The sequence below is a fragment of the Haemorhous mexicanus genome, chromosome 5, assembly GCF_027477595.1.
Source record: "Haemorhous mexicanus isolate bHaeMex1 chromosome 5, bHaeMex1.pri, whole genome shotgun sequence".
Classification (NCBI taxonomy): domain Eukaryota; kingdom Metazoa; phylum Chordata; class Aves; order Passeriformes; family Fringillidae; genus Haemorhous; species Haemorhous mexicanus.
In genome coordinates this window covers 38760637-38904815 of record NC_082345.1, presented here as the reverse complement: position 1 = coordinate 38904815, position 144179 = coordinate 38760637, and the positions used below count along the sequence as shown (strand labels likewise).

The 144179-nt window shown below is 41.2% G+C and overlaps 2 protein-coding genes across 13 annotated transcripts; both read right to left on the bottom strand.

Moving 5' to 3' along the window:
• Positions 1–53888: 53888 nt before the first annotated feature.
• On the bottom strand, positions 53889–55954 carry BBS10 (Bardet-Biedl syndrome 10). The gene is made up of 2 exons (XM_059846891.1): positions 55746–55954; positions 53889–55677 (listed from the first exon to the last, which is right to left on the bottom strand). The coding sequence occupies exons 1-2, from the start codon at positions 55931–55933 to the stop codon at positions 53916–53918; spliced, it is 1950 nt and encodes a 649-aa protein (XP_059702874.1). The 5' UTR covers positions 55934–55954; the 3' UTR covers positions 53889–53915.
• Positions 55955–56100: 146 nt separating this feature from the next.
• On the bottom strand, positions 56101–139961 carry OSBPL8 (oxysterol binding protein like 8). 12 transcript variants are annotated; one of them, XM_059846879.1, is made up of 24 exons: positions 139826–139961; positions 110935–111038; positions 105533–105569; positions 101675–101809; positions 84961–85028; positions 81586–81666; positions 80696–80797; positions 79807–80010; positions 76055–76139; positions 74784–74955; positions 70897–71131; positions 69447–69631; positions 68668–68749; positions 67849–67947; positions 67312–67408; positions 66865–66963; positions 66030–66127; positions 65264–65353; positions 64570–64706; positions 64000–64185; positions 61630–61717; positions 61125–61227; positions 60479–60584; positions 56101–60248 (listed from the first exon to the last, which is right to left on the bottom strand). In XM_059846879.1, exons 2-24 carry the CDS (start codon positions 110974–110976, stop codon positions 60113–60115), a joined length of 2667 nt encoding a protein of 888 aa, XP_059702862.1. In that variant the 5' UTR covers positions 110977–111038; positions 139826–139961; the 3' UTR covers positions 56101–60112. The 12 variants fall into 12 exon arrangements, with proteins under 12 accessions (XP_059702862.1, XP_059702865.1, XP_059702863.1 ...); XM_059846882.1 differs by having other exon boundaries at positions 101675–101806; XM_059846880.1 differs by lacking the exon at positions 139826–139961 and adding an exon at positions 111880–112019.
• Positions 139962–144179: the final 4218 nt, after the last annotated feature.

Sequence of the window (144179 nt, the reverse complement as noted above, 5' to 3'; positions counted from 1 at the left end):
TGAGCATCTAGCAAGGATTTCCTGGATTACAGCTCAAGCTGATTTTACATCAAAGATGGCAGATGAATTTAGAGATTAAGATTTCCCTCTGTTTCTGGTGGATCTTACTAGAGGCCATGCAAGCATTGTAAAGGGCCTAACCAGGTAGGATTGCTCATCCTGAAGGGTGATGACAGACAGATGTACAGGGAATGTGCAGTCACCACCCTTCTTTGATGACCTGCATATTTGACAGATAAAGTAATACACAGAACAAAGATAATCTCAGGTCCCTAAATTAATGGACTACATGGAACTCCAAAAGACAAGCAGAGATTGCAGGATTTTAATGGCCAGGAATCTACTTGCAGTCATAATCTCATCAAAGAGAATTCCATTGATAAAGGAAGGTCAGGCCTTATAAGGAGACAAACTCCATTCTTTGCTCAGCACGTGGTGTGAAAGGATCAAAAAGAGGCAAAAATACTATGAGTAAGAAATGAGTGAGAAATTTCTGACTCTGCTGACATCATCAATGCGCTCATTAACGCCTTTTCAATTATTAATTGCTCTGGCTGCTGCCCTTATTACTGATCCATATTAATCCTCCAAGGAAGACAAGATGACAACACTGAGTCACAATGACCTTGTATTTCCATATGCTGCTGCTGGTCAGGAATTTTCCAATGAAACAGATGTTCACTGGAAAGTGTGAATTTTCAAAAAATATTTGGTTTTGTTGGAAATAAACATATTTTATTGATTTCTGTTGGGAAGGTGGTTTCTGGTCTGACACAGCCTTTCTATAGCTGATATTTATAAAGAGGGTTTTTCCTGAGGACGTTCAATAAATAGGCTGTCTTTGTTCCTGGCTATTCATAAAGTGAATGAGAGGAGGCTGAAGAACACCTAACACAGACTGCATTCTAGGCTGACCCACCTTCAAGAACAATTTTGCCTACACAGGCCTCACACAATGTAGCAGATAAAAAAATAATACCAAACCTTAAAAAAGCAATAGGGAAGTGACATAAACCTTTGTCATTTTTCTCATGAGTGCTTCAGATATTTTGTAAGAGTCACAGCTGTGTGAGAAGGAAACATCAGAGATTAACCTTCAGACACCATCAGTTCAAACAAATATTGAATGAAATTCATTATATTCTGAAAGAAATAGATTCTTCTTTTTTAATATACCTTAAAATTATTCAGATTATTTTAATGTATTTTAAAGTACAGCTGTGTCATTTGGCTCAATATCTTCTTCCCAAAGTCCAACCAAGCTCCAGTAAACCTAGGAACAATACATAGTTCTGTGTGCAATGAAGTGCTATATAGTGTTTTAGTATAATTATAGGATTTTTGCCTTTTCTTTTTCCATGCTCCTGCATGGTTCAGTGCTCTTTCTGCATATTCAGCTGGGTAGTGGTTCTGAGCAACAAAGAATTCTAAGTATGTGATTAATGGTTATATTGAAGTGAACACATTTATCCAGTTGGGAAAGTCTGCTGAAGCCAACAGATTCAAGAAGATATTAACTCAGGCTTTGTTATTATCAAAGTTTTTATTCCTCTTTGCATGTGAGATGAGTAGTGGTCTTTAGAAGGCTCCAGAGGAACCAAAGAGTTGTTCTTTTTAGTGTGAGAAACAAAGATCAGGAACAGCAAGTAAATGGCCAGTGTGCCAGTTACAGGGCCAGAGCTGAGTGAGGCAAAAAATTGCTAGAAAGGGGAACAAATGGGATAGTAGATTCATGAAAGAGGAAGAAGACAGAAGGAAAACCAGAATAGAAAATGAGTGAAGATTAAAAGAGAAGACTGAAATCTGATTTTATACACTGAAAGATGTAAGACATCATAATTTTTTATTAATTATTATTACTTTTATTATTATTACAATTAGTATAATTGCTATTGTTTCCTTTTCTTTAGCAATAATAGTACTAACAGAAATGTGAGGAGTTAGGACAAAAATCCCATAAAAATTGCAAAAGGCTCTTAAAGAGGGACAGAAGTCCGCATAAGTGTTAATCAGTTTGGTTGTTGGGTAAAATTTCTCCCACTTTCTCTTCAAAAATTAGTGGAAAGTCACTGTTTGTGCAGTGACCTGGATGCAGGTGTTGTCTGGAATGAAATAGAACTAGGGCTGATCAAATGAATGTGAGAATTCCTCAAAAAAGAGTTACCTGCTCAGAGAAGGAAGCCACTGAAGGTGTTAATTTTCCTGGATGCTGGAAATATTTAATTTCCTTTCCCAGGTCAGTAGCAGAGATGCTCAGGAGAGGATGCTCACATGCCAAAACTCTCCCTTTGCTCTCCAGAGCAGCATGGTCCATAGGGAAAGGTGTTCATGGCCTGAAAGATCTCCCAACCCAAAGCCACAGAGATGTTTGCAGGCTGGTCTGGAGTGGAGCACCTACCAGGCACATCAGGAGACAGTGAAAGGACTGAGCTCAAGGCAAAAACTTGCATTTTGTGTTTTTTGGAGGAGGACAAGATGAGTTGTCCTCATTTTGAATTTAGATTTTTTTTTAGAATGTCATTTTATTTAATTTTATTTAAGCAGCTCCTAAATCTCTTAAAAAAATCAAATTTGAATTAAATAGACAATGACAGGAACAAGGGTGGTAGGAAGGAAACAGGCTACCTACTTCTTTTCAGAAGAGCATCCTTTTTCATAGGAAGGAAAAAGGAGTCAGAATCCCTCTAAGAATGCTGTTGAGCTCATAGCAGCTTAGAAGATCTAAAAAAAAAAAATTGCAGTAGAACTGTGCAAGAAAAAATATGGAGCAGCTGAAATAAGACGTGTACCTAGTCCTTAAAATCCGAATATCATCAGAATGAGCATCTCCTTCATTTCAACTCTCACAGGAGACTGCTTTTGCTATTCACTTATGTTTTTTCAAACCTCTTTTACTCCAAATCAATGCAATTTAACAAAGCTGCATTGCCTGATAGGCAACCACTGTGTTTCCTGAACATTAGGTACAATAATATTGTGCTAATGTACAACATTATTGTACTTAATGTACAAACCTAATGTGCAAACTTAATATAAAAACTTCCAGGTTTTGTTTATGTTCCTTTTTCTACAGCTTTATATCCACATGGGTAAGCACTTCAGTGCTGGAATTCACATTGCAGGTGTCCTGTACAAATGATCCCTCCTTATAAGAGAAACCTTAGCAAAGTGAGTCCATTCAGTAATAATTTTGCTTCTCTGGAGAAGCACCAAATATCCTAAGCAGTAAAGAATTTTGCCTTTAGCGCTTTTCACCCTCATGTTTCTTATAGGAAGAAGAAAAGAAGGAAAAGTGTGTTTTCCCTTTATTTGTGTGAGTTTCAGTTCATGCTAAATGAGCAGAGATGGTGTGCAGGTAGAGTGGATTTTTAGCAGTCAAACAATTTGTCTGGGTAAGGTTTTTCCTCCTTAGTGCCATTTAGCACCATTATTTTTGGATGAGACATGTTCAAGAGAGAAGAAATGGGCTGTGTGAAAATATGCAATGCCATGCCTAGATGCAATTTCCATGTGAATTATTTTAAATCTTCACTTCCAGGTTGTCAAGCATTAGGGAACAAATGCAGACAATCCCAGTTTCTTCTCTGAAGGAGATTGAAAGTACAGGCTCACACTTTCTGGAAGGTCAGATGATGCATTAAAATCCCATAATTCCAACTTTGAGTAGGCAGTCCTTGCAGCAGCTGTAGAGATCATTCTGTGCTTGTTCCCTTTTATGTTGTTGTTTCTGTATCCAGTCTTGGAAAGGAAAACGATGTTCACAATACCTTGATCTATTTATTTATAAATTGCCAGATCTTTGGCTGGAAGCATCCCAAGCACAAGGAAAAAAAACACAACAAACTTAATATGGAATGCTATAGTTTAATTAAATGGGTTTATGTTATCCTAGAATTTCTTTGCCAGTTTGTTTTCTTTCCTGATTAAAAAAACCCATTCCATTAGCAGCAACATGCTTGTCACTCACAGTTGAAATTAATCTTCAAAAGAAGGGAAGTTCTTACTAAAATTTGTTTAGTTTTATAATTTTGATGCAAAAAAATGACACGGCTTTTGCATTTAGCTCTCATCCTCACCGTCTCCATTTACATTTTCAGGAGAATTTGGAGCTCAGAAAGGTGCCAGACTGTCAGTGCTGGAAGCCAAGGCCATTTCTGTTTTCATACTGCCATGCTGGTGAGGAGACTGAGGATCACTGGGAGGTTGGGAGGAGACACCCCCAGGACAGGTAACCCCAGCTGACCAAAGGGCTACTCTAGACCACCCGACATCACATTCAGTTACATGAAATGGGAGGAAGGAGGAAGGGAGGGACATTTGGAGTCCTGGCTTTTGTCTTCCCAAGTCACTCTTATACCTGATGGGACTCTCCTGGAGATGGCTGAACACCTGCCTGGCCATGGGAAGCAGTGAATTCATTCCTTCTTGTGCTTTGCTTCTGTGTGGGGATTTTGCTTTCTCTATTAAACTTTCTTCATCTCAACCCACAAGTTCTCCAGTTTTTATCCTTCTGATTCTCTCCCCAGTCCCGCTGGTGAGGGAGTGAACGAGTGGCTGTGTGGGGCTTGGCTGTTGGCTGGGCTAAACCACAACAGCTGACAACACCAGCAAGTTACTGGGCTTGAAAGTGTTCCTGCAGGTGTGAGGAGGAGGGCTGTCTTCCATCAGGGAGTTCTATGTTATCTGACATTGCTGTAGTGCATCTCAAATTAAAGGTCCTCTTGCAAAATCTCTGACTGGCAGTCCCAAAGGGGCATACTGGGCACGAGGGACAGAAACTAGTAAACCATCCTGAAACTCCACCCAGAGACTGAATGAGGCTACCTGAGATGTGACAAGGGGCTTCCAAAGTCAGAGGACATTCAGAGCCATTCATTTTTGCCATGTCTTGGCATTGTATTTGGAGGATTCTTCTCAGCAGAGCAAATGAATCCATGCCAAGTTCCCTGTTGCAGTGGTGAAATTGCATCCTGCACCCTTTGGTCAGCAGGAGTTCACTGCACCCCTCTGCTCTTCCCTGGGCCTGCAGGGGGGACACCTGATGAGCAACTCTGAAAATGGTGGAATTTTGCTTTCTCCCCAGCAGCTGGGTTTTCAGAAGGACAAAATTGTCAAAACCAATGGTGTTTCTTGTTCTGCATGTGTACAAGAATTGAGTCTGGGGCACTGGTAGGTGAGAATGAAAAAAATGAAATGCTCAATCTGCAGTTTGAGGAGAGGAGCACGCTGAGGGGCACAGGGACATCAGCATGTGCATATCTCACTGGATTATCTGGCACTGTTTGTATTGGTTTAACATGGCAGGGGCGTGGTGTGAACTGACTAAAACCCCTATTCCCCATCTCCCTGCACTGCTGAAGGGGAGAAGGAATCAGGAGTGAAGTTAAGCCTGGAAAGAAGTGGGGAAAGGTGATTTATGATTTGGTTTTAATTCTCATTGTCCTACTCTGATCTGACTGGCAATAAATTCAATCAGCTTCCCCAAGACAAGTCTGTTTTGCCTGTGACAGTAACAGGTGAGTGGTCTCTCCCTGTCCTTATCTCTAGCCAGGAGTCTTTGATTGTATTCTGTCCAGCTGGGGAGAGGAGGGGTACAGCAGTCTTGGAGGGCACATGGCAGCCAGCCAAGGTCAATCTACCACACTGTAACAACAAGAAGCAACAAGAAACAACAACAAGAAAAAGCCACTTCACTTCTTAGAAATAGTCCATTTTTATTGTTTCTTTTTAAGGTAGTGTACTATATATGGAATCTATGTTGTAATTTGCTGTAATCCTTGCTGCATTAAAAGTTGTGTCTTGCTCAGCTGCACATCTGCAGTTTATGATGTGAAACACAATGACCCAGCTGACAGGATGTCACCAGTGTAACCCGTGTAATCTGCCTCAGACACTTGTTCCATTAACACTTGTTAAATTTCTGATATAAATCTATGGCAGTGAGTGCAGACAAATTTAAGACAGATAAGATGACAAACACTGTGGTTCAGCAGCTCATCAAATTATTTTCAGGTATTCTGTGAAGGCTTTTTTTAGTGAAATTTTGTCCAATCTTCTAAACTATTTCACTGAAGAATCAGATTGCAGGGTTTGGGCAGGCTGTATCTGGTTTTTGCTGGGACAGCTTTGCTGTTAGCTAAAATGAGGTGATAGAAATTACCTCCTTGTTTGTTTTACCTAGCTGTTAAATCCAACTTTTAAAAGCTGGAGGGAACTCAAAAGCTGTCTGGTCAGGACACTAGAACATAAATTGTTTGGGACAGCCCTGTAGAAGATGATCTAAAAGATCACTACTAATGAGTTTCCATGAAAATGAAATGTAACTTGGCATGAAGTAAGGGTGAGAATACTGTCACAATACTGTGTTTAACTACTGCTATCCCCTTTTACTATCTTGGGGCTGTCTTTACTATCTTTGAATGCTACATACAAAAATACAATATAGAAAATGAAAATAAAATTAGGGATAAAAGATTTGGCATTCACTTCAGCAGAGTGTTTAAATGTCTGCTTTTCAGAAATTATATCTATCCCATAGGAGAAAAAAATGCATCTTGACATTTCAGGAACAGGTGAGAATATTGCCATTTTGTGCAGCAGCACAGTGGGCACAGGAAGTCTTAGAGGCAAGGTCTTTTTAGCAAGCCCCATAACCTGGCAAGTAAGCAAATACAAAAGGCAAAGAGATGATCTGGGCTACTCAGAAATGAGTACAATTTAGGATCTAAAAGCCTTTTTATGAAATATATGTGGAACCAGTTTCCCGTGGACCTGAATTCTGAAAATCTCCTTTTCCCTGCTATTATCACTTTCTGGCAGGTGAACTCTCACCTTTCCACACTGCTGACTGCTCTCTTCATGACCACAGCCCTCAGCTTGGCACCAGGGGAAGTTACTGAGCCCATGCACACCAGTGAATCTGCAGATAACTCCAGTGTTGCCCACTGAATTACCTTTTATTTCCCCCAGGGAAAAAAAAAAAAAAAAGAAAAATAAGATAATTTTCCTGAATAAATAGGTGTTTTGTTTTTGACTCAGCCACATGTCACAGCACTCTTTCAGGTCTCTTGTCTTTTTTTTTTCCAAGAGCTGGACTTCGCCTGCAAAATTTGGATTCAAATCCATATATCCATATGTCCTCACTTGTTTGTTACCCTCCAGACCACCGGCAACATGCAGCTGTGTCCAGACCCCCTTTTTTCTGGGCTATTTTGAAGTACCCAGTTCTAATGCAGTGTCATCCTACAAAGCACCCCAAGTTGATTATTAATTTATTTGAATCAAGATAATGTTAAGGTACAGACCTTCAATAGCAGGCAAACTAAGTTTTTGTCCTTTCTTCACAGAATTTTCTTCCCTCTCTATTTCTGTACCCAGCAGAGTACAAAAACATGAGACACACATTTGCCTGAATACCTCTCAGAGGGCACTGCAGCAGCTCGGGTGGTAAACACAGCCTCTGTCTTCATATTGACAAAATAAAATAGGCCAACACTCTCTCAGAAGCTGCATAATCTGCAAAAGCTGCTGACTGTGGGTAGCAGATGCTTGTGATTATCCTGGATACAAAGGAAATAGGACCGAGGAGGTCAAGCCAGAAGTAAAGAGGGGCCATAGGACCCAGGTATGCAAATGTAAGATTAAAGATGACAAAACTGTGCTAATGGAGATACATGACTGACCAGTGGAAGGATCTGGTGAGGAAATTTGTAACACCAATTTCATTTTTACCAACAGGAAAAAATCTCAGAAAGCTACAGTGACACGCACAGAGCGACCCAGTAAGGTATTGTATAGTACAAAAGAAAGCACTTGGTCTCTGTATTCCTTTCTTCTGCTCTCTCTGGGTACTTTTGTGGCACTCTGTGGGTCAGAGTCACAGAGTCCTAGCAGCATAAACTGCAGGACAAGGAGCTCTGCTTTTTCCAGGGTCTGTGAGCTCTGCTGAGAACAGGGTGAGAGATTCTCCTGGCTGTATATTGTGCCTTGTTTTCACAAAAGCATCCTGAAAAAAAAAAAAGAGTGCTTTGACTGCTAAAGTGTTTTTCCTTTGAACCTGACCCAGATCTTTCTAAACCGTCTCAGCTACAGAGCTAAGTGGAATGTGGCAAAATCCCACTGCTTGCCCTGGCACGCAGCACACCTCCCTCAGCACGGCTCAGGGGAGCGGAGGTGGGCTCTGTGCTGCACAGTCTGCACAAGCACTGCCAGGCACAGTGGGCATCTGTCTTGTCCCACTGCTGGCAGTGTGTTCCTGTGTTTTTACAGTGGCAGACTGTGACACACATCTTCAAAGAAATGTTGCATTCTTTAATATTTAAACTTGCATTACTCTGAGGTGGGATTCTGTGTATGGCATCTTCATGAAAATCCAGTGATACACTTTGGCTCAAGGTTTCACTGCAGTGTACTGGTTCAGGACCAAAGGTTATCTTTGCACTCCAGTGCATTGTCAGTACAGGATTTCAGAAAGACAAGAAACAATAAAATAGGTGGGTTGGAAGCTGCCAGTGACCTTTCCCAAGGACTGACCTCCCCGGAAGTGTGTGGCAAGGATCCAGTACTGAAAGATGTTGTTTCAAAGAGACAGCCAGCTGAAATCCTAGCCTGGAATAAGTACATGGGAGTTCTGATCAGCAGATTTCCACCTGGTTTGTGTAATAGGAAGGCTGAGGTGGAGCTAACATTTCAGTTTTAAACATTGGGTTTCAAACATGGTAGCCAAACAGTGAGCAAAGTCTAATAATAAAATATCAGGACCTTGAGGATAGCAGAGTCAAGGTCTGTGCCTACTCTTACTCCCAGCTGGTTGGACAACCTTGGCAAAAACTTGGCATCAAGACATTCCAAGGCTGCACCAGAGAAAAGTAAATGGAAAGATGGAGGTTGCAGGAGACAGCTGTTCAAGCATGGAGACAGGGCCATGGCATTAGTGTAAGACCAGGCAACAGGTCTTACAGGGGGAGAGATGGCTTTTGGGGAAAGAGAGCCAAGCACACTACTGTTCAAAGAGCTTAGCTAGAAAATGACAGGTACTGACAGGTGGGAGGAGGGGAGGCATAATTCTGTCCCCCAGTATAGCAAAATCAGTGCTCATTAATGGCTGCAAAGCACTGCTGAATATACAGAGCCCCACCAAGGCTGCTAAGAAAAATGTGAGCATATGGATAAGATTATCCTATTATTATTATTTTGCAACATTCCCAGGAGTAAGATCAAAGGAAGGATCCCTGCTCCACTGTAGATAAAAGGTCATTTTCTTTCTTAAATAAGAAGAGTGACTTTTTTCTTTTTTGCTCAAAGAATAGTTCCGTATAAATAATTCCCATATAAGCGTCTCAAGGGCAAGGCTGGAAGTGCTCAAGTGAAATCCTAAATTTTCAGAAAACCACAGCAAAATCATATTCTTCATCTGGTCACAAGAGGGTGAAATGAAAGGAATAGCAAAGGTCTGTCCCAGCCAAGCATCAGAGAATCAAGAGATGCTTGTTGAAAGAGCTTTTTCCTAGTGGTTATTATGCTCTCAGAATGGGGCGGGGGGTGGAAAGCCAAAGAAAAAATATTAGAAGAGGCTGAATAAAAATGTAGCTATTTCCATTTCCCTAACCCTTATGAATTTTGAAAAGATGTTTCATCTTTTGAGCTAGGCTAAATTACAGACAGGATGACAGATGGAGTTTGGGCTGAGTACAAGGCTCTGCTGACATCAGACTGCAGGGATGCTACCTGCAGTATTCAGTTTAGGGATTTAGAAATGCTACTGTTCAAACACCATTTATTGATTAGTTTGCATAAAATCATAGGTTGATGAGATGCTTTTGTCCCCCATTTATGAACTATGTGTGATTTTCTGATCAATGCTGAGAAGTATCTAAACAAGTGAAATTAACCAAACCTTGCAACAGTGATGCAGCTGCTCTGCTTCTCTTTCTGTGGTCACCCCAGATGTGCTTATTGCCTAGCCCCAGCCCAGTCTCCTGGTTCCCTGCCATGGCAGTGTTCTCTTTCCCACCAGGAAGGAATCACTGTGCTGGGCCAGGCAGTGAACACTTGGGCTTCTCTTACCACATCAGACCTAATGTGTAGCACGTTAAGTTCATGAGTGGCCAGAGCACAGGGAAGAAGCCCTGTTGCTGAGTGGCACTGAGGAGCCTGGCCATCTGCAGCTGATCACAGATCACATGGGCAGGCAGACTGGCACATGAGGTTGTGGGCTGGGAGGTGAAACTCAAGGACAGCACATTCTTCTGCTTGCAAGGGTCTGCAAGTCAAGAAACAACTGTAGGTGGCCAAGACTGGAGAGCTGAGTCTTCCCCACCCCAGCCTTAGTCCTGTATTTGGAAAGGTGATGTGCTAAGAAGGTCATGGTGTCATGCTGTCCTATTGCTCCCAGCAGCAGCAGCATACTCCTGCCCCTTTTCCTGACAGCTTTTTCTCTCTCATAACAAGGCCTGGAAATTACCTTTTCTTGTGATTCATTCTAATGCTCCCACTGCTGTAGTACCTGATTTTCACGAAGACCTGTCAAGGTATTAATCCTGGGAAGTCAGAAGCATCACATTGCCAGTGGAGCAAGGCAGGAGAAGAGGCACATCTGTGACATGGAGCACAGTGTGGTCCAGAAGGTGCTGAGCTCCTGTTGACCCTGTTCCAGAACTGGGACCTTCTCAGCTGTGCCTGGCACGGTGCTGAGCAGGCTGCAGGCAGCTGGCTGGCACAGCCACCTCCCTGGGAGGCTCCCAGGCATGAGACTGCATGTGGTGACAAGGTGCCACATCTGCGCCTTGCTCCACTGCTCGGACGTGCCCGGTAACATCCCAAAGTCCTGTTTTAGGATTTCAATGCAGCCCCATTTTCAGGCTTATAGATACTACAAATGGAAAAGACCTGTTAGCTCTTTTGACCATCCTTCTTGCCTAGAAAGTATTATGGGAGCCACTGATACCTGAATTTGCACCAGTCTTTCCAGGTGTTCTCTTTGGAGAAGTGTAAGTACATTGGCTGCGGATTGTACCTTACTTGCAGCTTCTGAATCAGACACACCACTAAGAGCAGTGCTTAGGGGGAAGCAGGGAGCATCTGGGTGCAGCTTGCTGAAGAACAGGGCAAATCTGTGGGCAGTAGTATTCTTTCTTTTCTAATCTGCCTCATGATATTCACAGAAGAGAATAAGAAAAGAGGATGACCTAATGTGTGACAAATCATGCTTCTCCTGCACCCTCCTGGTGCCTGCAAGTCAGATTTCCCAATGTTGGGAGCGGATATGTTAGGCTTAATTCCTGATTTTGTCAGTCGAGGCAAATATCTGGAACTATTAATTCCATCTCTGGAACATGATGAGGAAGCAACTATCTTGCCTTTACATGCTTAAATATCTTTGCCTCCTGGGGATTGGCAGAGCCTGTTTGATGGTTCTTAAATTGGGTTCTTAATTGCTTTAGGAAGTACCTAGGTACTGCTCACATTGCCGAACCAAGCACTTGCTTTGTTATGCAAAGACTCAAATTAGAGGAGGGAGAAACAAGAACCTACTTGAGAGCTCCTTTATACCCCTTTGCATCAGGAGTGTCTCATCTGAGCCTGCAAGGGTTAACCCGCACAGAGCTGCTGGGAAGGAGAAGATAAACAGGCCCCAGTACCATTTTTTTTCTTGCTAGCAGCTAATTTCTCTTTTGGATTCTTCTGCTTCCCTGCTGTAAGAAGTTCCCGGCTCCTGACAGAAGTCACAGGGAAACTCATTAAAAGTACAGCCTCCTGCCACCTCCAGAAAAGAGCCAAAATTCACATAATGCTGGTGGGCTGGGAAGGTTTATAAAATATCTGAATGTGATTCTGCTGTTTGTTAAACACTGAGGGTGGAATACATAAACTAGGAGAGCCTGGCGCTCCTTGCTGGACCTATAGGATGATGGATGAGTGTTTGTTCTCAGCGCACTCAGCACTTCCCACCTCCCATGCTAATTCAGCATTTCTGTGGGGCTGCCTTTGCTGCTAGGAGCCACTGACGGTGAGCACTGGCAGTGCTTGGCTCTGCAGGGTAGGTGTGGCATTGCAGGGGACACCCCGGACAGAAATCTGACAGTACCACACTGATCCTGACAACTAATATGCTTGGACAAAGCAGCAATTGCAGCAAAACCAGAGAAATCGATGCTGTTATTCTGCCCAGCAGGAGCTCTGAAAGGACTAGGGGAGTACCAGAAGCTGACCAAAACCTTGAATTTTTTCAAAGAATAAAATCCCTTTTTTTAAAATGCAATATTCCTTTAAATTGGTGTTTGATTTTTTTCAGACAACTGAACAAACACAATAGCAGATGGAGTTCCTGTTTCTTCTCCTGGCATGTTCACAGCTGGAATGTGCAAAGCCTTAATCTCCATTTATAAGAATATTAGGAAATATATTTACATTCAGTGTTGCTATGGAGGCTGAATGGTAAATAATTATGATCTCAATATACTGAGATGGTTGGCAAGATGTTAGTAATCAGTACTACAATACTTTTGTGTCATACTGCAATACTGAAAGATTTCTATAGGAAAATACCTATTTGATGCATTAATACATCCAACAAATACAGAATTTTACTGGTATAATGCTACATAACACTGAAGTAATTTATATAGAATTTGTTTTTAAAAAGAAAAATTCATAAAACCATTCTTTTAGTATGACAAGGCATAATTTGCCAGGGACTGTCTAAGGACTAGAATACTTTTAAGCTACAGTTTGGGAAAAAGAATCCAACAGCTTCTTTAAAACACGTGTTCTGGGGTCAGCCCTTCAGTTATCACCTCAGTATGTGAGGGTGCCAAGTAAATTTGGTGTTGACACAAACTTATGAGGTTTTATCCATCCAGAGACAGATGGGTGGTAATCTGATGACCCAGAGGGCTGAAGTAGCAGGAATCAAATTGTGTCTAGCAGAGCAAGGTGCAGGACCAGGTATCAGGGGACTAATAAATAAAATGGTAAACTCAGAGCACATCAGCTGGAAACTGCAGAGGAGGAGAAACACTTGGGTACAGCAGCCAAACTCAGGCAGACTACTTGCTGACCTCAAATGGTCCCTGGGGATGTATTTCCAGAGGCAGGGAAATATGAGACAGTGGCTAACTTAAGGCACTATAATAGTTTGATACTATGAATTATTAATATCATAAATGTTAGAGATTATCAATACACGGAGACCAAACATAGAGCAGCACAGCAAACTCTCCCCTGCCTTTGGAGTTTGTCCTGTTTCTGGTACAGCTCCATGCCACTGCAGTGGATTGGATATGAAGAGCCATCTTGCTCCTGGCTGGAATCTGCCCCACCTGCCTTGAGGACAACCCCTACATCATCCAGACTCCTTTGTCAGAGCCTGCCACCCAGGCTTGCTCCGAAGTTGAAAAGAAGCAGGTATTTGAGCTTCAACGTGTCTGATCTATTTTAGACAGCTGCTCTGGGATAAGGCATATCATGCCCTGGAAATGCCTGTTTCACTCTGTCGCTAGACGTCTGCCTCTGCTCCGAGGGCTCCACCCTGCCTGCCATCAGCAGGCTCAGCCCAGCCCAGCTGACTGTGGGAAAGTTCTGCTAAACAGACAGATTCCTCTCTGTATATTACTGTTTTATTTACTTTTCAGGAGGGTGTTATTTACTTAGTTTTATTTTTGTTCAGAATCTCTAAATAGTTTGAGGGGTGAACTCTGCGTTTGAATTTTGAACTGCAAGTATGAATTTAAATACTTTTTTGCTTAAGAATAAGTATTTTTGCCAGAAGCTTCTTTCAAGGAGTTCCTTGAAAAAAAAACCCAAGGATTTTAATTACTGTGGAGTTTGTGCACTTGCTTTTAAAAAACTGGAATTTTTTTTCAGAAAATATATGACAATTAGGGATTTCTAGCCCTGATCTAATTTAAGTAAGCTGGCTCTGAGTGTTTGTGAGAATCCCAGCTGCAGATTCTGGACCTCATTTTGACTGACACATTCTTAATTTCAGTATGGCAACAACAGAGAAGAAGCATCTCATTTAACATCTGTTTTACACCAGCAGCAGAAAATTCAGTTGCTGTTTCAGTCATACCCCATAAGTGACTGAAGGCCTGTTTTGCAAAGCAGTACGATGCCTGTGTACATTCCTGGGCTGATGTTACCTGTTTGTTCATAGACTCATAGAATCCTGGAATCATCATATGGTTTGCGTTGGAAAGGCTCTTAAAAACCATCTAGTTTTTAGGGCAGGGGCACCTTTCACTAGACCAGGTTACTCAAAGCCCCATCCAACCTGATCTTGAACACTTCCAGAGCTGGGAAATTCACTTTGCCACATTTCCCAGAGCAAGTACATTTGGGAACATGAAGCCTTTGCATTGAGGGCCTGAAGATGTACCAGTGCATCCAAGAGAAAAGCCACAGGCAGTTTTTCTTGGAAAATAGAAGAAAAGAATGTATATTACAGGTTTCACATTTCTGACTGTAATTGTGCCCCTTCCTTCACGATCACCAGCTCTGTCCCCTAGCAGACAGCCATTACTCATTACATCTAAGCCTTGCCATTTTTTTGAGGCTTCAACATTAATTTGGTTAGGCTCTGTTATGTTGTTTGAGGTGCTTCAAGGCAATTCAGGCATCCACAATGATCTCCAGGCAGTGCAGACCTATCCTGTATTCCCGCAGGTGATTCCCACTCACTGAAGAAATCCTGCTCAAGTAAACATCAGCAACAGCACAAGTACAGAACTGTATAACCAGACTGAACACCCTGGAAATTTTTGCCATCAGAAGAAAAACAGCTCTCTAGAGCTCTCCTTTTCATATTCATGAAAGACGGCAGAACTGCAGAGGAGTGAAAGTAAACACCATGCATAATTTAACAAGTATTGGCTGCAAAAATATTTTTAAGATTACCTGCAGAAGACCCAGAAAAATGTGACTAATTCATGTTGTGGGGTGTGAAAAACAAGAGAGCCCTCATGCAGTTTACCATGCTGCCTGCCTGATGATACTGCTGAGTGATGGTACAGCTGGTGGTGCTGCTCTGGTGCAGCTGCACCTGGCTCTGGTAGAGGTATTCCTACAGAGTGGTGGTGGTGGTGGTGTTCTCAGTGCCATGCTCGGGCTCATGAGTGCACCTGCAGCCCCATTTCCACTGGCAGGCAGTACATCTGCTTCCTGCCTGTCCAGAGAGCTCAGCCATGTGGTTAGGAGAGCTGGATTTTGGCTGGGTTTCCCTGGCATCTGCCTAACTGTTATTTCCATCTAGCTGTTCCTTGCTGTGGCTGAGTAAATGTTGCTAAAGGCAACTTTTTGAGAGTTTGGGATTTGGGATGGAGAATGGATGGGAAAGAGTAGAAGTCCTGTTGGGATTCCATGTCTACCTGCATACAGATGCTTTGAAATAAGAAGGAAAAATAAGGACGACACAGTATAAAGCACCAGTTATTAGCAAGAAGCAGAAGACTGGCATTCCCTCCTGAGCTGTATCCTCTCTCTAAAAGCAGCCTAGAACCAGCTGCCTTCAAGAAAGAACATGAAACCTGGACACTACTATTATAGGGTAGTTTCCTCTGAGTAAAATGTCTTTTGAACCTGTATTAAATGAAGGGGGTGTTATAGTCTGAGAAATAAGTATTTACATTTATGCAAAAACTCTAGTCTTTTCATCCTTAGCAAATAATCACTTCCAGCAACATGAATAGAAATAGAAAGAGGCAAGGATTCCTGCATTCCAGTCTGGTCATATGGTTTGATTTTCTTCCAGTTTCAATTTAGTGAGAATAAAGACTCATAGTAAAATAAAGGTCAGAAAATGCAAGCAAAAATAGGCCAAAACAAAGCCAAAAATGTTTAGGAATTTAATTTCAGAAACCAAAGATGGGAGGCACTGTTAGGTGTTGCAGAGTGCAGGAGAGAGGCCATTGTCATTCCAAGCTGGGTTTATGCAAAGCCTCAGAGCCCTGAGAAGGTGGTTTGTTTCCTCCCTTCTTTCTCTACCGTGTAGATATGGCCTTTGGGTAACCTGGGCATACAGCAGAAGAAATGTCAAGAAATCAAACTGAGTTTCTTTTTTTGGGGAATACCCATCAAGCTGCAAGAAAGAAAAGGTCACTATCTATTTAACAGGGTTTAAAAACATTCCCCAGATGCTATGGCTGGTACAGAAGCAAAGATTGTGTAATTCTGGGGGAGCAGCAGTGGTCTTAATGGTGTTTCTTTCCCTGTTCTCTGGAGAGAGAAGCTAATTAGAAAAATCAGCTACATTTTTAAATTCTTCTAACTGCATGAAATGTAGGCTTTTCTATTTGCTCTATTCTGTTGCAGGCACTTCAGTTGTTGGATGAATGATAATCACTGTGGAATTTGTGGAAGATTTAACCTTAGAAGAGACCTCTTTCAGGACTGGTTGCAGGTAAGCTCTCCAGAGCACCATTTAATCAAATGGTTGTAACCATAAATTATTTTTTCACTGAAAACCAGATAAATTTAGAAGAGTGAGATGCTGAATCTTGAACACTCCAAAAACAGTGAACAAAAACTCCCTAGCTTCTTGAAAATTGCTTTGAGTTACTCAAATGTAATTAAACTTTCATTTTAATTAAAAAAAAAAGGAAATTGTTACACTTTTACAAAAAGCTATTTTTAAATTTTGAACCACCTGTTTCTCCTTACCATTTTTGTCTGTGTTGAATGAAGTATTACAGACCCAAGTACAGCATTGCTCCCCTCCCTGTTTCAGGGCTCTGTTGGCACTTGATGCAGAACAAAAACACTTCTGCAGGGTCTTCCAGGCAGGCACTTGTGTCACATTCCTATTTTCTGAAAAATCCCTTCGCCCAGGATTTTTCTCCTGGGAAGCTGAGAAGCCTCAGAGAAAAAGGAAAACAATAATTACCTCATTTGCTTCTCCTTGTTTTGCTCCTTTGGAATGTGTTTGGAGCCTGTTTACCAACAGGTTTCTTTGTTTTTCTGTGAATTATTTTGACTTATTGGCCAATCAGGGTAAAACTGTGTTGAGGCTCAGGAAAGAGTCACAAGTTCCATTATTATCTCCTTAGCCTTCTGTAAGTATCCTTGCTGTATTCCTTAGTATAGTTTAGTATAGTATTCTTTAATATAATATAGTATCATAAAATAATAAATGAGCCTTCTGAGAAAGTGGAGTCAGATTCATTCCTTCCTGCCATGGGTCACCCCGCAAATACAATACACTTGGGAGCCCTTTGCAAAGATCATTAGGTGTTGATAGCCATGTTGGTTTGTAGATGGCACAGAGAGCCCAAGGGATTAAGGATTACATCTCCTGCCTCCTCCTTGTGCACTGGAGGGATGCAGTGCCCAGGCAATGCATCCCTGTGTGTTTGCACAGCTATCAACTGCATCAGTTGTCCCCAGCTTCTTCTCCAGCCTGGGCCATGCTACTTCCAAAGAGATAGTGGGCAAAGCCAAATGTCTGAGCACTGGGAGCTGAGAATAGCTCCATGGTGGGTGTGTGTGTGTGCATGGGGGAAGGTGGAGGCACCTCCAGCACCTTACTGGGATGAGGGCAGGGCAGGGGCCAGAGCTGCCATGAGAGGAATTGCCCAACAGCTGAGTCCAAGTCCAGATGCAAAGAGCCACTGCAGTCATGTGATTCACAGCCCTGCTTGACTCCATAAGAAACACAGCTGATCCAGAAAAAATTCCACCCACATTTCATACAGAATAGAAAACAGGCCTGTTTTTCAAAATATGTTTGGTTTCTGCAGGTTTTGTCAATAAGCCCAACACAGACTTGTGCTTTGGGTTACCAGACACCCGCAGGTTTCCTCTGTGCCCATGACTCAGGGCCCTCCCTCCTGCTGCTCCCTCTCCATGCAATGAACGTCACCAGTTTCCTTATGTCACAGGTGCGTGGTCAGGCTAAGAGCACAGAAAGCCAGGCTGGCAGTAAAAATCCAGGCACGTATCCACTCTCAAATCCAAAAGGAAAAGAAGAACACTTTCTCCAGAAAACCTGTGGCTGCAAAGGAAACAGTCCTGCTGCAAGCCCCTGCATGGGAGGTGCAAGTGAGTTTCTGCATGCAGAGTTCCCCTGGGAAAAGACTTTTACTGTAATTCCCACCTCAGCCATGTTTTTCTTTCAGCCTCTGTTCACTTTTAATTATTTTTTCAGACTCTACCAATTTCTCCTCTCTTTTTTCCCCAGGCAATTGCTTCAAGGTACTTCAGCATTAATGGGCCATGTATTTATTTTTAGCTCGGCATCTCTTTAGTGTAGGAGAACCTGGTGGATGGCAAAATAAGTACCTTTAGCCATCATGAACAGATTCTGCCTCCAGTGCCCTTCCAGATACTATTTTGTCATTTTTTTCAATGAAGTGACAGTAAATACATGGTGGTGGCCTGCTGCACAAGATGAACATGTGCATCTCTGTGACAGGCACCTCCAGGCAGGGACTACCTGGAAGGGCAGAAATACTTCCAGCAAATTGTGGGACAGCAGCTTCACCTCTCTGCTAGTGCACAGAAACAGCAGAGAATGGAGAACACTCCAAAAGGACACCATTCCCCAGTACAAACTGCAGACTACTCCTTTCACCCCAGCTGGAAGGGCTTCATAAAAGGCATGTCAGTGCTGAAGCACCCCAGAAAACATGAAACTGTACTGAAGGTCTAACTGGTGGTGAGGAGGGTTGGGACAAAATGCTCACACAGGCACAGGGACAGCTCAGAATAAGCCCCTGGGCTTCTGAGTAGAATTTGCCAAACAAGTTCCTGGCACAGGCTCGTGGTGTCTGAAGCAGTGGTGTGCCAGCACTGCAGGTGGTGCAGAGCCCTCAGCACTATGGCAAGACTTAGAAACAGAGCTCAAAGATGACAGCCCTAAATGATATGCACACACACTCTCCAAGCCATGAGAATTCCCAAAACAGGGAGGACCAACCTGAAATTAAAAGGTATCTTCTGTAACTTCAGGTACCACAGAGGGAGGCCAAGTGCCAGAATTATTGTCATTGGGGCAGAAAGAAAATCCATGAGCAGTGGAAGTGGGTAAAACTCACTTTGTGTTGAAGTGACTACACAGAAGGGTATAGGATGTCAGGGTGCAAGTCATCAGAGGGGCTGCAGCTGTTTCTAAGCCATGATTAATCTCACCCCAAAGGAGATGTCAGCATTCAGTCAGAGGAACTGTACCATTTCTCCATCACAAGACTGCAAAGGTGCCTCCCTTTGTCATCTTAAGGGAACGCTACCAGAGTGGTTCAGTCACCAGTGATTGTTGGGAAAAAAAAAAAAAAAAAACAAAAAAACCAATGTCCTTAACCACTGCCTATGGATAGAGACAGATCTGTTGGGCTACAATACCAGAAATATAATTCTGTATGATGGGACACAACCTTGCAAAATAATTGTCAGAATGTTTAGCACTTTAAGGCCAAAGAGGATCCTCCCAGACCCAGTTATGACTATTGGGGAAAACCCTCTTTGCTATATAGGAATTTTTTCAAAGACATCAGTGTTCATTCAAAGGAAAAGCTGTTTGAAAGGTCAAATCTGAATTTTTTATTTACTTTAATTTAATTCCATTTGTTTCCTTAAGGAATTGAGAAGTCTAAGGAAAGAACCAGATATATTTTGTAGAGGTCTTACATGAACAAAATTACTGGCACATTTCTAAGACTTACTGTGTGCACAAGAGCCCAGGAGGTAGAAGAGGCCTTTCTGGGCAGCATCTGGCCAAACCACACATGTTCTGGCAACAGGATACAGGGTCCAACTGCAGGACCTTTTACTTCTCCTCTGAGCAAGGGCTGCTCACAGGCTACAGTTTGGCCTTGGGACTGTTAACACATTTTGATTCTTTTTGTGGGTCATTTGAGAAGGTAAGCACATGCAGGGTGCACCTGGAGTGGCAGGTCTGACTCAGCAGTGGCTTGATCACTGAAGCACCAAAGAGGGAGAGGCACCTTCACCACTGCACCTTTGCCTGGTGTCACAAGGGAACAGAGTTCCTTGTTCCCCCATCCGCCCTCGCTGCTCCAGCACCTTGAGGACTGCACTGCTGCCTTGCAAAACATCCACAGCCTCAAGAGGGGCTGTGAAATGGGCTTAGGAGACTGCTCGTCCACCAGAAACTCAAAAAGCTACATAAAGTAAATATACATCAACACTAGTTTTATCTCCTTGAAAACACACGTGTGGGAAGGGCTCACCAGCTGCACAGTTTCCCTTACAACTGTTTAACACATGATTTTTTTACCGGAACTGTGGCATCTTTTAGTGGCCATGTCTGCCATAGTCCATGCTTGAATATTCCATCTTGGAAGAAGCATGCAATCCTGGAGCATAGTAGTGTGATATCACATTTTCCAAGGAGTTGTACCCACTAACATCAGAAAAATGGAGGACCTGTGTCATAATTAACTGGAATAGGGCTTATTCCTGCAGTGTTTTGGTTGATCTGTTCAATGTCAGGCATGACTTTTCACCAGTGGGACACTCTTCATGGGCTGGCATTTATATTCTGCATGATGTGTGTGGTGCTTTTAAAGCTCAAGGCTTTTCCTGACTATTTCCTGGACTAGTTTTTCATATTGACACCTGGGATCTGCAATGCAGAAGTGTTTCCCAAAGAACTTCCAAAACATTTCACTCACCACATGTGGTCCCCTGCCAACCCAGCAGCTGGGAGCAGCACTGTGGCTTTGCTGAGTAGTAAAGCAGCCCAATTACATGGAATACACTGCTCCCACGACTGATTTCCCACCCCTGGCACCTTGCTGATTGCACAAACAAAAACCTGTAGATGAAGGCTGTGTGTCACACGACCTCTTTGCAGAATGCTGATGCAGCAGTGTCCTGTGCAAGCAGCAGGAAAAGCAGGAGCCAGGGCAGGTCACCCCAGGACTGGGCCATGTTTGCAAGGAGAAATGCCTTCTGACAAGTTCCTCTTTTCAACAGGCAGTTCTCCATGCTTATCTCTGGGGCTGAAGGCTTTCTTCAAAGCAGACATCAGGGAAAAACACCACCTGTACTTTGAGTGCTCCTGGCCTCCTTCTGACCTTAGCTCAAACCCCCTTCTGGGAGTGAAATCTGAATGAAGGGGAGGATTACCTCTCTCCTTTCATATCACTAATTAAGTGCAAAAGGATAAGGAGAAAAACTCTGGGATTTCATCCAAGAGAGGCCAGGACAGGGGACTGGGAACTTTGTGTGGGTAAAAGTGTGGAGGTCAGGAGGTCACCCATACTGGTGTAGTGCTGGACAAGGATGGGTGAGCAAGCCCCATTCATCTTTGTTCCTCCAGTTGCAGGATTTTAATAATGCACGATGCAGGAAAGTGCTGCATAAAGCAATTACTCATAAAGTCCATCCAACTCATGCATGAATGAATTCCAAAATGTTAAGTTTGCCCTTAGCCCTTAATAAAGAACATGTTGAATCCCATTTGGATCATTGATTTTAAGTGAGAGTTCAATATCAAAATGCTTTTGACATATTTGCCACCTCTGTAGATTGTAGAAGTTATTTGCTGTTGCTGCATTTTTTATTTGTCTCCTGACTCTGGGAGCAGAGTTGGCAGGTGTGATCTCAGAGAGGGGGGTCTCTCTGGTCAGCTGATGGCTGGTGGCTGGCCTGCAGGATGACAAGGTAATGAGATGTGCTTGCAGGAGGTGTCAGGAGCCCCTGTGCCACAGCCAGCCTCTCTGGGGAAAGCACACGGACTAGGCAGGAGACGACATGTATTCATCCACTCCTGTCAGCTCCACCCCACTTCACATTAGAGAGGTCAGCACACATACTAGGAGGACGTGTGTGCAAGTTCATTATTGGACTTGAAATTGAATGTAAAGCTTTTTTCAGTCCAGGGGGAAAATATCTCACTGAACTGGATGGCTTTTGACCCCATTTTGGGTCCACACCATGCCGCTAAGGGGAAACCAGTAAACTCTGTGAAAACTGTTCTGCAAAATTTTATAGTGCATTTTATGTCGTTTTTCATCTTTTTAACAGGAGAACTCCACACCAGATGTTCTTTCATTTTCCTGCTTTCCTTCCCTGCTGTTGACAGAGATTCAATTCCACTGAGGGCAGAAAAGCCACACAAGTACTTAGACGATGAAACATAAAGCTTAATACTTAGATAAAAACTTGCACAAAGATTAGGCACTTTCTTGTAATTCATACCAATCTATAAGTTTTATTGATGAATATTTCAGCCAAGAAATACACTTTCTATGTCTATAAAGTATTTTATAGGGTTATTTTCCCAAGTTTCTTCATAGTCATATAATTATCAAAGCTTGATGTGTTTTTACCTCCATAACATAATTGCCAGCTGGGATCAGGAAGAAATGTATCCATACAGATATGTTCTACTTTCCCCAGTGCATTCCAGTGTGGATTTGTTCTTCTAGAGGCAGTTTTTGTGTGTTCTGTGGCTTCATAAATAGGTCGCTGCCAAAGAAACAATAGACGAGACCAGGCAAATCCTGGTGTCACAGTTTATGCACCCCTGTGCAATACGGGGATGTGGAGACATTCTCATTACAGGGGGGTTAGACTAGGCTTCCTTTAGAGGTCTCTTCCAACTCTAACTCTTCTATGATTCTATCCTGGCCTCTGGGTCAGTGACATCTTGGTCTTTATTCCCAAATCTGGTCTATTTTGCTGAGGATTAGGATAACATGCTGGAAGTTTTTGCAGGGGCGCATGCTTGTGCCATGAAGTTGCTTCTCAGAGTCAAAAAGAAAGCCCCTGCTGGTGCAGGATTTGACTGCTGGTGATGAAGTATGATGCCACCTCAGAAACAAGGGAATTGAAGGAAGACATTCATTCACACATGAGGTGTTGGTCCATCTGTCAGTTAGGCCACAGCTTTCCTGGAGAGGGGCAAGAAGGTGTTTATCTCCTTGAAGCCATGTGAAGACAGGGAGAAGGAGAGGGCATACAGTCCCCAGTACCCTGTGTCAGATGGGGACCAAGATGAGGATTGGAAAAGGACCACCTACTTGTTGGAGTTACGAGTCAATAAATCAGACATCAGGCAGGGAGATGCATTGCCTGCAAGCCCCTGTGTGTGAGTTTGTGCAAAGGAAGGAACGACAGCTGTGATGGAGGATGCAATAGAGGCTCTGCCAGTCATGCTGGATGTCCTTGGCATAGGGTCACTACCCCGGGACACAGACATGAGGCTGCTAATCCATGTGTCAATGCTGGAGCCAAGTCTGGATGCCCAAGCTGACACATAGTCCTGGCCATGTGGGCAGCAGGCTGTTCTGCAGGCACGTGGTGCAGGCAGGGGCCAGTGGGGGATGCACCTCTGGGACATAGGTGAAATGATGCTCTGAGGGATCCCTGCAGGGAAACAGAAGGGCATGGAGAAGGGCCTTTTCCCACCCAAGTGGAGAACTGCACTTGGTGTGCAGTGTTGCACCCACCTAAAATTTCTTGTTGCCTTTCAGATGGAAAGGAGCATTACTGAAATGCTTTGAAGATGCTGTGTCATAATTCCCCCAACCCAAAAAGACAGATGCTAAAGAGCACTTTGTGATGAATAAATGATGTGACAAAAAGGAACAAGAGTGAGTATGCAAGTGCTTTCCCCCTCACATGTATGGCTGAGCTCTTCTCTGCTGCTTCCTCACAACCTCTTTACCCTTTCTATTTTGTACTCGTACAAATATGCACCCTGTACTCTAATATACCCTACAGCTTTTCTTTATAATCCTCTGTTATCACTTCATCTTCCAGCACTTGACCACAGCACACTGCACAGCCTGACCCACCTTTGAAATAACTCATTTGTGCTCTCTCTTTGAGGGGCTGACTGGCAGCACCCCACAGCTGCTGTGTGCCTTTGTGTCCCTCTGCATGCAGTGAAAGCAGGGCATGGCACCCACTGGGCTCCCTCCCACGGGTGGGCTCCTTTCCACAGCCCCCAAATTCACAACTACTTCTGCTGCTGTGTAAATGAAAACTGCAGGATCAGAGCCCTAAGGAGTAGAAAATATTGTAGTGTTAACATTTATTCAGTCTCCTTGGGCAACTCAGCTGGCAGGTCGTTAAGTAACAGCTGAGAAGGAGGCAGCAGGCAGGAATGCTTGAGAAGAGAGTGAGAGGCTGGCAGTGGGAAGGAGGGAACGGATGGGGCTCACAGCAGGAGCTCCTAACTCTAAACCCTGAGCAATATGTGCTGCATGTCAGCGGCAAGTAACAGGAGAGGAGACAGTAGTGGTTTTCATTTAATAGGGAAACAATTTCTGCAAAATGCTGCCTGCAATATTTTGCCTCTCTGCAGCACAAGTGGTATTTGTGGGAGAGCTCAAGTCATTGCACAGGAATAAAACATCTCTCATGTTTCTCCAAGTGCCTGACTGCCCGGGGAGCAGCCACTGGACTCATTGAGCCAAAGTCAATGGGAATTTGACACTGTGGATCTGCTTCCCCAGTGATACCAGCACCCATTTTCCAGGCAGTGTTCTCCATTCCTGCATGGCACCCAGAGCAGTATGGTAGCACAGGGCAGTGCCAGGACATCCAGCTTGTAAGGCCCCACCCAGAGCCAGGTTCCAGGGTCTCTGCTCACCTTGCTAACATCAGAGACAGGGCACAGGCAGAGCAAGTAAAAGGAGATTTGGACATCTCCCAATTACCCATCTGATTTTCCCACTTGGATTGCAAGCTCTTTGAGTAGGGTAGTGTTCACTAGAACACAAGCCAGAAATGTTTGGGTTTGTAGATAGTCCAGTAATAACAGGAGATATTAGTTCAGAAAATTTGTTGCTGGATGCTCATCTCCTTGGATGATTCATTATTGATGGTCTCCACGTGACTTTTTTCAGCAGTCTCTTTAAAGTTCAGTTACATGCTTCTTCATTTGTAGAGAAAGAGGAACTGAATGAACATGTCACCAGCTTGTCACTTTTTCATTCCTCTTTCTGCCATGGCCCTTCCTTTAATAGTCTGAACCAATTTTAGAAAAGCCTCTGATGTCATTGATGATCCATGGCCTCTGAGAACTGGAGAGCCAGCTACCAGTCAACGTGGGCTCACTGTCACTACCGAGGAAAGAACAGAACTAACACAGGCAGTGTTGGAGCAAAGCTGATGATGTGCTGTACGATCTCCAGCTGCTCCAAAAAATTCCATTTTTAGTCCTTTTATTGATTAAACTGACAGATCCTACCCCTGTTCGAGAGACATTTTAGGCTGAACTGAATGCAACTATCAGATATAGAGATACCAGATATGCTACAAGAGAAAAACAATGAATATTTAAAGCCCTGGTGCCCCTCAAAGACACAACTTGTGACTTACCTCAGTGCCCTTAACTCATGCAGAACAGCACTGTGCTCAGCCCAAACCTTCAGTCCAGGCATTGGCATACCTCATCCTGATTGCAAGGAAGAATAAATGAGGTTTAGGCTCCCTCACAGCTGAGCTGACCCACAATGAGTGGGTCCTAATTCTGGCTAAACATGTCATTGCCTGAATAAAGAGGCAAATCTAGTTCAGCTCTGTCTCAATCTCACTGCTGCATCAGTGGCCATGGCCCCTGCAGACAGAGCCTGGGAGAGGCAGCTCCTGTCTGGGCAGCAGGAGCTCCAGATGGCAGCTCGGCTCTGTGCCTCTTCTGCCACAGTTGGAGCCAGAACTAATGAAAAAAGCCACCCAAGGCCTTTCCGATTTTCCTTGAAGTCATTCCTGAACTTCCCTGGTTGGGCAAGAGCAGTAGGAGTGGGGAAAGATAAAAAAAATAATAAAATCTCTCTCCTCTATTAGTGAGAGGGAGGAAAAAAAGATGAAGGTGGAATCACAAGGGTGAAATTAGCACTCTGCCAAAAGCCAGTCAGGAGTCCTCCATGGATTTCAGAATGTGACAGAGAGAGGAAAACCCAACACATTATATCTAGCCACGCTTGAAAACTATAGCACCAAATCATTCCTACTCAGATGCCAAACCCAAACTGTGGTGAGAGAGAGACTTTGCTTGGCTGGAGGCTGGGCTACCAACACACCGGTACCAGCTGCTGTGCAAAGTGTTTTAGTGACTTCTGTTCAAGACACATATTGAGTGATGTTGCTCAAAGCATATAACTGCAATTTCTTATTAATTCTGGGCATAAAAATCACCCAATGAAGGTGTTTCAATAATATTGCTTATTGCATCAGTTAGGAACAGCATGAAGTAAAATCCCATCTTACTACAAAGAGCCTGTTATAGCCTGGCATGCAGGAAAGGCCATTGGCAAAGTTGTAGCTCACAAACCCAGCAAAGTCACCTGGTGACTGCATGTGTCCCTAGGACAGCCTTCATCCTGCAGGATCAATAGAAACCTGGTGTAAATGGCTCTGTACTGCCAGCCCTGGAAGTACTGGAGAAGAAACTTTGATGTATGGAGGCTTTGGGCTTCAGGGCCTTCTGCATGTAGGAGCAAGACAGGTAAAGCCATACTGGCCACTCTCGCTGGCTGTGGCTGATAGAGCAGCGGAGCATCTCAACACCACAGGGATGGCTCAGAGCAAATGTCCCTGTAAGGCTGGTGCCTCAATGGCTGAGCAGCTCAGAGACATGAGGTCCTCAAACCCCTAAACTGAATGCTCCTTGGTTGATGGGGGTAGTTCAGCACACACACTGGCAACTTGTCAGAGCCAGACTGGGTCCAGCCTTTGCAGGCTGTGCTGTGCCAGTGATGAGGATCTTCCACAGCAGAGGCAGCTTTGACAAGGCAGTGTTTTATGTCACCACGATCACTAGCCAAGTAGATGTTGCTCCATGCCTGGTGAGCAACAGGGGCCAAATCACACACTAGGCAAATTCTCCAGAAACAGAGTCCTATGGTTATGCTAAATGGAATCTTCCCACATCCAGTTGGGGCTTTTTGTTTAAAGTATCCATATGCTTTGATTTGCAGGCAGCAGAAAGCTCTGCTTGAGATACATCCATCATAAATTAGAGCCCTTTATTTTATGCTCTACTCTTCTGATTTTATGACCATGAATGGTAACTTATGTCTGAAGAGATTTACTGCTTTGCTGTCACTCTCCTGTCACTGTGCCACCCAGCACCCAATGCTGGCACTCAGAGGTGTGCTGAGGCGTGCAACAGCACTGGGCAAAAACAGGCTGGGCTGGTTTTATTTCTGTGCTCATTATCATTTCAGATTTATAGGTGGCTCTCGTGTGCTAAAGTCAGAGCCGGGTTCAAGCAACATAAATTCAAATCCAAGTCATGCCTATGTTTCCTATGTTCTCTGCAGGAAGTTACATAAACTCCTAAGCTATAGAATGGAGATAAACTCTCCTAAAACTTTGCTGCCTCTAATGCATTGTCTGGATGATCTGCTTAGACTAGTCCCTCTGGGCTGTTAGCTGCTTCTGCAGAGGTGTTTGCACATCTGGCCCTGAATTTGGCTGAAAACTTGCTCTCCACATGTGACAAGTCAGTGAACAGTGTTTACTCCTTCTGGCCTTCAGTAAGGTGAGAGGCTCCCCAAAAAGCCTCTGCAGGGCTCGGGATGCAACAGCCCCTCTGCCAAACAGGATAGAGCAGCCAGGCACCACAGGCAACAGGTCAGTACAAGCCAATGAGTTCATTACCAATAGAGTTATGCTTCGGTGTAGCTGCAGAGAAAATGGATTGATGCTGTGCCTAGACTGCTGTGAAGTGATCCTGCTGGGAATTTGCCATTCCTTAGATCCATGTTCCTGCCCTCATACATCCCCAATGCTGCTCAAAAACATTGCTGAAAGGGGAAATCTGCAGATTGTACCCATCAAATGTCAGCAAATCATTGGCAGTGCCTGTGCTGAGGAGGTCGGGGTAGCTTGTGCCAGCTAAAACTTTGTCCTCCTGGCAAAAGCCATGTCAGGCAGCCAGGACATCCTACCCCAAGAATAGAGGAAGTGGCAAGGTGTGCTCTCATAACAGAGAGCAGATGACAGCTCAGGGATATTTTATTTGTTTTAATTTGTGGTATGCAAATTCAGATGCTGCAGCAGATGTTCTGTAGTCTTTAGTTGGAATATGTTTTCTGACTGTCACTTTAGTGATCTTTCCTGCTTTTTTTTGTCAGGTTGGTGATCCCCTGCATTACATCTCTTTTTATTTAGCCGCAGAACACCTTGCAAAACAAGCATTTATTCTTCTAGAGGTTAGTGTGATCTGAATTTCATCTGGCCTATTTTTTGTATTTTGTGGAAATATCCACAGCCTTCTGCAAAGCTGATGTGGTGAGACTTCTGACAGTCATCAAGGTATGCAAAAAAAAAAAAAAAAATCCTAAATTATTCCGTTTGGGGAATTTCTACCGGAAAGATGACACGGAGTGATGCACTTCACTCAAGTGTCCTTGAAAATACATTTTATCTCATCACTTTCATGTCAAGAAAGTGCTGCAAGCACTGATGGAAAAAATTCAGTATTCAATGTGCTTTCTGAGAGCTTTCCAGCAAACATACAGGAGTGCAGAAAAAGCCTCTATTTTTATTTTAATATTTGCATACAACTCTTCATCAGAAATCCAGATGTGCTGGGACGAGCAAGCTCCAGAAGGGCTGTGGTCAGCTAGCAAAGGGGAGAACATTCCCCAGTGCAAAAAAAACCCCACTGCTTTCAATCTTGCAAAAAACATAGTAGCCCCTTTAGCTGGTCAAAAAGCCAGAAAAAGGGCTGGATGCTGTCCTCAGTATTTCTCCTGGGAAATCCATGAATCAAGGGCTAGGGCATCATGTGCAACATCTCCATGGGTTGTGAGCTTGTGGTTACGTGGGGAAAATTTCCATCCGAAGGTGAGTGGGATCTTCCTCTGTAGCACTGTGGGGACGCTGCAAACCTCCTCTGTGAATGTCAGTTTGAGGGTTTGGTTGCTTCAGCCTCTGCTCATCGTGACCCATGTCAGGGCTGCTTTTTCCAACGGGCTGTTTTCTTTCCTTATGTGATTCAGGTTCCATTTTGTGTCATTTCTGAGTCTCACCTGAGCAACAGAAATATAAAAATCTCCTTTGTCAAGAAAATTATTTTAATTAGCAGTAATTTACTAAAGAGTTCTCATGTGAACAATGAGAAAGATTAACATTACACATTGAAAATACATCCAAGTGACAAATGTGTTTCTTTTACAAGACAACGTTTGACTCACTTCAATTTCAGTGGGTACTGGGAGATTAGTTTTTAGTAAATATGGTCCTGATCCAAAGCTATCTTGCTGAAGGGGGCAACTGTCTGTTCATCCAAGTGAAATGCTGATTCCTCTGACAAATGCTAAGCTCACCTGAAATCTCAATCATCTGAACTGATTTCTACAGCAAAGTTAGAGTGACGAAATCCAGACCAAGGGACTAGATGTCCCCTCTAGTTGCCATACTAGATGTCTCTGAAGCCAAGCCACCACACACTGGCTCTGCAGAAAGCTAAAATGTGGGCATTTTCATCCTATTTTCTGTGCCAGTGATCAGAAAAACTTGGAGAAATTTCTGAGAATACTGCTTATAGTGAGGGGAGCATAGGGTCAAAAGCAGAGGTTGATGATTTTGATGAGCTATTTACATGAGTTTTTGTTTGCTGTAGATCAAAGCATGTACTCAGGTGGTGTGCAGAACAATATGCATATGTTAACGTGTGCTCTTGTATATACAACCTGTGGAGGAGTTTGGTTGCCTGTGTGAACAATTAGTTGAGGTCAGGCTTCAGGAGGGGTTGGGTGGGATAGCAGCAGACTGCAGAGCGGCTTCAAACAACAGTTTGTACGTGATACAAGGAGCTGCTGTGTCCCTTGAAGGCAAAGAGGTCCTGCAGAGAGACCTTCACAAATCAGAGGGCTGGGCAATCACCAGACACATGCAGTTCAACAAGGGAATGTGCCGAATTCTGCACCTGGGACAGGACAACCCTGGATGTAAGGACAGAGTGGGGAATGAGATGCTGGAGAACAGTGCCATGGAAAGGGGTCCTAGTCAATGGAAAGTTGAACATGACTCAGCAGTGCCCTGGCATCCAGGAGGCCAACCTTGTCCTGGGAGACATCAAGCACAGCATCACCAGCTGGGCAAGGGATGGGATTGTCCAGCTCTGCTCTGAACTGGGGCAGCCTCACCTTAAATATTGTGTGAAGTTTTGGTCACTGCCATATAAGAAAGATGTTAAAGTATTAAAGAGTGCCCAAAGGAGGACAACAAGGATGGTGAAGGGCATTGAGGTGAAGTTGTGTGAGGAGTGGTTGAGCATGCGACCTTGTTCAGCCTGGAGGAGACCAAGGGGAGACCATATTGAAGTCTACAACTTCCTCATGAGGAGAAGAGGAGGGGCTCCTCTCCTCTCTTCTCTGTGGTGACCAGTGACAGGACCCAAGGGAATGGCCTGAAGATGTGTCAGGGGAGGTTTACGTTAGGTATTAGGGAAAGTTTCTGCACCCAGAGTGTGGCTGGGCACTGGAACAGGCTCACTGGGGAAGTGATCACAGCACTGAGCCTGTCTGAATTCAAGAAGTTTTGGACAACACTCTTGGGCACATGGTGTGATTCTTGATGATGGTCCTGTCCAGGGCCAGGAGTTGGACTCAATAATCCTTGTGGGTCCCTTCCAATTCAGCATATTCTGTGATTCTGTGAATATCTGCTTGTCAGTGATAGAAGTCAAGGAGAACAAAATGCCACAGTCTTGAGCAAGGACAGCCCAGCTGTTCAGGCTTAACGCTGCTTAGCTCAGGGCAGGACTGGAATCATCATTATGGACAAAAAGAAACCTCAGTTGTTGTTGGAAGCTTTCAAAACAAAAGCAGGCTCGGAGCACAGCCGGTACCCTTCTTCTTGGCTGTGTGTCCCCCAAGATACAGTTGGAAAGGCACAAAAAAGTGGGACTTTATTTTTTTACTTAGTTACAATGGTGCTTCCCCTCCATCTCACTTGTCCTCAAGAGCACCTTGTTGGTGCCCACCATTTTTGTTCATTACTATATTTCTATGAAGAAGGACACAATGCTAAGAAAGTTGTTGCCACTGCCATGGTTTAAGGTCAGAGGAGAGGCAAGATTTGCAAGGACGAGTCATGTCTTTTAGACCAAACAATACACTCAGAAAAAAATGGAGACACCCAAATGTCCCAAAACTTGCTTGCTCTTTCCTTCTGCCTGTGTCCAATGGCCTAATAAAAGCTATGAGGTCCCCTGACAGAGCCTGTCTCCTGATGCCAAGGGATGTTCACTTTGCTCTAACACTTTTGGTGAGCATAGAGACTGCAGGGTGCTTTGTCCCTGCATTCAGGAGTCCCATGAGAGCCTTCCCACGTTCTTTGGTGGGTGCATATCAACAACTCCCAAACAGGAAAGACCTCCCTGTTGTACAAAGCAGTCCTTTGCATAGTCAAACATCCTGAGAGCACCGAGCCACCTGGTCAGATAATTGTCTCCAAATGCCTTCCAGCATGTATAGACAAACTCCAGAGAAAGGAAGCACTGTATGTATTTAGTCATGTGCTGTGAGAAACACACAACCAGCCAGCTGCCTTTGTCCCCACCAGCCAGCCACGCCAGCTAATATCTCTAAGCTGAGCCTGTTTCATCCTTGATGGTATTTAATGAGTGATCTCTCTCCCTGTCCTTATCTCAACTCATGAACCCGTCATTAAACTTTCTCTTCTCTGTCCAGCTGCAGAGGGGAGGGAGTGAGAAGCTTTCATGTGTGCCTGGCATCTGGCCAGCATCAAACCACAAGAGTCTAGTCCCAGGCATGAGACTTGCATTGTTGGGCTGGAAGAGCCCTCACTACACAGGCTGGTTTAAGTGCAGAGGACCAGGTCTACAGGGAGCTGTGGTTTTTTTCTACCCCAGAGCTATCCTGATTTCGGCTGTGCAGGTCAAACTGGACCCTGGTGAACACGGGCTGGTGTTTCCTTGGCCAGGTGCTCCTCACCCTGAGGTCCCTGAGAACCAGGTGGCTGCTTGCTGCCCTGGGGAGAGGGGCTACCAGCAGGAGCAGCCGAATGCAGGGGATCTGAGGGATGAGACAGTATCCTGCTTTGCACTTTTGGGGTTCCTGGGAGTCTGGGCCCTGCAGCTGGGTTCTGAGTACTGAGGAAAGAGTAATTTCTCCTTCTGCCCTAAAAAGAGGGCAGAATGGTTTCAGGTCCCTGCTGGCGCTGCTGACACACCTTGGAGCAGCCACGGCTGCAAATGCTTGTTTCCTCGAGCAAGAATTAAATAACTCACCAAATAAGATTGTTGTGGTTTCTGACTTATTTCAGTTTTGCAAAAATTTTAAAAGAGGGTAAAACCAGGGAAAGAGTTCACTTCCTCTTATATTCAGATTGCTCTTTGGAAGCAGTGGCAGCAATGACCACTCATCCCTGAGCTACCTTCCCTCTCTCTGTGTCCTGGCTGAACAGGGTGGGACATGGGCAGCAAGGCAGCTCCTTTTGTGTGCTCAGTTTTCACATGCACACATAAGCAGTTTCCTTTCACCTGTGGTCACATCATTCCATCTGGTATTTTATCAAAATTATGCAAATTGATGCCCCTCCTCTCCTAAGCAGTCTGAACTCTGGAAACTCATTTGATTACTTCTTTTAATGCATGATGTCTGCTTCCATTCTGAATCCAAATAACGATGAGAAAACTGCAGAGGTCTGCTAGGCAGAAAGAGTTGAATTTATCTTTTTTCCAATGTGACAGAGAAAGGCCAGTATAAGCAATCTTGGAGGAGACATACTCCAAGGACAAGGACAAGAGCTGGCAGGGACACTGGGTGGCCTTGGCAAACAACCCTGCAGTGAAACCCAAGAGAAACCACAGCTCTGCTTTCACCTCAGGACTGTTCACCCTTCAACCTTGCCTGAGGGAGGAGCCCAGAAACACTACACATACCCCACACGCCCCTCCTTGTGGTCTGTTTTTTTTGTTTCCATGTGCCAAAGAGAAACAGGCAGCCAGCAACTCCCAGGGCCTTTCCTCTTACAGCCAGGGGATATTTTTGGAGGTGGATTAGGTGGACTTGTTTGGTTGGCTTTTGTTTGTCTCACACTGGATTAGATACCCAGGAGCAGAGAGCCTGGCAGCGAGTGTGCCGGTAGACATGGCTTAGCTGGCTTTCCTCTCCTTGGGCAAATTGCCTCTCTGCATAATGATGGCCATATCCTCGGGGCTGGCATGTGCCAGGTAATCATACTGCAGGATGAGTCTGCTCCAGAGGGCCTGAGAGCAGCACTAAAGCCATCAGAACTTGGGCAGTCAGTCAGGAGATGCGGCAGCCTCAGTAACCTCCAATCCCAGCCAGGATATGTCCTGAAGGAACCTGACCTCCAGATACCTTTAATTTTAGTCTGTACTGAGCTTCAGAAGGGTAAAATGAGAATCACTGTGGGTGACTCACCACTCCAAGAACATGACAGACAGTACCTGTGGCCACTGCCCTTTGCTGTGGATGGTGCTGCGTGGTGTCTGGGGGGGGACCTGAAGCCCCCTGGCCCTGGGCAAGCAGCTGTGAGCCATGCCAGCCACAACACCACGAGCTCCTGGAGCAGCCACTCTGGGTCAAGGGGCTGCATGCTGCAGGAGGTGATTACTCTCCCTGATGGCAAGGACCCACAGCAGCCAAGGGCACACAGACAGACAGCAGCAGCAGAGCTGAGACTGGGGAAGACTATCCCATAGGGTCTGATGCTGCATCAACACCATCAGAGCACATCACAGGCTGTGATGCCAAAGAATAAGCCACTTGAATCAGAAGATCCATATCCTTCCTGAAAGCCCAAAAGGCATAACAAGACTGGTGTGACATTCCCATTTTCAAGTTCTGGGGACACACACATCTTGACAGTGGAGGCCTTGTGTGGCACTAACAGCATAGGTGCTGTTTTTGCCTGATATGGTTGGGGCTAAAGGCAAATGTCCAGTGGGCTCTTCTTCCCAGCAAATGAGGGTATTCAAGATGATTTTTAAGCATTTGGGCAGCAGCAGTAGCACAAGAGTAATTCTTTAGAGATAAGGGAGAGAAAGAAACAAAGAAAAATTGGCAACACCATTGGGAGGGCATCTTGTCAAAACAAAGCAAGAGTCAGCTGGGTCTCAGGACAGATGGGCTGCTTTGGCTCAGCTGTGATTTTGTTGTTTATGCAGCCTCTGAAGCCAGGCTAGGTCACTGATCTCAGCTGTCCAGGACCATGAGCCCTTGCTCAGAAGAGTTCAGCGGAGGCTGCTCTCAGGCCAGCACAGACACACTTCTACAACACGAGGCAGACAGAGATTTGGTGTTAGGTGTTATTTCTTCTAGATCAGCCTCCCAAGCAAGGGCTCAGCTGCCAAATACCCCCATTTAGGCATTCCATCTGAGTCCCTCATGCAGTTTCTCAGTGACCAGGTTGATAGCTCTTGAGGTTAGAGTCAAAGCTGCTCCAGAAGTCCTGCTTACCAAGCTGGAGTCAGACACACTGAGGCTTTGCTGGAGCTTCACAACAGCCATGGTGCAGTGATATCACTTACTAAGCAGAAAGTGAACGTAGTCTGTGTGAGCCAAACCTCCTTTGGTCACCTGTGTGTCCTCATCTACAGAAGATGCAAAATCAAAACTTCCCCCACAGCACACCTGACCTCCCAAATCACTTTCCCACTGCCAGTTTCTAGTCTCCAACTGACTAGCAATGGGAAATGAGAGATTAACAATATTCAAATGGCTGTGTAGGACTCCTCACAACACCATGGCACTCCTGCTGCTTGTTTACAGTCCAAAACAAATCACTAGCCTGGCATAGGTCTCCAGGTGGCTATGTGGCCCTTGCTGAACATTTTCCTGTGCTGACCGTCCATCTCTGCATCCCTACCTCAGCCCACCTGGTACCAGTCCTCTCCCCAAACCTGCCTCTGTGCAGCAGGGGAGCTGCTCATTGGGACTGAAGGCACTGACCTGCACAGCCAGTTTAGCTGTACATACACATACCTGTATCTGTGGGCATGTGCACATACATACACACAGGGGCACACATGCACCCCTCCTGTGTGCGGTCCAGAGTGAGCAGAGAACCTTGTGCCCAGAGCATACACACTGCTTGCACAAGGCCCGTTAGACCCTGATGGGTGCCAAGCCTTTCTTGCGTCAACATGGTGCTCCAGAGGTGCAGAAACAGGGAGAGCTGCAGCACCAAGCCATGAGACAACTGCTCCCCACAAGGTCCCCCTCCATTGCCTTGGGCAAACATGTCTGAGTCTGGGTGCAGCATCCCTGGGGACAGCAGGTGGCGTGTCTTTTGTGCCCCATGGCCAAAGCATAGGAGTTCTCTGGCTAATTTAGCAGTGCCCAATGAAATCAGGCCTGCTCCCCCCCTTAGGCTGCTGGGCCCGCTGAAGTATCCCGGGGCGACCCAGCTGCCCATGAGCCAGGCCGGGCTGGCAGGGCTGGGCCGGGCTGGCAGGAGCTGGGCCGGGCTGGCAGGAACTGGGCTGGGCTGGGCTGGCAGGGCCGGGCTGGGCTGGCAGGAGCTGGGCCGGGCTGGCAAGAGCTGGGCTGGGCCGGCAGGGCCGGGGTGGCGGCCTGTCTGAGCACAGCATGTCCTGCCCCCCGCCAGGCCGCAGCTCCCTCCGGCAGCCAATTCTCCAGCGAAGCTGCAGTGACACAGCAGAAAGAGCAGCATTCACTCACAGAATCATTGCACGGCCCGAGCTGGAAGGAACCTTAAAGATCACCTCACCCCATGCCATTGCTGTGATCAGGAGCAGCTTGCACTACACCAGGCTGTGCTAGACTCCAGCCTGGCCTTGAGCACTTTGAGATGAATCTCCTTCCCTTTCTGGGAGGCAGAGGGAAGGAGGTTCCAAGCTGGATGTTCAGCTGTGTGACCAGACACCCCAGAGCCATGCACAGGCACCATGCAGGCAGGACTGGCAGGCAGAGGTCTCCTGGAGCCTGCCTGAAACACTCCAGCCTTCAGGTCAGTTCTAGGGGAGCTGGACCAGCCAGGAGCTCATTCAGATCAGGCACCCACGAGCTGTGCAGCAATTTCTGCCTGAGCACTAATGCCTGTGCCACCACTGTGGCCTGAATTTGCAGGGAAAAGGAACTCTGCATTGAAGCAATCCCACAAATACACATTTCAGTGAATTCACATGTGTTCTTCAGAAACTGTCTCAGGGAACAGATGCTTTTATTATGTGCAGATGGGTACAGGTGTTAAAACTGACACAAGTACAGGGTAGGACAGGTCTGTACCCATGCACAAAGAACAGGAAAATTTGCTGCAAAAGACTGCTGTGGGAGACCTCCCTTGCAGTTGTCCTTCCCAGGTGTGACAAGATTTACTCAAACCCAGATGAATCAGGTTTCTCGGTACTTGCAGCAGCCTTCCTGTGGAGACCTGGTGCAAGAGGTGCAGGTGGGCTGGGGGAGGCCACCCATCTGCACCTGCATTCCTCCTTTGAGACCAAAGCTGTTGCTTTGGGCCATGCAAAGTGTGGAAACACCTCAGGAGGAGACACCAGTGAGCAGGCAGCCTGTTCCAAGAACTGGGCAGCTGGCCCTGGCCAGCCTGTGGTACTCTGGGCACAGAACCCTTTGCATATGTGGAGGCAAGCACTGTTTGGGTAATGCACGTTGCCCTGGGTTTGTTACAACCAAAACATGCCAGCAGGCAAGCTGTAACTGGATAGATTTACCCCATCTGAGGTAGAGAAGTTGCTCACCTGGTACCACTCCTGCATGGACTTTGCACATGCACTCCTCTGGGGTCAGCTCCCCAAAGTTTTATTCCAGATTCAGTTTCATGGGAGGGAAAAATTGTTGCAACAGAAGAGCTGACAATGCATAATATCTGCTTGTCATCTCAGGGATGCGTGGAGGAAGGAGAGAGGAAGAGTTGCAGAAGGCAAGGGAAAGAGAGGGCAGGAAAAAGGGAAAGAGACAAAACCAAAAGCAGCCAAGATGAAAACAAAAAAAAAGCCAAAATTTCCCTATCCCCAATTAAGCCAGTCAATCTGTCTCTCTTTTAAGCCAGTCAATTCCTCTCTTTCACAGCTGATTTCTCACTTGCTTGATGCCAATTGCTCAGGCAGGAATTACCTAATTATAGGTTGAGTTTTCCTGGAGTTTGCCTTAGTACTCAACTGTGCATGATTCCCTGGCAGCTGTGCCAGCAGCTACTGTTGGCAGTCTTTGTATCTGGTAAGTGTGCTGCCTCTCCACAGGAGAGGCATGAGAAGGTTGCTCCCACTTTTCAGGAAGATTTTTGGTTGCAGGCCACACAGGGCTGATAGCTCATGATTCCTGCTGTTGTCTGACAGGAGAAAATGGATAGTCAGATTGACTTCTTTCACTTTGTTTTCTTAATTTTTTTCTATTTACTTAACATGGGCAACACTGTTCATTCTGTAACATTTATTAAAGGCAAGGGAGAAAAAGCATGACAATGATTCATTCATGCAGAGCAAATTTTACAGGAAGGTTTCAGTTATTTGTTGAGAAGAGAATTAAATTAAAACCAGAAGGAAAAAAGCCAAACTTAAGAAAAAAACCCCCAAAAAACAACAACAGAGGTAGGCTGGGAAGGGGTAGTTAGAAGACAGTGGGAAGGCGAGGCACGGCAAGGTATCTGTTGTCAGCCATCAAAGATAAATTGGATTGCATCACTGGGTTACATTGATTACATCATTCACACATACCTGAGGAGACTGCTGCTGCTTCATCCATGGCTTTACCAGAAGAAAGATTGGAGGTTTCAGCAGCAACCCCATCCTTGTGCTTTTCTAGTGCCAAGGGTTGCTGTGACACAGCAACAAACCCAATGCCCACCACACCAGCTGCTTTCTCATCAGCCCAGAGGGTGAAGCACAGGGGAAAGCAGGGTCAATGTTTGGCAGGAGACTGCAGTGCCAGCAGGGGTTGGTGGCCAGATTGCCAGCCTAATTCCTCCTTCAGGCCCAGATCCTGATGGCAGCTGAGCCCAGGTGAGGTTTTCATCCTGCACCACTTCGCTCAGTGGATTTACAGACACGGGATTATCAGCAGATTAGTGCACAAGTATTGTAAAGATTTTTTCCTAGCAAGTTAAAAATAGAAATGTGAAAACGTGGCCTTAGCTTTCCAAAGTTAAAGCTGCTGTCCTGGGTACACCAAGGACAAGCCCACACTTTTTGGGTGGGAAAAGGTGCCTTTTTCATTTGTATTAGCATAACAGGAGCTGGCAGATTAAGATACAATAAACAAGCAAATATATTTTCATATGTTTGTGGTTTGGATCTCTAACAGACATCAGAAAAGTACCTCTTTTTGCAGTGAAGAAAAGGCCAGAGAGAGACATATTTACAGCAACAACTTGCTTTATATGCTTGGACTGGGTAAAGAAAGGCCTAGTCTGTACCCTGCTGTTCAGTAACAGCTCATTTCTAGGTCTCTGACTCACTTGGAGCACAGCAGCCATGTACATTGTTTACTGAACTGCAGCAAAACTGTGCAGTGCTTACAGATAATGCCTGATGCTTTGTAGTGTGGCAGGCAGCAAATGCCTGCTGTGGGTGATTTATATCTGAAACAAAGCAGAGGTACAAAATGAAACTCAAAATTGCAAGGACTTGGGCTACTTCTGTAAGGGGAGAGAAGCAGCAAACACATGAACTCCTCCTATCCACAGCCATGGGAGTACAGCTGGACCAACTTCTTCTTTTCCAGAAGGATGACTGGGCAGGCATAAATAGCAGGTTGTGCTCAAAAAAGTCAGCTGGGGAGAACAAACCAAAGTGGCATCAGGGAAAGGGCCAGTTCTGAGGATACAACACACAATACTTTAAGATGGTGAGTAGGAGCGCATTGGTTGGGTAATTCATGTTACCTCTGTTGGGAAGGTCAGCAATTCCTGCTCAAGCTACCATGTTACTTTATGACAATGCAGCAAAAACATGCCTTCAGTGTGATTCTCAAAACCTGGAGGTATGCCAGTCATTTAAAGGCTATTTGATCCCATAGCTTACCCAATAATTTTTGGACGTTTGAGGCTGGCTGCAACTTTGCTGGCACTGTGGGAGTGCTATACAGACAGCAAGATGTGAAGGCAGTTGCAGCACTTGAGTGCCACATGCCATGGTGACATTTGCCTGGTGTCCCTGTTCACAGGGGTTTGGAGTGTGCTCTGCCATCCTTGCTCAGAGCCACTGCCATCGCTCACCTCAATGGCCTGGAGTCCCTGCAGCAGCTGCCACACAAGTGCACCTTCCTCTGCCAGTAACACGGGACACAGCCTGCCTGGGAGCACTGCTGTGCTCTGCTTTCCATACCTGCCCAGAGCATCAAGCCTAAAATGCTCCATTTCCAAATGAGGAACTGCGGCCCCTGCAACCCAGTCCTGAGATCTATTTTAAAAGAAAACCATGCAAAAATGATCAGCTGCTAAGAAACACCATAGTCTTGATGGGTTGCTCGTAGTCACAGCGTACCACCTCTCAGAACAGGCTGGCAGGGATTTAAAACACTGACAATTAAACAAAATCCATGGATTTTGGTAGGACTTTTCAAAAAGTATTTTTTGAGCAAAGCCTTGTGACAGAACACAGCTTCATTTTAAACAACTCCTAGCACTTTTGGAATTTAATTAATTATTTTTCAGTCTTTTAAAATCTGGGTTTCAACTTATTTCTTAGCTATTATTCAGTGTTTTCATTACTGTTAACTAAATCCGGGGAGCTTTTGGAGTTTTAGTCTGAATTAAGCCTTTATTCCTCATTGTTTTAAATGCATGGAAGTCAACCGAGTTGTTTTGTTTGATATTCTCCATGCCACAGTGAATTGTGTGCTGGTAGGACTGTAAATGGGCCATGTTGTTCATGAATTACTAATCCCTGTCACTCCCATTTTCTGGGGAACACACGCTATATTTAGTCTACGTATTTGGAAAAATAAAGCTGGAGAACTCTGAGGCTTTTTTTTCCTCATTAGGAGTCTTTAGAATATTCTCTAAAAATGATAATTCAAGTCAGATAATTCAGTCACCAAGTATAAGTGTTCTTCATTAACCATGGTGGAAATTAGACCCTTGAATTGAGAGGCTAATTAAGATAATTATATATAAAGCCTGAAAGGAAACTATACAGACATTTCTTAAAATCTCATTTGTCCTTATGTAAATCTGGACCAACTCCACTGTCATTTTCTGGATTTACACCCAAGTAATTGAAAGCACTATTGAGCTCTTCTAAGCTCTCAATATCATCAAAAGGCATTGAAGTAAAACAATTAACAGTCAGGCTGTGCTTTTCCCTGTAACTTTTAGATGAACTTAATATCACAGTGCTCTTCTTTCCAAAGGTATTTTGCCATTCTGATGGATTACTTATTTAAGAAAAAAACAAACCAAAACCCGTGATGTCTTTAGAGGGCTGTCACCAACTTAAATAGCTGCCAACTTTGACAACATTAGCAAATGAAGAAAGTTGAAAAGTTCCAGTGTTAACTACTGCCTCCTCCTGTGGTGGTGTTATTTCTAATATGTTTTTCCTGTGGAAGGAACTTTCTCCTCTGCTCTTTCTTGTGACTGCCAACTGCACAGAGACCACCACTTAGTAAAATCCACTAAGTGAATGCTGTATATGAACCAAGTAGGAAAGTGGATAAAGTGAGTGAAGAACAGCATTTAATCATACACAGTTATGAATTTTAGCAGTGTGCATTCATGTGCAGTCACCTACCATGCAGTCATCAGGAAGGCAAGCCTTTTTTGACTTATATTTAGTAGGAGGGCTAGGCAGATTTCTGATCACATGATGTGCTTCTCTGTCCCCCAGCCCATCCCATCAGTGATATCAGCTTTAGACAGAGCTGTGCCAGTCTGTCCTACACGGAGCAAATGTGAACTGAAAGGCAGCCTGCCTAGACAGCTATGAAACACCAAGCCCTGCCATCTGCTTATCTCTTATATACAAAACCTGTCATGAAAAAGGGGGAGAGCTCACAGTTCTCTCTGATCCAGCTCACCTAAGACAATTCCAGGAGGCACATACCCTCACATCTAAACGGTGCAGACAGGCAGGCATTAAAAACGCTGAAGATCCAAACCCTGTCCATCACCAAAAATAGCATGTTATTCCATGCTTTGGATCTGGTTTTCTTCTCAACCTCAAAGGACTAGAGGAACCAAGAACAAGAAGCAGCCTGCAGGAGAGTGGATGCTTCTGTTGCATACAGTTTACAAAAATACATTAACAGGAAAGAATGAAAGAAGGGGATGGAAGGAAGGGCACCGTAAGATAACAGCAGGACTACCAGATCAGCCCAAGGGGCTCTCCAGTCTTTTAACCTGCTGGCTGACATCTACCAAGCAAATGCTAGCAAAGCTTCTTGGGATTCCTGGTTCTTCCATCATCTTTTGAAGCAGACCAACAATGGAGGGAGTGTGCACTACCTTTACCTCTTTTCACAGGCAGTGTCAGGGATAGGAGGAAGCCCTTCTGGGACAGAGAAAAGAAAGAGGCTTCCTTTCATCTGGGTCAAAAAAGAGATAGAGGGGAGCCAGGTTCATTTAGTAGAAAAGTACCTAAACTCCTTTTGCATACAGCTCTGAAGAGTATCCAGGATAGCTGAAGCAGATGTGGCATCTGAGGCCGACAGTTGTTCTCATTACTGATACAAAGTGTTATTTCTTTTTAAAAAATTCTCTTCTTTGGAAGGTTTTCTAGTGCCACACACAGCAGTCAGAGAGAGACTGCCAACCTCGGCAAGGGAGGCTGCTGCATCTCAGGGAATGTTAGCTCGCCTTTGGAAGACAGCCAGTTCTGTCTCCTGCAGTTCTGGCATCTCAGCAGGAACTGAGAGTCATTGCCTTGCAGACAGCAGATATCCTCGGCTCGATAAACATGCAGGATGCTCTCAGTGAAACTGGAGACGAATGCAAATAGGCCCCCTCCGTCCAATCCCTAACTCCCATTCTCTTTTCACAGCACTTGCAGTCTGAATTCAAATTTAGGGAGTCCATGCAAACATTCCATCTCTGGAGTTCAGCATCAGCCTTTCCCAAATGTCCCTTGCCTTATAAACCTAAAACCTTCAAGTTGCCATCCTGTGAGAACCCAGGTTCTGTAGAGTATCTTGAATTTAGGAAACAGAAGAGGTCTCCATTTCACCAAATGCAAAGGGGAGTTCAAGCTCCAGGACTGTACGCTCAGTTTTTTGGATTTTTTTTTCCATTTGAACTTGGGAATTTGATTTTTATATATTAGGGCAAATCACTGCAAGTGATTTCTTTAGGCAGCAGTAAGGCAAGACAGCTTTCCACATCCCAGGGCATTAAACAAGTATGCCCCTCCATGGCACAGCAAAGCCAAAAAAACCTTCCCCTCCATTCCCAGTTCTATCAGTACTCTGACATTTATTGTCACCCATGCACTGGTGGGATTGGGCTTCTCCAGTCAATCTCCTTTGCAGCAGCAGTCAGATTTTAATGAAAATCTGTTGCTTGTTTTATGAGCAACAATAGACATCAACCTTCTATTTTTTTAACATAAAATTGGGGTTTCAGTTGCTAATGGCTTATGAATCAGTTCTCTCTGACTTTCCCATATAACCTTGAGGATAATTAATCAGCATCTCAACACAATCATGCCTCTCTGTCCTTGTCTTCGCTGTTAGGATGTTCTGTCAAGGCACCTGTGGAAGTTCAAGTTCAAAGTCAGAGCACCATAACAACCTGGCTACAATTAACATATGTAATTCTATGAATAAATATCTAATACTCTATCCATTCAGAGTACACTAATTGCTATAGAAATGGCATTCTGTGAATTATTATACAGTGGACTCCCGAACAACAAAAACCATCTCTCATAACACTCAAAAAATGTTGCTTTTGGTCCATTAGAACAAATCTCAGCAAAATTACTTCTTTCTCTTTTGTAGATTAGGTCTGAAGGATTGAAATGGGGATTAGGATCCCAGATAAGTACCTGATTTTGACCTAGAGGTTTGTGTTGAGCTGTTATCAGTGTAAAGTTATAAATTATAAGTTATAACTTAGTTATGAGTTTCTAATATTATTTTTTTAAACATCATCTCCAGTATCTATGGAGAAAGAAGCTAAAGGTAAATGATAAATATGTAGGCATTGGACTCACTATTTTAATGGCAGTAGTAAGTCTTCCAAAGTGTAGATTATTTCATAAAGACTGTTGAAGTTTAGTAGTGAAAAGAGAATGAATGGCAAGACATTTTTATTGTGCTAGTGATTAACAGAAGCAAATATTGGAATGATGTGATGAGTATAACCCAGTGAATAGCCTCCATCTCCATATTTCATCCTAATGTAATCACCCAGTGTTACACAGGTAGTCTGCTGCATGCTTAACTCAGGCTCCTAGCAAACCAAGTGGCACACTACGTAACAATTTATTGTTCCCTAAAAAGTTAGACCTAGACTTGGATTAAAGAACAAATAAATTAAAGATCTGGCTGCAAGGCGAGAAGAGAGAGTTTCCCAGGCAGTGATTTTCCATACACCTTTCCTCCGCTGCTTTTAGGAGACAGAGCTCCTGCCAGGCAGTATGGCAATACCCCTGGTTGGCTGACCATGGAGAAGGTCATATCATTGACCTGGACATCATTATACCACACACAGGCCATGCCAGCTCCAGAAGGGAGGCACCTTGCCCTTGAAGGCTGGCTCAGCTTGGGATACCAGGGCTTCTTTTGCACCTTTTGGAAGTCACTGCAACCTGTCCTGACTCGGCTACACAGCACATTTCCTGATTTTCACAGAATCACAGAACCACATTTTCACTTGTTCCAAGATGCTTGGAGTTCAAATCACAAGCAATGGCCCAGAGAAATACAGAAAAAAAAAATGGAGCTGCAGTATGAGAAAGGGAAGGGCTCATTAAAACCATTGTATTTTAAACATTTCTCTGTACTACATGCAGAAATCCTTTACATGTGAGGGAGCTGGTTTTTTATTGGAAGGGAAAGGAAAGTAGGAAATGGTGCCTGCTTCCTCATTAGCAACTCAGTTTTCCTACAGCAGTTGTGGGTAAAGGAATACAATATGCAATATCTGCAATCCTGGTAGAAACAGTTTTCCTCACTGTATAAAAAGATAATTGAGAAAATGAGAGGGTATCTAATATATTACTGTTTTCTTTCTTTCTTTCTTTTTTGTTTTTTTTTTCAAACAGACAATGATTGCCCTTGCATCTCTCCTTGAATTCCCCACCATTTAAAGCACAGTCTTAAACCTTTATGAATGTGAAGCCCCCTAGTATCTCATGATGAAAAATTAATCACATGGGCATTAACTGACTGACTCCGGGCTATGCAGTAAATCAGTGCCAGCAATGATAAAACCCTGGGGTCTTAAACTCTGCCTCCTCCTCTAGCTGATTATTGTCACTCCATGGTATTTAATAGCTATTTCAGCAGAAGATCAACTTTTGGTTTGTTATTTTTACAATAAATGCCTGTTATTGTGAAAAGTTTGAAAAGTCCTTAGCATTTGCTTTCTTTAAATTGAATATTCATATCTTCTGTTCTCTATTGAATCATTCAATGACTCTTAAACATCATTTTTGAATAGGGCGATTAAAAAATGTGAACAGATAAATAGTAAGTAGAGAGAAATTCTGACATCCAAGATTTTAACAAAACATGACAACGCTCAACCTTGAGGAAAGAATATGGATAAGGAATGGTCAGTGTCTCATGGCACATAAAAACAGTGCCAGGGAGGAAAATTACAGAGAGAAAACACATGTCACATTATGGAAACTAAAGAAAGGTACATGCACACATTTCTTCCTACAGACGTGGGTGTTTTTACGAGTGGAGCAAATTTATTCCAAGTTCAAAACTGGAGCATTTGGAAAGCTCACGATGACAAGTGCAACACCATTAGGAGCTGTAGATGCAGCATTTCAAGGCACTAGCACTTATTCTACCTTCTGACGTGAACACCCACTCATTCTGACAACAGGAATCCAGAGGGAATAATGATTAGAAATTTATTTCTCTGGATTCCGATTCAGACTTCGTTATAAACTTAAGCAATGTCAAAATGTAAAGGTACATATGTTAAAAAGCTGCACAGTTCATGAGATCCTAAATGCCATTTGCAGATGCTGTTGGTTCAGGATCCAATCCTAACCTCAGGCACAAATTGTTATAAAAGTCCAGAAGGAAAAGTCCACTAGTTTCCCCCAATGGTTCATGGGGTCAGATTTCCAAGATATTCAGAGATGTTTCCTACATTTTTATTATAATTTGATCTTCACTGTTAAAATGCTACAGCCAAGTCAGTCAGTTACTGAATCAATAAAAAGCTTTTGAAATCATATATTAATCATATTTACAAAGCCCTAGAGACACCACAGAATAAATGGTTAAAACTCAAATATGTTAAATACAATAGCAAGAAAATGATTGATGATCTTGTTCATGCATTTTAATTCAACCGTTTTTTTTTTCAGCAGGAAAAGCAATGTGAACTATTATTAAAAAAAATCTGGTATCAATCATCTTCTGCTCTAAAGTGCTGGGCAATTAATTTTACTGGTCTGGTACTCTGTCAATTCAGTATCTTCTGTTTATAATCACTTGAATACATTTGGATTAGAGGTTTGGGGTCTGAATATGCACAGGCTGAAACTTGCTGTTTTCAGCAGGACAGACGTTTTTCATAAGTGCTAGCTATTAAACAAACAAGATGCTACCAATACTGGATTGTTATTGGAGATGCTGGAAACCTATTACTTTTACAAGAATCATTTATCTTAAAATGTTTCAGTCTTATGAGAAGACAGAACTATACAAGAAAATTAATTTTCCCCCACAATTCAATGAGGAGGCTAAAAGCACTGAACTCCTGCTTTTCATATTTCACTATGAAAAGTAAGCTTGGAGGTCCTAGACAGTCTTTCTATGCTTTAACACAAATAAATTTAGATCCATTATCTAAGGCCTAGCAGATGGCAAATTTATCAGCTGATGATTTATGGCTTAAATAAGAGTTCATACAATTATTTTTAAAGCAGTAAACCCAGCAACTTCCCACTACAGCCTTGTTATTCACCAGGTGCCCTGAAACACAAACCTGTGCAGGTTCCCCAGGCACAAGACACCACTAAAGCTCAAGCCCTGAGCCCCTCATGGCTGAGGCTGGGGAGCCAAACTCTGCACTGCTGATACCAGCCTGTACCTTCGAAAGACCTAAGGATCAAAGCACATTCCAGAGGCTCAGGACAGTGAGGACAAGATGTGCTATCTAAATAAATGTAATCCACACCCACTCATTTCTTACCCACTTCTTACCCACTCCTAGACACTGAGCTTCAGGAACAGAAATGTGAATCTTTATCTCAGGCTGTTGCAAGTTTACAGCCCAGGACACCTTGAGATATGTAGACAGACTGTCTCCACAGCTCCTAACGCTTTCCAAGGTAGCTACTCCCCTACACCAGGACAGGAGAAAATCCGTTTTATGCATTTTATCTTTTTCCACTTGGCAACTACAATCTACCAGTCTTCCAAGGGGATAGAAGAACTTAATGTCTTCCCTTTGCTACTGCTTCTCCAGGGAGAAAGGTGTCAAAGCTGGGGCCGGTTCTCCCCAGTCACTAATCTGAGAGTGTATATTCTTCCTTCTACACAACAGTCCTGTCGGGAGGCCGCAGGGTTTGCGACCCCGACTTGTGTTAAAAGTCTCTGTTTCAGCCTGCGCGTTCAAAGGATCAGTCAAAGCTCTTCAGTTTTTTGGTCTCAAGGTTGTTTATTGTATCTTATCTATAACATTTTCTTCCTGCCCAGCCGAGGTCTGTTCAGCAGGACAGCCAGAGGCACTCTGCCTGCCCCCAGGGTGGTGTTATCTTTATATACTACAAACTACGTATAACATATTTACAATTATTTTCCAATACCTATCACCTATGTTAGACACTGAGCTTCTACTCTAAACCAATCTAAAAGTGCCAACATCACCAGTGAAGATGGAGGTAGAAAAGAAGAAGAAGAAAGGCTAGACACGCCCAAAACCCTCCATCTTGTCCCCAAAAACCCCTATACTAAAAATCCTAAAACCTACATTTGCGCCCTGTGATTACTTTATTCTTGCACTATTTAAACTGCTGTGGCTTTTATCTCTTCATGTAAAGGTGGCAATTTGCTCCACGGTTCATAATCGAACCCACCGGTGTTCTGGGCTGTGTGCCAGGGTCTCCGAGCCCCCTGGCAAGGGTCCCGGCAACTCCAGACTCCCAAAGGGATGTCCTGAGTTCCGACACAGTCCTTTTCTATGTTCTGTTCATCAATCAGCCTTCATCTTTCCTCCCTCTTCTTTTTGAACTGGGCCTTCTTATCTCCTGTCTTCTTCTCTCCACCCACATACCCATGGAGTTATTACCATATTTCACTGCCTCATGAGCTCTTACAGTTAAGCAGAAAGAAAAAGCAATGACACAGGAGGGGAAAAATTCCTGCTTTCTGCATGATTACACATTGGCTCCTCTTATAACTTCCGCAGCACTTAGGATTATAGCCCAGGTGGCAAACTTTTTAACAGAGGGGAGTCCTAGAACAAAATGATCCTGATACTACTTGCTAATTACTGCCAAGTCTTAAAAAGTGTCTCACTGAAAAATTCTGCAAGGTGACAAAAATGTCTCAGATTACAGGGAATGTAATTTCCGATACTTGCTGCATTATAAGCACTGGTTGTTTGGAAATGCCAAAAAAACCCCTCTGCTTACCTACACCACAGCCTACAAGATTTACTGAGCTGCTGAAATTCAATCCTAAACACCCTGGTAAGGTGAACTGTACCACATCTAATCTTGGCACCATAGGACCTGTCTTTGTGTGACTGCTGGAGTGCAAGGGCAGAGCTACCTCCAGTGCCAACAGGAATGGCAGCAGCAGCCCTGCTGTGGGGCACAGCTCCTCAGGGTTATACTTCTAACACTAGGACATTAAAAAACCCTCATGCCAATAACACCTCCAGTACAGTCAACACCGGTAACAGATTTAAATTGTTTCAGCACTTTGTGACTAGTTTGTACTTTTTCAGAACTGCATCAGTAATTATAAGTCTCAGAGTATTTCTGATTTTAGGTAAAAGTTCCCAAGCAGTTTATTTCCCCCATGAATATAATCCAGCAGTTTCTACAATCACTTTCAGTGCTCCAAAAGCAGTGGCATATAAATCTAATCCTTATACATGATACCAGACATGTACCAAATCTGAAGTCAATATCTCAGTGGATGTTACTCTAATCTGGAGCTGCCTGTACCCCCATATACACAAAGAAAGCCCTGCTATGTATTTCCTCTCTGCATCCCCATTTTAAGGTAATATTTAATCAGATGCCTAGCCTGCAAAATGAAGACATCCACTGAAAGTAGGTCATGATTCTTATCAAAAGCAAGATCACCATGCTGGATTGTTTTACCAGGAATCTCAAAATAAGAACAGATTAAAAAATCTGTTCAGCAAAACAGTACCTTTGTTTAAATACCTTTAATGGAAATTTTATCTTTTGTAGTGATTTCTGCTGTTGATGGCTTAGGACGCAGCCATGCACAACAGAGCATTACTGATGTGCCCTTAATCCCACACTGGACCAAAGCCTCAGTGTAACAGCTCTTTTATCTGCTGGTGACTTTGTGAGAAACAAGCTGAACCAGCACAAATGGCGTCCCTATGGAAAATTGTTTTGTTTTCTTTATGTCAGGACTGTTTTTAAAAAAGTACACTGCTCGATCTATTACAGGCATGAGCATCGCTTACAAAGTCTGGTCCTTTATTGAACTATATCACAAAGAAGGAGCTACTATGTATTACATCTATTACATTTTTGCTATTGTTTTAAGTTTTGGAATGCAAAAATTAGAATTCTTACTCCTGGAAGTAATTATTAGCTTAATACTGTATTCTATTAAGGGAGAAGTCATTTGCATAATCCTAGATCTAAACATCTATTTCTAGTCTCGTTAACAGAATACAAACAACACTCTACACAAAATGATACTGCAAAACTATAATCGTGTTAATTACAGCCAATGCATTTCCAAAGTGGCTGATGTTAAATTCATTACTCTCTTGTGTTGTTCAGTTTTAATAGCAATAATGGGATAAGTACTATAGTAAATAGAACAACTATTTAATATTTGAGTTTACAAGTGACAAAACCACATAGTTTCTTAGGTTTCAAGATGAAAATTAAAGTAAACAGAATTTTGCAACTGAACATTGAAAGTTTCTCTCCCTTAACATGAGATTTAAAAGAACCTGACTAAAAAACAATATGCAAGAGGATTAACCTAAACAAGTATAGAAATAATTCAGCATTGAAATCAGAAGTTTCTACCACTAATAGCAGATATGTCATGTAACAAAAAGGAAATTTGGAACAGATGAATACAATTCTAGTGAAGTCCAGGAAACATATGCAAGTGAAGAATTTAATCTTCCTTAATCTTCTCACATGGTGTGATTAATCCCCTACCTCTGGGCTCTGGAAGATGACTTATCTCTATTCTAGAGGTAGCAACAGAAACAACATAATTTTTCTGCATATGAAATATACGGAAAAATATAAAATGTGCCACTATACAGTAATGTTTCTAACAAAATGTTGCATTCTCCTATCCCCTCTTACAAATGTGATTCAGCAGCATGAGATTTGTGGCACAACAGAACAATATTCTTTGTTGTGCCTGGCTCCTATTTAACTCTGCTCTCTGTATAGCTGCCAAAAATGCTGAAGGTCAGCTAAGCATGGATGAAAATGTAAGGCCACACTCAGGTTGCATAACTTCCACTACAGAAGTTAAGCCATACCTGTCTGGTAACCAGGGAGAGCAGCGAGCACAGCCAGGGAAGGTGCTGAGCAGTGAGGAGCTGGCGGGGTCAGCAATGGGGACAGCTGGGGAACAGAGGCTGCCTCAGTGTGGTCCCAGCACCTGCAAAGCTCTATTCAGACTTGACCCCCACACAAATCAACAAATAAACACCAGTGTGTTCCTGTCATGTAAATAGATTATTCCTATTCTCAAGAACTGCATGCAGGAGGCAGTTTCAACCTAGTCTCACTGCACATTACTAGACACATATATTAAAACCGGGGTTTTTAAAATGTAAGAAAAAAGAGAAACTACCTGCCTGTATATGTGAATCTGCTACCTAACAAATAGGATTACCTTGCTTAAAATATACCTAGGAGTCCTTGTGGGTGGGCTGAATGCCTTAAAAATATTCTGATAAATTTCATGTGAGGCAGAATCTAAGATTGCTAAGGGCTGCAGAAAGGAGAGTTAAACATCAAGATGTTTCAAAAGCCATTCTTTTAATCTTAGGCTATTGATGCCTAGAGAGGCTACCTGGAACAGAGGCTAGACAGAGTTATAGGAATAAAGTAGGTATTTATTAAAAGGCCTTCAGAGGATGAACCTTGAAGAGGTGGTACAAAAGCTGTGTCTCTACCCAAGATGGATGCAAGATGGACACAAGATGGGTGTCCAGTCATGAGTTTTCACACTTTTATAAGTTTTGGTCCATTAGTATATTGGGGTTAAATGTCCAGTTACACCTTCAGGTTATGAAGTCCCATTCTCCCAGACTGCTACTCTCCTCAATTCACTGTTGTTTATACTTTTTGGGCCTGAAGCTGCAATGGTGCCCTTGGGTCTCAGGCTGAAAAAGGATTGTTTTGTCTAACTAAACTGTGAAGACAACTTGCTAACACTTTATATGAAGTTCACAGTTACACAATAAGGCAGTACAGAATCTGAAAAATATGAAAAAAACTTAGAGCATCACTATTAGCATCACTATCCCTGAACTTTTACGGCGTATTTCAAGACTGCATCAGAGTTGAAACATGTCCATGGGTACCTAACTTCCACTTTGCATGGAGGCCAACCCATATTTAGAAATATAAAAATAATAGAATAATGGGGGAAAATAGAAATAATCTCTGTGAAACAGTGCATGAAGAAAAAGCCATAGGCTATTACAACCCCAGTGAATGCCCCAACACACTGGTCCCTGTGGTTTTGAGTGAGTAAACATGTTGTCCCAAGCTGTCCCAGGTAACCTCTTTGGTCCTTGTCAAGAGATCACTTGTGCCCCTGCCAAAGGGCAAGCTATAGCTAGGGACAGCTTTAAAAATTGGGATAGCTGCCAGATGCCATGACCTATTGCATACCTAAGGCTTAGGCACCAAGGAACATTAACAGCCAGAGCAGCCTCTGCAATGCAGGGCCGCTGCTGAAGCAGGTCAAAAACATCAGCAGAGCAGAAATGGCAGTGGCAGCACCCAAGGCAGAGCCCAGAAGACAGACTGAGCTGCTTCTCGGGGCTATAAGCAGCCTTTTTCTTAAGGGGTAGATGGGATAGCAGTGAACCCAAAATATTTTCTAAGATAGATCATGTTTACATCCAGGCTAATTACCGGAGAAGACTCCTAAGGATAAGGAAGAGCTGAATCCAGCAGTAAATCTGTTCTTCTTTCCAAAGACTAAGTTAATGCCATTTTTTTTTTTCCCTTGAGCTGGTGCACATCTTGTAATAAGCTTAGACTCCAGGACTGGAACCAAACAGCCAAATCCTGAGCAAGCATCCACTTCTGCAGACTAGGACAAAGAATGAAGGGACATTGCTCTCCAAGGGAAAAGCCTGTCATGATCCCCGTTCTGCAGACAGAACAGGGAAACAGTGGTTCAAAATGGAAAACAGATAATTCATAAAATATAAAAGGACAGAGAAGTCATAGAAATATAGTTCCTGCCTCAATCAATCTTCAGACTCAAGAGGTTTCACCAAAAACAGGTCAGAAATAAGTTTTATATAACTGTCATTTTTAAATTCTCCTTTGTATCTCTGGCATGCAAAAGTTCTATATATGATAAAATTTCTGGACTTTCTTCTTCCCAGTAAGAATGACACAATTTAAATCAAATGACCAGAAGGCTGTTCATGTAACAAAATATTTTTAACCTTTCAAAGAAACTGCAGTAAATCTGAAAGTAACCAGATGTGCAAATGGTATAAAGTAATGTGAAATGACACAGTACTCTCTTTATTTAGACAGCACCTTGATTCAGAATACAAAAGCTGCTTCTGCAGAGAACCCCCGCTGCTGCCAGGCTTCACGTGTTCTATGCCACAGTAGGTAGACTACCACAGAGCAAATCACTTCTCTCTGGCCAGCAAGTTGGTCAGTGGTTTGAAGAGAGAATTGCAGAAACTTGTGCAAGAGCAAAACCATCTCATCAGCTCATTACAGCAGTAAAATGCAGACCCAAGTGGCTGCTGAAGTGCCAAGGCTGGTGGGAGCTCCTGACGCCGTCCAGGCAGAACAGGGCACACAGCTCTGGAACATTCCACAAGAGAGATTTCTCTAGGCTCATACTAGACCTGTCATATTAAACAGCTTCCAACAGCACATGGCAGCAACAAGGATGGGATTCTCTTTCCTCCCTGTTTAATTCTCCGCCACCCTACACCTGCAAAAGATTCTAACAAAAACAATTACTGTCCTTAGTTCTTTATTAAAGAAATCACTCTAGTGAGCCCTATTATTTATCTGCACATGCATTATTTATCACTATTATTTATCTGCACATGTCTGTAAGAGTGTATTCGTCAGGAAAAAAAAAACTATTACCATGTTTTATATTACCAGGAATATATGTAAAATGTCAATGGAAAGTTGCAGTCAAATGAAGCATTGCTGACAAAACACCTGAAAGAACTTTGATAGTTTGAGTCTTCTGAAGAAACTGAAAAAGCCTAAATTAATGGAGGGGAAAAAAAATCTCTTTTCTAATTGTAACCAACTCAGGTATAGCAGGTAAATGATTTATGTCTATGGTTTTAAACAGCCCCACTAAATTTTATTTAATAAATTAAAAAAAAAAAAAGCCATTACTCTCAGTATTATGCAACAATGGGAAATGCACAGAGAACCAATTTGATACCATTATCAGCTGCAGCTGGTCAATTTACTCAAAAGCCTCCTCCATCAAACCTGTAGTATTTAGGACCCAGCAGAAAGGGAGGTACACATGCAGGTGCTTCTGGGCTTAAAGCAAGTATTATTACAGTGAAAATTCATGGGAAAAAAGAATTAGGGAAAAACAGAACCAACCAAAAAACAAACCCAGAATAAAATCACTAATGATCAAACACTGAACTGTCTCAGGTTTTTCAAACACAACTCCTTTAGTGCCTGGGTAAACTCTTCCTGTAAGTGCACAGCCTTTTATACCAGGACCACAACTCAACCCATTGTAGTTAAAATTAAGAGTTGTACTAAGCAATGTCATATAAACTAATTTTCCAGAGAAACTGCCATAAAGTCATGGTGTGAAATTATTCTTAACTCTTGTAGTTCAACTGAAATGAACTCAATGGAAGATAAAAATGCTTCATCTCCTATCAGAAAATTCTTCATTGGGATACACCACAGTGTACACCACTGCTGCCTGCCCCAGTGCTGAACAGGCTAACAGTTAATATTTTCCCCTTTATAGTCAAAATCATGATGTGTACAAAATATTTTTATTAGAGAAAACAAAAAACCCATTTAATCTAGCTAATTATGAAGGCTACAAAATCCACCACTTAGTTTGTAACTTTAAAGTTCAGTGGCTTGTGTCATACTGGAAACTTTTAACATGCCAAAAAAACAAATTACATCTAGCTTGTGAAAACATTCAATCCACCAAAAAAGGCAAAGCTGACCCCTGGCTTGAATGTACACAGGATCCTCAGCACGCGGATGGAGACTGCACTGCACATCTTCTGCACTGGAAATTGGCTACAGTTCCTCATGCTCAAAATGTCAAGCTCATATTGTTCACAACCGCGTTTTCCACAGTCTCAGCTGGTTAGCCTTTATCTTCTAAGAGAAGCGTCTTTCAGTCTCTAGCACAGACTTTTGAGGGTGTCCATTTGACAAGAAGACACAAGGACACAACACATATAAAAATCATTCTTTATTAATTATTTCAAGTGTCATCTTCTGAATCACGATCCTCAATTTTTTGGAGTGGCCGCCTAATACCAATTATTAAGTCTATGGAGAGAAGCTCTGTCACACAATGAAGAACTGAAATGACTAACTGGTATTTGCAATACACTGACTCTAAGCCTTCATCGTTTACAGGCAGTGGCTGACTTTTTTGGAGTAAATTAATGGCTTCAAGATAGAATTTGGTAAAGCCATTTCGTTCTGATGTCTGGTACAAGGCCTTGGGAATACTTAGCAAAGCATGAGCAACCACATTAGATACAATGGTTACCTCTGACTGCTGACACTGTTTTGCATAATCCTGAATATAATAATGTAACAGGATTTCAAAGTAACCTCCTACTGGCAAAACTGATCCTGCTTCTATGAGGCAGTTGGAATAATCCTGTGCAATACCTGCACAACTCTCCTCCTGTTTAAATGGAACTATATGGCAACATGTTTTCTCTAGACATTTGCCAACATCCAGGCACTCACACGCAGTGACTGTATCAGTGTTATGTGCCACTAACACAGGAGTGCTGTGGTTCTTTTGATTGTGGACCAGCAGATCACTTTTATCAGGGTAGAAAATTTTCCTCTCTGTTGTGTCACTAAGTGCATTCAGCTGACATTCAGAAACCTGGTTAGCATTACAAGTATTTTCTATTACCAGTTGTTTCTGAGTAGCTGAAGAATGCCAAGTGTAAACATCTGAGGCTTTACACTGGCTTTCACGTTCCGCTTTCCATTGCCCCCTCTGATCAACTGTTTTAAACAGCTGCTGCAGCATTGTGAACGCCTCCTGTAGAGCAGCAGCATGCTGCTCATTAACGCCATCGACCGGCCCGCACAGGATCAGGCAGTGGGGCTGGAAGGCACACACACTGGCGAGGCCAATGTGGACACATCTCTTGGAAACGAGCAGCAAGGGCTGGCAAAACGTTACCACTGCAGTTTCAGTTATTTCTCTGTCCATGTTATCACCAAAAGGCACGTAAGGGGAGACACCAGTGATTTCACTGATAAGGGCCATTTCTTCCGAGGATAAGCACTCTACTACAGACACACCATATAATTTGGCATAGTAGATAACTGCATCTTCTTGTTTCACACTCGACAGTAACAGCTTAACGTTGTTACTCTGCAAGTGTTTCATTAAGGCTTCTGTCCTCTTAGCGATCCAGCGCAGGGAAGCCTGATACTGACCTTCGGAGTCTACAACAAACTCCACACCGGGGGCCGTCAGGGTGGGCCCCAGGGACTCGGTGACGAGCAGGGCCCGCAGCTCCCCGTCCGTCGGGCAGTAGGCAGCGAAGTCCCTGCGGAGGACGATGCCGGGCAGGACCCTGGAGCTCGCCAGGGGTAGGCCGGGCACGGCGGCGTGCAGCTCCGCGAACCGCCGGCCGAGGAGCCGCAGCACCTGCGGCCGTGCGGCGCTGGCCGGGGCGCAGCGCCGGCACATCTCGGCGCAGAGCCGCGCCAGGGGCCGCCGCTCGCCGGGGCCCAGCCGGCCGGCCAGGTACGGCTCCAGCAGCGGCTCCAGCGACCCGGGCGGCGCCGGCCGCAGGTGCCGCCGCAGCCCCCGCGCCGCCGCCCGCTCCAGCACCTGCGTCTCGAAGTCCCGCAGCGCCCGCCGCAGCTCGGCGCCGCCGTCCGCCGCCCGCAGCCCGCCCAGCACGGCCGCCAGCAGCACCACGAAGCTCTTGGCGCCGTCCCCCGTCGCGGCGCGGTGGCTGCAGGCGCGGGCCGCCATCACCCTGCCGGGACACGGCCAGCGTTAGGGAGCCGCCGCCGCCGGCCTCGCCCGGCCCCCCCGCCGCGGTACCTGGCCGCGGGCGCCTCCACGCTCAGCGCCTCCAGCAGCCGCCGCCCGTCCCGCGTCGGCATCGCCTCGCCCGTGGGCCGCAGCAGCAGAGCCCGCCCGCCCCGCGGCCCCAGCGCGCCGCGCACCGCGCCCGCCAGCGCCGCCGCCTCCTGCCACAGCCGCGGCCGCTCCGGCCCGGCCGCCGCCATCGCCGCCGCGCCCGGGCCGCCCCTTCCTTCCTTCCTTCCTTCCGCCCGCCGAGCGTCAGGGCCGCGCCCGGGCAGCGGCGGAGGGGCGGGACAGGGGACCCGGGGAGCGGGAGCCGCGCGGGAGGGACGGAGGAGCGGGAGAGCGGCTCACAGAGGCCAGAGACGCGGAGGTGCGACACATCTTTATTGGAGGCGGGCCGTAACAGTCCAGATCCCTCACACAAAGCGGCGATCCCGGGTGTCGGACAGGGCGGCACACGCGGGACGGGGAAGCGGGCGCTGTGTCCTGAGGGCTAATCTTCCCGCTTGGCAGAGCGAAAAGCCGGGGTAGGGCATAAAGGAGAAAAAGTTAAGGAGAAAAAGTTTCATAATCGCAGCCCGAAGTTACATCGTTCGAGCTATTTCTCTATTAGCACAAAGTAGTGCAGCTTCACTGTAAACATCCCAAATCCTTCAGTTTCGGCTCACCAGCCAGAAAGAAGAAATAGTGAAATGTTTTAACAGCTGATTTTTTCCCCCCCAGAGACTGACTAAGCAGGAACATCAGTTCTCAAACACAACAGCCCTCACAAAAGATCTGATATTATATATGGCACAAATTTGACAAATCTTTACATGTCTCCAAACAGCATAGAAACCCATCAAGAAGGCACTGTTTACAATACTTGAATATCTGCTAAATTTTCAGTGATTTGCGGGTACTCCTGAAATAAAAATAATTAAAACTTAGAGATGTACAGAATTTTCGTTACACATTATTTACACAAACAATCGTAATAGCTAAAATAACAGCCTTTAAGAGACACTGAATTACAAGTCCGTTTCATAAACATGAATCTAGGAAGAAAAAAATTGCCAAAGGCACAGAAGGGCAGCAAACAACAAACAAAAAAGAAGAAACCACAACCATTACATTTTACAGGACAACCTTGCAAATAATTAGTGAGATTTCACAAGTGGGAGGAAGGACATGAAAACTGGACTGTAAACCCTCATTAAGTGATATCAACTATTTAAAAGGAATCAACACATGAAATTCAAGAAACATCATCTACTGAAAATGATACTTGTATTTCACATGGCATATTTACTTTTTCTTAGCTTAGGTTATCTGTACCCAGTTAGGCAACCTGTACCTAAATGGCAAATTAAAGGCATAGAGTGCATCTGAAAACAAACAAATCAACCCAACAAAACCACCTGGCAAATTCTGCAGATATTTCCTGTACAAGGAAAAAAACCCAAACAAAACAGGAATTGGAAATCAAATGTAAAGACAAGTGCTGTCAAAAACTTTAAAAACTAGAAGGCCACAGCCCTCAAGCATCAAGCATCTGCAAACTGTACAATCAATTTTTATATAGGTGCAGAGCTCAGTCTTAAGCAGTTAGTAGTCAAGATCTGCTGTACATCATATCATGGCTAAAGAGGACAATGGTGACACACTAAAAAAAAGGATCCATACATGTCTGTGACCAACTGTACAGTAAAAAATAGGGAAGAAGTTTCTTTGTTCTATTCAAATGAGGGAACATACAAAATCCAGCAAAATAAGACATCACTAGGTTTTCACTGTACTTTTCAGAATTTATCTAATCATAAAGTCTCACAGAAGTCTGCAATTTTACTTTTCAAGAAGTTTGATCACATATCCTTTTCCTTTCCAGATCATCACTAAAAGCACTTTTTCAACAGAATTCAACTCTAAAAAAATAAACTGAAAAGGAAAATAAGGGCAAGGATTTTGTTTTGCTCTGTTCAAGTCTTTCACTCATCTTGAGCTAAGCATGAACTTCAGCTATGGATTATCTTTTTAGTCTGACATTGCCCAACACTGCCAGCCAGCCAGCTGGCTGGGTCAAATCCAGTCACTACCATGTGGTCCATGTAAAAATGCATGCAGACTGTGTTATTCACTGCTCTTGAACAGAAGTGATTGAAAAAATCAGCATGAAAAGGCAGAAGGACACTTCTATTTACAGGGATGATAAAAGCTTGAAACTATCAGTCAAGAGTTTCAGCACCACAAATTTAGCAGAATATTATTTTAGGGGATTGAAGTTATTGCCCAAATCTCACTCATTGGATTATTCTCATGTTCAGAGTATGTTCAGAGGCTTGTAATGGATCTTAAGACAGGTGAAGCTTTGACATCTGAATGCAATAATGAACAGCCACATTCCAGGCTAAGAATGTTAAAATGAGTGCCGTAATACTCTGCTTTCTTAATGCCATTTCATACATAGGTAACTTCAGTTTCCATTTAGAGACTGAGGCGTTTGTAATTATTTTGTTTGTTTATGACGGGACTTTCTGTGTTCACAAATTTTGCCCCTGTTAAATCAGCTGTAGATTTAATAGAAGTCCAACCAGGTTTGGTCTTGCTCATGGCTACAAGATCTGGTTAACGTAACACGTTCCAGAAACATTATTCAAGACCAAGCTGTGCTAATGTGAAGCTGTAGGAAATATGCTGAAGTTCTCTGCTTACACAATAGACTTTCACACAGCTGAGGCCCACAGAAGAGGAAGGGCGAAAGAGAAGGGGAGGTGCATGGAAGTGTCAGCCACAGAAATATATAAGCTGGACAGATAAAGGAGTAAACAGGATTTTTACTAAATACTAGTGAGACTGATGCAGATCAGAAAGGCAGATCACCTGGAGAGTCAGGCAGGCTGCCCAAGGCAGAGGCATAACCTGGCCATGGCAAAAAGCCAAACATGACTTTCAAACTGTTGCACTGCCCAGGATGGATTTGGTTCCTGAGAGGATCCTCTGAAAACAAACTTGGCTGTCCTTTACATTGTGTCACTCATCCTCCTGTTGTCTCACCTGGGGTACTGAAAATACTTTTTCATTTCTACAGCCCCTTTTTGCCTTGGTATGCTTGACTGGCACAGGGAACTCACCAGATAAATACCAGCACTACATTTTTTAGCTGGAATTTTACAAATTCTATACATGCATACATTTCTTCAAATAAAGAAATGTTAGAAAACCTGGTTTTGAATTTAAACTTAAGCTTTGCATGAATTTGTATGGCTACGGCATACTAAGAAGGTGCATCCATGTATTCTGGTAGGTAGTTTATACTTGCAGTACAGAGGGATTTCAAACACTTGGATTTTCCTCTTACTTGTTTTGAGATATGTGGTGTTAGCCATCACACAACTTCTGAGCTTTCCCTGTGTAAACACACAGATTTTCATTTGCCACTCTACTCATGACAGTGCCTGAATCCTAATCTTCACTGCCTTTTGGAGATTCAGCTCAAGCTATACCCTAAGCATACCCCTTGACATTTTGTTTCAGAAATACCCATGAGTCCTGGCATCAGCAGTCTGTCTGCTTACCATGACATGGCCATAAACAAATGTAAATCCAAAGCTGTAGATTTTTCAAGACTTCCAAACGTACCAGAGATCCTTGACATTTGCAATTCATGAGTAGACCAAAACAGTACCTCCCTGGCTGCTGTACTGTTAAAAATGTGCTCTGTACAGTAGATGTGGAATGTTTTTAAGATGAATCTTAAGTTTTAAAACTACAAAACAGCTGGCTTACAAGCCTACAGTAATTCAGGATAAAAACCTCATACTTCCAAAACTAATCAAGGACATTATATTGCAGATTTCCCAAAGACTTTAGCTTTTTACCTGCCATTTCCTAACACACACAATTTTTCCTATAATAATGTATTTGTTTGACCTTAAAAGTTTACTTCCAAACACCCCATGCCATTTACAAAAGCTGTTGGCTACTTCAAAAGTTTTTGTTACAAAAATGATAAGTTTATATGTAATGAAGTATGCCTGTTTATCATTCTACCATAATAGGGATCACATCCTACCTATAGGGTCTGAGCTCAGTGTTGAACTTGATGTGTTCTGTGGTGAAGATTCATCAGTGTGACGCAATATTAACACAAGGCTGATGTCGGATGACTGCGAGACAGAGGCACACACCAGGAGCAAGAGTGTACTGGCACTTACACAGTTCTTACTGCAACTGGGTAGACACAAGTATGATTCTGAACCACGAATGCTGAGGCAAAGTTCTGTAAGTTGTTGCTACACAGTTCTTTTACATAATATTGCATCATTTAAAGTCCAGCTTAAAATATGGTCCCCAGTGACAGTTTGATCATTCCAGTTCAAGAAGGCCCTTGTTCACACTTCTTATTTGAACAAGACATTAATGATAAGCTGTAGCAGAACCATAAGTACAATGAAGACATAGTGCTTAAACTGCAAGGAGTGGTAGTCCCAGGGTGATGAATTCGAAGTGACTCTATTTCGTAGCGCCATGATCTCCCTGTAAGATAGAAAACAATATCCTGTAAATTGCAGACTAGACAATTTGACATTTTCTACTATGCTAGGGTTCCCTACAGAAGGCAGCTTTAGAGGAAAACTTTGAAACATCAATGAGCAATCAATATTTGAGAAGAGTAAAGATACATACCGGCCTCTAAGGGGGAAAAAAAAAATCCTACCAAGATTACTATTCTCCAAACCATTTTAAAGCATTTTAATTAGTACTACCTTTTAATGTCTTCCTGTGTTTCCTTTATAGACTCAATGGCACTATGCAGTTCACCAAGGTCTGCCCCTTTTTTCCTTATTCTTGTATTATGCTTCATAAGTTGTGCTAGAAGGATACAAAAGCCAGATTTAATTGACTGAAGTGACTGCTGCCACAAAAGGAACAAAGTATGAATGACAAACTAAACCTGTAGTAAAAATAAGGAGAAAATTTTTTAACTAGAAAACTTTATTTCAGTCACCTATACCACAGGACAGCAACTTAAGTGCTTGGAATATCTTTTAAACATTTGTCATATTGTTTAGCTTCTGCGAACATTATCAACAACAAAAACCTACCCTCTATCCACATACTAATCTAAAAATTAAAGTAATTAACCTTTTAAGAAAGAGACCAGATTATGAACACCATTCTTTTTCCCTAGATATTAAATATGTGCAGCACTTAAGCCTACCTACGCTGCATTTAAAAAGACAGGAAAATTTGCACTCAAAACCATGAGCCATTCTGCTCCTTTGTTTTCCAGAACATGCTTCACATTGGATAAAGCATCGTAAAAACATTGTGATAAGAAGAGTATGCATGACACTGAACTCTTCAGTTGTCAAATTTTTTATTTCTGTAAGTAAATGTATCTTTTTGTACCTTCACTCCCAGAGGAATCCTGGTTATCAGGCTCTGGGGATGAGAAACCACACTCTCCTTTCTTCAGACTGGATGGCTTTCGCTTGATTTTTGGAACAGTAACCTAAAATTGATAAATTTATGTGTTATTTCCAGAGAACCAGAACTGTAGCAAAGCAGCACATTCCAACAATGGCAGTTAAAAGCACAATATCTAAGAGAAGTCCAAGTTAAAATTTTTGATGTATTAGCAGTCTGAATTTTGTGCATCTTCCCATTTAAGGGAAAATACACATTAAACTGCTGAGCTCAAATCTACATATTTTATATTCCTATCCAATCAAGTCACTTCTACTGCTTAGGATGCAACACAGAAGTGAAAGACTTTGTATATTGTGTGTAAACAACATTTTTGTAGGCTAATAGCGTTTCCATTAATCCCAATGCTCCAATGATCTTTATACACATAATGTATAAGATGTACAAGTTCCTGGATCTTGCATGTGCTGTCAGAACTGGAACATACCATTGGTGTCCGATGTCGGACTTTTGTCTGGATTGCGCCATCTTTTTCAAACTGGATCATATCATTCAAAGGGTCCCATGGTCTGGTACTAGACAAAGTAAATATTATTAACACTATAGCAAATTTTAATAAGAAATTCTTCCTTGCTCAGAAACTACTCAGTATGAAGAGGCTAAAGCTTTCCCTATATAGAAATCAGATATGGCATCGTGATCTTATCTTCTACTTATGGTCCAGTCTTAACCTGCAGGGCCAAGAGAGCTAAAAAGTGAACTTCATGTCCAGATCAAACCCCCAGCCAGTGATAGGAGTACAAACTATTACATTAACCGACAATACCATAATGAATTTTTTTTGCCAATCATATGTGATTGAATCATGAAAGATTTCCTGCTTCAGATACAGTTATTATTTTAGAACTACAGGGAAATTAGGGGAATTGAAAAATATTTAGACTGCTTTTTGTTGAGCTTTCTTTTTTCCTTTTAAAAGATGCCTATGAAGGAGAGTTTAAGAATCAGTTACCTCAAACCTGCTTTCATCCCAAAGTGGCTAGTGGTAATCAAGACTGGTTTCATGAGACACTAACGAGCTATGCACAGTTTTCTTGTTCTGATTTTTTAGAAGTGCTTTTCCAATTACAGTCTGATACAGAATTTAAAAAAACCACAACAGCATAAGACACATAACTCACTGGAGAACAACAAGCAGCCAAAGGAAAACACCAAGGTCGCCACTGATTACAGAGCTTTCAGGACAGAAGCTGCAAGCGAGCTGCAGGAAGGATGTTCTGACGCAGAGCTTTAGCAAGAGTACATTAAGCATGGATTTCCTTTTGTGTCCTTCTGCATGCCTTTTAAATAGCTGTAGCTGCTTCAGATGTTGTGAACACAGACCTGCACTTATGTCTTAGCTTAACCTGACTTGAATTAAATGTCATCTGAGGTAACTGGGCTAAGAACTAGGCATTGCTCTCTTCTCTATTTGTAATCCAGATGCCTAAATCCATAATCCAGATACCTTAACAAATGCTCCAGCTCACTGAACACATCTTTCACACTAAGTATAGCAGACTGCTCTCTACATCGACCAGGTGGTGAGCCAGCATTATATGCTTGAAAGGAGAGAGAGAGGCTTTTTCTAGGGAATGCTGTCAGTGCAGACTGCTTTCTGGTACATAGCAAAATTTCTGTGACACATCCTTGAACCACAAGGCCTCAAGGACATTGAGAATAACACAGATTTACAAGATAGGTCTTAAGTCTAACAGATTTCAAGTACAGTTCTCTTCCTAATGGTTTTGCACAAGGTTCAAGAGTATGGGCAGTCCATTCAGCTGGACTGTTCACAATTCTTCCAACAGGAAGAGGCATCAACAGCACTAGAGGATTCCAACAAAGAGAGGGTACTTCACTGAGCATTTAGTCTAGTTGGGGAATTTCCCTGCTGCAGTTGTGAAAGTCTGCACAAACTTAATAAGAAGCCAGTGAAATTAATGGGAAAAGAATTTACTGAGAGTTGTTAAATACACAGATTCCTTGTTTGGTTCCAGGAAACCTCCATGTTCCAAATTTGCTGGTGACATGTAGAGTACTCAGGATTCTTGTACTCTTCCCTGTACATACACTTAGGCTATGACCTCAATATCACCATTCTGGTACAGAAAGGTAAAGGCCTCACACGTTTAGCCATGGGAATATGTTTCCAGCATCCATGGATTCACAGTTACTTAACTTTGTGTGTATCATTGTTGGCTATTTAACTTTTACAATCCCTACAATACAGAAGCATGCTGGTTACTGAAAAAAAAAAAAATCAGCAGAACATGGGTGCTCTGTGAAAATCATCACTAGTAAAGGGCTCAGCTTCAAGTTGACTTTTGCAACATTGGTGAGGACACAGAATGCATCCTTCCAGCAGTCAGGGAGACAGCTGCATCTTCAGCTTCTGACTCAGAGCATCACACAAAGAGATTCACAGACACTCATGTGCAGGACAGATTTGACAGCCAGGCAGAGCCACCTGGACCCAGCACTAACTATTGCTGTAAAGCTGCTATTCTCAGTTATTCTAATATATAACAAATTAAATGGCTCAATCCAACTATGCACAACCTTCTCTGATTTTCAGACACTAGATTTTCTGAGCTGGTATGCCGATATGTACCATTATTTTCCAGTTTGGGAAAATCTACATAGATGTCAGTCTCGGGGGAAAAAGGGAGGACAAACCCCAAACTGCCACGTCCCAAAAAATCTAGAACATAGCACAGCTATGTTGTTATACATAAATAAGCTATATGTATCAGCTCTTTTGCTGCTGAAACCACAGAAGAGCATCAACAACATTACCAAGCACTCCAGGACTCACTCAGCGTATTTATAGTGCCATTCTCCTGTGACTGAATCCTGATCAAACAGCTTGCATGTCCACTCTTCATCCTTAAGTTTCCTCTCTTTAGCACTCTTTCTCTGAGCTTCTTCCAGAATATATTTCTCCTGAGTAGCTTCTGTTTGGTCTTTATTATTTATTGCTTTTGTCACTTGTTGCCAAAGCCTGACAAATGAACAATATACAGAATCACCAGAGTCACAATCTGGTTGACAGAAATAACTGCAAACAATTTCCTCAATTATAGTAAGTAAAGTAAGTATAGTATAGTATAGCATAGCATAGTATAGTATAGTATAGTATGTAAAAGGACCACCCTCCAAAGAGAATATTACCATTTTAATAGAAGTTTTATCTACATTTCTATCAAGATTTCCCTGATTGTAAGCTATATAAATAATGATCTTATATTTAACAGTGTTACTTTCTTTTATCATCAAAGGCTAGTATCATCAAATATGGGAAAGTAATGATAATTTGCTTCTATTTTGGAGAAGATTATGAGTTTTATTTTGGAAAAATAAATACATGGTTCTGTAGTGAACTTACTTCTCTGACTCAAAGTCATCTTGCTCTTCAAACTTCACAGTGTATCTATGTAATCTACGCTGCTTCATCTCAGATGTTGGGTTCCAGAATGTCTCTGAAACACCTGTCTTCTTGTCACTAATAATAACTTCACTGTCCTGTAACAGATATGATTGGTTTCTTAATTATCTCAAAGAGTGCCAAAATAACAACAAAGCAAGGCATAAGCCTTTTTTTTTTTTTTTTGGTAATAAGAATTTCTTTTCTTTAGAATGCATGTAGTTAAGAATAATTAGATATGCTAACTTGAAAATTCAATTTCTGCCCTCTGTGCTAGGTTCTAGCTTGGAACAGAGATGCAATGGAAAATTACCACATTCATAAATGAGTGATGCCACCTCACCAGATCTGAAACAACCTTAAGTATTTCATGCTGGTGCCATGAAAGTTCTTCATGGTACTAATGCATATACCAAAACATTTCACAAGATTAATGGGTGAAGGAACATTTCATTTTCTTCATAAACTACTTAAACTTTTCCACCTTTTAAGAGCTGGAAATAGAACAATGTTGATTCTATACTTCCTGGAATACTTTCTGCAAAAGCAGTACTTCACTTTTTTAAAAACATGAGTCTTTTTTGTATTTAGGTGCTGTTTTCACCTGTCTCAACCGTCAGCCAGGATTTATAAAAGAGTATCACTCACTACTTACCCAGTGACCCTCTAAAACAGCCAGAACTTCTTTGCCAAGCTTAATTCTCCCTGATATTTGGTTAACACTGTCATTGTTACCCAAAAAAGGCTGCAAAACAAAAACAAATGGTTTTGTGTTTATGTTAATAACATATTATTTTTGTTTATATATTTAGTCTTAAGGAAAAATGTGAATTTATGAAATGTGCTGTAAACAGGCCTGGTATCTTTAATATTGTATCTTCTACTTATTAATCTTAAAGAAGTCTAAAACCAGAGTATGTTGTTTCTCCTCTCCTTCTTAAAAGATTTTCTGAGCAAAAGTATTGTCTAGCAGATGTTGAAAGAAAACAGAAAATAAGGCATAAAACAGTGACACGATATCCCGAAGGACACAGTCATTTGCTACACTAACTGCACAGCTTTGCCAAGGACCATTTGTTACTAGAGATTATCTTTTGTAAAAACAACAACGATTGCCAGGGATTTTCTTTGGCCTTTTGACAGGCTGCACATGTATCCTGTGGACTGACAAGGCAAATTGTCAGTTAACACAGCCTCCCAACTCTAATGTTTCCCCTATAATTTCAACTGAATACACTTTCCCTCTCCAGGTGTACACTTCTTGAAAATGTATCAGGTTTTTTTTTATCAGTTTCCACCTCAAGGAAGGCAAATGCATTTTTCAGAAGCCATCTAGAGTAGTTCAGAAACCTTTGTTTAGCTTATGCAAGTGGACATTATGTTCATTCTCCTTCTTGTGCCCACTCACAGTGTTCACGAACCTTGAGTTTGAATTCAATTGTTGCACTGTAGCCAGTTTTCTCACAGGTGATGTTGACTATTCCTCCAAGCTCTAAGGTCATTGTTCCATAAAGAATTCCTGTGAGATAAAAAAAAAAAAACCAAAACCAAAACAAAAACCCCCAGCTAAAACAAATGTTTTAATTGAACAAAACAAAACCCCTAAGTTACTTGGGTACAATTTCTAGAGTAAACATGCTCGTGCCAGAGGAAAAATTGTATTTTCAGATGATCTTTACTGTGTGATTCTTTGTATCCTGAAAGGGAAATCTGGAGTATATGGGTAGACAATACTGAGTAAGTTACAGCTTAAAAATGAGCAATTCTGGAAGATATTTTGTGCTATTACTGACCTTCCAGAAAACTTTACAAAGCACTGACCCATTTCCCATAGTGAAACTAAGGAAAGGTTAATAATTTATAATCAAATCACACTGTGGTGTATATACTACATTGGCTTTTATGATTAAAAGAGGAAAGTAGTGGAAAAGCTCAAAGCTGCTCTAATAAAAGACAACTCAAATAGTAAACTAATATCAGGTACTGACAGATAACTATACATGTGATTTTACTATTTCTTACTAGTTATAAAAAAATCTTTTCCTGTGTCAAAAATTAAAATATGGCTTAAACAACAGATGAAATTTTCTCCTGATAAAATATGTGGAAGCCTAGAGTCACCAATCTTCAGAACACTCTCCTCCAGATGACAGGCTTGAATCCAACACAGCACATTATTTAGAATAATGAACTATTTAGAATAAAAAACTTCTTTTCTCATAACTCTGCCATCTAGAGAATGAAAAGAGCTGCTACCTTTACAATGGGCATATGGCATTGTCATTACATAATCTTCTCCCCTGTTTAGAAACGTTAGCCGTCCTTCTCCATCTAGTATGGCAGATAATGAATTCCCTGAAATTCAAAGACAGACAGTCACATTTCTCCCCCTGCAAGACAACAGCCAACACTCCCTAATAACTAAGTAATACAATTAAGAACATCAGTATATTTAACACTGTAACCTATCCTCTCTAGTGAAGCCACTATCATACACAGTGTCTCCAATTAAATATTAAAACACTCCAAAAATAGAAATTAAAATTCTGAAGACCAGTAGCAAAAACTTTGTAAGGAAAGGACAATACAACAACCAAAACACTGACCCTTCTAACAGCCTTCTTTCATCTACAAAACACAACTCACGTGCACCAATTTTGCATCCCTCAATGCACATACAACCAAAAAAACCCCATGATTTACCGTAGAATTTTGATTTGGCCAGAATGCTACCACTAAGGCAAAACCCATCCTTGCGGTTGCTAACATAGAAGGCAGATATTGGAGGATGATGTGACACCTGTTGGGAAAAAACCCCATATTTGAGACAAACAAAAACAAGCAATATAGTAAATACAGTATAAATTTTGATCTAATAATGACAATGCAAAATTCAGGCTGCACATATTAGAATGCAGTTAATATACGTGAAGTTTGACTAAAATCTTTAGAGATAAAGATCAAGCAATCACCTACTGAATTTCAAGAATTAAGAAAATCAGCAGTTGACTTGTTCCAGGGGAAGAGGAACAGAAATATTGGAAACACCTTCCTCCCTCTTTAGGAATGCACACTTTAAACAGACAACTGTAAGAAAACTATGCTCACCAGGAGACATTTTAGGATACTACCCTTCAATACATTTTCTGAAACTACCACAGCACTTAACTAGCACAAATACATTTATTTATTTACTAGTACAATACATTTATTTTTCTTAAAATGATTTTTTCCATTCACCTGTTCTGCAATATAAAAAGTCTTGCTGTTTGTCCTTGGATGAATCCACATGCAGCGGAAAAACTCTCCAAGTATAGGATTGTACGGCTTTTTTAGTCCCTAAGCAAAAATTGAATAGAGAGTAACCATACTGTGCAGGTACACAAGTCACAAAACATTTTACCAGTCTATCACTGAAGATAATACACACAGGAAAAAAAAAATTATCATAATATATATGCTGAAGTACATGGTACTTGATTTCGTCATTTGAATATTATGCTCCGTTAGTCTGCTCTTCACTCTAAGGAAATTATCATACATTCAGTATATCCACTAAACTATTCTACACATAAGGACACAAAGAATGTAAGATTTGTTTTGGGTTTTTTATTGGGTTTTTTTTTTTTCAGAATTATTACAGAGCTTTCATCTGAAGTTAGGTAGTAGTAAGTACTTTCTGTCAATACTATTTCCCAACAATATGTCTATGAAGAGTATTTAGTGCAAAGCTCAGTGAAGTGGTACAAACAGTAGTCCTCCAATTTCAGACTGTTATCACTGAAGAATGGTAAATACAGAACTGGTTCAACTTTATAAAAAAATATTTAGTTCAATTTCAACTCCAAGGAACAAATGCAATTGAATATAGTCTATTTTAAGCATGGCTAGAGACCAAAAAATTCCATGTTTTGTTTGTGTAAGCAGTGAAAACATAACTTTACTTTTTTAAAAAATGCATTAAAATATAAATTCAAAAAGAAAAACTTACTCCAGCATATCCCTAAGTCCTCAAACTAGACACAGTGACTGAGGACAAAATAACATGTGAAAGTCTACCTTTGGCTTTTTGTAGAATCCTGACAAATACCACTTCACTACTTTTTTCATGCGGTTGTAAGCATTTTCTTCAAGAGCAGCTCTGTGAAACAGAACACACAGAATCAAGTACCAGTATTGCATTGCATCATTTATAACATGCTATCAATTGTTGTGACATATCTTGAATCTGTGAGCTGACTAAAACAGGTATCTGATTTGCACTGCTGTAAAACTTTCAGCCTGGCCTCACCAAATTTAAAGTTTTCAAATAATTGTTTGAGAATTGAAGTCAAATTAAATGCCAGAAATGATATTTCCATATTTGAGTCTGTTCTTTGTAATATTAAATTCTGTCCCACCCCCATTCAAGTTCTTCCATTTATAGGTTACTACACTTTGGTATCTTTTTACTACCAGCCTACTTATATGCAGAGCTCTGAGCTGAATAATATTTCAATTTACAGTCTTTAATTTATTAGCTACATTCGAGCTGGCAATTCAAAAATCTTGACAGAACTAAACACTGTATTAAAAAATTAACTAGCATTGGTTTCTCATTTTAAATATGCTTCTTGGAGAAAAAAAACTAAACTAATTTTCAGAAGTCTTTCAACCAGTCTTCAGAAGCTAAACCAGAAATGCCTGCAACTCAACTGCTATTAAATTATAAGAGGGGCCTGACTTCAAGATGTACCATATGAGCTCTCAAGGCAGTTAGCTTTTGGAAAATGGCAATATCTGACACTGTTACTCTATTTTAATTTTAAAAATGGTAAGAATGAAAAGCAGAGACTTACTCAGACAGAAAGTCTGCATGGTAGTAGTAATCAGAGAGCTTGTCCAGGAAAGAGCGAGGCTCCAAAATAAATGTAGGCAGTACAACCTTGGACAAGTCCATTCCTGGCCGGACTTGCTTCAGTAGTGTCCAGATCAAACTTTTGTTTTCCTCTGACACTTCTTCTGTCTGGGCAGCCTCACCTGCCTAGGATGAACCAAAAAACTGCTTACAGAAAGGAGAAAGCAAACATTGCTCCAGAAGACAGGTCAACACATTCTAAGGCTACAGTAAGAATGGGAAATGGATACTTAAAATAAACCATTCTGTGATGTTGAACCAACTGTGGAAGTGAGATCCAGTTTCTATAAATACACTTATGATACATCTTTAATGAAGTATGATAGAGCATCACCTGCACTACTCTCTTCTCAAACGCAGGAATTAGACACCAAAGGGCTGTTCATTCTACCAGCTTTTCCCAACCATAAAAGCTGACATATCTATGCTTTTCACTGCCTTCAATCAGTCATCAGTGGTTTTTCTTAAAGAAAATAGACCACTTAAGGGTAACTGAGCAAAACCAGCAGCCACATTCCATGCTCCTTCCTGTCCAAGAAGAGGGGAGAGATATCCCATATAGTTTCTGAAATCAAGAGCAATGGTTGTAGAAAAAGCGAGGAAAGGCATCTCTTTTTCCAGAACAGTTCTAAAATGCATACTCAAAAACGTGTGACTTAAAACTCCTCAGCTTTTCCTAAAACACTGCTTTGTCCAGACATTTTACTAGAAAGCACTAAAGCATAAGATATTCAAGTTCCATGAGTATAAAAAAAAATCTTAGTAATTTCTCTTAATTAGAAAGAGGAGATTAGTGAAAAGACTTATTTCAATTTCTGTTACCAAGAGTTTTGGTTTAGAAATCCCTGTCATATTTGCCTGTATAGGCAAATACATAAAACAACCTGCAGAAGTGGAATAGCAGCTCTGGGGAATCATTAGAATGCAAGTTGACATCAGGAGCACAGCAAGCCTTCCACTAAATTCTGCAGACTAAAACTCCTTAACTTTTCTCTTGCAGGAGAAAAAAAAGAAGTGTCAGGTTGCATTCAAACCTTCAACTTGAAGATTTTACTTGAAGAAAAAAACAGGACTAAGTTAATAAAACCCAAACAGAAGTAACAACAAAAGAACAAGTAGTCATGAGGAACCTCTGCTGCACAAGGTCCTTTCTGTACCTTCTGTCTGAGCAATATGCCAGGCAATTCCATTATCTCTGTTAAAATCTCATACATTAGCACAAGAATGGCAAAGCAGAGCAGAATATGGGTGAGCAGAACCTTTTCTTTACATTATTGCTGAAAATATGAAAGCCAATCCTGTAAGTCAGCTTTCAAGTGTAGCCTGACCTTTAAAATATCAGCTTACTATTTGGAGAAGCTGCTTGCTCAGTATTTCAACAGCATTTTTACCTCCCCAAGTTCTTCATGACTCTGTTCTAAGTAAGTGGTTTCCCTGATATCAATTGGTTCTGGATCGACGTAAGAATCATCCTGTCGCTCTGATGTGTCACTGTCGCTTTCTTCACTTTTCCCCAGCCCATCGTTATCAGATTCCTCGTGGTCATGGTCATTTTCCTTATCAGACTTGTCAGAGTATGTATCTTGATCTTTGAAGTGATGCCTCTCAATTTCACTGTCATTTAACCTATTAAAAACAAAGGCTAAATGAATCCTCAATTCACACAATCATTTCATTGTTTCCAAACCAGGATCTTAATAAAATACACACCAAAACTGCCAGTATCAAGCCTGAGGCGGCAGCAGTGTCAAACTAGCCTTGCTGGAAACATATAGGAGGTATACTCTTCTCACTAAAATGTCAACTGACACTGAGCAGCCTGGGACATCAGCCACCTCTCTAGGAAGCCTGTTCCAGTGTCTGACCATACACTCGGTAAAAAAATGCTCCCTAATGTCCAGTCTAAACCTCTTCTGATGATACTTTAAACCATTTCCATGTTTCTATACCAGGGAGAAGAATTCAGCACCTCCCTTTCCAATTCCCCTCCTCAAAAAGCTGCAAGAGAGCTCTAAGTTTGCATCTCAGCCTCCTTTTCTCAAAACTAGACAAACAGAAAGTTCTCAGTCCCTCCTCACAGGCCATGCCTTCCAGCTCTTTAACAAGATTTGTTGCTCCTCCTCAGACTATAGTCAAGAACCTTCATAACCTTTCTAAATTTCGGGGCCCAGAACTGCACACATCCCTCAAGGTAAGGCCACACAAATGTTGAATATAGCAGCACAATCACCTCTCTTGACCAGCTGGTTAATGTCTGTTTGATGCACCCCAGGATGGTGTTTGCCCTCCAGGCTGCCAGGGCTGGCTGCTGTGCCACATTGTCCCTGTGTCAGACAGACCCCTGGCCCCTTGTCTGGCCCAACAGTCACCTCAGGCCACCATGAGGGCAGGGCTGTCCCAACCCACTCCTCTGCCAATTCATTCTTGTGCCTGGCACTACCCTGCCCTAGGTGCAGAATCAGGCACTGGGACTTCTTTAATTCCACGCCATTGATGATTGCCCAACTCTCCAATCTATGCAGATCCCTCTGCAAGGCCTCTCATCCCTTGAGAGAGTCAGCAGCACCTCAGTTTGGTATTGTCAGCAAACTTGCTAAGAGTGCATTCAACACCTACATCCACAGATCACTGATCAACACTGAACAGAACACGCCCATGACTGAGCCCTGAGGGACATTGCTGGTGTCACCAGCCAGATGTAGCCCCACTCACCACACCCCTTTGAGTCCTGCCATTCACCCAGTTCTTCAGCCAGCACATTGCAACCCTGCTTGTCTCACAGCTGAATAATTTATCCAAAATGATCCTGTGAGGGACAATATCAAAAGCCTTATAAAATCCAGAAAAAGCTACATCCACTGCTTTACCTTCACCCAGCAGGCAACTGACCTTATCTTATGAAGGGTATCTTATTAGCTAAATGTGACTTTCCCTATGCTGACTGTGCCTGGTGATTCATTGTTCTTTAAATGTCTGTCAACAGAACACAGAATCATCTTCTCCACAATTTTTCCATCTACTGAGGTTAGTCTCACAGGTCTATAGGTTCCTGGGTCTTTCCTCAGGCCTTTCTTGTAAATCTGAATACTGTTGGTAAGTTTCCAGCCAGTGGGGACCTCCTCAGACTCCCCAGACCCTTGGCAGACAACTGAGAGGTGCCCTGTCATAACATCCACTAGCTCATCCAACCACTCTGTGATGAATCACATCAGACCACGTGGACTTACAAACATTCAGCTGGCACAGCTGGTCTCTTACAATTTCAGTCCCCACAAATGGAAAATCACTGATCCTGCACTCACAGGCCTCCAAATCAAGGAGATCAGGCAGCCCAGTCTACTATTGGTATTAATGACTGATGCAAAAAAAAAAAGAAAGCAGTGAACATGCCTGCTGCTTCTTCATCCCTATTTTTCAGGTGACCATCTTCAATAAGTATCTGTCCAAGGTTTTCCTTGGACCTTCTCTTGCTATTAACCTACTTTAAAAAGCTCTCTCTCAGCTGAAGCTAAAATTGCTTTCACCTTTCTTCTCCCTCTTCTGCCACCCAATTAAAGCTAGACCTGCCAGTTTTGCTCCTTAGACAGTTAAGCACACTGAATACTCTAAGAATATGCTATACCAGAAGATGTACTTAATTAAAGCATTAGTCTTAATTAGACTTAACAGCTGTAGCTAATTGCTGTGATTGTAATCTTGGCCAGCAGTTGATATTAAACTACTATTCTGGAGTGCAGATCTCCAGCTGAATTGGAAACAGCAATTACATTGTTCCTATGAGTGAAAAGAAGGCACTAAACTGCAGCTGAGCCAAGACTGGTCATCTGGATAGGGTCTTTAATTGTTGCAGGGGGCAAGCATTTACCTTTTTTGTGCTTTTCTCAGACCATCTATGAATTGCATAAAAAGAATTGCATTTCTCCTAGTCCAGGTCTCGCTCTGGGACAGCATACTCCTAACAGCAGTACATAATTCCTGCCTACCAAGAAAAGATAAATGGACAGCTAAATCTTCACAAAGTATATTGAACTGGTGGAAAATTACTGAGGTGAATGCCTGAGAGGAGGCTGTAAACCCATGGGAGGCCTGTGCTGGAGCAGGCTCCTGGCAGGGACCTGCAGACCTGTTGGGAGAGGAACCAATGCTGGAGCAGTGTCCTGGTAGGACCTGTGACCCTGTGGGAGACCCATGCTGCAGCAGGCTGTGCCTGAAAAACTGCCCCTGGGGAGGAGGGACCCACGTGGCAGCAGTTGTGGAGAACTGTTGCCCATGGAGGAACTCATGTTGGAGAAGTTCAGAGAACTATCTCCTGTGGGAGGGAACCCCAGGGTGGACTCCTCTCCCTGAGCAGCAGCTGGAAACCCCCACTACGTGTCTGTGCCTCTGGGGAAGGAGGGAGGGGTAGGGCAGAGGTGCTTTTTAAGGTCTTATTTTACTTCTCATTGTTCAGCTCTGATTTTGTTAGTAATAAATTCAGTTAATATCTCTAACTTAAGCCTGTTTTGCCCATGATGGCATTTAGTGAGTGACTTCTTCTGGTCCTTATCTCGACTCATGAACCCTTTGTTAAATTTTCTCTTCCTATCCAGCTGCACAGGGTAGTGAGAGAGAGGCTTTGGTGGGTGCCTGGCATCCAGCCACAGTCAACCCACTACAGCCATTCATTCACTACACTTAAGAATTTATTTCCACAGAAGCTTGTGCTCACAAAAACCTGCCTGAAAGTATTTATTAAAATAATCAGGGAGTAACTGAAGGGCTCTCAGACATTAGATATCAGGTGATACAAGACAATTTTAACTTTAATGCTTTTAATCATTAGGTGACTGAATTATTATTCATCCATCTGATGAGTCATGCTGAAATAATTTAAATAAAGGATTATTCATTTCTTTAACTAAAGAACAGCAACTTAACTTCATATCTACTGACTTTTGTCACGTGTACTAAGCTTCAGATTTTCCACTGAAGTTAACAACGGACACCAACATAAAATTTTCATTTTTTTTTTAAATTTTGAACAGCTTAACTGAGTAATTAAACTTGCTGATGCAATACTCCAAGTTCCTTGGGCCAGATTTCCCCTGGATCCACTTTGCTTAAAAAAGGATTCTTTCGTTTTATGTGCAGGGTGTAAAACATACTGCAATTAAGGCATGAAAAGAGAACTCAGGAGCAAAAAAAAAAAAAAAAAAAGCAGCCTTAGCCTCCCTGTGGCAAAATTATCACTACAAGGTTCTGCCCAAAAGCAATCAGGTTTAGTAATTAATTCACTTACGGCAAGTTTTCTCCACTGTGCAAGTTGTTAGCACGGATCAGACCATAGAAAGAGACATGAGTACTGTCAGCTGAGGAGTTCAGATCGTGCTCTTTACCTTCCCTAATCATTGTACGCTTAAGCAGACTTGAACATTTCAGTGCCAGCTCCAAAGCATCCATCCAACACCTGCCTAAAGATAAATTTAGTATTAGACCAAAACTTAAGGATTTAACAGAACTATAGTACTTCTGTTTGCTAACTAGGAAAATCAGCCCTCTGGGCCTGCTTGCACTGCCTTTGAGGACACACACCAGAGCTGTTCCATGTTACATGTATTGGATTTTACGGTCTGGTAGGGACATAAAAACAACTCACAACCACCCAGCTTAAGTGCAAGGGATGCTTCAGGGAAGGAAAGCAAGGTAAATAATGATTTTGTTAGAGCATATTCCAGCATTTCCTCCTTAATGCAAGTCTGGTTCCACCCAAACCATGACTGTGGAATGCCCCCAGAGTTGCCTGCAGCCCTGCTCTAATTATGAAGACTAAGTAAGCACATCATTTGGCAAAATTTGCCCAAGTAATATGATAATAGTGTGGGGAAATAACTATAATGATAGCTTATTTTTTGCAAAAAGTAACTGAACAAATTTGTCTATTTTTTCTCCTTCTCACTTCTTCTTTTCCATGTATCTAATCCATTTCTCAATACAGAAGGCAGAGAGAGTCCTATCTCTAAAGTCTGCAGGGGTATGCCTAATTAGCCAGTAGATGAAAAGCACTTGCTAGAAACAGCTACATAACAGTCTTAATTTTTTTTCACATCAGAACTTTAGGAGGTAGTTGCACTGATCACCACCTTCCCAGTGAAGGGTGTTTACAAAACTACATTTTGAAGAAATTTTTAGTAGTAGAACTCTGTGCAACTGCTGCACTTAACACAGAAATGCTTTAATAAGAATACAACCATATTAGCACTTTACAAAGGCATTTGGTATTTAGAGCTTGATATTTAGACATACATTAATATAGCTAAAACACAGATAACCCTTTCCCCCTCCTCCACCCTGTCAACAAAAGGCAACTGCAAGGAGTTCAGTAACTTTTCCTTTAGATTGATATTCTCCTTTAATAACCATGAAAAAGTACTAGTACCAACATAACTGCATGCTCTAAATTAAAGGAGAGCCTTAACAACAATTAAACTGCAATCGAAGTGCTGTTACAGACTGATAAGACAATTGAAACCATCTTTCTCACTGCTGAAAATCAATCAAGTGTCTATTTACCATCTGACTCTGAAGCAGCTCGGATGATCAAGTAACTGCTGGGCAATGGCAGAGTTATAGCACCAACTGCTTCACCTTTAGGACCCTTGAAATACACAAAACAAGAAACAGCATCAGATATTTTCATTCAGTTTTACGGTTTATCATTCAATGTAGTAAGAAGCTAACACACTGCAGGGCTCTGTCACTCGGCAACATCTAATGAAGACATGAATGGAAAGATGGACAGCCCTCTTTCACTAGATTTCTTCTTCAAAGAGTTCATTCTAAGTATGGGACCCAATTCAGGCCCACTTTTCAAAAGAATGGTCTTTGTGATTAAAAAAAAATTAGTTTGGTTGGGGTTTTTTGGTTTTAGTTTGGGTGCAGTTTTTTTATCTTTCTTTTTTAGGTGGGGGGTTGGTTTTTTGGTGTATAAATCAGACTTGGCCAAAGTTTTATTTTCTATTTACTGTGAAGTTTTTCACACTTCATATTAAAAAAAATAAAATCAAAAGACTTTTCCATTTCTGTCAACTTTCATTTTGGAATAAAATGTTAAATAACCATTATGAAGTTCCTTCCAAAAAAAGTTTATCTATGATAACTTTAAACAACTGATAGGCAAAGAGGGCTGTATTAAACATACTTGAAGCTATTGCTGAAAGCTGGGTTAAGCCTGCCTAACTGATGAAAACATATTTTGATCTTACTGATTTCCCCCAGAGAATCCTAATGGAAAGCCAATATAAGGCTTCGAAGAGGGAACTGGAAAGCCAGCAGAAGTTTTGAGCAAAAGCAGATAAAGGCAGATAATTTTAGAAGCAAGCAAATGAAACAGCCAGAACGTTTCTGAGGGCGAGAAGCGGGTTAAGGAGTAGTCTTGGTGGCACTTAAATACCAATACAGACAAGCTAGTGCTGGTGTAAATGATGGTCAGGACCTCCTGAGGAGTCAGTACAGAGTAACAGCAACTGGGCGCTAGAAACAAGATTCCAAACCTCAGTCTCCCTCTTGAGAGAAAGGAAAGGTGTGCCTAGAAAAAGCCTTTGGTGAGGCAGCAGCACTGGGATCAGGAGTTAGTGGGTACCAAGAACCAAGAGGGACAACCCCAATGCTTGACCACTCCTCACCCCAAGGATGGGAAGGCAGGGAAGAAGCCCAGTGTCCCCTGAGGAGGGGAGAGCACCACACCAGGCTGGGGTGGCAGAGGTGCTGGGGTGCAAAGGCCTCGGCCACCAGAAATCCTTGGAATTCTTGGGTGACAGGATACTGGAGCAGACTAAGGGCAGACTTCTGCTCATGAGATCTGCCCTTTGGGTTTATACAGTGGGCACTTCAGGGTATGCTACTTACTCTGTACTAAACAACTACAATTTAGAGATGAAGTGTGGTTTTGTGTCTGGTTTTGCCTTTTTTTTTTTAATGCAAGAAAGTTACACTCCCTAAGTGTTTTAACAATATATTGATTAAAACCAAGTGAGTAATTTTTAGTCAAATAAGTATTTAAGTAAGTTGACTTATTTTATGTAACTGCTCATGGATCTTGATTTCCTCTAACTGGCTACAGTTCCAACAGCACAGGATACTTTCCTTTGGTATCACCCACTATGGTTTCAAAACCAATTTCCAGTAGTTAGTGATCTGTACAAGAGGAACATTCATTTCTGAGGTGACTTTATTTGGATTGTCTCTGTTTCTCATGGAATGGTGCTACTACTCCAAGCCAATGGTCAAGTTAAAAATTCCATTAGATTAAAAAAAGTTGAAGTTTACTTCTTACAGAATATTCAAATGCCATGAACATTGTTTCAAGGACAACAATGAAAACTGATATGCAGTCAACTCTGACTAAATTTACACAGAAAAAAATACTTGCATTAACTTTTATAATTAATAATTGCAGAAAACTGAAATGGCATCAGGAGCAGGCACACAAGGAAGACAATCAAGGTACAGTGCATCGGCTACCTCAGACTGTAGGAGGAACATCAAAGACCACAGCAACAGGCTTAAGGGAGCATGTGAAGTGACTGGCCACAAACTACTGCAGAAGAGAATTTGCAGTCTGCCAGAAGGAGACACCATGGGTAGTGTGTTCAAGTGAGAAAATCTCCCACAGTACTTACAGCTCTATTTAAGCTTTTTGCAATGCTACCTTTCTGCACTAACTGCAAACTCTGCCTTGGACTTGAGGCTCTTTGTGGTAAATCTTATGCAAGTTTGCCCCATGATAATAAATCTGTAACTAGGACATTTTGATTGACTAGGTAAACAAGGCAGAAAAGGGTTTCAAACTTAAAGGCCTGTCATCTAATGGAGTCCAGGAATTCTCAACTGCAAATAGCCATAACAAAATGAACAAACGCCACTCCAGCTCTCAGCACATTTAGAATGGACAATATCAACTTGTTCAGGTTCAAAATTTGACCTACCTTAAAAAAGTAAAAATCTGGTAGGGCATGTCCTCTAAATTCTAAATATCTAGTTAAAAAAACAAACAAATCCATTTCTCATTGCCAGGCAAAAAAGAAATATAAGACTGATTTGTGATCTTCTGCAGACAGGCCACCACTTTGCAATGCATGTATATATATCATAAAAAAGCACATTAACACCAAATGCTATAGCTTTGGAAAAGGATATGGAGTTTGTGTTCTGCAAATGTGAGATCACCACTAGTCACTGAAAGGTTTGCCTAAGCAACAATTAAATAAAATTATTCAAAAGAAACTACAAGTGATTTGATCTATGTTTGGTAAATTTAGATAACGCTGATAAATGATCATAATCCAGAATACCCACAAGTATCAGGAATTATACTGACTTCCTTAAGAAAAGGGTGACAACTTTAACACAGCGTATTCTACAGATGGGACAATTCAGAAAATAGCCACTAATTGTGAGATTGTAAGATGTATATTTTAGAGGGTATAATTAATTAATTATAACAAGGGTCCTAATATTGTACAGTAATTTCATCTAAAGCAAGACATTATTTTAGAAGGAAAATATGTTCACTTGTGCTGTGCTTCCACATCCCCTCTCCACATGTAAACACAAAACAAGGACTAAAATAGTTTATCAGATTATAAACAAGAAGTAAGAGCAAGCATTAAAGACCCTAACAAGATACTGAAGCCAACCTTTGCTCTGCAGAACACACCTGTGCTTTTCAACACAGGTAAGAGCTGCTCACAGAATTATGCCATGTATGACAAGGCAAACAGACGTCAGAACTGAATGAAAACATTTATCACCCTAACATCGTAACAAAAAGGAACAGACTTGGCTAACAAGTTGCAATTTGAGCCCGTACTGGACAAGCAAGTAATCTGCTTTTTGACTCTTACAAGCAAATTGAACTAAGGTGACACTTTACTACATGAATATAGAGTTGGACACAAGAAATGTTTATAACAAAACTCTTTCATTTTGGCAAATCTCACCTTAATTTCTGAGATTTGACTGATGTAAAATATAATGTTAAACATGCATTCCTTTAATTTATGTGATTGCCAGTGATGGCATCAACCTTTTTAATGGCAACCCTTTGCACACCACACTTCTGAAGCTCTTTAAGTACACAGAGCAGCATAAATCAAATACTTTTTCTGATGAATGGGACTAGATGTTGAGGGCTTATATTCAGAATCAACACAAACCACTGAAGTTGAAACAGAAAACACAGTTCCACTTTTGAGTGAGGTTGTCTTTACTCGTAGCTGATTAATGCTAGTCATCCCTTAAGAACCATGCATGCCACCACTAACCTTTGTAGCCCATATGGTTTGCTCCAAAGGATGGAAAAGTTTGAAACAAAAGCCATCTTTTTTAGAAGGCCTCTCGATGAGTTCACAAACATTCAGCAGCACTGTTCCTACCCACTGGTCATTTTTGGGAGTTTTGTAAAGAAGCAACACTCCTGGTTTCAGTACACACCACAGTTTGGTCCAGCTTTTCAAGGTACCACGAATCTGGAAGATAAATAGTTACACTTATATCTCAATACCAAACCATCCCCCTTACCAAATTAGAACTGAAATTTATTAGCTTTTATTACAAAGCAAAGTTTATCAGGTCTTTCAAAAGTTTACCCAGGTTTATCAAAGAATGTAAAGGTATGCTTGTTCTTCTGTCTTGATGAATACTCAGTTCTACAAATGGTTATGCACACATCCTGTTATGGGAAGTATGACAATTCACCTGCACTACTGTTGATAATATGAACTGCTGTCTTCAAGACAGAAGTGCCAGCTAGTTCTTTAGAGAGGGAAGGAAAATTACCAGAAATACACAAAGAAACCAGATATCCAAATATCTGGCTGAATTATTTTTGCAATTGTTATATATGTAACAGAGCCACTTCAAAGAGTAAAATGAGAAGGACGAAATGAGAATTGTAAAGGCAAGTCATCCCAAATTGATGGCTATGCACACAAGAATAATGTGACTAGGGTGACTGCAGTAAGTGGGAGCTAAGTTCCTCTATTAGTCCCCTGGGATTTGAGCACAGAGACCTTGGGATGCAATTAGTGGCTGCTGTGCCTGTAGAAAAACATTAACAGCAAGTAAAAGATTGAGCCTTTTCTATTCTGGTCAGAAAGCAGCAAGCAACTAACTGCTCCATCTTCAACTCGGGTTTCACACTTGGATTCTGACCTTCAACCAGTCAGCCATAACAATAACTGAGGGGTCCGTGATTGTGCTAAGTAATTCTTTCGTGGCTCTCTTCTTTTCTTCTCTGTAGTTTTTCTTTTGAACCTGTAAAAAATAATAAAAATGTTTACAATGTCATGGCCATAAGCCAGTTATCAGCACAAAAACGTATCAGCCAATAAAAGCTGAGGAAAAACCTGCTAAATTCAATTTACAATACAGATATAGAAAAACAGCTTTAAAACAGAGTATTTGACTTCAAAGTGCCAACAATTACTTCAAGAGCAGTTATGACGTAGCCAATTTCAGATTCTTCTGCAATTTTCTTTAGAAACTGAGGACCTTGAAGCTCCTCTTAGAATCAAAGGGGAGGAAAAACCAACCAAACCAAATTCCAATATACAGGTACATTATCTGATCTGTGGTCTTTACCCACCAGTTATTTTCCTCCTTAGGAAAAATTTGCAGGCCTCATTTAAAGCCGAATAATTTTACATTTCTCTTGAAACGGTATCTACCAAACAGTGGAGCTTGGTCTTGCTACAGTCCAGAGGGAAGAAGACAGTAGAAATGCATTCAAATTGCTATTTTGATAATTCAAATTTGTCATTTCATTGCATGTAGATGTCCTGAGGTCCCTGCCAATCTGAAATAATCTATCATCTGAGTAATTCTACAATATTGTGCCATCTTAAAGACAGCATTATAGAAGCCATTATTCAAATAAAAAACCAGTGAAATTTGAAGAGACTCAACAGCACAGCTTCTCACAATACTTAAATATTCCCTAAGTCTCATTGTTATTTGGCATTTTTGTCTTCTCATTAGAGAATAAGGAAAAACTGTGTGAATGCATTTGTAGTCCATGAGGAGTTACTAGGAAATTAATTCACCTTGAGAGATTCCTTTTTTGTAAGTTTGCTTGAAGACTGAGAGATGTCCTTCTCAGAGCCATTGAAAAGCTTGGATTCAGACTGAAATTCACAACACACATATTAATGTGATGATGACAATGACAGATACAAGAATATATTGCTGATGCTGGCACTTTAGCAAGTGTTTGGAGTGCAATTATGTTTGTAAGGTTCCCATTCCCTCTCACTTCCCTATGGCTTCCCCCCTTAAAAAAACCCAAACAAACCAATAAACCACTTCTTGTAACACAAGCTGTTCACCACCTATTCACAGAGTGTGTTTTTGTAAGGGTTTTATGGGAAAGAAGTCTGAGGCTCCTTTGGAAGCAGCTGACCCATACACAGCAAATATTTAGCTCATGTAGACTGTTACTAGACAGAGCATGCTTGAATAGTTAGGCATTATTTTAGCAGAGAGAGAATGTTTTAGGAGAATCCAGGTGTTTTAACACAGGAGCCATTCCCAGGATTTATGAATCAGAATATAGAATCAGCTGTCTTCATCCACAACTTGACAGCTTCTCCAAACAGACTGCTATAGAGACACTTACCCTGTGACTCATGAAGGAAAATACAGCCTCTTCAGTCTAGGATTCAGTGCTGTGTAAACCATCAGAGTACAACTGCCCACTAATGGCACCTGTTCTGCTCCTTGAACCCTAATTCCACGCTCTGATTAGTCTGAAAGTCATCTTCAAGGAGCTCACAGTGGCATCAGGCAGGAGCAGGAGCCAGGTTTGTTCGTGACACCCAAGTCTCATTCATGCAGGACAAGGAGCTGCCTCAGCACCACATGATTTCTCCCCCTGCCTCCCCCCATGTCTTGTAAGGTTCAAAGTTTGCACCTGGAGGTTCGCTGCCTACTAGTTAAAAGGGAACTGAAGCCACCAAATATTCACTTTCACTTTGGGAACAGCATTCTTTAGAGAGAGAAAAAAAAAAGGGGGAAAAGGAGGAGCCTAAGAGGAGTCTGTGATAGAGTTTTCATACCATTCCTAATGGAGGTCGGAAAACACTGAGTAGGTATTCATTAAATACAGACTTCAAATAAATTAGAGAGTTGTATTTCTTTGTGCACTTAAACATAAGCCTGGTGGACCAAAAACTGCTGCATTCTCAAAAAAAAAAACAAAAACAAACCAAAAGCAAAATAATTTAATATTTTAAACTGAGTATTCAATTCAAATTCAAGGACATTTTATCAAAACTGACCTTTAAGATGTTCCACATTTCAAATCTCAAATGACAGTGCAAAGTCTATTCACTGAATTTGTGTTTTGGAATACTATAAAATGACAGTCCAAAAATATGCAAGCCTGGACTAAAACTCATAGCTATAAGAAAAACAGTGCACTTCAACATTCTCTTAACTCACAGGCTGCTCAAAGAAAAGAAACAAAGGCTAAAGAGTCACAATCTGTACAGAACAATTTAACCTGGATTCTACTTTACATCTTTAATTCAGAACAAAGACTCTACAGGAGTCTTCTTAGGTACTGTAAAAAAGGTACGTGCAATAACTGGCAAAAAGTAGTTTTAGCTCACAATTATTTTAATCATAAGCAAATGTTCTTTAACTTCTGTATCTATCTTGGAAAAATACAGGAAACAGCTTGTAATAAATGTATGTTCTTGACACTCAAAATTTAGTCTTAAGATGAGTGCACAACTTGAAATTAAATTCCTCTCTCTAGAAATTAAAGGAAATACAGTACTTTAAATGTAGTAACAGAAGAGGGGAAAAATGATTATCACTGTCACATAAGAAGAGGTAATGAACTCATTATGCAAGCTATAATGGAACAACTTAAGCAAAACATTCATAAATATTCTAGTTGCTCACCAACAGAAAGCTAAGGCAATCTAAAGGTCATGAATAGAAAAGCCCCAAACCAATAAGTTTCCCTACTTAAAAAACTAATTTTCTCATTGTCTCAGTTTTAAAGCTCATTAATATGACACTGAGTAAAGGTTTACATTTAGCTGTTCAGTGTTATGAGACAGGTCAGTGATCTGTGTGTATATTTTTAAGCCAGTAACCTTCTCACTGTTATATCCACACAAAGCAGATGGGATAAAAAATTTAGAAGAAAACACTTTAAAAGAACTTGCTGTAACTCCCAGCAAGGTACATTCAATACCAGATTCCAGTCAAGTCCCATCACTGTTTTTCCATTCTCCCTTAGGAAGAAGGGCTGCTATTTCACTTCCATTAGTAAAATCAAGCCCCACATGCAGCAATTAAAAAAAAAGGGTGAAGAAAAGCATGTATTAGCAGAAGTAGGAATATTGGTATCATCTTTGACAGAAAGACACAAAAAAATGTAATAGCAAAGAACCCAAAGACTTAAGATCCTGTTTAGACAACAGCTAAGAAAAAATAAGTATAAGGGAGAGGAAAAGGGAATTGGATAGTCAAAGATATATGATTCTTGAGAGTCTGGAATAAATCCAAGTCAAAAGAGATCGTATTAACTTGATGTCCAAGTCAAACTGATTTGGAGGTTTCTGGACCAATATAAATATTTTGATCACAAAAAAACTGGATGGTAAATATGCTTCCTTGATATTCCTGACAAGTGAGGCTCTAAGATGCAGTAAAGCAAAAAGATACAAAGTTTTGTGATTCCAAGTCAGTTTGAAATGCTTGGCTACACACCAGAGAACTGCTTATCCCATTGCAATTTCAATGACACCATTTAAGCCTGGAAATGCTACTATAATTTTCCTTCAGTATCTTCATTTTCCTTCAGTATCTTTGCAATGTTTGTCTTTATGGCTCTGATATATCAAATACAACAGAAAAATTTGTGTCAAGACCTCGAGTGCAAACCCTGTCTCCAAGGGGTGTGGCTGCCTGTGCCCAGGACAGAGTGCTGTGGGAACAGCTGTGCAAAAGCAGCAAAAAGCAAGAATTTCCCCCTTTCCCCTGGGAGCTAGCCGTCACCTTCCAGAGCAACCCGCACCTGCTGCAAGCCAACAATCTCTTTAAGTGTCTGTTACCACATTTGCCTCTTTAAAAAGACAGAGGATATCCTAGCAGAAAATAGAACACCACACAGCTGGGTAAGTTAGAGCCTTTAAACTCTATGGCAAAGCAATATCCTACTCTGAGACAGCCACAAGAAGACTTCGTATTTAATTTCCACTACTTTGAACCACAGATTTGGATGTGGTGTGATCCTGGGAACTATATTAAGAGATTCCCTTTAGTCTTTATCTATTGCTGAATCTGAAGAGTAATCTTCAAGATTATCTACAACAAAAGTTAAATATATTTGCTTTTAATTAAAAATGTGTAACTTCTTTACACACCAACATTTTTAAGACAGGTTAGGAGGTAGTGTTCCTTACCTTGCTTTTTGACATAGAATATGCTGCATCGTCTTTTTGTGATGCATCATCCTTCCCTTTGTCAGAACCTTAAAGGAAAAACAGCATGGTTGCAAATTATCTAAATTCATCAATAAAATTTATATGAACTAGCTTTTGAAATAAATTAGCCAATGTGCTTAGCATAAAAAAGTACAAGTAAATAAAATTTTCAAATAGCATATACATACCAATCTATCTCATTAGCTGAAAACATACCAGCTACTACCATATACACTAATTTAATACTTGCTACTAAGAGGCAAGAACAGTCCAGTGTATTTGGATAATGCTGTACCTGATCCAATAACCCGACGAAATGTAAATATAACATGCCAACTTTTGTCCTTTTATTTTCTCATTCTGCCCTACCTGCATACATGCAGGCACAGAGAAGAGTACCAAACAAAGCCTTTTTTTGTTTGCTCATTTCTGAACCTTCTGTAGCTAGATAATTGTTAAATACCACCTACACGAAAGCAAATCTAATTAAAATCACCAGTCAGGATTTTTTTGCAAGACAATGGAAAAAGTTCCTTACATTAGCCTTTAACTTGACACTCAAGAAGCATCACTACAAGGCCTTTTATTAAAACAGTTGTCAAAATCCCATCTTTCTCTTTTGTGAAAAACCCCACACTTCCCCAGTATCCAGAATACAAAGTAAGTTAGTGTCTGTGTAATAATGGAAAACAGGGACACAACTGGTACGGGTGCTGCCACACAGCTGCTCTGTGCCACAGAACATATTCTGAGAACCTGGCACCCTCTCACAGAAAAATTGCCTCCTGTGCTTACAAGACAACCTCTCACTCATTGATCAATTTAATCTGAAGAGAGTGGTGGCAGCATAAAGCTTTTATGAACAGGGATAAAACAAAATGCACAATGCATTTATCTGAGTAAATCAGCATGCCGTCATTCACACACCCTCTGATGATTAGGCAGATGAGACTGTGAATTCAGGCATGGATTTCAGACAGGCAGCTGAGAAGCCTGGCACAGGGATGTCCAAGAGCTGTGCCTATGAGAGGGCACTGCACCAGCAGGGACACCCTGCACCAGCAGGACAGTGCACCCTCAGACACCACACCTGACACAGCACCAGCAGGCACACTGCACCCATGGACACCACCAGTGCTTTGGAGCATCCCTCTGGGCATGGTCCTGACTTCGAAACAGAAATCGGTATTCTGATCCCTGGAATGAGAAGACTTACCAGAGAAACTCCTTGATTTCACATTCTTCAGGGGAATGTCTGTATGTGAGGGGAAACTATGAGCTTTGAAGGAATTTTTAACTTTCTGTAGCAGTGTTGGGTAGTTTGTCCATAGTAGGAATTCTTTTTTTTTTTTTTTTTATTATCTTCAGCCTTCCACAGCTTATAATACCGAGAAACTCTCAGACAGAACTGATTCATTTGTCACAATTACACATGCTGGGAAGATTCATGGAGTTCAAGGGGCATTAAGTTAATCTCCAGGTTACATGAAAAATCTTAGGATTCCTCTTGATTTTGGTCTGGTAATCAGTCTTTTGGGGATTTTTCTCCCTTTATATTTATTACTTTCTGCAGATATTCCTTTTCTAAGACCAGATTTTTAAAAATTATATACTGCAGTACAATATCCCATTTTAGGTTCACAGAAAGGAAGCCCTACACGCCTTCACAAACTTTAACATCCTTAAAAGCCCCACCTGGGCATAGCTCATTAAATCCTTCATTTTTAAATTCCTCCAACACACCCACAATAGACTTGTTCAGCTAATGAAAACTATATGTCCTATTTGACAACAGGAAAGGAGTACCTTGAGAGGCAGAAGATTTGTAGTACTAGGGAATTCACAAAAAATCTAGACACAATCTAGTTACATTTCCTAGATAATACCAAAAGCAAAAGCACATTTTCTACAGCACTAGTTATCAGGCATGAAACAAAACAAAGGTTGTCTAAAGCCTCAGAGGCTACTCTTGCCTTGGTTTATTGAGAAGTTACTGGATTCAATGCCAGTCTTAGGCAGTCAGACACACACCACAACCATAGCAGAGGTTTTCTCCTCATCCAGTGCCCAAAAGAAAAGGAATCAAATCCCACTGCAAATGCAATGCAGGCATTTTCTAATGGCTTTCCCATTTTTGTTGATTTAATGGCACATACAGAAGCCTTAGTGAGGGAGAATCAGCAAGGAAGTGCTAAGTCAGGATTGTTCTTACAGAAGAGAAGCTATAATTCCAAGCTTGCTTTCTGAAGCACAACAATTTTATGGACTTTAAACACCCTTATTCAACAGACATGGATTTTTTTTTCCACAAACAAGCTTTGCATCAGTACCACCAAGAAGAAATGAAACCAGAAAGAACTATTCTGTCCCAGAGAACTGGATATGAAGACCAAAGTTTAGTTGCATTTCTATGAATTTCACTTCCTTGTTTTCAGTGTCTCGAGCTGCAGAGGTGTGTGTGCCAGCTGATTCATGAACTTACCCACCACACAGACTGTTCCCCTCCTCACCCACAGCACAGAAAAGAGCTCTCTCAGGGCTTCATTAGCAAAGCCAAGTCTGGGTGTTGCACCTCCTGGAACACCTTGCACTGCCCCAAGGTGTCTGTGAGGAAACCCAGTCATGCAGCTTTGCATCCCCAGCTGTCTGGAGCAGAGACTACCAGGGCACAAAAGGCAAGAAGCAGGATATAATAGAAAGTGTTTCAAGTTTTTCAATATTTATCAGCAGTGGTTTTGGGCCTAATATTTTAGCTTACTTGTCCTTTCACACCTTGTAATTCAATCAGCAGCTCCTTAACAAAACCTGAGCCCACATTTCACAATTTAGAAATTCAGGTGTTGAAGACAGTCCCTTTCTGTAATTTCCTCTCTATTGAATCCTTTTCCACCTACAATCCTGAAGGCAATCTTTAGAGGTAGGAGCAGCACTACCGTACTCTCTAAAGCAGTTCTGAGCATCGGCGATCGCGTTCAAAGCAACACTACACCTTAACAGGCTTTCTCCAGTGTGACCTTGCTTATCTTAACAGCTCAGGTGCCATGGGCTCTGAAAGCTGATCCCAATGCCAGTGCAGTCAGCCAAGTTCATGGTATGACCTCCGAAGCCAAGGGAAACTGTCCATTAGTGCATTCCTACTGTGACCACTCAGCATGTTCTTCCAAAACTTGCAGGTAAAAATCTACATTAAAACTCATTAGGAGCTTTCAGAGAGATTTCAGAGCCTGACAGAGGAACCAGAACCCCTGCATACAAGAGATCAATGAAAAAAAATCAAACAGTGCTGCTTTAGAGATTGAGACAGACTATGTAGTCAATAACAAAAAAAACCCCAAAAGCAAACAAAAAACACCACCAAAAAAACCCTCACCACCACAAAACAAAACAAAAATCTTCAAACACTGTTGTTAACAAAAGGCTACATACACTGCAAAATTAAAGACTATTTAGGATAAAGACTGTGGCAGGGTACAGTTTCAAAAAAAACCAACCTGTCTAGATAATAGATTTCAATTTTCCAAGCATAACATACACTTTTTGAAGTTGCACCCACAATCCATCCCTTCAGTCAATTTTGAAGGAAGGGAAAAACCAAAACCAACCACATAACTCTCACATCTCGAATACTGGCTTTGTGCCTCTCAATAAATGCCATCTGCAATTATGACACATGAGAAAAATACATCAGAAAATAAGCATGTTACTTTTTAATGTCAGATCTATTTTATTCATAAAAGAAATAATTACTATCCACTGGAGGCTCTTTTTCAAACATACAGAAAAAACAGCAGAAAAGCAATGCAATGCATGAAAAGATCACAAATAGCAATCCAAGCAACAGTATTACTGACTTCCAAGTGAAAAGAAAGGAACAGCCTGATTTGATTATTGGTGTGCATGTGCAGTTTTGAGGAACAAATACTTCAGCTGGAAAATGCCTCTGGAAGAACTATGAGCTGTACTTATTGGGAATTATCAATACTGGTGCCATATAATAAACACATGAGAAAAAAAAGGTAAAATCTTTTTAAAGAATTGAACACAGGGAACCATAGTCCCTAACTGACTGACTTCCAAAAGCTTATTGACAACCAGATTTAGGAGAACAATCCCATATTAACTAATTCAGATTCCTCCATGGACTTTGAAAGCAAAGTAATCAGAAAAGTAAGCAAAGTCCTTTAATGTATTTTTTAACAGTAGTGTTCCCTTTCGTAAAGCACCACATAAAATAAAAAAAATACCCAAAGACTGTCATCACTGTAACTATACATGAGTATATTTAAAACAGACAATTGCTCTTTGCCTAAACCAATCTGAAAGAGCACATAAAGAACATTCATTAAGCATGTTAGGAATGTTGAAACTCTTCAGAGATATATGCAAGATTCCAAAAGAGCAAGCATTTTTTAATTCTATGTACACACTTGAATTTTTTCATTAAAAACTGCTTTCCATTTGTTCTGCATTTTAAGTACTCATTCATTGTCTGCTTATGAACAGTGATCAGCTTTAGCTGCAGAATTCGATACAGAAAGGAAGCAAATACAAAATAAGATCCCTTTTTTCCCCACTAATCACCAGACTACACATACTTATTTTAAAGGTAGGAAGCACCTATCTAGTTGCCAACCCCATGCTTGAGATCTTTTATTTTGTAAGCAGCTTGAATAAAACTCAGTGTTAGATTCTTGGTAGAAGGCTAATCACTTCCTGAAACAGAGTGAAAGGAAACATTCCAGGATAAAAATGTTCAATAAAACATGGTGTCTGCAACCTCCCCCATGGTCTGCACCCAGCTCTGCTCTGGGGCTTCAGAACCATGGCTTACAAATTCAGTGAGCCATGCTGCAGGAGGCAGGCAATAGAAAGTGAAAACTATTTTATGCCCCCCCTTCCTTCCCCCCCAACATCCTGACCCCGCAGGACTACACAATAAAGTGCATCTCTGCGCATGCACAAGACAAGTCACACATCCAGAGCAATTCTGGAAAGAATGCACAGTTTGTACTATGTCCCCCTTTAGGAATGGGTGACCTTGTAACACATTTTCAAGCACTGAGGCTTCCTGAAATAAACTGCTGAATTTCAGGCACCTACGTCAGAAGTGCACATTATGAACAATGACATGCAATGACCACCAAATTCACTTCAATATTCCAGTACTGATTTGCAGGAAACAACAAATCTGTGCAAAAGAAGATTAAAGCCCTTTCAGAGGTTTTAGTATTCAAAATCTTGCACTACAGAGTTTAGCAAAGCTATGTTTTTAGCCCTCATTTTCTATCTTGTCATTTTATGTCAAACCGTTGATGACCAGCCTGCAGATTTTCCAGAAGTTACAGCTAAATGAAAACCTTCTTACAATTTTAAAGCAGATCCATTTATGGGGGGGAGGTGGGGGAGGCAGTGGAAAGTACAAGAAAGAACAGCATTTATAAACCACATCACAGAACCTCAGTCCTAAAAGCCCAAACAACCAAAACAAACATTCCAGTCAGTCTCAAATACAGCAATGCATTTTAAAGTGAGATTTGTGGCACTGTGAAAGCTAACTTACTCTTTTCCCTGTCTGCAAATCTTGCCACTACAAAGAGCTGTTATCGAAATGCATACACACAATACTCTTTCTGATTTCTACCCACATCTCAGTACATTACTTTCATTCAAGCATGAACATTTGAGGTAGAAATTAGATTAGCTTCTGTACATTTTAAGAAATGCAAGACCAAAACAAACCTGGTAAAGCAGGAGAGAGCTCGTTATATGCGCCAAATGAAGCGTTCCGGACGAGCTTTCGGCCATCAGCTCTTGGAGAAAACACAGATGAAATCCCAGCACATGAAGAAAACCTACGTCGCACTGGACCTTCTTCCTTCATGAGTTAAGGTGTTTGTGTAAGGATTATGTTCTCTGTGAAAGCTGGTTAGCATAAGCTGCTTGGAGCAAGAGTGTTGCAGTAGCAGCCTTTTACCTCACATTCTGATGAGTAAGATACAAAAGAGGAAAAAAAAGAAACAAACGAAGGGCGCACATGAAAAATGCAGTGAAGAGACAGAGGCTGCCAAATCAGCAGCAAGCCAAGCAATGCTATACTCCTCTCATCAAAGCTCTTAGGATGCTTAAAGTGGAATGGCTTTGCTTCAGATCCTTTTTTCTGGGAAACACACCATACCTTATTTTTTAAATCTCAGTTTTAGTCCTACTCATTTCTAAGTACACAAAAATGGTATTTATGTTTTAAGGATTCCTTAAATGGAGTTCCTGTTAGTCTTTCATGCCCCAAATTTATACTGCACAAAGGACAACTCATGAGCTTTGTGGCTTCCCTGTTTGATACTGTGGTATGCTATGGGAATCAGAAAAGGGAGTCAATCGTTTGCATTATGCAGCCAAGTTGAGCTTTCCTGTTCAGGCACTCACCTAACTAGTTTTTGCCAACTGATTGCTATGGCCTCTACATCTTCATTTCTTATTTTTCTTTAAAAGGTGAGGCAATTGCTTTTTTGTCTTAAAACTCTCCCATGTTTTTATAAACAAACCAGCCTGACTCATGGAAGAGCTGCGCTAAATAATTGCCACAAAAAAGGCTTTTTATTATTAATGCCCCAAATATTTTATTCAATGAATAAAACACTTAAATGGGCCAGCTTAAATTTTAAACACAAAAAAGAGTCCAGTAAACTGTGATTCAAGACTAGAAATCTGCTGATGAAAACTCCTGCTGGCAGCTACCATAACGAAGTCAAATAATCTCTCCCTAACCACCTCCATCCACTGCTCGTCACATCAGCAGCCTCTTTGCTGCAAGGACTAGTGTGCACAGGCACCCTCTGGCAAATGTGGAACTTCCTTCCCATTTGATGTTTCTCTGCTGGTCCCATTTTCCCCATGAATCTTTACTTCTGAAAAAAAACAGGTTTGTGAAAGCTTCTCTACTAAAAAACAGGACAATAGGACACCAAGATCTGCCTTGAAAATAAGAACCTGAATTCTTACCTTATTCCATACTCTTCTTTTCTTACAAAGTGAATCACATGCCATAAATTAAATCAATAGCAGCATGAACATGATTAACCCTCAAATAATACTGTTTACTCTATGGCCTTATACAAAGAAGTGTAGTTAACTTCCCAATATATGACAAGATAAAAAGAGGTATCAGAAAAAGCAAAGATGAGGCACAGAGAGCCATCAATAGAAATCATTATATACTATATGAAAAACATGATTCACTTAAGCACAGCACAGGGAATAGGAAAAACTGCATAAGCATCATGTATTCAGGCCTGTCTCCATTTATCCAATCCTGTGTCTCACTCTTCCTTCAGCTGAAACAATCCTTGTCCAGATATCCCAGAAGGACCAGAAAAAGCAGCTAAAAACCTAAAGGAGTGGAGTGGAGGGGCAATGAGGAAATGCAAGGAGGGAGAACACAAGCTTTCCTCCTGTTTGGTTTTGTTTTGGTTTTCTTTTGTTTTAATAAACACAGCTCTATATCACTTCTCCAAATCTGTCCTAACTACAAAACAGAGCAAATACCTTGGTACAAATCTATTCATAACACGCATTTTCTTTTTTTTTTCCTAATTAAAATCAAGAGAAAGCTGCAGCAGAACTCCTCTTACACAGAGCAGGAACTGTATCCTCTCATTACAGACCTACCATGCCCAGTTAATGGGGCTGTTATCTCCTCTTTCAGAGTCAGGGCTGTGACCCAGCCCAGAGCACTCTGCTGACACCGGTATCCAGCCATGTCCATGTCTCTCTCGTTCTGGAATGGCTCACCCAGATCGAAGGGGGAGGCTCCTCCATCAGACACCTGCACCATCTGCATCTGCCTCCAGCCCTGGGCCCTACCTGCCAGCCCACCAGCTTGGTTCACAGCTGGGTCTTCTCTGCCACCTTCTGCTCACGTTCCTAAGGAGCAGCTGCATTTCCAGGGGCTTCAGGAAACAACATAATCCTGAAGGCCTTTCCCTTACTTCTCTCCATGAACTCTCAGGTCCCTTGACACTGCTCATGTAGTCAAACTGTAAACAAGAACAGATTAAAATACCTCTTTCTCCTTCCTATGCCCTTTTCTCCATTTAGAACTGAAACTGAATTCTTTGGGTAGATAAAATTAAGAATTTCAATACAGCTAATGTTACATTTCCCCTCTCTGAGACGGTCTCCAGTCAAGGAAGCTGTTATCCAGGTATTCTAAGCACCTTCTGCTTTAACTCAACAGCAACAAAGGAGAGGCACGCTCTGAGTCTTTTACCAAAATATGACTCTGTCTCACCACTACACCCGAGGAGGAAAGGAAAAAATCTAATTTAAGCTTCCTCCTTCATCTCCTCACCCCTCCCCCTGCAAAGACCAAAAAATCCCATAAATGCTTTTTCTTCCTCTCTCCTTCCTGAAAATAAATTCAGACAGAATAGGTCCATCTACTGATCAAATCAGACTTTGTGATCTTAGACTGACGTTCCAGGCAGCTTTCTATCCTTCTGATATTAGTTTTGAATGTGTTAAGAATTGATATACTTAGAAAATGCACTCTCATACACAGCTTAGAAGTTTACACAGTTTCAGATACTCACAAATAGAACTACAGCCAACTGCAGAAAGACATGGCAGAAAAGCCTGCATAAACAGGGAGGTATCTGCACTTTAGCTTAAAGGTATTAAGTGCATGACACAGTGTATCTATGCATTAATACATGAGCTTTTTCATAATAAAAGTTTAAGTCACCATAGGAGACACTAGACTAAGTATGCCACTGAAACAGAAAAAAAGTTTCCGGTTTCTCTGTTTTATAAAACACCTGTATCAGTAAGAACACAAAAATCCCTACATGACTGAAATATTTAGTTCATGTATCTTGGGGCAGGAGGGCAGGGGGGAGCCCAAGAATCCATTCTCAGTCAGTCTCTTTAGAGGAGCAAAACTTTTTTAATGCATATATTTTTCTAAAGGACAGAATGCATTTCTCCCATCAGATATTGAATCAGGACTTCAACAGTAAATAGTAAATGCTGGCTGAAAAACCAATCCTAATCCCTTGCTTAAAACATTCTTCCAGGATATTGCCTGGAGCAAAATGTAAAATCTCATTGTACAAAACAAAGTCAAATAGAAGATATGTGGAGTTCTGACAACTTGTGAACACTTTTGACAAAGTCTGGGTTTAGTTTTAAAACATTTCTCCAATGGAAAAATATTTACAGCTGAAAAAAACAGTCTTAACAAAAAAGATCTCTCTGAATTGTAGAGGCATGAATTCAAAGAAATTGAACTCAAATCAAATCTATCTGGACTATCCAAATAAGAAATTTTCACTATAGTAATCCTTTTTATAGAGATTTTAGAAGTTTAGAATAACTAACACATTCTAAAAACTAATATTGATGCAGTAATACAGTAACTAGTAAGACTATGGATAGTGATGCAAAGTAAAAAAAAAAAAAACAACAAATCCTTTTCCCCTTATAGGTACCCAAGGAAAAGCTAAAATCTTCTTAAAACCAAACTCTGTGAAAGCTAGAGAGAAAAGAAAGAGGAAGGAAAGCTTGGTGTAGTAGAGGAAAGCAGAAGCTTTTCAGACTTGCCCTGCAGTTTTGACAGTAATTCGCCCTGACATTTCAACATTACTACCTTTTCCAGTAGAATACTTCCCCCAGTCCATGAAAAGGTCATAAATAATTCTCTACATGCAGTAGAGAATTATTTTGTAGCATGCAGAAAACAGAAAAAGAAACAGGTAGAACAGAAAAAGAACAGGTAGACAATCATACCTACGAAGGTTTTATCCAACAACTGATTTTCACATGTGGATTTGAAGTAAAAGTGTTTTTTTTCCTATTTATTAAAAAGGGTATTAAAGATATACTTGCCTTCTGCACTGATATTTGATTCAGAAAAAAATTATACCTAAACCATGAGGCTACAAGTTGGAGAGTAGTTCAGAGAGGTAAATTTCTTTCACCAAATACTCTTCTGTTCTCTGGTATTTCCAAGTCCAGTGCAGTTGAGCTGAGGAGTAATTCCAGAGGCAAGCCTGAGAGTGGTGACCAACAACCATCAAGACTCCCCATGCACTGCTGGCAACTGTACATGGCTGCACCTCGTCGCTTGCTGACAGCCTGCTCAGCTCCTCCCACACAGAGTAAATAGCTTTGCTCACTGCTCAGCTTTCAACATTGTCATCTCAACCCTTACGAAATTCTCAAAGTCACAGCTCAGGTTCAAGTAGGCCAGTCCTGCAGAGACTGACATGAAGAAAGAGAACTTGCTCGAGATGTTTCACATCAATCACTGCTGTGCCTTTTAAACCCAGTACCACACTTTCATAAAGCTATAACCCACACAGAAAGCAGAATATGCAATTTACCCAAGCCACAAATACTGGGTGGAGTAGCATTTCAGAAATGGCAAGTTCTAATAAACACAATGACTTGCAGAGAGGAATGTGCCAGAGTACGCATGGCAGTAAGAAAGCAGGAGGTCAAGATCATGTATTCAGGAGACTAACCACACACAGCAGAACTTAAAACATTTTACAGGACATTCAGTTTTATAACACAGACTAAGATCAGATTATTTTGGGCTCAAGCTCCTTCCTCCTACCGTGACCAGTGCCTCACTCACATCCCATTTAAGACCAGCATCACTAAAGCTACTCCAAATAGGTTATACAGTTTTGTGGAACTGGGGCCTCACTTCCACACTCTGTTGAAAAACTGAGAAGTGACTACCTGTGTCCCTAGGCTCAGGACCCTGCAGCAGGATTAACAGGCATTAATCCAGTGCCACCTAAAGAACAACCAGTGCCCATGGCTCCCACACACTGCTGATTACAAAATACTTCCTCATCATGAAAAGCAAGGCAAGACAAATTAAAATGCCTCCTAATAAAACAAGAAAGACTAAGAGTCTCCAAGCATGAGGGTTTGCAAGGTTTTAGAAAGAATTCTTATGTGGCAGGAGAAAGCAAAATCTTAACATATTTCTAAGACATTAAATGCATTTACTCTGCAGAGAAGGTGCCTTACTTCAGAAGCAACACTTACTGTTAATATTGAAGTATTAAGAAAAAAGCTTTTTGGAGAGCCTCAAGTAGAACTTTAACAGTTCTTCCTTAGCACTGAGACAATGAGACAGTTACGGGAAGATGAAGTGAAGTAGAAAGGATGACATGCTTAGCAAATTTTTCTTACTGTATCAAGATAGTAAGTTATTTAGCCATTCTTAGCTTCTTTATTCAAAGAACAGACACAGTGAAGGGAGGAAAGAGACTGCTTGAAGTCACTCCATGACTAAGTCTGCCTACATGTAGAAAGTAAACACATAGGAAAGGTGAAAAGAAAACCAGAAATCACTATTAAATACAAAATATAGCCCGTCTATCCAGGAAACAGCTTGGTTTGGAACCAGATGGATTGGCAGGATTTTGCCATCTGCAGGCCAAATACTCTTATCAAAAAGGATTGCTAACACACTGAAAGCACTAGCTGAAAAAAAAATACCAGCCCAAACTGACATTTTAGCAGTGATCAACTCCCAGTGGAGTTACAATCTCAGCTGTGCTCAATGCATCCATCTGCTGTAACTATGGGCAGCCCCAGCTCCAAGGCAGTTCCCCACTGCTGTGGCTTCAGCCTCATGCATCCATATGAAAGAACCTTTGGCAGAAATGTGCCCAGAGCACCACAGCCAAGTGACTGTCTCAGGTAGAGCTGCTAATACTTCAAAAAAAGGCTGTGAGTTCACTGTCACAGTGCTGCATCTTTCCTTCTAATGGTCCACAGTAACTTGTCTTCCACTGACAGCTGGTTAAGAGGAGATGCATTGCTGTATCTCCAGGGCAGGCAGTAACATCTGAGTTTGATATTTTCTGGGTCATTAAGGCTCCAAAGGCATCTCATCCCTTCAACAGCTAACAACTATTCTTTAGGACCTACTCCTTGAAAATGCCTGTTCTTCGCTTTCCACCTTCTCACATACAAAAATAGTTAAATTCCTATTCTCTCCAAAAATGCAGCACCCTGTGGATTAGAATCCTAGCACTAGCATATCCTTTATCCTTTAAACTTTTCCTCTGGAGTTGTTTAAAATACAAGTTCAGCACAGCCAAAAATGCCTGCACTCTTCCCCAAAACCACCTTCACTTCCTTCCAGTTCATGGTGATCATCATCATCATCACTAGGAGATGTAATTTTGTTTCACTGTCAACCCTCCTCCCTGCACCTAAACCACTTCTGTTTCTCAGTCATGTAACACAATATACTTTTAATTGCATTGCTTAATCAAATTTCATCAACAACTACTACTGCTCTGCTGGAAAAGAAAGGCAGATCCTGTTTCTTATCTCCTGTCAGGCTCCTTCTGGACACACACATCCCACAAGGACACATTTTCACCTCATCTGCATCTCCCTGATGTTTTAAATAAAGACAGGAAAAATACAGAAAAGTCCGACATTTTCAAGCATTCTATTACAGAATTTTTAATAATACTATCTTAACTAGATTTCTCTATTTACCACAAGTATTGCTATTTAAGCATCTGTGATGCCTTCATAAATGTTTGAAATATGTTTTAAGAAAATATTGCTAAGTTAAAAATATTATTAATAATTTATAAGGAGACTGCTGACTTTTTAAATAAATTTTATGTGATCGCTATTTCTGAATTAATTCATTTTATCAAAGAAATAAATCAGTATGCTTGAGTTAATAAGATTTACAAGAATTCGCTTTACCAAGGATAATTTGACAAAAAAAGATGACATCAGCAAGCAGAGTTCTGCTCTAAAACTTTTGAAAATGCAGTCTTGTACTTGATGTTTTCAATGTTAATTTTCCAACTGCAACAAAAGAATTTTGTCAATTATTCCTTTTGGCCACATGCTAGGTTAAAAAAGGAAACATTCCAAAAGCAAGTTCGATAAAAGTTTCGTTGTTTTTTTCATTAATAGTTAATAATATTTCTAACCACTGAATGCAAACATGGAATATGAGCTAAATTAGCACCATACTACCTGTGTGTCAGCTGCTAGAACTGAGAGATGATTTAGCAGTACTAACATCTATGTGACTACACTTCAAAAAATATGGTCTTGGTGAGTTGGAAAGGCCATGCTGCCCACTGGGGCCTAAAGACACCATCCCACATAAACATAAGCAAAGCTTCACAGGTAAAGTTAACTCCCCAAGATCATTACAGTTTCCATCAAAAGGCTACTGAATTCTTTAGATCCTACTCCAAGTCTGACAAGTCTAAATAAAATATTGAGAAAAAAAACATAGTATAATTATTTAGTCTGTTTAAGACACATTAGTTGTAGCATTATGATCAGGATTAGGCTATTCTGACACTCTAGTTAACTACTTGAAGGACAAGGCAGGAATAAATTAAATCCACAAAAATTAAAGTTAAAAGCCCATCTCAGGATCAATGCTATACATGGGTGAGTTAGGGTTTGGGCTCTAAAATGCTAAACTTTCTATATAAAAAAGTTAAAATCTTTTTTTTTTTTTTCCCAGTAAAACCAGAAAAAATCTCCACCATCCCTTATTTTGATACATTTCCATCAAACAACCTTGCTAAAGTGTCCTATGGAAGTGAGTGTGACCTCCACACCTACACATGCCAGTTTGTAACCCACAGGTAAGCTACTTCAGCCTCAGAATAAAGGACAGTTTAACTTCAAGGATCTTGAAAATATTTTGTAAAACAGTGCAAATATTACATAGAACAGTGACATTTTAAATAGACTTTTGCTGAACAACCACTAGACAATGCTGCCAGATCAAATTGTACCCTACATTTATAAAATAAATCTGTATTGGACTCCAAGAGGATCCCAATCTGTCTCAGACAACATACTAAGCTCCATCTCACAAGAGCAACAGGAGTGAGGGAGGAGGAAGACATGTCTTAAACTAAGAAACCAAGTACAGGAAAATAGAAGCTTTCTGAAATCCAGAGCTGTGGTCAGAAATGAAAACAAAGTACTTACACACAGCAGCACCTAAAATTATAAAATACATACCACTTATAACTTTACATTAACATATTACATGGTTCTCTTTGTTCCAAATAAGAGGCGAGTGGCTCAAACTGATGTTAAATGTTCACCTCCCTTCCCTTGCATTAGGACTCGTATAGTTTTAACCATATTTGTAATTCTTGTCATTAGGATCTTACTTAAACACAAGCAGATGACACAAATTAAGCATGTTACAGTAGATTTTCCAAACAATAGTCACTGAGCATGTCTGTCCCTAGACAGCTGCTGGACAGCCATGGTGGTTTCCCCATTAACACCAAAGTTAGTGCTGGTTGTTCCAGAGACTGCCCCATCACAGGCTTGGTTTCATTCCAACTCACCTGGTTTTGAGCTACAGGTTCTATGCCTAAGCAGCCTTGCAACACAGGTGCTTTTTATTCAGGCAGCAGGAAACAGCCCAGGTAAAAGTGGCCAAATAGCACTGCACAACATCCAACTGCCCAGCAGCAAAATCCTGTGTCACAGTTCTCCCTTATATATATTTAATCAGTTCTTTGTAGATGGTATCATACATTTTTCTGTTTTGATTCTCTGTAATTCTGTGCCTAGCATGATACTGAATAGTTTATTTCCATTACTCATCTCCTAAGGATGACTTCAGCTGTCAGTGACTAAAAGTATTTCCATTTAGTTCCTTGTAAATGCCTTCAAATTCTGTATCTAAACATTTCCTATCTCATTATACTGTACCACAGGCACATTGTAAAGACCTTGGTTAACTGGATTTCAGTTACAACAGCCTCTCTCCATCATATTAAGCTCTGTTCTACTTCATATTTTTCAGGCTTCCACTACATCTCTCTTTCTCCAATGTAATAAGCTCACATTTTTGCCAGCACTGTAATATTGCCATAGGAATAACTGCCATCAAATATTCACCTGATTTTTAAATGTTGGTCAACCCACTCAAAAAAAATCAGCTCCCAAGCTGTAGACAGGCTACAAGACAGTAACTGTGGGTTGCTGAAGCCTAGCCCACGTTGTGCAATTTCTCTACTAAAACTGAATACAAGACAAATTTCTTGTCTCATTAAAGTACAGCCTTATATCCAGTAGTGCTCCTGGAAAACTAAGTCAGTAATGACTGATGCTAAAACAGGCACAAATACATTTAATTGGCTTAAATTCACTTATATAAGCCCTGAAATATTCAGAAAAAAGAAAAGATCTGGAGACAAAACTCAATATCTGCAAGGAGCTTAATGTAGGACAATCAAGTGTTTTTTGAGCCCATTTTAATCATTTTTCTATGAGTGAAAGTCCTGAAGAAACACTACAGTTTGACTTTATAAATTAGTGGGAACATCAATATTAAAAGGAAGAGTTTATTAGAATATTCAAATACACTTAACACTAGCAATGGTCTAATAAAGGATACAACACAGTACAGAAAGAAAATAACTAAAAAGTTCTTTCAACATAATAAAAATTACAAACAAGTTTTATTTATATTATACAGAAAATATTTCAAGACTAAGCTTGACACAAGCCAGAAGACATCAAGTCCTGTTCCAGTGCAATAACACCAGGCATTAGAAAATATATCCGAGCTAGCTGTGTGTAGTACCAAAAATACTACCAGAATAATTTTAAAATACACTAAAATACTACCAGATTCAGCACAGTAACAACTGTCTTTGTTTCAAAGTTTTTTTCTTGTCTAATAGAACTGAATGGGACAACAGGAATATGATTCAAAGTTACCTAAGACACTGCCTTTCTTACTCTGAAACACTAGTATCATTACTTTGACAAAGCTATGGCAGTTAGGGAGACTCATACCAAAACCAGTTAAAAATATAAAACCATGTCAGGAACACTATTCATGAAAAAAACTAAAGGAAGCATGGATGACTATCATGGCTGCCAACAGTAAAAGGGAAGAGAATATTAATTTTTAAAGCCTGAAGTTTTCACTAAGAACTTCACACACCCCAAGAAAGATGTCCAATGATTTCCTGAACAACAAATGCAAGTAGTTTCAAATGCAAATAAGCACAAGGAGACCAACTATTGCTTGGTTTTTTTGTTTCTTGAATAGTCTATCAGCATGTCAGGTCTACTAATGAGTTTCACTTTCCATCCAGTCAGTTCTCATGGATCCACAGAATTTGTTTCCAACAGGTTTAGCAAGGCAGGGGGACCTCTTGAAAGCTGGCAAAAAATAGTGTCAAGACTTTTCTTTTTTTTTTTTCTTTTTTTAAAGAGAAGGATCTCTCAGTAGAAGTAACTGAATTACTTCTTTATTATTGAAGTAATTTGATGCATTTTTCCACAAAAGTTCCACTTATGGCACATCATAACACTGCTGCATAAAGACATAACTTGAATACTGAGAAAAGAACGTTACTGTGGGTTTTACAGGACTACACAAACACTCATTTATCATGTGAACTGCTCTCCCATCAAACAAATCATAGCATGCCTTAATAAACTACTGCATCACGAAATGCATTTTTTCCTATTTCAGATTAACACAAAGATACAAATAATTACATACAAATTTTCAACATGCTTTCTTCCTTACCTGTTTATTATAAAAGGCAATGATTTTGAACCAGTATTTGGAACATATAACTAATGTTAGAATTTAAGTTCTTTAAAACCTCTGTAAAGAATAACTTTGTCTTACCATGACTATGGGCACTTCCTGGACTGAGACATGGTTGAAGCAACTCTTTGGTTGGAGTAAAATAGCCTTCTTTCCCCTGGTGCTGGTTCATTTTTCCTGGAGTTACAGGCAGGTCATCACTGTTTGTTACCACTGCTGAAATACAAAATGGATGCTCATTCAAAGATGTTATGTGCATGTGCATAGATTTCTATTAAGAACTTCACTGCTGTTTATGAAACTGGTATTCAACTGTTCTGCTGCAAAACATTTCATTCTACAAACTGAGGTTTTCAAACCAGATATTTGCTTTGGAGAGGATGGCAGAAAGATGAAAACAAAAATTAGCATGAGGTTGGAAAGGCTGATACTCAATAAAGATACAGCATTAAGCTGTTTCCTATCTTCTGAAATACTTCTTTTCTTTGCCACTTTGAGATAGCTTTTCATTTAACTAGCCTCAACTCAGCCAACCCGTGAAACAGCTTGCCAGATCAAGCTGTACCAACATTCCAAAAAGCTAAGATCAGTGTCTGTATACACATCACAAGAAACAAGTCATAACAGTACAAATCAGGTACAAATTCTGTCAAGGCAAAGGCCTAAATCAGAAGAGTTACTCTCCTTGAACCTCATCAGTCTGAAAGACTTGTCTGGTGTCTTCCTACCTATCTAGGACCACCTGGCCAGCCATCCTGTTTTATAGTTTCTGAACATTTTGTTAAGCTGCAGACAACAAAACTGTACCTTTTTCATAGTCAAAGAATGACTCTGTAACACCTGTTGTGTGAAAACAGATATACTGACAACGTGTTCAAAGAGGGAAACAAGCAATATTTACTAAAGAAAAGACTGGAACTTACAACACAGATGATTTTAAGAGTTCCCAAGCTTTCCTTAAAAGTTCAGCAGAAGATTTGAGTCAAACCAAACAAGTTCTAGTCTCTGGATGGACTCTGCAAAGTACAAAGGCCTTCTTAGCTTTATCACTACTCTTATTACAGTAGTGGAAACATTTTGCAGCAAAACCTGGAATGAACACAAAGCTGTATGAAAAAATAAAAAGGTGCCTGAGTGTCCAGAGAAGGGCAAGGAAGATAGTGAAGGGTCCAGAGCACAAGTCTGAGGAGGATGGCTGAGGGAGCTGGGGTTGTTTAGCCTGGAGAAAAGGGGATTCAGGGTAGACTTCACTGCTCTCTACCACTACCTGAAAGGTGGCTTCTCCCACGTAACAGGTGACAGGACAAGAGGAAACAGCCTCAAGTTGTGGCATGAGAGGTTTACATTGGATATTAGAAAACATTTCTTCACCACAAGGCTTCTCAAGCATTGGAAGAGGCTGCCCGGGGAAGTGTCACCAAACCCAGAGGTATTTAAACAATGTGTAAACTGTGGCACTTGGGGACATGCTTTAGTGGTAGACTTGGAAATGCTGGGTTAACAGCAGGACTTGATGATTCTTAAATGTGTTTTCCATCCTAAATGATTCTACGAAGAATGCAAGGACTGCAGTACACCCACCTGTATTATTTTTCTACATCAGACAAGCCATCTAAAGCTCTGCTCCAGACAAACTATTCTCTATGTGAACTTCTGCTGAGGAAAAATATGTGAGGAAATGGACAAGGGAGGCAACAAGCTCATTTTACCAGTTCAGAATTCAAGTCCATCATCAGTGCCAGAAGCTGAATTTCAAAGCAGTGTCTGATTTTGCTCTTCCTTTTATATCAAACTAGCTGTTTATTGTTCTGCAACTACAAATAAGGGAAAGGGGGACAAAAGCACTTGCTGAAGTCTTGAGAAGAGACCATACCGCAGAAGGTCTTGTATGTGAAAATAAAAGGGGGTAAGAAAACAGCTGCTTCACAGGTTTGCACAAAATGGGTCACTGCAAGGAGAGTGAGCTATACTTGTTTTAAAGATTTAAGGTGTCCAGTGCACTGAAGGAAGACCAGCTTTCACCCAACTAGCTGAAAACTCCTTTTGACAAGCCACTGGCCACTCAGCTTCTTCAGGGATGGGATTTCTCAGCCTACTGTGCTCTGCAGGTGCCCCCACCAGCCCCTATGCCACTGCAGCAGGTGACAGCGTGGGCTCCACAGCAGGAACTGCACTAGCAACCCTCTCCTGAGTTACCTGTGCAGAAGGATTGTTTGTGAATAGGCACCATGCAGCACTGCTAACTCTTTTTTAAGCTTTGGGAATTCCAAAGGTTTCTTAAAGCTGTCACAATGCAGTAATTTCTCAGGCAGAAGTTGCCAGTAACCCGCAGCATAAGCAAGCTCTGCACATGAGTGTTACTAAAGCATGAGCTACATTCAGCAGTGGGGACTCAGTCACACTGATGGGACTACAAGCTTCAAGCTCACTGTAAAATTCATATTCCTTCATTAGGAGTCAATTAGGTCCTGCAACAACTCCTAGAGCTGTCAGAAAGGCTCTTTTCCTACCAAACAGAGTTTATGTATCACCTAATATAGAATACCATATGGCAAGTACTTCATATGCCCAGGTATTCAAGGAGAACTTCTTAAACCAAGTGGGTTTTTGAGAAATCCCATCTAAAAAGCTGAAGAATGATTGGCAGGAGAGTTTTAAAATCTCCTTTTTAAACAAAGAAGTATAAAAGTACTAAAGAAATGGAAATAAATCAGTTAAGAACATAACTATTTATTCACACCATAGCAGCCACTAGGAGGATGTTGTCCCCCCTCTTGCAAAATGCCTCATCCTAATGTTCAGACATTTGCTCTGAGGTGAGGGAGAGGACAAGGCATCATTTTAGAGAAGAAACAACAAATAGTAAATATCAAAGCCTCCTTGTGACTCTTTAGAGGTCACATTTCAATACCAACAGAACTGTTGAGAGTTGAGAAGACATACTTTGTTCGTGTTCATCATACTGGTCATCAAATTACTAATACAAAAGTTTGTCAGTACAAGTCATACCTTAGAAGAAATATAAATTGGGGTCTTTACAGCCCCTGAATTTATTTCAGGTAAAGCTATGAAAAAAAATCTGGAGAGTCAGATTCTCACTTCTGTTTCTATAAAGAGCCTGTGAAAGTGCCTACACCACTGAAAATAGCACAAGGACATAATATACGGGAAAATGTTTATTACAATTCAATTCAACACTGTTTTTTAATGTCTGTAATAAGGTATATCAGCTAAAACCACAGCTTCTGCACAGATTTCTCATAGAAAAAAGAAACAATTTGTACCTGCACCATTCCTTTTCCCACATATACAAACTCTTAATCCCAGGCAAAATTACTCTGCCAATCATACTATCATACTAATGCTCACAAACCAATGGCACCAATAAGTCTTTGGCTGCATGTAAGCACATACACACATCTGAAGTTTTCCCTAGCACCTCACCAGATCCAATCCTGAAGAATTATAGTATATATACACACCTGTTCAATTCTGAATATGTAAAATTATTGAAATTAAGGGAACCACCCTTAGCACTAGAAATCGACACCCTCAAAAATAAAACCTTTTTCTGAACCGTTATTTTCATATCTTTACTATCTGTACTACAATAGCATTTGAAAGTTTCATTTCAAACTGATAAAAATAGCTTTTTTTTCCCTTCCAGATAAACAATATAAAATATTTTTTTTCCTGGCCATGACTGGGAGAGGTGAAGAATAAACTTTTCCCACTAAAAAAATAAAAGCTATGGTAGGGAAACTTTTGGATGAGTGGTATTCCAGGCAAAATACTTTTCCAACAGCAAGTTTTCATCACACTTCAACTTCTCAAGTATGATACAGAAGAAAACCTATTTATCCCAGCAACTATATGTAAAGATATGTGCTAACTACGAACATATGTGTAAACATAATGTAGGAGAGAGGAGTCACTTACTTGATAGTCCAGGAGAGTCTCTGTTCTCACCATGATGCTGTGTACACATACAATTGAGGAATGAAGAACAGCAAACATAAAAATCCAGGCCAGGAAGAAGCAAGTGCACAAAAAGCAGCAGCAGCAGCGGGAAAGAAGGACAATGAAAACAGTGTTAGTTCATAACTAAAATACAACATGCACCTCAATGCCAAAGGCAAGACCTCAAGAGACTCCGCAGTTCAGAAAAGTTGAGGCAACAAATCTGACAAATATGCCTATAGAAAAGCCATTATTAGAAGCCATCATTAGTAAACAGCAACTGCCTCAGCCACTTCTTCTGAGTGGAATCTCTCCAGCAGCAATTTAGTGCTCGTATGACTTGATACACTGCATTTTTAAAGAAACTTTAAGCTGGAGAGGTTTCAAAAGACTGAAGTGCTGAAGAAAGCTGAAATAACACAAAATGTTTCCAAAACCACTCCACTTTCAGAAAAGTGTTTTGGAAGGAAAAAATACTTTAAAGCCAAAAGTAATGTGCAAGCACCTACTAATGCTAGATCCAAGCCTAACTGCTTTTGCATACAAACACAAACTTAGAAGCCACAGATTCAGCTCATCTACAAACACAAGTAACATTTGAAATTGCTTAAGATACAAGACAAGCCGTGGAGTTTTAAATTTAAGGGATATTTTATATCTGAGTATTTCCATAGGACCAAGTCACACAGAATTTCTCTCCCACTGCATCCATCAAATATAGGCACTAAAGGAGGGTAACTACACAGTAATATCCTGTAAGCCTTTCTGATATTTGATCTGGAATATTTTTAAAATCCTTGCTAACAAAGACCACAGTCAAGGCTAAGATCCCACTGTACTCAGCCATGTACAGATAAAAGGCAAATTCCACTTATGTCTTTAAGGATTTACTGCATTTGAAATCTGTGAATAATAGAAAAGGAAAAAACAAGAATACTGATCAGCATGAACATTTCCTCCCTAAAAATAAATCCAAACATGACATATCTTCTATATCCCAAATAAAAAATCTGTGTTCCATAAAGCAGTGAAATCCTTGCTCTGCTTTAAAGAGGATCCAATCTTGCCTCTCTAATCAGGACTTAACAGCAGGAAATGTAAAAAAGAAAGATCATAATCAAAATCTTTGCAAGCAGCAATCTTGTCTAGCACTCCTGACCTCAGAACACTGATTTTTTTTTTTTTTTTTTTATCCCTCACATCTGCCTAAGGGTGTTGAATTGTAAATTGACAGTGCAATGTGCAAATGTGAAGTTCTGCAATGAATATACAGCAATTGCAGTACACATCATTGGAAAGGTGAGGGAACCCTTCTTTCACAATTCTGCACTTTCTGGAACAGGACTTGACTGATCGGGAAAAACTGAAATAAAATACAAGCACACTTGGCAAATAACCTCCTATTCCTGCCAGAGACTAAACTCAGGTCAAAGAGTGAAACCCATGAACTTATCAGACAGGTTTGAGTAGTAGAACATGAAATGTATTCAAGAATTCAATGGCTTTCAAGGCAAAGCGTTTATTCTTAATGTACAGATAACATACTGCGACTAGGAGACAGTGTATGTTCAGACTGGAGCTGTCCTACCCTATGCTGATTTTAGATTCAAGAGACCAGTGGCTGACAAGAGAACAAGAAGCCTGCAACTATACAGAGATCTAGCAACTGACTGAAGGACTGGGAGCACAGCTACTCAGCACTGAGCTGCTTTAGTGGTCACGGGGAGTTGGACAGCAAGAGAATGGAACTGGTAAAATACACCATGAACAGACACAAGATCAGAGGTACCTGAGCTCAGCCAGATGCCCACTCACAGTGCATTACTCACGTGTGCAGGAAACAAGAGGGAAAAGGCAGCGCAGCAGGTCCCGTCTCACTGCCTGCCCTGCAAGCAGCCCTGGCCATGATACAACGTGACACCAGAGAGCAGGGCAGCCTGTCACCCGAGATGGCAATGCAGGGGCTTTTCATGTAAATATTTTAGCATTGCATGGTTAATCCTATGAACTGGTACAAACAGCTCCTATGCCAGAGGCTGAAACACAAGCCTGTCTAATTCTGTCCTCTATCTTCTCCAACTGACATTCTGTTTATACACCCAACTCCCTCTGTTGCTGGCCAAGCCCCTCTCTTCATCAGTTACTTGGGTCTGTGTATTTACCTAAAACCTGCAGAATGTATATTTCTAATCATTGGTGCCAGATGTTAAGGCACTGCAATGAGACTGTTTTGGCCAAAAAGACCTTTTCATTTTCCAATGGCCTGTTGCACCTCTATCACCTGCAATTCATATTACTGCAGACTGGGGTTCCAAATAACTAGGGGAACAAAACACGACCATTTTACTACTTCAGGGTTTTCTCTGAAAAGAGTGCGCTCAGGACATTCCTGTCCATCACCACCCACAATTCTTATTCTAAATCGACAAAATTAAGAGAAACATACACATATTCCCAGAGGCACAATCTAGCCTTATTTTCACATTATATAATTGATGACTTTGATTACAGAACAAGTCCTCTGGCTTGTCCTCAACACTACATGATTGATTTCATTTCTACAGAGGCACAATTACTTTAAAATTTTGCTACCAAAATACATGAAGCCTAGTCCTCCTCCCAGTAAAGGTTTTGACTAAGACTTAGGAGTAAAACCAGCACTATAAATCCAGCAATATAAAGCATCACATGAGACAGCAGCTGTAATTGTTTTTATACAAAGGCAGCTTACGTGCTTCAAAAGAGCAGTATTTGTAGATGCTCATTTCTCAGAAATAAAGCTTATAACAACTGCTGCTAAACTTTAAGTTATATCTGCTAAGTTCTTCTGAAAAACAAAATCATTTTCCTGTTGAATATTAGGGTAAAAGCAAAAGCATGTCACACTAGCATATGTGAATCTCTTATCGCAGAAGGTTTTTTAAAAAAATGTTTTTACAATCAAAAAATGTTTTTACAATCAAATCAAATACAGCTAAATTTTTAATAGTTTAAATGAACATTCTAAAGCCAAGTTTGAGTTTTCACGTTGCTGAAGACAGATTGTCCCTGAAGGCAGTCTCTGATAGGTGTAAAGCATTGAAATTAATCCAGTTAGATTAGATTCAGGACCACTGACCCAACCTACAAATCTGATCAATAAAAATGATTCAATGCTTCAAGGAAAAAAGGTACTTTTATGTCTGTTACTGTTACAAGGACTGATACTGACTGCACAAGTTCTATCACAGGCAAATTATTTATTAAATGTATGTCTCAGCAAAAATTAGAAGTGACTAAAATTGCAAAAAAAAAATATTTCAGAAAAGAAAGGTTTATACCATAAATTTCCATGTTCTGAGTTCTGGTGAAGTGAGACTTGATTTAATTATTATTTTATAGAAAAGTAGACAAAAACTGCTCTCAAACAAGAACTCAGAGCATCTGTTATTTTGCACTGTTTTAATGGTGTCAGACTACAAAAATAGTTTGCTGAGCTGTCACAGCCTTTGTCTTCAAATTTATATTCAGTACGTATCAACCTAATTGTTAGACAGGAAGAAAATTTAATATGAGACTTTCCTCTGTATACTGATTCTGGAAAGGAAAAAGCACAGCATTAAGGCCTGTGATCTCCTCATCTTTTGTTCTTTATTAAGCCAGCTAAAAAAGCAAATTAGAAAGCTGACACCTCTAAAAAAGGTTTTTTCAGATACCTCCTAGAAACATCCCAGAGGACTTAAAAGTGGAGAAAAATTTTGCTCAGTATTCCTTATCCACATTACAACACATGTGTTTCATTAATTTTATCATGACAATGCAAATTTAAAAAAAGAAAAAACCCAAACAAACAGATTGCACCTAAAAGTCTGGAATACTGGAAAATTTTAAACATTATTTCAAAAAATATTAAGTTTTTGGGAAGTGTCAGGATTTGCATTGACTAAAGGTCTTCAAAACTACTGGGTCAATCTCTCTTAAAATACATATGGTATTTTTAATATTTAATTTTCACTTCATTTACTATGATATACTCTAGGCTGTTTATTAGACTACCAAATAAGCTTTCAAAAATGTTTTTAACACCTGTAGTGCAACACACAAAACTTGACATTGTAACTGCAGTTTAGACAGACAATTACCCCACTGGTTGATATTTTCATAAGAAATGCTTAGAGTGGCCTATTACAATACACCATCAGTTAAAAAAAAAATTATTCTGAGATGACACTTCAGAAGCACATAGGATGAAAGGCACTCTATCCTTACACTTAGCATTCTTCCAAATCAGTCTTGGTAAAACAGACTCATTTTGAGGTACCTTCTTAAGATCATGCTATTCTGAAGGAATGTCACAAAAAGAAAAGTAGCATATCTTACATTACTTTAAAGTGTTTTGTAAACTGGTACATTTTTATATATTTTGAGGAAACAAGGAGCACAGTAACTGAACTGACAGCATATTTTTAAAAACTGAAAATACCCTACTGCACAGTTGGCAGTTGATACTCCTAAGTATGCTGCATCTGGGACATAAATGCATGGGCCACCCAGCAAACCAATGAATTTGTTTATTACAGAAAAAAGCCAAGAATTTTCTTAACACACTGCAAAACAGTTTGTCTCCAAACTCACCACTTAAGATAAAAACAGTAATAAAACACTGGATCAAGTTAATAGCTCCATGTAGTAGTTGAGTATCACAAATAAAGTTGGTCAGTAATGAGGTGTTAAATTTGACTGTCACCTCAGTTACAGAAAAACACTTCCTATTTTGCCTTTGGGAGGCAGTGCTTTGGAAACTATAAAACATTTCCTTCTTCAGCTGTTAAAGTACTTCTACATGACACAGCTTGTGGAAAAACTAAACTCTTAAATAATTTCAACATTTATGATGATAATGATGAAGCTCTATAGTACACACTAGCCTTTCTTTCCACAATTTTTAAATTGTGATTAGAAAGAGCTTCATTGCCTCAGAAATTTTATAATCAGTACACATTATCAACTCTTACATCTCAGATTACTCTGGTAACATTCAATTATCACTTTCTTCTGTCTTTTCTGCTCCTCATTCCACCAAGAACTACATTATTTTTTCTATTGTTCATAGTCACTAACTAGCCAAGTGCCACTTAGACTGAAAGGAACACCTTTTTCGTTTGGGACTCCGAGACAAAATCCAAAAATCAAATCCGAAGTCTAAAAGTTTTTTGACACTCAGCCCTCCTGCCATGAGAATCTAGTAAATGATACATGATACTACATAATATTCCAAATGCATTCACCAGAAAAGTATCAATTCAAAGCAAAAGGGAACAGATTCAGGCCATTTAACCCTCTCCCTACAAAAGCATCTTCACATTCATCTCATTGCACAAAGGCACACTTAAGTTACTCACTGAATTTCTATCCAGCTCCCCATCAACCGGAACGTTCTCCATGTTGAGAGGGCCTGTTCTCTGCCTCTATCAGTTAGAGTTCTTCCATCCTGCTACTCAAGATCCTAGAGAAGAAAAGAAAAATGGAATAATTTAATTCCAAGGGCTGAAATCCAGTAGACAGCCACACTTTCTCCTCCATTTTGAGAGGCTAAATAGTCTCACATGGTAACAACCCCTGCGTTTTACAGTACCTTGCAAAACCTGAACATTTAACCCAGAGAAATCAGCTTCGGAATGGAGAGAATAGTTTCAGATAAAATGACCATAACAAAAAGTACTCACAGAGACAAGCACTTACTTCTACAAATAAGGAAGAGTTACGCAAAAAAAAAGAAACCCACAGGCTTTGCCCTGTACTTCCCGTTGTTCCAGAGTTCCCAGCAGCACACCGCTCCCCCCTACAGGCATGTGCACACCAACTGTTTGGGTACAAAACAAAGCTATTCTGGAGCAGCCGGAGTTGAGGTCTTCCCAGCATAACTCCAGAAACAGCCATGTATTGCTTTGCAGAACCAAAACACAAAAATTAAATAATATGTGCAAGCCAGCACCTTCTGTGGCACAGCAGGCACTCCTCTGGGAGTCACCGCACACAGCGAGAAAGCAACGCCTCATTCTCTAGGCATTTCCTATTTACCTTTTTTTGCAAGAGAATGAAACCTACAATGAATCTTAGTATTCACAGCATATTTATAGTCATTAGCGAGACAAGCACACACCCTGGAATCAAGAAAAACTTGATGGAAAAGAAGTCCTTTAACCATTGATTTGTTAAGCAAGTTTCAGCAGAGGTGCAGATCAGACTGGGATGCCTGCTGAAGTGTCCAGCTACAGCCCACAGCTCTGTCTCTGTCCAGGACCTCCATCCAACAGGACAGCAGGGGATGAGGGGGCTGTGCTTACCTGTTCAGGACAGGGCAGTGGGCATCGTGCAGGGACAAAACCCTGTGCTCCCACCCTCCCCAGAGCCGTGCTCACTCTGCTCTTCCCGCCAGCCACAGCAAGTGCTTCAGCAGAGAATTAGCCCAAGGACAATTTTCTGCTTTCCTTTTGTCTTGGGTGGGGTGAGAGGGCAGGAAGCAGCTAAATTACAAGCTCAATTGCTAAACCAACACTTGTGCAAGAGCAGGGGTAGCACGGAGATGGTGATTTTTTTTAAAACTCTATTATGTTTGCATATTGTGCTTAGTCTATGCATCAAGGTAATGACAAATTTTAGTAAAAAACAGATTAACAGAAGACAGCATAGTGAGGTGGGAAGACACATCACAGTCCCTGCAAGGAACCTGAGGAACATCCTGAATGCAGGAGGACGGGAGAAAGGCAAACAGATAACCAGAGTGCACAGGAGCTTCTGGTTCAAAGTCTGTGTCAGGAAACAGACACTCATGAAAACAAATCTCACTAAAAAGAACAACCATTTATTCTACTGCTTTCCATGTTTTATTATAATTGGCTTTTGGGTTTGTATTATGTAAAGCAAGTTAGAATTTTCCCTCAGGAAAAAACATACAGTATTAATACAGTCTAGATAATTACTATAACATATGCCAGTAAACCACAAAAGGAACCATTAAAAAATAGTTTAACAAAACTACAAAGTCAGAAGTTTTCTATGACTTAGTCCAATGAACTGAGGAGGACCTTGCTCAAGCGCCTGAGTGATTAACTGAGGTGGCACATAATTGGGAAGCACGGTGCTCTCACGTGAATTACAAACACTAGACATCTGAAAGGAGATGACTACAAGTTATTAATTTGCATTAATAAAAGGAAAGATGCCATTACCACAGAAAGAGGAATTCCCCTTAAAGCTCTGTTTCCCAGAGCAGCAGGCACTGTGACCCTTACCTTCCACACCCAAACATGAGATGCAGACCTGGGTGATGATTTCTGATGTCTGTACTTGTCATCTCTCCCCCACACACCCATTTTAGGTTCTCTTATTAGTAGGAAATTCAGCAACACCAGACTGCACGCATATTCAATTTGCAGAAACACCAAACTCTTTTAAACAGGATGAAAAATGAGTGGCATTACAAACAGATGCGAGCACTGCTATTTAAAGCAGGTTTTCAGCTTTTTTTAGTCACACAAACTTGTAACCATACTCAAGTTATCAGAATGAACAGATCTTTGCCGACAGGAACATTCAGCCTAAAACACTTTTAACCCATTTTTATATTTAACATTTTTAACTCTTTATTTTTCTTGTCAATGCTCCTGGTTTATTCTGCTCACATGATAACAGCCTTCCTTATCTCCATCTCATGAGCAGCATCATCAGACAGGTACCCTATGGTCCAATTCTTAGCATTCATGATCACTTGTGGTCCCAAAGACTCAATGCAGCATGCTCCTAAAGGCTGCAGAAAAGTTTTCTGGGAAAAAGAAGGAAAAAATCCTACCTGCTGCTGTTTAAACAGTAAAGCAGGTGCAGAAATGGTTAAGGACTACCTTCCCCCAAGCTGTTTAGCTTATGAGTAGACAGCCAGCTTGCCTTATTTTTCTTGGCAAAATGAAGGCTGAAAGTGAACAATATTGCTTCTGTTATATGCCAAAATAAATACAAAGGAAGGAAAAGGGCTCTCTCAGCAAAATGATACTGCCAAAGAGTCAAGTAAGTATGAAATTGGAGAACAGACTTATTTTGAAAATTACAAAATACTTGTAACCATCTGAGCCCCAAGGCTTTGAAACAATTTTCTAACCAATGCAGGGAAGGGGAATTTTCTTATTTGTAAATGCAACCAGGTTACTATGAAGGGCCTTTTCTACTTTAGCTAGTCCAACCATTAGATTTGAAGACACAACTCCAAATGTATCATTTTATTGATCTAAGGGTTTTTCTAGCTTTTGGGGAATGTTCATGACATGCTTTTGCTGCTCTCTGTTACATTCACAAGTGTTTGCAGTTTGGTCAGCTTGAGGTTTTAATTAACAAATGCTCCTTCACAATCTTAATTCTTAAAAGTTTAAGTGTTCAGGAGGGTACACACAAAATGAAATTATTTGAAAATAACTCTATAATGGCAGCCAGCTAGCCAGCTATTTTTCCTTTACAAACATTGGATACAATCAGGCACACACAAAGGTATTACTTCCTTTAGAGCACTGTACCAATCAGACAAATCCTGCCACAAAATAAGCTCTTTCTCTCCAACTGTGAAGAAAGTTGAACAAGTCAATAACGCATCTTCAAAGCAGAAGGGAAATGTTTTCCTCTTATCACACAATCCATAACCTGTCCTGTTAACACTTGTAGTCCATCTTATTTTTGCTGATGACACCAAACTGTGTGGTGCAGCTGACAAGCTGGAGGGAAGTGGTGCCATCCAGAGGACCTTGGCACACTTCAGAGTTGGGTCTGTGTGAACCTCAGGACATCACTTCAGCAAGGCCAGGTGCAAGGTCCTGTACCTGAGCTGGGGCTATCCCCAGGACAAACACTTGCAAGCACAAATACCCAAGGCTGGGTGGAGAATGGGTTGAGAATGGGTTGAGTATTGGGGATACTGGTGGATGAAAACTAGACGACTCAGCAACATCTGCTGGCAGCCCAAAAGACAATGTATCCTGGGCTGCATCAAAAGAAGCGTGGTCAGCAGGTCAGTCCACGAGGTCATTCACAGATCTACTTCACTTTCACAATGTTTATATTTGATATTAGATATTAAAAAGAAATTGTTTACTGTGGGGGTGGTGAGGCACTGCAACACTGCCCAGAGAAGCTGTGGATGCCCCATCCCTGGAAATGTTCAAGGCCAGGTTGGATGGGGCTTTGAGCAGCCTGGTCTAGTGAAAGATATCCCTGTCCATGGCAGGGAGATTGGAGCTAGATCATCTTTAAAGGCCTTTCCAACCCAAACCATTCTGGGGTTCCATGGTTTTAACAGATTGCTTCAGTTATTGGTAGTTTTTGTAATAATTTGGTTTTCAGTTCATTGGACCTTGAGAATAGGAAAATTCTCCTTGGGTCTCCCACAGAAGGAAAGAAAAATATGCATCAATGAAAGCTACTTCTCTGCATGAACAGGATCTTTTCTAACTATCGACACACATGCATGCTGAAAAGTCCTATGGGAAGAGGTAAGAAGACAACTCCCATCATTAAAAAAATAATTTCAAAAGCCATAAATTGGATGTCTCAGTACTATGCTGTTACCCAATATTCTCTTAGATATAGCTACACAAACCACAGATCAAAAGCGGAACAACTTAGGTGCCTTGACCATGAGAGAAACAGTGGTAGCAAGCTTTTGTTCAGTCCTGTAGAGATCAGTGAAGTGGATATGGCAGTGTTCTGCATTGACTTACATTCTCTGTGTTAACCAGATTACATAAACTTTTATTGCAGGGTATGTTTAACTAGATAAAGGGGTTACTAGGCAATGCAAGGCCCTTTTTCTGCCAGCATAACAAGAGCTCATCACCAAATATGATATTTGTTCTAGGCAGAAGAGAGTTTAGCCCTGACACTGTGGCAGTAATACCCTACTGGTGGTATATTTATAACATTAAATTATAATCCAATTCACAAATCCAATTCCTCCCCTTCTCCCACACAAGATTAACTTCAATTCAAACACTTCACTAAATCTGGAGAGTTTCATCAAGAGTCTCCACTGTCCCCACACAAATTCCTGAATTTCAGCCAAGGTGCAGCCACAAAGTGCAAGTGGTAGAGATGACCCTTGAATTTTTAGTCAATGACCAAGTTACTTGAACACCTGCACAGTGCATTATAGAGGCAGGTTTTAGCTATCTTCCTAAGGAGCACCACCTAGGGTCCTTAGACCAGGCAGGCGCACTGCAGTACTGTTTTGTGACCCGTTACAGTATCACAGAACCCTCCTGCACTCCAGCACCAAACCTCAGGGCGAGCCCAGCCTCACTGTGCCCTGCCACTGGCTGCTGCCTCCTGACCCAGCCTTTCCAGAGGGGAAGTGCTCTCCTGGGCTCTGACCTCCAGACTGACCTAAGCTCTGCTGGATGCCTGCCTTCTTTCCCTAAAGCCTAAAAGAAGTAGAAGCATTTAAATTGCACAAGATTAGTATCAGATAAGAATATATAGTAATTTTTTTTTTTTAAGATGACACAAGTATAACAATACATTGACTTTAAGGATCAATGTGGCAGCAAGCAAAGGCAAGGCACACTAGGAGAAAAGAAAACTAGCTGTTTGCATTGATGTCAAGAAGGATAAAAACCCACCTAGGTCCTTGCTGGAAAGCAGAGTCACAACAGCACCAAAGAAAGGCTATTCCACAGGAAATCAGAGAATGGTCCAGGTTAGGAAAAGACCTCTGAAGGTCATCTTGCCCAAGTTCCCCCTTTGCAGAAGGATGTCTAGACAGCTTTGGAATATCTCCAAGGATGAGGACTACATAAACACCCTGGCCAACCTGTGCCAGTGCTTGGTCACCCTTCCAAGTCAAAAAGTGTTACTGGTGCTGGGATGGAACTCCCTGTGTTTCTGTTTGTGCCCACTGCCTCTTGTATCACCACTGAGCACCACTGGAAAGAACCTGTATCTGTGACCTCTACACCCTCCCTTCAGGTATTTCTACATATTGATGAGTTCACCCTGAGCCTTCTCTTCTCCAGTCTAAACAGACCCAACTCTTCCAGCCTTTCCTCACACAAGAGATGATCCAGGCCTTTGATCATCTTCACAGCCCTTCATTGGACTCTTTCCAGTACATCCACATCCCCCTTGTACTCAGGAGCCCAGAACTGTACCCCACAGCCCAGTGCTGAGCAGAGAGGAAGGATCGCTATTCTCAACCTGCTGGCAATGCTTTCTCTAAAGCAGTCAGGAGCACCATGCATCTTCTTTATGGCAAGGGGATGTTCCTGACTCATGTTCAGCTATCTGTCAGGATAACCACGTGAACTCCAGGTAGGCAGTTCTAGAAGGTCCACAAGGAAGTTTAAGGTAACAATCTTGACAAAGATATCTAAGTGCTAAAACAAACCAAAAAGAACAAGTTTCCTATATATTAAGATGTAACTATAACAGTTATAGCTAGCTATACCTCGTAACAGGTATAGGATCAGTTTCAAGAGATTAAAGGAAATCTGTACCCTAAATCTAACTAGGGTGATCAAACCAAGGCCCTCAAAAAATCGAAGTGTCTTTCAGGCTGTCCTATGACTGCTGAAGGCACTTTCACTTTGCTCCATGCAGCAGGGGAGCAGCAATAGCACAGAAGGTCATTGAGGTAGTCTGCCTTACTCTCAAGGCTCTTTGAATACAGTGCACCAGAGGAAGAGAAGCCTTCTGGTTGTAGCACAAGGCCACAGATCCTCTTTCTCAGCTAACAAGTCTGCACACCAAGTACACTTCACTATCAGGCTACAGATCAGGCCAGCTTCTTGCACATGACACAGTGCCACTGCAGGCCAAGTACCCTGTGTTTGTTGAGATCAGTTCCAAGAAAGCAGAAACTGAAGCAAAGTTACTAGTAAAAATGGAGGAGAGGCAACAGGATCAAAAAAAAAAAAAAAAAAACCAGTAAAAGATCTGGTAAACAAAGAAATCACAAGTTTCTCGACTCTCTAACATTCTTAACTAACAAGAACTTGGTAGAATTAGGAACTGGTTGTATTCTGCAATTCTAGAAAAGAAATCTGAGAGCTGAGAAAATCTCTAGGTTCAATTCCTACTACTGTTAAGTCAGTCCAAACAGGAGAGCTTGACAAAACCAGGAATTAGATAGAAGTCATAGATGACAAACTGCATAGTTACATTAACTCTGAATTGCAACGTCTGAATGCTCAAAAGTCTGCTACAAATATAAACACAGCAGAATCAACAACTGCCTCAAGTTCCCCAAGTACACTGTGATCACTTAAAGCTATCACCCACCAAATCTACCCTTATGAAACACTTCCTTCCACCCTGAGTTTCATCACCTGCCTTCTCATTTCCTGAATAAACAGTCCACATGCAGAGCAAGCTGTTTCCTCTGTTTCTGTATTGCTGTTTTCAGAAGGGGAAAAAAAAAAATCAAATACCAAACCACCAAAAAAGAAACCCAAAATAAACAGGAAAGCCGAAATGTTTAAGAACAGGACTTGAAAACATCTCTCATCTGGAAAAAACCTGGCATAGTCCAGATACCTCAGCTATCTTTTGAGAGAGTTAGATGGCAATGAAGGCCAAGGAAAGCATAACAGAACTTCTGAATACCCACTGCAACTTCAATAATTACTACCTTTAACCGGGTTCCACAAACAAACTAGTCCTGAAAAAAAATGAAGGCATACAGAAGATATGGTAAAAGTCACACACAGGTACTAAATCCCAACATTCTCTCTAAAAGCTCAAGTTCCTAGGGTTCTGGAGCCCTTTGCCATTGAAATATGCTCCAAAGCTCCCAAACTTATCCAGGTCTTAATGATAAGGAATGTGCAAGACTGTTCCCATGACTCAAATGAGTTGCTGGTCTTAATGGTAAAATGTCTATTTCTTCACTTAAAGGTGTTCTAGTTACCTGAAACATTAAAGTTCACCTACAGTTCACCTCTACGAGCCATTTTTACCTAGGGCTCAGTCTAACTTTGGAGCATAAAAATAAGAGAGGCAATAAACCATTGATTTTGTTCATTTAAGAGAGAACCTATGAAGCTTCATAAAACATTCAGATGATTTTTTTTTTGTTTCCTTGTGAAGTAGGCAAAGAAGATTTATTCAAACCTTACAACACCAAATCTAGCATTGTATTTTTACATACTTTTTTTTGTTACTTTGCTACAGTACTAACCATCAAAACAACTAAGTGGGCATCATACACAACCATACAAGGTTAAATTGGCCAATGACAGTTTTGATTTTGAGGAAAAAAAGATGGACTAAAACTAAGTGGTTAGAGACAATGGCAAACAATATTCCTTTCAGAACTCCATCCTCTGATTTTCTTCCACATCTGTAAAGTTACTAACAATAGTCTCTCACATGGTACTCTTTCTCATCTCCCATTTTGGCAGCTGTATGAAGAGGCAGTGTGACACACTCTGCTAGAGACAGCTGGAAGGGATTAGGAGATTACCAGTCCTCCACACCTGGTCCTTACCACCTCTTTCCCCACTGTGGCTGAGGTTTTGAGGTTTTTCTGAACTGCCTGTGGACCTGTCTGTGTAGGTGCTCCCTAACCTTCTCCTGTCAAGAGGAATCCCCACTATTGCAAAAATGATTTTAAACAGACACCCACAAAATGTGAATCATTTAGTCTGGGCTTGGTCATGGGACTTCTGCAGGCCTGGCACTGCAGGGGTGAGGAACAGCTGAGGGACACCTCTTCACTCACCTGCACTTCAAGCAAAACAGCCTGGGTAAGCACACACTGTTACAGCTACAGACTCCCCCAACACCAACTGCAAACTACTTCAGGAAATGAAGGGAATCATGCCAAGGCAAAAGGAAAAGCAATGTTGTTGTTAGGGTTTTTTTTGAAATGAAAAAGTGAGATGAGTCAGCAGAGATGTTTCCACAGACAAGATGGATAGGTGGCAGAACAAATCCTTCTGATGCTGATGCCAAAACGGAATCAGTTGCCCTCCTGCAAGAGCAAATAGACCTGGATGTCTTCTGCATGAACTTTCCAAAACAAAACACAAGACTATGAAAAACATATAAAGAATATGAGAATTAATTCATTGTGCAGAAAAAGCATCAATAAGAGGATCTTAAAAGTCTACTTTATGATGTATCTAGACATTTTAGTTATGAGATCATCGATACAGAAATATTTTAAGTCTCATCTGCAGGTCAAGAATACAATCTACTCCATAAGGAATGAAGTTTCAGAAAGCTATTCTGAGAGTATTTATAAATGATTACAAGTAATCATACTATTACAGATCAATGAATTATTAACTGCTAGCTAAGCTAAATGTGACTAGGTGAATGCTTCTTACCTACTGCAAATGAAGTAAAAACATGAGCTTAAACTACCACAGTTTCTGTATCTCAGAGGCTGCAGTGATTTTGCTTGACCAAACAGGCACCAACACACAGACAGCTCACTGCCACAGCAGGTGCTATTGCAGCCAACTTCCCAAATGAATCCATAAGATTTTCCATTAAATGAATAATATACCTCCAAAGCTGAGCCAGTGCAAAGACCAATTTTCTAATGGCAATTCTACTAGGTTTGTAGTCTTTCCTTCGCACTATGTATTTTGCCACCACTGAGAACTGAAAGGAATGCCCAACCTATTTTCAAGGGTGAAAGAGACCTTAGGGCCTCTTTTAAACTCTTATAGTTATTGAAAGGACACCCTGTCAGATCTTCCAAAGCCCTACCAGTACAGAACCACTTTTCTGTATGCCAGTGGCTGTTTCAGCAAAGTAAGAACTGAGATTACCTCTAAAATGAGCATCATGGATACACTTCACAGGAACTCAGTTAAGAGAGTAACTACAATCCTAATTTCTGCTCTAACCTGAAATAAATAAAATAGAAAAAGCAATTCAAGTTCCAAGAATAAAAATGAAAGAAGTCTTAAATCAGACAAACAAGTTTCAGTTGAGCTGTGTTGGCTGTAATACAGTTATGTTGTGTGGGAGTTTTTTACAGTTATGTAAAAAATGGGCTTTCTGCAGGCTTAAATGCAGATATTTCAAACAGGAACCTTATGTTTATTCTTATGTACAATTTAATTTTCTTATTTTAGCAGCAGTGTCTCTTCTTCATAATAAAACAGAGTTGATGACATAAGAAATGGCCTTTATTTCTTTTGGCAAGTGCTAAAAGGTAGTTTATACAAGTTCAAGATACAGGATATCTGTAGAAGAATTTAAGAACAAAAGGTCAGAGTAGCCTACTGCAATAGGAAAAACCCTAGAAATTCTAACTTAAAGCAGCCGCAGGTTCAAACAGGCAGCAATAGTATCTGGTTTACACATCATGGTTTATTAAAAAGCTTTAGAAAGTCTAATTTAGATTTCCATTGGTTATGCCAAGTTTGGTTTTTTTCACTCTAACACTAAAGTAAAACGAGCTGATGAACCCAACTTTACTTTTTAGATGTCAGTGCTGTTCGACCTGATCACAATTCAGGACCTTTCATAGGATTTTTGGCAGGGTTGTTTTTTTATTTGTGTTTGTTTATGGTTTGTGAGGTTTTTGGGGGGATTCTACGGAGGAAAGTAGGAGGTTTTTTGGGAGTTTTTCACTGTTGTTCTGGGGGGGTTTTTTAAATACAGGAGAAAAGTATTACAAATAGACTTCATACAGGCTCAACAAGAACTAATGCTTTTAGCACCAAACATCCAAGCTTGTCTTCTGAAGCTACTGAGTAACTGCTGACCAACTTTGATTTGGAACTGCTGCAACAATCTTGCATAGTTTTTAGTTTAATAGAAGAACCAATAATACTTAAACAATATATCCACAGGAACTGTACAATATTATTCCATTGCAGACTTGGCAAGTGACCTAACAATAAAACTCTTTTACCTACCCATTTCTATGTAACCAATTACAAGCTCCTGTGTGACATTTCTTTGGGCAATGAGAAGAACCTGGCCTGCCACAACAAACAGCTGTTGGCAAATCACAAGCATCATCAAGTGACAACTTATCTGCAATTCACAGCCCTCAGAAATCAGGTCAACATCACTGCCTAATGTAAGTCAGGCCACTGCTCACACTATTTGCAACAAACAAGCATCTTACATAAAAATTATTTTTGACAGAGATGAAAATCGAAGTCAAGCCTTTGAAACATTACAGACAGCCACCAAGAGCAGAATTTAAACATATTAATTTGCCAAACTATCCCATTTCTGAAGAGCAGAATGCTTTTTGCTCCCAGTACTGCAAGGAGACACCAAGACTTTTTATGGCGAGAACCACGTATTATGAGGGTACTTTTAATGTTCTGCTTCAGGGACCAATATAGAAGATTCTATTTTTTCTGCTTCAATCAGTTGAGAACGTGTCACAGTTGGGATAAAGGGTTCTGTTCCTTGACAACCAGGGAGTGGTGATAAGCACAGACAGGAAAAAGTCTTGACACTTCCTTGGAAGTTCTTTGAAATGCTTCAGAGAAGAAAACAGAGAGAAAAAAATTACATCCTAAGCAAAGCATTGTTGTGTTGAAGGCTAAACAAATATTAAATGGACAAGGAACCTGCTCCTGCTCTTCCACCCAGTCTACTCAAGTATTGGGAATTCTCTTTCCCCTAAAATGGTTTAATCAGGCCATCAGATAGCTTGAGCACCTGATTTAAAATGAATACAATCCTCTCACCTGTGCAATCCCCTAGGACTGTGTGATAGGAAATTTGAATCCTGCTTCCCCACCATCCTCTCCAGCCCCTCAATAATCAGCAAGTTAGAGGAGGTAGTTAAGGGGCAAGAGCCATCACATAGTTCAGGAATGCAAAAGACAGACACAAATGCTGGAAAGGAAGGATGCAGTACTTGTAAGCTCAAACAAATTCAATTGCTATTTTGATGACAAATAAGGGAAAGAATAGTTCCAAGAGGGAATGTATTTCTTTTTTTAAAGACTTACATCCTTGCCTTTCACAGCATTACAAAATTCCAATATTGTCCCCTAAACTGACAAGAATTATCAGTTAACAGCATTTCATAAATTACTTTCATGTTTAAAATCACACACAACACCAAGATAACACAAGCTTAACGACCGAGATAATACTAGCATAAAGCAATTCAATACCCTGTATCTCTGCCAAGGCAGTTAACTACACCTCTATGTATAATGTTACACATTTTATTCCCTTGAAGGCAGCTCACACGTGTATTTCCAAGTCTAATGTGTAGGAAAAGAACTAAGCACTAATTTCCATGCTTCACAAAGTAAATTAAGCCAGGCAGCAATAGCTCAGTATCTGTAACTGGGCAAAAATGCACGTCCCAACCTTCCCAGAGTGGAGGAGCGTGCTCCTGGGGCACCCTCCCTCTCTGACGCTCACTTTCACACACTGCCCTGAGATGTCAGAAGGAAGAAAAGTGCAGGTACCCATTCAGACTCCCTGCAAGAGTAAGTGCCAGCACATGCTTCCAACCATGTGCAGTGCTAAAAGGGGTGACTGGAGAAACCTGGTGTCCAGCACTTTCAATCGATCACTAAGTATCCAAAAACAGCTGATACAAACCAGTCAACCTCAGCACCTACAGCGAAGTTACAACTAGAGTCTTTAACTTTTAGAAACTATGATTTGTCCAAGAAATCTTATAATGAACATGTAGGAGAGTGAAAATTTATTAGTTTGGGGGTTTTTTTCCAAAATTGTAAAGCTAAAGCCCAAGTAAAACTGATTTTAATGACAGCAACAAGCATGCAGAGCCTCTAATCTAAAAACCAGCTTGGCATACATAATCTTTAACATGAGAAAGAACTTTGTTCCTTTATTTTGTAGTCCTCAACAGAATTCAAAGAAAGATTAGCATCTCTTTTTGATGATCACAACCTGAGAAAGCATACCATATGCCAGTAGTTCTTAATACAGTGGCATGTTTTACACTCCCATGATGGCTTCTAAAAAGTCTGTGAAATTCACAACTTCAGCTTTTCATATCTAAATTGTCTGCAACAGACATGCAATATGAAATTAAGGCTTGTAACTCTAGGAGTGCTATTAACTGAATAAAATCCAGATTAAAAGTGAATAGCCAGCTAGATATTTCAAAGTCATTTATAAGCACCAAACTGTAAACTAACTGAGACACCCACCAAAACCACGTAACCAAGACAAGCACACAAACATTCCAGTTACAGCATGAAATAATAAGCAATTTCCCCTCAAGAGAAAAGCACTATGCCAACATTTCATATACAATGAGAATTGACTGTTCCCAAATGTTGATAAGTATAATTAACCTTCTAACCCTGTCCATGGCCTTGAACATTAAACCTGAATTCATCTTGAAAACCAATTAAAATGCTAAGCAGTCTGTCTACTTTGGGACTGGAGAATAGCATTCAATTAAAAAAAAAAAAAAAACCAACCAAAAAACCATAGCACAATTGTCTCCTTAGACACCTTCAAGGATCTGTTAGCTGTAAATAGATCACATTTTAACAAGAACTGAAAAATTCTTCAATTCTTCATAAAGATCCTGAAACATTTAAGCTCTATGAAGGCAAAATTGAAGGTTTAACAGAAAAAACAGCCACAGAGAAAAAAAGATAAAGATGATCTAGGTGGGCTACGACTTATGATTTTGCCTTTTCATGCTATCTTTAACAACAGATATTAATTGCACAATACAGTTCCCATTCAAAGAGCTTAACTTCTCTCTCTCTCATTCATTCTGCCTTTTAGATTGCCTACTAACAAGGAAATCTACTTATAATTTATGTCACCCAACCTGCTTTTTTATGTCTGCCATTTTGAAATCAGCAGAACAACTAGACAGGCAGAAGGAGCTAGAATTCTCTTTTTTCTTTCTAACTTCTTTCCCACATCATAGATATTTCCTCTTACAAAAAAAAAAAAAATCATGCCTACTTGCTATGAAATTTAGGTGCATGTGACTCTGTGATGATCATGTTTCTTCTCATAACTTTACTTCAACAGAAGAAAAAGCAGGTAAAGTGATTTCTGATTTTCTAGTGAATCTGAGCTGATGAGCACCATTTTACAGTTACTACTCAGTTTTAACACCAAAATTTTGTTTCCAGTGATATATTCCAGTGTTATATTTTACTATAACTTCATTCACTACTGGAGTTCAGAGTGGCAATAATTACTTTTTCTTCCCAATTTTTAGCATTTATTTTTAAATATACACAATCTATCTGCTTACCAGGCATCTGCTCCAGTATTTCAACAAGTTTAAATTAGCTCTTCATTTTGAAAACAGGTGCTTTCTGAAGTGGCAAAAAGTCAGAATCATCTTCATGTCACATGTCATGCCTTATAACTTCCAGGGAGCTCTCTCGCTGCTGTTCCGTGACCCTTGACAGTGCTGTAGATGGCAGTATTTCACAGAGCTCACCGCCCTGCCCTAACCTGCAGCTAAGGACTGCCATACGGGAACACACTCTAAGGGTGCTTCAGCAATCTTCAGGCATTTCCACAATAGACCACGCACGGTAAGAAGGTATACAAACTGCTTTAATTTGAAAAGCAACCTTCTCAGATGCCTAAAGAAATGTACCATAATGCCAGTCAAACAAAAATGTTAAGTTATCGCAGGTGCAATCATCCTTCAAACAGAGATGCACAATAAACTGCTCCCATGTATGGGATTTGAGCACACTCAGACATTTTGTTTCAGATTACCAGAAGAAAAATGAAGTTTTCCATAGTAACCTCATATTTCTGACTACAAAGTGCTGTTCTAGTGCAGGTGTACATCTGGATTGTGTGACATTCACTTTACTTGAAATTGAGGCACTTTTAGAAAGTAATTGCCTGCACAGAAAACATCTCAATTTCATGCTAAAATATAGGTCTAGTCTGTCAGCAACACATTTTCCATGCAGAACCCCCCAAAAGCAGTCATTCCTGTCTGGAAGCTGGCTGTTCACATCATGGCATGCATGGCATGAGCTTCACAGGAATGAACTACCACTCACTCCTGGAAAACATAAGTAACATGAATCCAAGTATACATATTGCTTTGACTTCCAATTCCATCTCTTCCTAAAATTTTATCAGGAGTTGAAAAAAGCAAAGTATGCTATATTCTACTGCTACAGCTCTTATGTCTTCTGCCACACATGCCAGAAGCAGACTGAAGGGCAAACTGTGCAAATCCCATACCAACATCATGGCTTCTACCCATTTCATTATGGGTTGAAAAAGGATTCCATAACAGCAAGTCAGTAGCTTTAGGAACCACCTCAACAGCAATTCCAATGCTCCCCCAGATAAAATCCATCTCCAAGCTGTCAGCCTCATTATGCATCTCAAGCAAAGCACATAACACCAGCTCCCAGGACACCAAGTCTGCCAGCTTGTCTTTGTAATGCTCACAAATCACAATCCATGAGTCTGACATTTCTATTCCTTATAAGGAAGGACAGCCTGCTGAAGATCAAAATTACTGTCACTGCTACTCAGCAAAACATTTGCTGGCAGCTAGAAGATGCATGAGACATGAGAAACAGTGATGAAGGAGGAGCAGAAGCCAAGACACCTATGTCATCCTCATGAAGTCAGGAAACAAAGTCCAAGGCTGTCATGGAGAGCAGACTGATACCACGGCATTCCACCAGAGTATCAGCAGGAGGGCTCCTACAAGTGCTGGTCAGAGCAAATAAACTTATGCTGATAACAACCTCCCTGGACTCAGTATTGGGAGGAGTGGAGTGTTACTAATTTTGGTTTATAGCTCATGCTTGCAGTAATTTGTTTGAGGAGGGAGGAGACATTGACATAGGCACCTGAACTGCAGCTTCTCCCACACTGTTACAATAGTGTGATCTTTGCGAGGTAAGCAGCAAAGTCTGTCATGCATGGGATTCAAGTAGAGACATTTAAAATTTCACAACTGCAAAATATTCATCCATCATGCAAGCTTCCATCAGTGAACACCTGTATTTTTCTCCATAGAAAGTGAAGCAAAGCACAAGAACACAGAAGAATGCTGCTAGGTTTCTGAATTGCTAAGACAGGAAGCACAGCAGCAAAGAAGAAAAAAACAAATATGCTGCTATATGTTTAAATGAAAGGAGAGAGGTGTGTGAGGCTAAAGATACAACTTTTATGGACATAGAATAAAGCTAGAATGGAGGAAAGATGTTGAGAAGAGTCAGACAATTATAACCAAAGCAGTTAATGACACAGGACCATCACCTAAAAGAGGACTACAGCAAGACAAATATGGAGATAAATGTATTTTTTTTAAATCATAGAACAAATTTCAAGCAAACATGACCCTGCAACAGGATGGCAACTAAGGCTGCCAGAGCTCCAGTGGGCTTTTGTTCAGTACTGATGGCAGTACTTGTGTCACAAGGAGAGGACAGATGCTAAGTAGAGTTGGAAAATTGTACCTATTATACCTGTGAGTGGTAATAAAAAAGCCTCATCCTTTTTTCTCCCTCACCACTCACTCTTGGGACCCTTGACACTGGAGAAGGAAGTGAGGATTCAGTGAGAGCTTTCAGACTGAAAGGTAAAACCCTGATAACATATGCACACCTTCCTTCACTCGGGTCCTTTTCTAAGACTTCCCATGAAACTTGTTTAGCAATTACTTTTCACTCCTCCAATTTCCCCTGTCTGGGCTGCCCTGCTGCAGAACACACTGTGCAGATTGCAGGTGGTCAGCTAGAGCAAGTTACAAGTCATTAAAACACCATCTGCTCCCTGACATAAACAATAAGAAGAAATGAAAAAACACCAAAAATCCCCCACATCCCTTTCTTCCTTCCCTCCACCCAAAAGGTGACAGGCAGAGGTGCAAAATCAAACACCATCTCTATGAAGGCACTAAACTACATTCAGAAAATTATTCTATGAGCCAAGAGCTTGCTTCCAACAACATTTCCCCCAACACCTTAAAGCCAAATGAATCACAACAGATGCTACTCATTTGGCAAGAAAGACAACCCAAGCTTCTTAAAATCTGCATTTGTAAGACAGAAATATCTGCTAAGCAAGCAGTTTATGTTTTAATCACTTACAAGAAACTAACAGTCAAAAAAACCCAACCAAACCATACACCAGAAAAACACCAAGGTGTTTAAATGAAATTGCTAGCTAACACTGGAAACTAAAGCATTTTTTTTAAGCCCACAGAAATGTCTACAAAATGCCTGCAATGAATCACAGTTGAAATTTACCTGCAATACTCCAGACATATTTCAACCATCACTTTTGAGCACTATACATGGAAATCAACACCAGGTCTCTCTCCCTCTAATTTCCCTTTCCTCTTCCTGGGCTGCCAGCACAAATGCTTTTTTACATATTAAATTCACAGAAGGTCTACTGCCAGACAATATTCCGCATACAGAATTAAAAGGAAAAACAAATTAAAACTCATTCTCTTTAGCTCTTAAGAACAATACACAGTGAAGTTACACTTAACACTGTTTTCTTAAAATGCAACAAGCCTTAGCTTCCTGAAGTTTAAAATCCAACCCAAAAGAGCCAGCAGTTTGAGAAGCCTGAGCTTCCTGCTGCTACACAGCAATACCAAGTGTCCCTGTTGTTACAGAAAAATTACTGGTTTCTTCTTCCACAAGCAGACTAAGCCATCTAATTTTTCTGCTGGATCTTCATCAGCCTGATGCATAATACTCTGTTGCAAATTCTGATCAAGAAGACAGGAAGATATGATTTTTAACTGCTCTCAGCATGAGAAATGTCATGCTGGTATTTCAGATGCATAATGAATTCCTGTACCTGTAATAAGAGGAAGCAATAGTCCACAAATTCTTACCCAGAATAATTAAGGAACGAATTTCAGAAATAAATCCATGTAAGGAAACAAAGAATGAAAATGCAAGACGACAGGCAAAGCTACATCTGCAATATACTTGTCAAAGATTCCTACTGGCAAATATTTAATCTATATAGGATGTAATGATAAAGAATTTCTTCTCTTTTTTGAATGAAAGCCTACAGGTGATACTTTGAAGCATTCACAGAATACAGTAACTGAAACAGTTCAGCTCAATGTTGACTTTTGCCTTATCCTGTTCATGCCTCAATTCCATCTATGCTGCTAATATGGCAATTAATAAGATGGAAGTTATTTCAGTATATTTACATTAAGAGATAACACAAGTCCTGTTTATAAGTAGGTTATATTTACAAAAACAATCTATCAATCACAGAGGAAAATTACTTAAGATAAGAAAAAAACAAATTTTCTTCATTTCATAAAGAAGGATGAAATACAATTCAATAATTGGTAAAATAAACAGCTAAAATCTGTATTGAAGTTCTTTTCTGGTCAATTAGTAACAAAAAATAAATATTTATACTCAATAAATGGTACAGCATGCAGTCATCGATTTGTTACGCTTGAAAAATCCCCAGCACCTACCAGATATTTAATCTTCTTTTTGACATAAATCAACTTCTGCTAAGAATAAGGTAGAAATCAACAATAAGATATACAGGGAAACTTTTTCAGTCTACTGAAGACAAATATTTATATATAAATATATATACATGGCTGTTTATAAGCCAAAAACAGATGGAAAGTCCAAAGCTTGTTTTAATTCAATAAGGTCTCTGAACACCAAAGAAGCACAACTTGTAACGTGATCTGACAGTGACCAGAGCAGAGGTCTTCTACAAATTTAAAAAGAAAGCAAAGCAAAACCACCAAAACCCAAGCCCCCTCAGACCACAGGACTCATTTCTTACCCTGGTTCTTAGTTCAGTTGAGAAGAAAGTATGTTTCCCTGCTCCAAGCTGGCAGCCAAACAGAGCTGATGACACTGAGAAAAACCTGATTATTGAGCTTCAAAGAAAAATATTCTTGTTAGTGCATGGAGAAGAATATTGAGCGGTGTTCTTTGAAGCACTGACAGTAAGTGGGTATAGTTAATATTTAATTAAAGTAGCTGCCATGGTACAGATCCATCTGTACACTCAGGTTGATTTCTCGCCAGCTTCTCCTTCACTTTATAGGGCAGCTCACTGCTCACAGCATTCTACCTTGATTAGAACCTATAAGCCTGCTGCTCAGTGCTCCTTGGCCTTAGCAGATCGTTTTTTTTATCAAAGGAGAACAATTCTCATGAAGGAAGGACATTTATTCTTGTTAATGATTTCACAGTTGTGTCTTAAAAATTCTGCTTGCGCTCAGTAATTGTGTTTGCTATTTAAATAGATGGAATTGTCATTTTGGCAGGGGAAATGCTTTCTGCTTGACAGTATCACAGGCTTTAAATCCATGCTTTCCTCTGATGACTTTCTTTCCCAGGTATTTTAATGTAGCTGTTTGCATTAAGGTTTATCCTGACCATTTTCAAGGCAGCACAGGTTTGTAACAGTTAACTACAATCCTGTTTGCAAGCTAGAATCAAGGTACTGTTTTTAAAAACAGCAAGCAGTAAATCTTTGGAGGTAGCTTGGTGTGGTGTCCTTAATTCTGTGTACAAAACAATATCCAAACGTTAGCTTATTGGCTTTTCTGCACAATCAAAGAGTATATTTTAATTACTGATGAGAAATTACAGAATTGTGATTTCAGCAGAGGAAATATGTATTGTAACATAAATCTTCCAGCCTCCAAGAGATCATAACAGACAGCCCAGCAAGACCCTTAGTGTTAGAACTGTAACTTTTTATGTATTATGCAGATTCAATTTAGATTTTTTAAGATATTATTGAAGCAGAGATACCTTCAAAGTCTGCAATTTCCATCATACAGATAAGCAAACTTGCTTGACTTACCTATACCAAATCCAACTTTTTTTTTTCTAAAGGAATTAGCAAATAAAATGAAGGACTGCAAGTCACAGCTGTTGTGCAAGGCTGAAGACCTAGCTGGGAGCCCCGCACTGAGAATTGCCAGCTCACAATTTACAGGAGGTTATCTCCTTCTAATGTATTGCTAGAACACTCTTACCTATGCAAATATATACATGCACACATGCAAATTCTGCAGGTTCAGCAAGTCCTTGCAGCAAAGCAGATTTTACATAGGCCCTGTATCACATCCAGAGAGCACACATACTAAGTAACACAGGCAAGCACATCACTTAAGGAAAAAAAAATAAACCCTCCTGCAGCTAGTAGTCTTCCACAGTGTCTGATGCATCTGGAGAGAATATAAGGGTATTGTCATGCCCTCTTCTAAAACTGTGATCTCCTGAAAAACAGCTAAAGCCACAGTCAGTCAGATGGTGCCTAGAGCTACAAGAAATCAGACAGAAAATTCCCTTCAGCCCTTTAATGGTGATTTTTGTAGGAGACCAAGGCAGAAGACAGATGGTAAGTATCCAGTGAAACTGGAACAGATAATGTAGTTGGAACTGCAGATGAAGTAGACAGGCCATATGTCACACAAAAAAGCAGCAATCCCAGATGTCTTCTCCTCAATAAAGCTAACAGAAGGAGGTCCTCACCATCCTACTGACACAGACAAAAACAGAAGAGAAGCAAAAAGGCCACCTCAACATTGGCAGAGCAGCTGCTGTTAGGTTAGGAAAGTGATGCAAGTGGTCTTCACTCACAAAAGATAGTCCTCCATTAGTAATGGGCACGTGGCATCCACTTTAAGTATGTTAAACATCAGCTACAAAAGCATGGCCAGATGTTCAGTCACACTGAATTAATTAATTAATCTGCTACTTCAGGTAACAATTTAAGTATTCTTCAATCCTCCTCCTTTACCTTTACTGCATATTACCTTAACTTTAGTGACATTGCCTGAATTGGAAAAGAATATTATCAGGCACAAAAATCAGAAGCCAATTCAGCATTGTAAGGCTCCCCCATAAGAAATGGAAAGAGGACAGCAGCAAATTTCATATTCAGAGAATCAATCACGATCAGCCATTTAGAGAGCTGGAAAATATGCAAGTCTAAAACCCAATAAAGATATGGAAATTTCTCTTGGTAGACCTTGTACTTTGGCTGTCCAATACAAGACCTAAATGAGTTCTGTTGCAGAAACCTCTCTCTTTGTCTCCCAAAATGAAAAGAGGGCATTAAGAATAAGGGGCATTAAGAGAAGAGAGCATGTTTGCATTATCTTCTGCTGCAGCATAGTCAGTTACTCAACTGTACAGTCATAAGAGCAATATCTAACATGTTTGGCAAAATTATATTGTGTGGCGTACTACAGAATAAATGGGTGGTGGCTGTATAGTACACAAAACAAATCCACTGAGATGAGTCAAAGCCAAATTTTCCCTCCATTTGGCCCAGGTTTACAGGGCAGGCTATTAATCAAGTTTAGCTGGTGAACAACATCTCCCTGTGCCAATATTGTTCAGAAGGAGAACAAGCTATTAGAAACAATGAATTGACACTGAGCTGATACCAATTTGTGGCCCAAGTCTACTTGTGGCCCAAGAACTTTTCCTTTGCAATTTTTCCTCCAATCACACTAGCTGTTATTTGACATCTTCAACAAATATTTTTTATGATTTTTCGTATTTCACTCTGTATCTAGACAAACTTTGTTTCCTCTAGACTTGGAATAAACACATTCATAATTACTCAAACACTCTTTGCTAAAAGAAGCAATAGCTCCTTAGAATGGTCTTTAGGGGCAATTTAAGTGCCACTTCCAAGTCTTGTCATTTTCATCTTGTTAATGTTTCAACTCAGATCCACTCCTCTATTTCTGGAAGTGGTATATTAGAACAGTTAACACTTCCTTTAGGTACTAACCTGATGTCTTTGGCTACTTTATTCCATATTTATGCATGGAATATGTAGTAACAAAATCATCATGTTCCAAGTACTTAAAATATATATCTTTTTTTAAAGTTACTCCATCTTCTTTATAAAAAAAAAATCTAGTAATCTTGAGTGTCCAATAGTCCCTCAAAAAGGACAGTACAGCACCTTCCAAGATGTGGAAAAACAACAACACCAGCATTAGTCTTATTAGAGTTTTCAACTTCTACCAAAAAAATTAAATTATACATCCATCTATTTGTGGAAAAAGAGCACTTGGTTGACTTCACAGGTACTCTTCACCTGAAAACGACCAAGGCCTGAAACAAAGCAGTTCCGGGGGTTCGCATCATCTCCACCAGCACCACTCCTACAATTTACATCTAATTTAGCTCCCAGTTGTAACTCTGTGGAGCCAGAGTTCAGTACAGCACAGAACTGCAGTTTCACGATCAGCAGCCATGGTGTGGGTGGCAAGAAGTGGGCATGACTGACATATTCTACACAGGAAGCACAGAGATGATCTGGGCCTGTCTACAAAGCAGGAGATGCACCAATGGTAGACTACCTAAGAACAAATCAAGAAGATGAGCTGCCTCATTAACACATGAAATGGAAAATTCCATATCGAACCCCCCCCATGTGTGAGGGTGGGGGTGAAGGAGAAGAAAAAGCTAAGTAGTTCTCTCTTAAAAGTCAGGCCCAAGTAACACAGACTGCATTATATGCATTGCCATAGTATCTCTGTTTAGACCAAACATTTTCCTTGCATTATGTAATCAATTGCACTACTCTAAATGGAGATCTGAACTGGCTCAGTTCCGTTCAGAGACACAAATATACTTGTTCTTGTGATTGCCTTCCACTGGAAAAAGTACTGAAAGAAATATCACAAGAGCTCTGATTACATCAAAAGCCTTCTAACAGAGCTCTTTTTCAACAAAGCTAAAGTCATGCAAGGAAAGAGACTGAGACTGGTAACCTTCTACAGCCATGTTAAATATTTGGTTTTGTATTTGTTATGTATTGTGAGTTTCAGATTGAAACTCTAGCATGTTTCAGTCCTTCTCTTAGACTAGTTCTCCAGTGAGGAACAATAGGAAACCCACTCTCCTGGCACAGGATGGTGCTGCTGGATGTGAGTCCCAGAGCTGAGAAACAACGAACTGCAGTTTCTGCAGACCCGCTGCTTTAATGCCTAAACAATATCCTAGCTATCTCTTCTGTGCTAAAGAACAATATTTGACTAATGCAGCACAAAGGTTCACAAGCTGTGCCAAAACCTCCACTGCAAATGAACTGCCTCCTCTTCTCCTGGCAGCACCAGCATCCCACCACATGAAGAACAAACTCCCCAGCCTGCTCCTCCCCACCCCAGTCCCTACACACATTGCAGGGCTCTGGGGCAGCCACCTCTGAGACGAGACTGGAAGGAACAGCTTGCACAGGGAGTGGCAAACTTGGGATTTATTCTGAAAGCTTCATGTGCTTGTGAACAGTATTTTTCCCTAACTCCAGTCATACACTGCAGCATTTTCATGTCCTGCAGAAACAAACCACGATATGGCCTGCTTTAAAGAAAAAACAGTGACCCCTAAGCAGCTATTTACATCAGAATGACATTATGCAAGAATAAAGAAAAAATATGCTATTTAGTAGTGGAAAGAGTTTGTATCTGTCAACATGTCACCATAATAAGTGATCTTTTCTACTACACTGCAACCAGACCAGGGAAAACTACTGTTTCAAGTTTCTCAATTCAGTGCCATTTAAGAAGTATCTATTCACATATTTACAGCATTAACACAATAATTTTTAAAACTTGCAAAGACTGCAAGACCATAAAATATGAATATATTAGCTAAAAAATTAGGTCAATGCAATATTGAAACAAATGCCACCCATCTTTTACCTAATGAAAGTATTCACTTTGCCCATAAAGGATGCTTTTTACTACCATGTCTTAGAAGTAATTAGAAAGAAATCCACATGAAATTTCAAGCAAATGAACTTGCTGTGTACCTGGCCAAGTGCTTCATGAATCTTAATACATCACATTTCAGTTTTAGAATAAAGGCAGAAATCTTTTATAATTCATGAACTTGACACCAACTAAATCTATAATTTACTTTCACAAATCTTGTATCAACAATATGGCTCTCTTTTTAAGTATCACCATCCAGCTGTAAGTAATAAATTGTCTGAACTCTCCAAATCATCAGTAACAAATACAACATCTAAAGAACGTTTCTGAGGAAAAACATGCAAATCACTGAGACACAGCCCTTGTAGGTAGTTAGAAAAATACCTACTGTACATGAGACAAAGCCAGGTTTGGAATGCAGCTTCTGCTACTGGAAGAATCACATAAACCATTCATGGGTGTTATTAATTACTTTGAGGTGGAATGAGAGGTGAAAAGCTCCCTTTAATTTATTAAGCCTTGGGAATGCTTAGGAAGAGATAAATAATACCCAAGCCACAGTCAAGGACCCAACCTGGTTTACTAAACCACCTGCTTAAAAGTCTATCAGCTTTAAACATGTGAATTCTAAAAAAAAATCCCACTTATTTTCTCATGTGTAATTCCTTAAATAGTTAAAACTGTCAACCAAAAAAGGGAAATGTGTATTGTAGAGAGACTAAGTTAAGCAAGAACACTAAATAAAATAAATTACTTTTTCATGTTTAAATGACCAATATTATACCTGCACTTACAAGTCCAAGCCTATTCAAAAGAAACTCACTGGTATTTTGAAATAACCTTCAAAATACCATGGCTTCCGTTTGCAGGCAAGAAAAAGATAACTCTGGAAGGAAACATGCTGGTTTTCCTTATCTCAACTCAATAGTCATATTAACAGCTTCTGCAGCACTGCAACACAAACACTGGGTGACAGGATTAATGCACTGGCAAATGGCTGACCATACAGATAGCATATGAACTAGCTCAAGCTTGGATGCAATGAGGACTCTTTCAAATGGATGAATGAATGGTTAAATGAAAAAAAAAAAAAAAAAAGAAAAGGAAGATCAGATACACACATTCCCATATGGTGTCAAAGTCACTGTAACCTTAAGAACTGCTTGAGAGACAGATGTAGCATTTTCAGTGGATGAATGATAAGTGCTGTACCCTGTGCTGAGGAACAGCTGAGATAAAACCTCGCATCCACAATTAAGAGTGTGAAGAAAATTAGGTTTATTTATTCCTCTCCTAGCACCAGAAGTCCAAGCTATTTCCTCAAAGTGAAAATCTTACTTCCCAAATGCCTCCTACCATCTGTCAAACAGTTTTAGCTGTTCTCAAGAAGCTTCTTATGCTACTATACACGTTACATCTGCAACAGATTTCCTTCTTGTACAGTACAGATGGGATTAAACACTGTTTTATAACAAATATAGCAAAATACTGCTCCAGATTTCAACTGTGTACTATCCAGAACCAGTTACTCTGAATAAAACACTTTTAACATATCTGATATTAATCAGTGGCCTATTATGAGCACTGGTTCCCAAACTTCACTTGCTGCATTTATAGAGTTCAGCACTCTATATAGGCCTTCCTTTTAAAAGCCAATGTCAGCCATCACAACATCAAGCTCCACCATGGTCTGAAATTACCAAAATGAGACAAATCACCAGAAAAGCATGCAATTTGCTGTTTCCACAAGATGGACAAGCATATGTTTTAAGACAAAGCTACACAGAGCTGCTTCTACTGCATCTAAACTGATGGGAGTTTCTTAGGCAGAGAAACTACCTCCTTCATCAGAAGCTAATTTATAAAAACATACCCAAATCAATGCAGATTCTTTAAGTCCAAGGTCCAAATTAATCCACAAGGAAGCAACAATAGATCTCCTCTACTAGTTATCAATACCATGAAGTATTTTTCAAAGTCAATAACTCATCTTTTTCTAGTTTTTTGGTTACTAGGCCTTCTAGCACCTAGAAAACTTGTGCAAGTCACACTTGTCTCAATATTTGTTCACACATTCTCAAGAGAAGCAAGAGCCTTACAAAGCCCTTCACGTTGCTCCAGCTTTAAACTCAGAGCATGATTCTCCACTTTGTATTAGTGGGAGAGGTGTAGGCAGCAGATGGAAGGAAGGGAACTGTTAACCAGCTGAAGCTAAGCACAGAGGATATCAACTTTCCCTGAAAGACAGGAGAACAGCAAAATAATCACTCAAGCAAAATTCAGAGACAGTCCTCTAAAATGAATCAAGGCATCAGGAAAAACATTTTTTGCCAGGTTGTTTGTTGAGCTGTTTTTTTCAAACAAAACAAATGACCAAGACTGTACCCATCATTTCTTCTGTCTTAAATAAGATTTACTTCTGAACCGTATTATCATCAACAGAAGGTGATGGTTCTAATAGAAGGTGATTATAACTGCTGTCTAACAAACCAGAAAAAGATTAACTAATTCAACATCATTATGACCACATCAGAATACGGGGTGGGTGGGGGGAAGAAAACTGCACAGTAAATGCAGTTCACTCAGGAAATCATCTAAAGAATTATTTCCCACTTAGAAGCAGTATTTTTAACTTCCACACCAATTCACCAAAACAGCCTAGGCCATGAACTACACTGCTTCACCCTTCCTGTGAAAACAGTGACTATGCAAACACCTCCCTCAAAAAGCTTTGTGCCACTGCTCCTCCACTTCCCAGCTGCACATCTGCCGTAGAAGCAAGATCCTCATTAACAGCGTAGTCTATTATGAAACACAATTTACCTGACCAAGATGTTCACATCACAGTTCAGAGAATAGGATCAGAACCATCTGTGTTTATGCTACTTTAATTACATTGCATTGACTGGAGAAAAACCCACTCATGTTGTGAGTAAGACTATGCTGTTTTCTACAGCTATCACCATTTCCTCACTGAAGGTCTTTTTTTTTTGTTTTCCCTCATAATTCTATCTTTTGTTGAACAATAAAAACTGTTCTTCCATGTTTAATCAAAAATGTGAGTAATGTAGAGTTTGATGCATGTTCATTAAAAAGAAACTAACAGAACTAAAACAAACCACATTGCCTGGTGCATTAGGAAGTTTTAAGTATATGATATTAAGTAAATTCTCCTACAAATTTAACTTCTGTTCTGAAGCAGAAGACCAAGAGACTAAGAGACAAGTTATCTGACAGCCTAAAGCAAGAGGAATTACACAGCACAGGAAGGGAAAAGGGAGAAAAGGCCCTTAGAAAACTCTGCTGCATGCTTCAGGAAACAGAATGTGAGAAATGCAGTGGGGAGGGAGGTGGTAAAACAGTAATCAGTGAAGAGATGAAAGCCTAATAATTGACTCAACACAGTTCATTAAAACTTGGCTGAGTGCTCTATGCAAAGATTTACTGGACAGAGAGGAGGCTGGAACACAACTTCACAGAATACAAAGTATGCATAGTTTCTTTACTAGGTAGTTGCACAAGCCTTTATTTGAAAGTGTAACAGCAGACCAGACAAAAGAAAATGGGTAAATGCCACATCACCTCAGACCCTTCTCGATCATGTCAACAGAATTGAAGAAAAGGCCATCTAAAAATGAGCCATCTTCAATAAACTTCCCTTCCCCCCAAATTATTTTTCTTTCATTTCTGCATCTTATTTCTCTTTGGAACAAAACCTGAGATAATGCAGCGAGCACTATTAAAAGAACAGGACCACTGAAGTCTGACTTTCTGTCCCAGTTCAGTTCCCCACAGAAAGTGTACGAGTCCAACATTGTTTCCTGCAACATCAGAAAATTCTTCCTTCTATTGTAAAAGTTAACAAACATCAACAAGCATTTATAGAACAGAGTTTGAGGTACTCTGGGGGCTTACACATGCAGCAGAGATATAAGCTAGACAGACCTTTACTAAAAAGTCATTTTTAAACTAATTTGACAAAGCAGCATGTTTAAAAGGAGTTCTTTTCCCTGACCCATGATTAAAGTAGAAAAAGGATTCTGTCTTGCTAGGTCTAAACTACATCAGCCTCAAAATATTTGGTTTACTTATAACATGATTTTTAGAGTTTTTTCCGAACTAAATGATTCTCAGATCTTCACAACTCTAGAATAATAAAAAAAAAAACAAAAAACAAACAGGAGCCAAAGGGTCCACAAGTGACCACAATCACACATCTCTTTTTTCCCCCAGCTAGTTTCAATTCTGAAGTAGACACATCAAATCAGCATCTGGAAAGGAGGGTTCTACGGCCAGGTTTTGGAAAGTTGTACAATCACAAAACACATTACTGCAAAGCTCAGGAGTTTTGACTAAAAACTACTCCTTAGCTAAAACAACAAATGACCTCAGAAGTTTACAGGGAATTCGAAAAGAAAACAGCACACAGAAAATTTCACCAGTCCCTTCTACAGTTACTTGATAGCCAACAATGCAACTATGTTCTTCTCTTCTCATATTTTCTGCATCACTGAAAACCAGAACTGTATCAACTCTAAACTCTCACTCAACAGACCTGACAAAGACAAGCGGGAAGCCCTGCTCTTTACTCAGTCCTGTTGCTGCCCATTATGCCCACTGTAGACCAACAACTCGGTACTAACTCCTGTCTTTGCCAAACTTCAAAACTGAGGTTGATAATTAACGAGCATTAGCAGGTTCCGATTGCACTAATACTTAGTTAGTGAGATCAAATAGATTTATATTTCCTGTGATTAAGTTGAAATGACTGAAGTTATGAAAGCTGCCAGATGAAAATCAACTCTTTTTAAAGGGTATCCTGATCTCAGTCCCAATAACTCTGTTTTGGACAGTGGCAGCACAAAACACATTAGAAACAGCGACACGCTGAATTGATGGCTTTCCTCCTTTCAAGAGACGAATTCAACAGCGCACTGCTATAACGCACAATTTGTGAACATCACTATTTCAAGGAACTGTGTGAACCTCATCTGAACGATCTCCGCGTTCGCTGAGCAGGACGCCCTTGGAGCCCAGGCTCTTTAGGAAGCGAGCCATTTGCAAGGCCTGCTAATATAGATGCAGAAGCGCGGCTGGCAGCGCCGCGGGACTGGGGACAGTAACTAGGTTTCGCTCCCCAGGGCACGGCTGCAGCGCAAGCTTATTTTCCCAGTGCGAGGGGAAGGAGGTTACCGGCAGTCACAGCAGCTACATTTTAACTGCATTTAACGCGACCGGTTTCAACGGCGGCGGGCGGGCCCGGGGTGCGCGCACGGCATTGGCAACAGCCGGCCCGCGGCTGCGGAGCCCCCGGCCGCAGTGCCCGGCTCCGCGGGGCCGTGCTGGCGGCCCGACACCGCACCGAGCTGCCGCAGCCCGCTCAGCCTCGCCCGCGCGACCCAGCCCGGCCGGCGGCCAGCAACACCCACCGGGCCCGGCGCTACCGGAGACCCCCGGCGACTCCCAGCGACCTCCTCCCGCCTGGAAGCCGGGGAAGGCGGCACGCACGGCGGCGCGGCGCCGGCGGGGACCCGGGTGGCATCGTGGCACACGCCCCCCACCTCCCGTCCGCAGCCGCGGTCGCTGCGGCGCTGCCCCGGAGCCGCCGCTGCCCTCACCTCTGCCCGCAGCAGGTCCGGCGGGAGGCGCGGAGGGCAGCCCGGGCGGCGGCCGGGCCCCCTCCCCTGCCGTGCCGTGCCCTGCAGGCGCGGGCTGCGCTGCCCCGCGCGGCACGGAGCGCTCCCGCTACCCCGCTACCCCGCTCCCGCTGCTGCCGCCGCGGCCCCGCCCGGTCGCCGCCTGATCCGCTCATCCGCCGCGGCGGGAGGCGCGCGCGCAGGCGCGGGAGGCGGCGGCGGCCCCGCCCCCCGGGGCTGCGCGTGGGCGGGCGGGCGGGCGCGGCGTGAGGGGGCCCGGGAGGCGCCGAAAGAAATCCCGTCCGTGCCGGGCTGGCCCTGCCGCTGGGAACCGCGACCTCCGCAGGGTGCGGGGAAAGCACGGCTCGGCTGGCACGCCCGCGCTGTAACATCACCCGGCCTGGCGTTACGGGATAACTTAGGCAGCGGAAAATAGTAACAGTGGAAATAAAATGCGGTCTGAAGCATGCTCGAAAAACTGTAAGACGTGGTCTCGGATGAACATGACAACAGGAACCCCGCATTGCTTTTTTTTGCCTTTTTTTAGTCATCTCAAAATGTTAGGTCTCAGAATCACAGAATCAATTAGGTTGGAAAAGACCTCTGACACCACCGAATCCAACACCACCGTGTCAATCAGACCATGGCACTAAGTGCCACATCCACTCTTTTCTTTAACACCTCCTCGGGCGGGCGGTGGCTCCCATGTCTAATCACCCTTTCTATGAAGAAATCCTTCCTAGTCCCCGACTTAAACCTTTACTGCTGCAGCTCAAGGCTGTGTCTTTTATCTTGTTGCTGGCTGCCCGGGTGGAGAGACTGACCCTCACCTGGCTACAGCCTCCTTTCAGGGAGTGGGAGTCAGCAATAATGTCACCCCGAGCCTCCTCTTCTCCTAGCACTTTCAAACACTTCCTCGGTAATAAGAGCCATAATGAGCAGCTTACATATATTACTGGATTTCAAGTAACATCAGCATGTACCTCACGTTGTTATCAACCTGCCAGTTGACAGTGCTGAAAACTGTTGCTAAATGTAGAGCATCTTCACTTTCTTCAAGTGAAAGTACTGTCAGTGCATTCAGAAGATATCTGGCACCTTCAGCACTGACCCCTGACGAATGACGCAGAAAAGTTGACACTTTGGATTAATGTTCCCAGCTCCAGAAATAAATCTTTTTGCTCCATCCAATTTTCATAAAATCATCTGCTGTATCTCAATTATGCAGCAGTGTGACTAGGAGTCCATTATCTTGGGCTAATGTGCCACTCACAATATCTTCATTCTGTTCTTTGGAACCAGAATTAATTAAAAGGCTGACTATTCTTTCCTCAGTACTTTTCAGTGCTTCTGTAGAAAGATGTGTATATATTCCTGGCTGAGGAAGATTGCTTTGTCTTCTCAGCAATGTGGTATAAAAAGTTGAATAATACAGAGAACACATCTAATGATGAAAACAAAATTGAAGTTTCTTTGTACAAAGCTTTTTATAATTAAACAATACTTCTTCCCAAAGGAGGGCTCTGGAATGAGATAATTCACTCTGACAAGAGCCAATCATGCAGCCTCTCTTACTGTGGATCTTCAATTCACAAGGGTGGTTGCAGTCTACAGAACAGACTGAGCCTAGCTTTGGGAAGCAGTCCTGTGTGCAATTCTTGACTCATTTATGCCTTGCCTTGTGGCAGAGCAATGCTTTCAAAGCTGTTTTCAAGGACACCATAGTTCACACTTTAGCACTTCAAGAGCTCCACAAAATCATGGAGTTCTTCAAATCATGCTAAATACTCAGGGAGGGGTCACAGTTTCAGATACACAAAGTATGTGATATCAGGCTGTTGTGTGCAACTGAGTGGGTATGCCAGCTGAATCCACACTATGTTTTTTGCTTCTCCTGGAAGGCACTGGTAAACTCTTGTTACTTATTCCTCAGAGTGCTTTCCTAGCTTTATAGAGTTCCTGTATTCGTGTCTGAGACAGAAGTGGGAGGGAGGCAGTGCACCAGAGTAGCAAGAGTTTATGGAGACCTCAGGCCTTTCCTCACAGGGCTTACGCTGAATCATAGGCATGCTGGTGCTTTCATGGGTTGCACAATGCTGAATTATGCCTCAGAAATTTTTCATTAAAGGATCTCTTGTAGGGAAAATAGGGGTGCAATGTCCTTCAAGTATCACAGCTTCAGATCTGAGGACACAGAGAACTGATGAGCAGTGGGAGTTTGCACCTCACTCCTTAGGATTGTCATGTGGAAAAAATATTTAACTACCACCACAAATACAGAGCATCACAGATGGTTTAGGTTGGAAGGGATCTTTAAAGGTCATCTAGCCCATACTCCCTGCCAAGTGCGGGGATACTTCCACCTAGACCAGGTTGCTCACAGCCCCATCCAACATGGTCTTGAATGCTTACAGGAATGAGACATCAGCCACCTCTCTGGACAGCCTGTTCCTGTCTTTTACCACCCTTCATTATAAGGGATTTCTTCCTTACATCTAGTCTGATTTTTGCCCTCATTCAGTTTAAATCCGTTCCTCTTTATCCTATCACCACACACTTTTGTAAAAAGTCTTTTCCTTGCTTTCTTGTTGGTCCCCTTTAGGTACTGTAAGGTGCCATAAGGTCTCCTGAGCCTTCTCTACTCCATGCTGAACAGCCCCAGCTCTCGCAGCCTTGTAGGAGATGTGCTCCATGCCTCTGATCCTCTTCATGGCTTTCCTCTGGACTTTTTTCAGGAGATCCAGGTCCTTCTTATGCTGCAGATCCCAGAGCTGGATGCTCTGGACTAGGGAAAGCATTTGCTTGCACTGTATACATTTGTAACCAGGAACAAACAAACAGGAAGTCCACAGCTAGCAGAATAAAAGAATGATCTATTTTTTCCTGTAGAAACAACTACCAATCTTGTTAATATGAGGTTCAGAAAAAGGATGAAGACTGCTCCATGACAGGGGAGAAGCTGCTTTCCATCTTTGATATAGGCTTTTAATTAGGACATATTTCCAACCCATTTAAAATAGCAGGGATTCAAGTAACTTAAAGGAGGATCTGATGTTTGAGACAGTCACAGTCAGCCAGAAGTCCAGATCATAAGGCGAAATCACAATGAAGAGAGAAATGCAAGGTGAAGCCAGCAGCAAAACCCCTTAGTTGTGTTTAGAATGAGGTGCAGCAACCACCAAGGCAACAAGATCAGGCTGATGTAAAGTCAGGCCACAGGCTAAAGCTTGAATCCAGACTCAACTCGTGTATCTCACAGACTACATATTCTTCTAACACTGCTCAAGTAAGGGGGAAGGGCCCAGGGCTGTGCTTAAATAGAGCTCTTGGGCCTATGGGTATAAGTAGAAGCTGCAGATGAGGCTGCTTAGAGCCATTAGGGCTTAATGGCTCACTAAGGACCACAAAAGTTCATCTGGTCCCTTTTTTTCCTTACAGGATAAAATTTGCAAGAATTTATGGAAGCAAGCTTTTCACCTCAGCTACCCACAGCTGCCCCTTTCTGACTCAGCTCTTGTGAAAGGAGGGGTGAATTGGTGACAGAAGAGCTGTGTGCTAGACATGAAGCTGAGCCACAGGAAGAACAGCTTCCACCTGGAGTGTGGGAGCTTCTGGCAGTGCTGCCTTCTCAAGGTTCCTTCCCAAGAGCATCTGTTCTCAGAAAACAAGATAAAATACTTCAGAGTTGAAGGTGAACAACAAAAAGGCAGAGTGTTTTGTTTTGTGGTTGTGCATATCTTTGATTATGATATGCACATGATTAGAGCTGGTAGATGCTATAGGAACACAAACAAGCTCTGTTCAAAAAGAAGATAAGAAAATTTGCATTATTCTTAGATAACCTGCTTGCAGAGTTGATAGAGGATATTCATTGTAATCCTGCTGGGTGTTGTCTTATTATCTAGTGTTAGCAGACACCACATGGGGCTTTACTGGTAAAGGAAAACAAAGACTAAAAGCAACGGCAGAGTCTGAAGTAAAGTGAGAATTCTGCAGTCCTGGCAAGGGAGACTTCTGCACACATTCACTGTATTTTTTGGTTTTTCTGAAGTGGATAGTAGTTTTTTGCTGCATCTAGAGCTACATCTACTCTGACAATATGGGGAAAATTAACAAAACCAGAAAAAAAAAAAACCCCTAGAAGTATTGTATTAAAATATTAAGAGGAAAAATACAGAAGTTTTGTGTTTTCAGGGAAGCTGTCTTCCCTGCTCTTCTTGGAAGTTTCAGCTTCCAACATCTGTCAAAGAGAATAGAGGCTTTAGTTCTTAGCTTAAAAAAAAAATCCTTTTTAGTTAAAGTTAAAATTGGGACCTTCATTCTAATTAACAAAACT

Coding starts and splice junctions, on each gene's coding strand:
- BBS10 (XM_059846891.1), bottom strand. CDS start 55,933: ATGGCGGCGGCCGGGCCGGAGCGGCCGCGGCTGTGGCAGGAGGCGGCG. Junction 55,678..55,745: donor GTGGAGGCGCCCGCGGCCAG/GTACCGCGGCGG, acceptor GTGTCCCGGCAG/GGTGATGGCGGCCCGCGCCT.
- OSBPL8 (XM_059846879.1), bottom strand. CDS start 110,976: ATGGAGAACGTTCCGGTTGATGGGGAGCTGGATAGAAATTCA. Junction 85,029..101,674: donor AGGAAGTGCCCATAGTCATG/GTAAGACAAAGT, acceptor TTTTCCTTTAAG/GTTCTGACAAAGGGAAGGAT. Junction 64,707..65,263: donor CTGTTTTAGAGGGTCACTGG/GTAAGTAGTGAG, acceptor TATCTGTTACAG/GACAGTGAAGTTATTATTAG.